This window comes from Felis catus, chromosome A3 (assembly GCF_018350175.1).
Source record: "Felis catus isolate Fca126 chromosome A3, F.catus_Fca126_mat1.0, whole genome shotgun sequence".
Taxonomy (NCBI): Eukaryota; Metazoa; Chordata; class Mammalia; order Carnivora; family Felidae; genus Felis; species Felis catus.
The window spans coordinates 23,803,939-23,913,641 of NC_058370.1; the positions used below are offsets into that span (position 1 = coordinate 23,803,939).

At 40.9% G+C, this 109,703-nt stretch overlaps 1 protein-coding gene and 1 pseudogene across 5 annotated transcripts; one reads left to right on the plus strand and one right to left on the minus strand.

The window, feature by feature from the left end:
- Window positions 1–2,529: 2,529 nt before the first annotated feature.
- UQCC1 (ubiquinol-cytochrome c reductase complex assembly factor 1) lies at window positions 2,530–104,444 on the plus strand. 5 transcript variants are annotated; one of them, XM_045053706.1, is made up of 11 exons: window positions 2,530–2,595; window positions 17,427–17,525; window positions 26,752–26,847; window positions 28,315–28,422; window positions 31,220–31,360; window positions 36,421–36,493; window positions 44,932–44,989; window positions 59,717–59,825; window positions 93,302–93,379; window positions 99,884–99,997; window positions 102,934–104,444. In XM_045053706.1, the coding sequence occupies exons 1-11, from the start codon at window positions 2,545–2,547 to the stop codon at window positions 103,066–103,068; spliced, it is 1,062 nt and encodes a 353-aa protein (XP_044909641.1). In that variant the 5' UTR covers window positions 2,530–2,544; the 3' UTR covers window positions 103,069–104,444. The 5 variants fall into 5 exon arrangements, with proteins under 5 accessions (XP_044909641.1, XP_044909642.1, XP_044909644.1 ...); XM_006929820.4 differs by lacking the exon at window positions 2,530–2,595 and adding an exon at window positions 2,681–2,832; XM_045053707.1 differs by lacking the exon at window positions 31,220–31,360.
- On the minus strand, window positions 66,012–66,093 carry LOC111560005 (annotated as a pseudogene).
- Window positions 104,445–109,703: the final 5,259 nt, after the last annotated feature.

A 109,703-nucleotide genomic window follows, 5' to 3' on the forward strand; every position in this document is an offset into this window, starting at 1 on the left:
TCTTAAGCAGGTTCCATACCTGGTTTGGAGCCCAACATGGGGCTCAATCCCATGACCCTGGGATCATGACCTGAGCTTAAATCAAGAGTGGAACGCTCAACTGAATGAGCCAGAACCACCCAGGTGCCCCTTCTTTGGATTCTTTTAAAAATTTTTTTAATATTTTTTATTAGAGAGAGAGTGAGAGAGACAGAGAGAGAGAGAGAGAGAGAGAGAGAGAGAGAGAGAGCACATGCATGAGCAGGGGAGAGGGGCAAAGGGAGAGGGATAGAGAATCCCAAGCAGGCTCTGACTGTCAGTGCAGAGCCTGACGTGGAGCTCAAACTCACCGTGAGATCATGACCTGAGCCAAAATCAACAGTCAGACACTCAGGACTGAGCCACCAAGACACCCCTGTTTTTAAAAATTGAAGTATAGTTGACATATGCTGTTATATTAGTTTCAAGTGTACAACATAGTGATTTCACAACTCTACACGTTACTCGATGCTTACCATGGTAAGTGCAGTCACCATCTGTCACTATACAATGTTACAATATTGTTTTTTTTTAAGTTTATTTATTTTGAGAGAGAGAGAGAGTGCGTGAAGCAGAGAGAGAATCCCAAGCAGGTTCCATGCTGTCAGTACAGAGCCTGATGTGGGGCTTGAACTCACTAATCGTGAGATCATGACCTGAGCCAAATTCAAGAGTTGGGTGCTTTAACTGACTGAGCCACCAGGCGCCCCACAATATTATTGATTAATATGTTGTACTTTTCATCTCTGTGACTTATTTCATATCTGGAATTTGTTTAAATGTTTATTTTTGGAAGAGAGAGAGAGAGAGAGAGAGAGAGAGAGAGAGAATGAGCAAGGGAGGAGCAGAGAGAAAGGAGGACAGAGGATTCGAAGTGGGCTCTATGCTGATAGCAGCAAGCCCGACAGCAGTGAGCCTGATGCTGGGCTTGTACGTGTTCTGAGCCGAAGTCAGACACTCAACTGGGCCCATAACTGGGATTTTTTTAACCTCTTAATTCCCTTCACCTATTTTACCCATCCCCCCCGCCCCACTGGCAGCTACCAGTTTTCTGTATTTATGACCTGTTTCTGCTTTCGTACTTGTTTTGTTTTTAGATTCCACATACAAGTGAAACCCTATGGTATTTGTTTTTCTCTGTCATACTATTTCACTTAACATAATACCCCCTAGCTTTATTCATGTTGTTGAAGATGGTAAGATCTCAGTCTTTTTTATGGCTGAGTAACATTTCATTGTATATACCCTACATCTTCTTTATTCATCTGTGGATGGACACTTAGGTTGCTTCCATATCTCGACTATTGTAAATAATGTTGCAATAAACATAGGGGTGCATATATCTTTTTGCATTAGTGTTTTTCTTTCTGGTAAATACCCAATTCTTTCGCTTCTTGAAATAAACCCTTATTCTTTCCTATCTTGGGACTCTTGTCCTGGAATCTTTCTTCCCTCTCTCATCCCCCAACATTTGCTGATAAAATAGCATGTTCAAAGTCACTTCCCATGGCTAGCTCCTTCTTTCAACGCTTATTTATTTTTGGGACAGAGAGAGACAGAGCATGAATGGGGGAGGGGCAGAGAGAGAGGGAAACACAGAATCGGAAACAGGCTCCAGGCTCTGAGCCATCAGCCCAGAGCCTGACGCGGGGCTCGAACTCACGGACCGCGAGATCGTGACCTGGCTGAAGTCGGACGCTTAACCGACTGCGCCACCCAGGTGTCCCCATGGCTAGCTCCTTCTCATCCTTTGGGTCTCAACTTACATGTCACCTCCTCAGAGAGGCCTTACCTGGCCATGTTATCTAAAGTGTAGTTTCCCATATTATTCTCAAGTTTAGCTCTTTGTTTCCTTCAAAGCACTTCCCACGATTTTTAATTATTTTATTTTTTCCTTGGTTTACTAGATTTTGTGTGCCCCCTTCACCAGTCTAGAGCTCCACAAAGCCATTATACACATCTGTCTTGTGACCAGCACATAGTGAACATTCACTGGGTCTTTGTTGACTGAATGGAGAGGAATTCTTTTAACATCCTGCCCCTCTGCTCCCAGTCAACCCCAGGAGCATCTACTGCTCTTGGGATACAGTGGAAGAGGTCCACCAGCCAAGGTGATTCTCTCCCACCTCCTCAAGAAACTCCTTGTATCCTTGATTCCTTCTTCTGTGCCTTCACCTTCACAATTATTTCCTATCAAAACTCAAAGATGTTCACATTAAGCAACCAACCGGCCAGAAACCCCCAAAGTTCCTTCCTCTTCAGGCCTCGGGTCAGCACGTGACTGCCCTCTTGACTTTCAGGACTCAGCTGAACACTTTCCTGTGTTCCTCTACAACAACTTCTCATACTCGTTTTTTGGGAGCTCTTCAATATTGGGATCCCCCAAAGTCCTGGTTTTTTTTCACCCCCCCAGTGAAAAGGGGAGGTATTCCCGTGGGGGAAGAGTCTGGGAAAGAAGAATTCTGACAACGGGGCGCTGAGGAGTGAGGCTGGGTGAGGGAGAAGTAAGTGGTTAAGGAGAGAGCTATGAAAAGCGCAAGGCTATTGGTCAAGGAGGACAGGTGCAGCGGGGAAGACGTGAGTCTCTGCGACGTGTCACAGGGGTAAGACGGGGGAGAACAGGAGGCGCGCGCCAGGTCGGGGAAAGTGCGCGCTCTTGAGCGCAGGCGCCTCTGTGCGCCTGCGCTGCCGTTGCCAGGTACCGCCGGCGAAAGGACAACTTAGACAAGGGGAGGGGGCAGCGGGGACTCCGGAAGGCCACTCTTTACCCGGAAGTGGTTGCAGAGGAACATGGCGTTGCTGGTGCGAGTCCTTGTGAGTGAGGGAGTACTTTTCTGCGGTCGCCCCCAGGGTTGGAGTCGGAAAGGGCAGGGCGGGAGAAGCTGGAGGAGAGTGCAGGAGGGGAGCTTGGGTGGCAGCGAGGCTGCGCGGTCGCCTTTCTGCGGGGAAACTGAGGCAGCTGCCCACTTTCCCCTACCCTCGGTTTGGTGGTGGCTTCCCCGTTTTTGGAGGAGGGAGAGAGTGACATCGGACCCAAATCTGGCGAAGTTTGCTTTTCCTCCCTTACCTCTTGCGACCGCTCTCCCTCAGGGAGAGGCAGCACGTGGGGGCACTGATTGGAGTTTTCGGGAGGCCTGGGTTCCTGTTTCTGTTCTGTCACTGATTGCCAGTGTGACCTTGGGCAAATCACTTTCGGGTCTCAGTGTCCCGACGGGAAAAATGAGGACGTTAATCTGCAGTTCCTTCGGTTTCCGAGATTCTCTGGGTTTGTTTCCGAGACCAATCAGTAAAACGATTCTTAACTGTACAGTTAAGTGGAATACTGTTTCAGGTCATGAGATTGAAAGCTGCACGCAAACCGAGCTCATACTCTGCCCAGCACAGTGTATGGCACACCGTAGGTGTTCAATAAATGTTGAAGGAATTAACGAAGTGAGGAAGGAATTACTTGACTTCTTAGCACTCTTGTGAGAAACTACGGCCCTTGTGATTCAGCCCCTGTCCTTCTAGCATACTCTGACATCTGGGAATTCAAGGAGAAAGAAAGTGGCAGCAGGAAAAGGTTAGGATGATACAGAACCTAGTTGCTAATCATTGAGTGATGGGAGGGTTTATCATTTTAGCTAGTCTTTCAGAAATTGGGTCAAGGACATTGTTTTTCGTAGCAGACACTGCCCATTCCTGCCTCTGGCTATCGTGTGAGTTATTTACACTTATGTTTCTAATCTTTTTATATATGGTTTATAAGAACTGCAATTTTATGTCTTGTATTTCTTGTCAGCCTAGCAAAGTGCGGTACTCTCTGTTCCTGCTCAGTAATTGTTTGAAGAATAGCTCATATAACCTACAGAAAGATTCACTTAGTGAAGTAATTGTTGATGCCAGGGCAGAAATTGATTCAGATCTGAGAACTGCGGGAGAAATGGCAAGTAGGATGTCCTAAATTATTACACTTTTTAGATGGATATGTCAGGAAAAAGATGAAAAGTTTATTGGGCTATATACCTGAAAGGAACACCTTGATTTATCTTGGAAGTTAAGGCCTGCCTGATATATTAAATATTCTTGCCCCTGAGTGTGTGGACTGTTGCAGGTTTATTTCTTCTTAGGTGGTAGCATCCATAGACACCACCTAACTGCCCTCTATTTGTCATATTTTTTTTGCTATTCCTTTCTGCTCATCCTTTTAGATAAAAAGCAAGTTTAGATAAGGAAAAGTCACTTTTACTTTATACTATGAATCTTTAAAAGTTTCTTATTATATAATGTGCTGTGTGACAAAGCAATGGAATCTCCCCTAATACTAGTTGAAAGTGACAGTAAACATGAAAGCAGCAGATATTTATTGATTACCTATTCTGAAGAGGCATTTGGGTTAGGTGCTGAGGAATTCACAAATATAGGGAATCTACCTTCTAGGAGTCTGAAGAGCCTTGGTTGAAAGTGTGGCTCTGTTACTTATTACGTGTTACCTGGAGCCAGTCCCCTAACTTCTCTGAGCCTCAGATTTCCTTAACAGTAAGTTTGATAGGATTGATCTGAAAATCAGTTGATACAGGTGACATTTAAGTGCTTTTCTTCTCTTCCTTTTAGTTCAGCACCTGTTTTGAGAGTACTGCATTCTGGGAACTATCCAAGGAACTGAGGATGAAAATCATAGACCTCTGCCTGAAGTTTATAGTCTAACAGGAGAGACAGAAAAGAGAACTCCTAATACAATACTTGAAATGCTGTGATAGAAGTTTGTACCAGGTGCTTTAGGAGCAGAGTAGAGACATACTAAACCAGCTTGAGGGTAAGCATCCATCAGGGAGTGATGCCTGAACTAAACGAGAGCATTAGAGAAGGGGAAAGAGAGCATATGCTACTAATGCCAGATAACCAAGAACTGTATGTGACTCTGTTTGGCTTGACTTGGGTACTTATGGTGAAATGGCAGGATTCAAGGCCTTGTGTCTCATGGTTAGGATTAGAGGTTTATCCTGAGGCACAGGGGACCCTTTGAAATGTTTTAAGCAAGGGAAGATTTATTTTTAAAGTTTTTTTTTTTTTCAAATAATATTCATTTTTGGATTTTATTTTTCAAATAATTTTCAAGTTGAAACCAACCCAATCTTCATTTTAAAGTTTCTCTCCTGCCTATAGTATAAACCACTGGGGTACTTCTATAGGCTGAGACCCTGAGTCCTTCAAATGGGTTGAGGAGTTGCATCATGGGTAAACTACAAATGCACACTGAGGAGCTTTGAATAGTGTGCAACCTAACGTGAGCTGATAGCAGCTCAGTGTCTAGGCTGGTTTCCTGTGGTTGCCGGTTTGCGCCTGGCCCTGGAGACTGTGTTCTAGGACAAGGTTATGCACTCCCTGACCTTTTGGTACTTGTGCTGGATACAGACAGGTAGTCCTTGATGGCGATGTATACATATTACTTGGTGTCATCTATCATGCTGTAGATGGCATCTATGTCAAAGCTTCTGTTTGTAATGCAAAAGAGTTTATTTTTAAAGGGTTTTTTTGATATTTACTCTTTTTTCATTTAAATTTTTAAAGTTAAAGAATAATTGATGTACAGTGTTGCACTTATTTAATTATATAATTTGATAACTGTTTAAACATTTTTTTTTAATGTTTTATTTTATTTTTGAGAGAGAGAGAGAGAGAGAGAGAGACAGAGTGCAAGCAGGGGAGGGGCAGAGAGAGAGGGAGACACTGAATCCGAAGCAGGCTCCAGGCTCTGAACTGTCAGCATGGAGCCAAATGCAGGGCTCAAACTCAGATCATGACCTGAACCGAAGTTGGACGCTTAACCCCTGATAACTGTTAACATAGGTATATACTTGAAAAGCTATCACCACAATAAAAATAATGAACATATCTGTCAGTCTCCAAAATTTCTTTGTACTCTTTTGCAGTCCTTTTCTCCTCTTCTCTCCTGCAACCACCACTGATGAGGGGAACACTTTAGTTTCTTTCTTTCTTTTTTTTTATTAAAAAAAATTTAAAAATATTTATTTATTTTCGAGAGAGAGGCAGAGTGTGAGGGGGGAAGTGCAGAGAGAGAGGGAGACACAGAATCTGAAATGGGCTCTAGGGTCTGAGCTTTCAGCACAGAGCCCAACACAGGGCTCAAACTCATGAACCATGAGATCATGACCTGAGGCAAAGTTGGACACTTAACCAACTGAGCCACCCAGTTGCCCCTAGTTTCTTTTATCATTTTTAAATTGAAATTTACAAATTTCATTTTGAAAGTGTAAAAAAAGTAAAAAAAAAAAAAAAAAAAAAAAAATATATATATATATATATATATATATAAACACTTATATCCACTAGGAGATTTTTGCTTTAATATATCCCTGTAGCGGTTGTGGAAGGATCAGTCAGAGTGGGTTGAGGTTCGGGTCCCAAAGTCCAGCCAGAACTACTCACATAATCCTGGAAGAAGTAGAAGGCCTGTACTAAGAGGAGGTAGGGAAAGTGTGGTTATAGAGGAGGGGATGATTTCAACAAGTATTGAGGAAACAAGAGTCTACAGGGTTTGGTGGAAGGTTAGATATTGAGGGTGAGGGAGAAGGGTGTCTAACAGAGAGTCCTAGGTCTGCCTTGGATGACTGAGTTAATATAGCAGTGTCCTTCACTGAGAATATCCAGTTGGAGATGGTGGTGTTTTATTGTTTGTTTTTAAGTAGGCTTCACACCCAGCGTGGTGCTTGAAGTAACCACCCTGAGGTCAAGACCTGAACTCAGATCAAGAGTTGGAGGCTTAACTGACTGAGCCATCCAGGTGCCCTAAGTTTTTTTTGTTTTTTTTTTAAGCAGCTGGTGAGTTGGTGTTCAGGAGAGACTAAGCAAGCAGAGATATAGGTTGTAGTTGAAATAAGGTGTTGAGTTTTCCTGGGGAGTAATACGGATAGCTAACATTTATAGGGCACTTACCATGTGGTAAGCACTCTTGTATACTGTATATATGTGAACTTACTTAATCCTTACACTAGCCCTTTGACAAGGTAGGCACTATTATTTCCCCCATTTTAAGATAAGAAATTTGAACCACAGAGAAGTAACATTCCTGAAACATTCTCATTAGTTTCCCCTTATTTTTTACTCTTTTTTCCCTTCTCCAATAATGGGTTTAAGAAGGAAGAGGAAGCTAAAACATTGCTATTGCTAAGTAGCTCCAGCAGAGGAACTGGATTTTTGAGTAGTACAGTGGGACTTGTTTATGGTTTATGAGCTGTCCTGGGCATTGGTGGTCATTTTTGCTTCATTTTGACAGTATTAGAAACCACAGAAAGCCACTCTTGTGCTAGCTATTTATTTATTTATTATTAAAAAAATTTTTTTTAATGTTTTTTCAGTTTTGAGAGACAGAGACGAAGTGCGAGTGGGGGAGAGGCAGAGAGAGAGGGAGACACAATCTGAAGCAGGCTCCAGGCTCTGAGCTGTCAGCACAGGGCCTGATGCAGGGCTTGAACTCACAAACCGTGAGATCATGACCTGAGCCGAAGCAGTCGCTCAACTGACTGAGCCACCCAGGTGCCCCACTCTTGTGCTTTTTAAAAAAAAATTGTAGTAAAATATAGATAATATAAAATGTACCATTTTAATAGTTTTTAACTATACAGTTCAGAATGGTATTAAATGTATTCACATTGTTATGCTGCCATCACACTGTCTTTCACAAAACTTTTTATCTTGCAAAATTGAAATTCTGCCTATTAAATGATAAATCATTATGGCCCCCTCTACTTAGTCCCAAGCAGCTATCATTCTTTCTGTCTTTATGATTTTGACTACTGTAGGTACTCATATAAGTAGAATCATAGGGTATTTGTCCTTTTGTGACTGGTGTATTTCACTCAGCATGTCTTCAAGGTTCTTCCATGTTGTAGCATGTGTCAGAGTTTCCTTCCTTTTTAAGGCTGAATAATATTCCATTGTATGTATAAACCACATTTTGTTTACCCATTCTTTTAAATTTTTTTTTTTTCAACATTTATTTATTTTTGGGACAGAGAGAGACAGAGCATGAACGGGGGAGGGGCAGAGAGAGAGGGAGACACAGAATTGGAAACAGGCTCCAGGCTCTGAGCCATCAGCCCAGAGCCCGACGCGGGGCTCGAACTCACGGACCGCGAGATCGTGACCTGGCTGAAGTCGGACGCCCAACCGACTGCGCCACCCAGGCGCCCCTGTTTACCCATTCTTTTGAGGATAGACACTTGGGTTGCTTCCATCTTTTGGCTATTATGACATAGTGCTGCCACTATTTATATCTTTTCAAGTCCCTGTTTTTACTTCGTTTGGATATATATTCAGAAGTAGATCATATGGATCATATGGTAATTCTGTATTTAATTTTTTGAGCATTTGCCATTTTATTTTCCACAGTGGTTGCACCAGTTTACATTCCCACCAGGAAAGCATAAGGGCTCCAGTTTCTGTACATCTTTGTTAATGCTTATTATTTTCTTTCTTTCTTTTTTTTCCTTCATAGTGGCCATCTTAATAGGTGTGAGGTGATATCTCATTGTAGTTTTGATTTGCATTTCTCTAATGATTAATGATGTTGAGCATATTTTATATGCAAGTTGGCCGTTTGTATATCTTTGGACAAATGTCTATTTGAGTCCTTTGCCCATTTTTTAATTGAGTTGTTTGTTGTTGAGCTGTAGGAATTTTTTTTTTTATATTCTGGAATCAGTGCCTTATCACATCTATGATTTGCAAATACTCTGTCCCATTCCATGGGTTATCTTTTTACTTTGTGATAGTAGTCTTTGATGCACAAAAGTTTTTAATTTTGATGAAGTCCAACTTAACTATTTTTTCTTTTGTTGTCTGGGCTTTGGTGTCATAGCCAAGAAATCATCGCCAAATCTGATGTCATGAAGCTTTTCCCTTATGTTTCCTTCTAGGAGTGTCATAGTTTTAGGTCTTATGTTTAGATCTTTGATCAATTTTGAATTAATTTTTGTATATGATATAAGGTTTTATTGTATTTTTTATTATTTTCCTTGTGTTTGCTGTGGTGATAACAATTAACATCTTGATTTATAACAATCCAGTTTGAATTAATATCAACTTAATTTCAGTAATATATAAAAACTTTGGGGGTCCTGGGTGGCTCAGTTGGTTAAGTGTCTAACTTCAGCTCAGGTCATGATCTTGTGGTTCAAGCCCCACGTTGGGCTCTGCACTGACAGCACAGATGGAGCCTGATTGGGATTATCTCTGCCCCTCCCTCCTTCCTCTTGCCTCCATGCTTGCGCTCACGCACACACGCACACACACACATGTGCGCGCGCACGCTCTTTCAAAAATAAATAAATAAACATTAAAAAAAAAAACCCCTGTGATTCCATTTAGCTCCATTCCTTCCTGGCTCCCTTGTGCCATTAATGTCATTCAAATTATATATTTAAACATTGTGTGCCCATCAGCATAGATTTACAATTTTTGCTTTATGCTGTTGCCTTTTAAGTTAAAAATAAAAATAGAGGAATGCCTGGGTGGCTCAACTGGTTGAGCTCTGACTTCATCTCAGGTCATGATCTCACTGTTTGTGGGTTTGAGCCCTGTGTCGGGCTCTGTGCTGACAGCTCAGAGCCTGGAGCCTGCTTCGGATTCTGTGTCTCCCTCCCTCTCTGCCCCTCCTCCTCTCACACTCTACCTCTCTCTCATAAATAAAACATTAAAACAAATTTAAAAAATAAAAATAATTAAAAACAAAAAATATACTTATGCTGTATTTTTTTAATTTATCCAAGTAGTTACTTTTATCTGTGCACTTTATTTCTTCATGTGGATTTGAGTTACTGTACTGTCAGAGGTCTCATTTCAGCCTGAAGTTCTCCTTTTAGTGTTTGCTGTAGAGCAGGTCTGCTGTTGGTTTTCTCAGTTTTTGTTTATCTAGAAAGTCCTAATTTTTCATCTCATTGCCTTCTGTCTTCCATGGTTTCTGAGGAGAAATCAGCTATTCATGTTATCAAAGATCTCTTGTACATGTTGAATAGCTTCTCTTGCTGCTTTCAAGATTCTGTGTTTTTGTTTTTCAACAGCTTGATTATGATGTCTTTTTTTTAACACTTTATTTATTTTATTATTATATATTATTTATTAAAAAAATTTTTTTTAAGTTTATTTATTTTGAGAGCAAGAGAGGGAGAGGCAGGGAGGGGCAGAGAGAGAGTGGGAGAGACAGAATCTCAAGCAGGCTCTGTGCTGACAGCAGATGCAGGGCTTGAATTCATGAACTGTGAGATTATGACCTGAGCTGAAACCAAGAGTTGGACGTTTAACCAACTGAGCCACTGACGTGCCTGTTTCATCTTATTTTTGAGAGAGAGAGAGAGAGAGAGAGAGAGCGAGCGAGCACTTGTGTGTGTACCACATGAGCTGGGGAGGGGCAGAGAGAGGGAGACAGAGGATCTGAAGCAGTCTCTGGGCTGATAGCAGAGGGCCTGATGTGGGGCTTCAACTCACGAACCGAACTGTGAGATCATGACCTGAGCTGAAGTTGGATGCTTAACCGACTGAGCCACTGAGGCACCCAACATATATCTATTTATAGATTTCTCTGCATTTATGCTATTGGAGTTAGTTGAGTTTCTTGGATTTATAGATTGATGTTTTTCATCAAATTTGGTATATTTTCTGCCAGTATTTCTTCAAATATTTTTTGTTTCCCTTTATTTCCTCTTGTCCTTCTGAGACTCCCCTTATACATATGTTGGTACATTTGATGGTATCTCGTAGGTCTCTGAAGCTCTGTTAAAATTTTTTCATTCTTTTTTCTTTCTGTTCCTTAGTTTGGATAATCTTGGTTGATCTATTTTTATGGTCACTGATTTTCTCTTCTGCTCAAATCTGCGGTTTAACCCCTTTAGGGAAATGTTCATTTTATTTATTGTTCTTTTCAACACAAGAATTTGTTTTGTTTTTTTTTTTTTAATAATTTCTCTGTTGATATTCTCTATTTTGTGAGATAGCATTCTTATACTTTGCTGTAGTTCTTTAGAATGGTTTCCTTTAGATTATAAACATATGTAGGGGTGCCTGGGTGGCTCAGTAGGTTAAGTGTCTGACTCCTGATTTTGACTCTGGTCATGATCTCATGGTTCATGGGATTGTGCCCTGCGTTGAGCTGTGCATTGACAGCGTGGAGCCTGCTTGGGATTCTCTGTCCCTCTCCTGCTTGTGCTTCCACTCAAAATAAATAAACTTTAAATAGCTTCACAGTCTTTGTCTAGTTTATCTAACATGTGAGCTTCTTCAGGGACAGTTTCTGTAGATTTTTTTTCCCCCTTCTGTGTATGGACCATGCTTTTATGTTTCTTTACATGTTTCATACTTTTTTTTTGTTTTTGTTTTTTGTTTGAAAACTGGACATTTTAAATAATATGTGGCAACTCTGGAAGTCAGGCCTGTCCTTTCCCAGAGTTTGTTATTGTTTTTCTGTTTAGTGATATTTCTGAATTAACCCTGTAAAGTCTATATTCTTTGTTGTATGGTCTCAGCTCAGTTAGCTTAGTGGTCAGGTAATGATTGGAGACTTCTTAAATACCTGGAACCAGTAAGTCTTCTGTTTTTTGCTGAAGGGCTCTGTGCACATGTTGTGGTACACCATCAACAGTCTTAAAATCATTTAACATCTCTGCCTTAAATTTCACTTCCTGCTTGTGCAGAGCCTCAAGGTTAACCAGAGGTCTCAGGTCTTTCCTGTTCTTGTGCACAGCCCTGTGCATATGCGTGGCCTTCAGATTCCCAGGAATATGTCATACCTTTTCAAAGCTCATTCTCTTGCTTTTCCTTTTAAGCTTCTTTTGTTAGCCTATTGTTTTCTCCATGTATTATCCATTGCCTCAGGCAGTTATGAAGTTAAACAGTTGTTTTCAATGAGTGCTCCTGCAGAAATGTTTTTTTCAGTTTTTTCATGTTGAATGAGTTTTACATTGGATGGAGTCTTCTAAAGAGCTACTAAACAGATCAAATAATGCCATTTCTTTGCAAGTAAGGCTTTAAGGACCATCAACCCCGTTCCGAAGTCAACTTTTTTCCAGAGACCACTAGTTCTTTTTAGTGACTAGTACTATTTAGAAACCAAGTCTGGATGCTGGATGTGGTCATTGCTTCCAGGACCTATCAGGACAGGAATAGGAAGCACATGTATGTGTATACATTTACATAAACACATCTATTTCTGTATTTGTCTATACATATTAATAACCCATACCAGTAACTCTAAATTCATACTAGTATCTTGGGGTTTATTGTACCTTTCTGCCTTTCTATAATAGAAATTTTAATGTACATAATAATTAATACATATATTTACTGATATGCCCAATCTTAATATATTAAATGATTTGCTCAAATCTTTCCCGGATGTAATCAATCTTTTTTTTATATATATACATTTTTTTTTCAACGTTTTATTTATTTATTTATTTATTTTTTATTTTTGGGACAGAGAGAGACAGAGCATGAACGGGGGAGGGGCAGAGAGAGAGGGAGACACAGAATCGGAAACAGGCTCCAGGCTCTGAGCCATCAGCCCAGAGCCTGACGCAGGGCTCGAACTCCAGGACCGCGAGATTGTGACCTGGCTGAAGTCGGACGCTTAACCGACCGCGCCACCCAGGCGCCCCTATATACATTTTTTTAATGTTTATTTTTGAGAGAGACAGAGACGGAATGCGAGTGGGTTGGGGCAGAGAGAGAGCGAGGCACAGAATCCAAAGCAGGCTCCAGGTTCCGAGCTGTCAGCACAGAGCCCGGCGCGGGGCTGGAACTCACGTGAGATCATGACCTGAGCCGAAGTGGGATGCTCAACTGACTGAGCCACCCAGGCACCCCATAATCAATCTTTTAAAGCTCAGATTGGAACCCCCAACAAAGTGGGAGGAGGCAGAGGATTCAGTAATGATGGAAGGAATTGTTGAACATTCTCTGCTCCCCTGGTATGTCTAAGTATCCTTTTGTATAGCATGCCACTTCATAATTTGCAGGATAGTTTGCTACAATAGTGTTTATCCTCTGGATTATGGAATTAAATTAGTATCCATGGCATTCAGACTACAGGAACCAGTGAACATTTACAGAGTAGATTTGGTGACTATGGTTGATCTTCATTATTCAAGATTCTGTATTTTTGAATTCATTATACTTGCTAAGATTTATTTGTAATTCCCAAATCAATATTCATGGCACTTTCAATGGTCATTTATGGATATGTGCAGAGGAGTGAAAAATTGGAGCTGCAACATGCAAGTCCTTGCTGAGATCGATATGCTGACTTATTTCAGCTCTTATACTGTAAATAAGTATTGTTTTCACAGTCTATTTAATGCTAAAGTTTTTGTATTTTTGTGCCTTGTTGGTGATTTCCCTGTTTAATATGGCCCCTAAATGTAGTTATCTAGTGTTACTAAGTGCAAGAAGGCTGTGATATTCCTTATAGAGAAAACTTACGTGTTAGATAAGTTTTGTTCAGGAGTGAGTTACAGTGCTATTGTCCATGAGTTCAATGTTAATGAGTTAATTGTATATTTATAAATAATAAGATGTCTTTAAAGAGAAACACACAAGGTTATGTATTGATTGGTTTATGAAAATGTTGTGACCAGAGGCTTGCAGGAACCTAACCCTGTATTTTCTCTAGGAGCAATGGTTCAGTATTTGCTAACTCAGTGTTTATAGTCACTTTATAAAGCAAAACTACGGAGAATAGGAGAATAGACTACCTGTAAAGCCTTTTCCAATTCATGAGTAAGCCAAGGAAAATACTATGTACAGTATCTTAAAAAACACATGCAGCAACAGGCTGGTTAATGGACTGATTAAAGCTGTAGTTGAAAAACTGGTCTGTCAGAATATTTTGAAATACAAATGTAAAATCACCTGCAGTTAACAATATGTACAGAAAGTAAAAACATGAAACCTGTCTTTAAGATTTTGGTTTTGAAGTGTTGGTGAGGTAAAAAGACAATAAAACCTCTTCCCACTTAATAATGGTGTATATATTAGCCTAAGTTAAGGCAGTAATTCTAACCATTGGAAATGGCTGTAAATGTTTTCCTGAACTTGGAAGTTGAGGTTTGCTAATTGTTATAGGCCTGATATGTTAGTACCTTTAAGAGGGAGCTAAGTACTTCCACAGATTTTTAAAAATATCTTTCTTTCTTTCTTTCTTTCTTTCTTTCTTTCTTTCTTTCTTTCTTATTTAAAAATTTTTAAAATTTATTTTTGAGAGAGAGGTTGAAAGAGAGAGAGAGAGCAAGCAGGGGAGGGGCAGAGAGAGAGGGGGACAGAATCCGAAGCAGGCTCCGGGCTTTAAGCTGTCAGCACAGAGCCCGACACAGGGCCGAACCCACAAACTACGAGATCATGACCTGAGTGAGCCTAAGTCAGACACTTAACTGACTGAGCCACCCAGGCCCCCCCACAGATTTATATTTATAAATTAAGTACTGGGAGAAGTGGGAAGGAATATGGACCAAGTAGAGTCAGTAGAACCAGTACCTGGAGTCTGGGGAGACCTTTTTTTTTTTTTTTTTTTTTTTTTTTTTTAAAGATTATTGATTTATTTTGAGAGAGAGAGAGAGAGAGTGCAAGGTGGGAAGGGTCAGAGAGAGAGGGAGGAAGAGAATCCCAAGCAGACTCTGCACTGTCAGAACAGAGCCCAATGCAGGGCTTGAACTCACAAACAGATCATGACCTGAGCTGAAACCAAGAGTTGGTCACTTAATGTTCTGAGCCACCCAGGTGCCCCTGAGGAGACTTTTTGAAGCTATACTTATACTTATACTGTAAATAAGTATTGAAGCTTTTTGAACTCATGGGTTGGGGAGGAGGGAAGAAGAGAGTCCCAGAGGAACTGACTAGAAGGGAATTAGCTTGTGTGGAGAGGAGTAGTAATTCCCAAACCAGAGAATCTGAGTCAGGTTTTGGAACTGCTGAATGGAGAATACAAGGCAGGGTATGTAAATATAAAGATGAGTCTAGAGGGGTCTAGTTGGTCAAGATCAGGTGTTGACGTTTGATTAAAGAGGCACTTGGAGGCACTGCAAGCTTTTGAGAAAGGGAATTCCAGGTTAAAAACAATATTTTAAGAAAATAGTTCTTTTTTCTATGACAGTTTGCTGGTGAAAGAGAAGCTTATTTACATAATTCAGTAACAGTTGTTAATAACAGTAATGGTGCTTTTGTGTGTATTTTAGTATTCTCAAGGTGCTTTTACATATGATCCTTGGAACACTCCTGTGAGGTAGCTTTTATTATTCCCACTTTACATAAGGGAAAATGGAGGTCCAGAATGTTGAGTAGCTAGTTCAGGGTCACACGGCTATTCAATAAGAATCTTGGGATTCAAATACCCTTTCTGCTACATACCCTTTCTGCTCAGTTTCAATTAAGGGTTTGAACAAGAGTTGTTGTTGTAGGATTGGAGAAGGAAAGAACAGAGCTGATTGCTTCTTTCTTCTAATAAGAACTGATTTAATGTATTGGCATAAAACCAAGTAGAACCAAAATTACAGAGAAAAATTTTGTTGACGTGGGGAAAAATATGATGAAATTCTTCAGAAGATCTTCCAAAAGTTTGCATTGTTCCTACTTGTAATTTCCTCTTACTTCCCCTGCCTCCCTTGGCTTGAATCTGCAGAAGTTTCATCTTATCCCATATTTACATTTTTAGGAAAGGAACATCTAACAGTGAATGATTCTGGCAAATGATTCAGCATTAGTAAACAAAAAGCCAGTAATGGTCTCTTATTTGAACATTATCCCAACAGATCGAACCTCAGCTGAAATAAAATATTTTGAAACTTTACTTTTCATTTGAAACATAAGGTGTTGTGAGTAGCCTATTAAAAACAGTTACACAATTTTAAAACTGTGAGACACTTTAGAAGGCCTCTGTACGTTTAAAATTCCTGCACCTTTCTCCATGTACATTATCCCTATCACTTGTTGCCTACTCATGAGGAAATGGAGATTCAGGTTCAACTTAATATTTATTGAGTTGGACATGTTACAAGGTACGTTTGTTGATTTTTCTTAAGTCCTGAGAAGTAGGGATTTTTTTCCTTTATTTTATAGAAGAGACAACAAAGGCTTGTAGCTTTCAGTGGAGCCAAGAGTCAAATCAGTGTTTTCTGATTCCAAGTACGTGGCTCTTGCCACAATACTATACTGTGTTTTAGTTGTTTCAAGACTAGTTCATAGAGTGTTAGAAGATACTTTGGAGATATTCCTTTTACCCTTTCACCCCATAAATGAGCATGGATCCTGAAGTTGGGCTGTCTGGGTTCAGATCTTAACCCTGCCATTGTATTAACTATGTGGCCTTGGGAAATTCCTTATCCTATGTATACCTCAGTTTCTTTATCCATATAAGTGGGATAATGGCAATATTCCTAGGTCATTCGGTGATGATTGTGAGTTTTAAGTGAGTTTATGTATGTAAAGTACCTAGGAAAGTACCTGTCACAGAACAAATGCTCATAAGTATTACTAATAATTGCTATAAGGAACCTGTGCATTGTAGAAGTTAAATTACTTGTAAAGATCATATTAGAATAGCTGAGTTAAAACTGGAATCCAGATCTTTGACTCCTAGTATTGTAGTTTATGTTTGGCAAAGTGTTTTTAAATAATTTTATATTCAGCCCTCATTGTGGCCCTATAAGTTTTATATAGGTCAAATGAAAGAGACCCTTGGATCCCTCAGAGTTGGTTCCTAGAATAGACATCTCCAGTCCTGTGTACACGCATGCCATTTATACAGTGTGATGTATTTCAGGTTCATAAAATAGAGTAGGCTTCTCAGGTAGCAAGATAGCTCTTCCTTTCCCCAGCCCAGCCTTTCACTTTGGCCCAGAGACCTTTTTGAGGTTGGTTAATACCCTAGGGGATAACTGAACTTCAGTCATTAACTCTAACAGCCATTTAATCTCTCTCTTTTGTTTTGGAAATCAATTTGGCTTAGTGTTTTCCTACCCTAAAAATGTCAGCCCTAGTTTCTTCATCCTTTTGGGGATGACACTGCTTACTATAAAGGGATTCTATGAAGATCAGATAAATCAGTGTTTATGGAAAGGCATTGCAGACTCTCAATTTAAATGATAATCTAATTGTAAAATGCCTGAAGTCTACTTATTTTGTTACTCTCCTGAGAGGGAGCCCCTGTCCCCCTGCTTGAGTCAGCCTTTACTAGAGTTGTTTTAGTCCATGAATCAGGAATAGGTAGGGGTACATTTTATCCTTGGAGAGATGAGCAGGAGGAAGCTTGTTCCTGGCCCTGTTTTGGAAGTTCTCTTTTCATGTACCCTGTTCTGGCAGAATTTCTAAACTTCTACTCATGGAGTTGGATATAGATTCTTGACAGCCTTTTTTTCTTTCTCTAGAGAAACCGGATTTCCCAGTGGGGTCCAGTATGCAGCCTATTGGTACCTGTGTCCTCTACACAGGCACAGTGGGGCAGGGCTCTGTCTGGTACTTTCCAGGTAAGGTTTGTTGTTCCTTTGCTTGGTATGAAAACCTTAGTGTTTATTTTCAAATGTCATATATTTATAGATTAGCCAAACAAATTGTGTGATGGAAAAACCTCATGAGACCACTTCTGGGTCTCTGTGGTGCCAGCTCAGGACTGATTCCTACAGTATGGTGTCTAGGGCGTTGCTTCTAAATACCCCAGCAGTGGAACTTAGCCTAGGATACCATGCTACAGTCTGATGATTTTTACTGTTGGGAATGTTTCCAGATATTCATCTCAGAGTTAACTGCAGGTTTCTTTTTGTAGCCACATTGTGCCACTTTTATTTGGGGTAAGAAATGTTTCTTCCTTTCTTTTTTTTTTCTTTTTATGAACACAGAATCCAAGGAACAATTATTTGAGGCCTTTGTTTATCATTGACCACATGATTCATTACTTTGGACCCTCTTTGAGAGTTTTTTCTCCTGATTTTTGTTAATTATACAAATAATTTAGTAATAAAGGAAATAAAAGTCACCCATGACCTCAAACGTGAAAACATCTGCTGGTTTTTTTCCAGTCCTTATGTAGGACTCCAGTGTGTGCATACTAATTTTTTCCGTAGATACCTTAACAAATATCCACAGAATTTTATTTTCTGGTGCCTTTTCACTTATTGGAGCAGACATTATTCATGTTAGATAGATTGCATAATTATATTTTTTGATGGCTACGTTATTCTATTTACTTAGACTTTGATACTAAAATTATTTGCAAAAAAATTTTTTTTTGTCGTAGGCTTTAGTGTAGTTACTATTTCTTGATAGTTTAATAAATTTTTACTTTATTAAAGATGAATTCCTAGGAGGGTATACCCTGGGTCAATGAGTATGGGCAGTTTCTCTCTCCAAAAGGTGGTTTTAGGTTATATTGCCATCAGCAATGTATATATAACTAGTTTTTCATTAACTTCCTCTAAATTGGGTGTTTTAAAAAAATTTTAACAGGGTAGAAAATGTTATCTTGTTTTGCTTTGTATTTCTTTATCTGTCAAGGTTAAACATTTTTCTGTTTACCAGTTGTATTCCAGTTTGTAAAATCATATATGCTTATATCTTTTCTCCATTTATCTATGGGAATTTATTCATATAAACTCTTACCAATTTATATGAATTCCTTCTGTAGCCATTAACTTCTTTTTCATATGTGATGTGATTAAAATTATTTTTGATATATTATATAATTTATTCATATAAATATATTACAACTATTTAAAATATAGTGTAATTCCCCCTAATTAGTGTGTAAACCTTGCCCTTCTGAGGACATGTATTGTTTGTGCCTGTATTTCCTGAGCTCACTAACCCTGGCACGGAGTAGGCACTGAATGTATGTTAAATGAATGAAGAATATGCCTATACAGAAGAGGCATCTACTTTGTGTAGGCATGCAGGTATTTCTTTTCAGAGTGGGCGACATTCTGTTACTTTTTGTGCATGGAAAATTTTAATAGAATTATCATAGAGTTCTAAGTCATTTGTTTTTGTGTGTATATAGTTGGTGGAGGGGGGAACTCATTGTGTGAATCTCTGACTTGTGCCTCATTCTTTGAATCAATAAACATTTATTGACTACCTAATATGTATCAGGTACTATATTAGGTTCTGAGACATTATTATAGCAAAACATCCATGTAAATAACTTAGAGTGCTTTATCTCATGCTGACAGGATATAATTTTAGCCAGGGTAAATAAACTAGACATGTGCTTTATTGGCACATCTTCCTACTTCGAGGACCCCTGGTTGGAAAACTCTGATTTTCCTCAGGTACATGTCTGACTAGGAGGCGTATTTAGTTCAGAATTAAGAAGAGCTTTATGTTAATTAGAATTGTGGTGTCATGGAATGGGTGGGCTAAATTTTTACATAGTAAATTTCCTGTTACTGGAAATATTCAGGCAATAGTTGGAAGAGTGTATACTAAGGGCATGACATAAAAGAAACCTTCATTTGTTGAGTAATAGTATCACATGATCTCTAAGATAATGTCCTATGCTATAATCCTGTTAACCATTTTCAAAAAGTGAGGGACGTTGTATTCTCATCTCTTTGTTTTTTTTTAAATATTTATTTATTTATTTAGAGAGGGAGGGGCAGAGAGAGAGAATCTTAAGCAGGCTCTCCCCGCTGGAGTCAGTGTGGAGTCCAACGCAGGTCCTGACCCCACAAACCGTGAGATTATGACCTGAGCTGAAATCACAAGTCCAACACTTAACCAGCTGAGCCACCAGGCACCCCATCATGTCTGTCTTTCCTACATAAACTTAACATTGTGTCATATTTTGGGGTGCCTGAGTGGCTCGGTTGATTAAGCGTCTGACTTTGGCTCAGGTCGTGATCTTAGAGTTCATGAGTTTGGGTCCCAAATTGGGCTTGCTGCTGTCAGCACAGAGCCCACTTTGGATCCTTTCTCCCCCCGCCTCTCTCTCTGCTCCTCCCTCGCTGTTTCTCTCTCTCTCTCTCTCTCTCTCTCAAAATAAATAAATAAACTTACAAAAACATTTTAAATTTCTGTCATATTTTGGTGAGTGTACTTAAAATTTTTTTTTATTTTGAAAAAATTTACACCTACAGAAAAGTTGTAAAAACAGTAGGGTTCCCAAATACCCTTTGTCTAGCTTTCTCTAATGTTAAGTGTCTTATATAATTATAGTGTAGTTATTGAAACCAGGAAATTAACATTGATATAATGCTATTAACTAATCTATGCAACTCAGTCCAATTTTACCAGTCTTTTCTACTAATGTCCTTTTTTTGGTTCTTCAATTGGGTTTCTTATAATTAGGTCATGCATTTTTGGCAAAAGTGATATTCCCTTCTTAGTGTAAAATATCCAGGGATATATAATGCCAGTGTGTCCTATTACTGGTGACATTGACTTTAATCACTTGATTATTAAATTGGTGCCTGTTAGGTTTCCCTACTATGAAGTTACTATCTTCCCTTTTGTAATTAGTAAGTACCATGTGACCAGATACTTAGAGACTATGCAGATATCTTGTTTCTCATCATACTTTTGCTCACTACTTTTAGCATCCATCAATAGTTCTTTTTTTGTTGTTGTTAAGATACATAACATTAATTAATTATTTTGAAAGTTGTAGTTTAAAAAAACCCACATAACATTAAATTTACTATGTTAACCATTTGAAGTATATAGTTTAGTAGTGTGAAGTATATTCACATTGTCATACAATAGATCTCTTGAATTTTTTCATCTTGCTGAACTGAAATTCTACACCTGTTACACACTAATTCCACCCCACCCTACCCTTAGCAACCACATTCTACTTTCTGTTTCTATGATTTTGACTATTTTAGATATTACATATGGGTGGAATCATATATTATTTGTCCTTTTGTGACTTATGTTGCTTAGCATAATGTCCTTAAGGTTCATCCATGTTGTAGTATGTGACAGGATTTCCTTCCTTTTTCAGGCTACATAATATTTCATTATATGTATATACCACATTTGCTTTGTCCATTTGGATGGATATTTGGGTTGCTTCCACATCTTGGCTATTGTGCATAATGCTGTATTAATATAGTGTGCAAATATCTCTTCAAGAGCCTGCTTTGAATTCTTTTGGATATATACCCAGAAGTGAGATTGCTGCATCATGTGGTAATTCTGTTGATGGTTCTTGACTGCAGTAATCATTACTCTGGTGTTTGTATAATGATTATTTTCTATTTCCATCATTACTACTATATTTATTGCTTGGAATTGTACTGTAAGGAAGAGGTGTCACTTCTCCATTTATTTATTCAACTATTTATATGAGTATGAGCTCATAGATATTTATTTCCTTCTATGAGTTATAATTTATTATGCCTATTATTTATTTTGTTGATCAGATTGTCCCAGGTTTGGCTGTTAGGAACTCCTTCAAGTTCCTTTTCTACATGCTTTCATTATTTTTGAACATTATTTCCTAGCACCACAAGATGTTTCAGGTTTATCTTGTATTTTCTTTGCTTTCGTCCTAGATTCAACAGTTTCTCCTAAGGAGCCCTGATTCCTTTAATTGGAGAATGATATTTGGAATGTTTAGAAATCTACATCTTTGTGCTAGGTGTGCATGAGCATATGTTATTGACCCCTATTTAGGTTTTTGAAAGCAGCTTGATGTAGGGGAAAAAAGATAGCTCTGAATATGTGTTTAATCCCTTAATGAACTTTACTTCTTTGGGCTTAAGTGTCCTCATTTCCAAAATAGGAAAAAATACTACCAACCTTGCAAAATTGTTGTGAGATGATGCAAGTAAAACATCAAGCATATACGTCCTGGGCATATAGGAGAGCTTCAATAAATTGTAACTGCTGTTTTGTTGCTATTTGTATGTTCATTGCTACTTGGGTAAATTTCATCCTTACTGTATATACTGAAACAAACAAACAAAAATATTGTCCTAAAACTACCTTAAGCAAGTTGCAAACTCTCCCTAGTTCTTAGTTTCCTCATCTGTGAAATGAAAAGTTTGGACTTAGATCTCAGATTTCTTCCAGCTCAAGTGTTGTTATTCTGAGTTACTCCTTAGTTCTTCAGTTGCTTTTTCTCCAAGCTAAACATTTTAGCCTTTCATTTTAATTCCTTTTAACCTTTCCACTAGGACCTTTTATTCATCTCTTTGATCACTCCTGTGGTTATTTTCTGGACTTCTCCGGATTGTCCTTCTATTTAAAAAAAAAGAAAAAAGAAAAAAATCTACCTAAGTTTTATTGAGTGCCGACTCTATGCCCAGAATGATATTGAGCAATGGGACAGAAAATAAAAGAGGTGTAAGGTAGACTGTGCCTTGGTAGAGCTTTTTAAAAGAACAGATACATACACCCACAATATTCAGTAATTGCTTGAGTCCTTCCCTCCTTTCCTTCCTTTTTTCTTTTTTCCCCTTCCTCTTCCCTTCCCTTCCCCCTTCCTCTTCCTTTCCTCCTTTCCCCTTCCCTTTCTCCTTTCCCCTTCCCCCTTTCCTACCCTTCCCTTCCCCCGTTCCTACCCTTCCCTTTCCCCTTCTCTCCCCTTGCCCCTTCCTTTCCCCCTTTCCTTCTCTTACCTTTCCCCTTCTCTCCCCTTTCCCTTTCCCTTCTCTCTTTCCTTTCTCCTTCTCTCCCCTTCCGCTCCCTCCTCTACCCTATCCCCTTCCTCCTTCCCTTCTCTTCCTCTTTCCCTTCTTTTCCCCCTTCCCTTCCCTTCTCCTTGCCCTCCTTCTCCTCCTCCCTTTCCCCTTCCCCTCCCCCTCTCCCTTCCTCTTTCAGATCAGGGAGGTCTCTACTTTTAGAATTTTTTGAAAACAAAAAATAAAAGTGAAATCTTATATTCATTTTAATGAGGGGCTGTCTGCAAAAGAGTATCATTGGAGTTGTCTGGAGCAGGTCTTTGCATTTATGTTATGCATTGTAGTTTGCTTATCTTTTTCACATTGTTTTATTTGGTTCTCAAAACAAATTTATGATAGGCAGAGCTGGGGCTTCTGACTCAGTGTTTTCTCTTCTACCATACTGTACTTTCTCAACTTTGTCTTCTCACTCACCTTCCCTATCCTGCCCACTTCTTTTTTTTTCTTAATTACTTTTTGATGTTTATTTATTTTAGACAGAGAGAGAGAGAGAGAGAGAGAGAGAGAGAGAGAGAGAGAGTGCATGGGGGAGGGGCAGAGAAAGAGGGAGACACAAAATCTGAAGCAGGCTCCAGGCTCTGAGCTGTCAGCACAGAGCCCGATGCGGGGCTCAAACCCACAAACCATGAGATCATGACCTGAGTCGAAGTCGGACACCCAACCTACTGAGCCACCCAGGTGCCCCCATATCCTGCCCACTTCTTAAGGCTTCTTTGTGAAGTCTTTTTGGATGACTCTAGGTAATTCTTTTCTCCCTCCAAATTTCTGTTGTTTACACTGTTCATTACATACCTTTAAGCATTTTTGTACATTTTATTGAAGTATAATAAAAATACAGAAAAAGGCATAAATCATAAGTGTACAGCTGAATTAATCATTATAAAGTGAGCTAACCAGCACCCAGATCAAGAAATAGAACCCAAGAAGCTCCTTGATCCCCCAGTCACCACCCATAACCAAGTTTAACCAGTCTTCACTTTGAATATCATAAAATAATTTTATCTTTTAAACATACAGTATATACTCTCTTGTGTTTGTCTGCTTTCATTCAACTTTGTTTTAGAAATTCATCAATATTGTTCTGTGTAGTTATAGTTTATTCATTCTCATTATTGTGTAGTATACTGTTATAAAAATATACCATGATTCATTTATCCATTTATCCATTGATGGGTACTTGGATTATTTCCAGTTTGGGCTATAATTAATAGTGCTGCTCTGAACATTCTTGTATATGTTTTTTTTTGTAAACACATTTCTGTTGGGCTGTATACTTAGAAGTTGAATTGCTGAGTTTTATAGAATGTGTATACATTCAGCTTCTTTGGCTACAGCCAAATAATTTTTCAGAGTGATTGTACCATTTTACACTTCCACCAGAAGTGTATGAGAGTTCTGGTTGCTCTGCAGCTTTGCTAACACTTCTGTGTGTGTGTGTGTGTGTGTGTGTGTGTGTGTGTGTGTGTGTATGATCTTTAACCATTTTAAAATATGGTACTTGGTTCTGTTTCTTGTGTAGTGAGTCTTCTTTCTTTTCTCCACAAGACTATGAATTCTTCGAGGATAGGGATTGTCTGTATTCTAAAACTGGACATAAAGACTGGCATATTGTGTGCATTTAATAAAGGTTGGGTGAGTGCAGCATGTATGCATGGCATGTATGTAGATAAGGACAAGAAGGAAATAAGAAATAACCATGTAAGTGGTTGAGTTTGTTCATTTAACACATGCTTGAGTGTTTCCCATATCTAACATGCTATACTTGATTCTGGTAATATACCTAGTTTCTACCAAAACTGTTTTTAGATAAAATGGTCAGAGAAGGCCTCTTTGAAAAAGTGACATTTGAATATTTCAGAGTAGTTTTTTCTTTTACAAAAGTTATTTATTGGTATATTTTCAATTTAAATAAAGGAAAAAATTGATGTCTTTAAAGGTCAAGGGAGTCTTTTTTGAGGGGCAAGTAAGTAAATGTGTGTGTTTATATATATGTGTAGGTATGGGGAAACTAGGTGGTGTCCTTGGTGTTAGGTACCTGGGTACTTCAGTAGTTCAAATAGTGTTAAATGTTAGCTCATGAATAATGGTCAGACAGAAATACAGCAGTTGGTGAGACAGTCACATAGGGAATCCATTGGTTACTCCTGGAGCTATATAATCTATATATAGGATCATGTAATCTAGTAGAAGAGAACTTGCTAGTTGTAATTGTTGTCAATTGTGTTCTTTGAACCTGTTTTAAGTGCTTTGTGTTCTAGGTGGACTGTTACGTTGATGTATGTGATGTAATGGGAGGTAGTCTGTATTTAGTCTGTTTTACAAAGCCTACTTAGTACCTATGAGTTAAAGCATAAGTATTCCTGGGACTGAACAGAAGAATCCTAACTAGTTTTTTAATATCTTTATTTGGAAAGAAAAGTAAATGGTAATTCTTGATTAGAAATTCCATCTTTCCCTCATTAGCATTAAAGAAAAAAATCATTTTCATTTCATGTGTCTCCTCTCTTCTTGGAGTAAACCAGAATTAAAGGGGTGACCCTCCTTCTGCTTCCTCTCACCCCTTTTTGGGTAAAGGTAATATAATAGTATTGAGATTTTGGAAACTATATTCCTAAATTCATCCATAATTCTAATTTAACAACATAACTCTTTCATTTCTGTATGTTTCTTTCTAGAGATGCCCATATACGTTCTTGTTTTTACCTGTAATTTTATACATATAAGTGTTTCCATGTTGTCAGAAATAATGAGCTTTAATGTAAACTATGGACTTTGGGTGATAATGATGTGTCAGGGTAGGTTCATCTGTTGTAACAAATGCACCACTGCTGGGAGATGGTGATAGTGGCAGATAAGTGTATAGAGAAGGGGTTTATGGGAGCTCTCTGTATTTCCTCCTCAATTTTTCTGTGAAGCTGAAGCTGTTTGAAAAAATAAAGTCTATTAAAAAATCTCAGTGACTAACCTGATTTTTCCATTGAATAATTTTACTGTAATTTAATTAACCATCTTATTGGAAACCTTATTGGACTCTCCCCCCCCCCCCCCGAGTTTTCACTCTTGTGAAAAATGCTACAGTGAGGCTCTCTTACTTGAAAATTTTTTCCCTTAGGAATTTATTTTCAAAGCTATGTTTATTAGTCTTGATTTTTAAAAAAATTTTTTAATGTTTATTTTATTTATTTTTGAGAGACAGAGAGAGACAGCATGAGCAGGAGAGGGCAGAGAGAGAGAGAGGGAGACCCAGAATATGAAGCAGGCTCCAGGCTCTGAGCTGTCAGCACAGAGCCTGACGCGGGGCTTGAACTCACAAGCCGTGAGATCGTGACCTGAGCCGAAGTCAGCCGCTCAACCGACTGAGCCACCCAGACGCCCCTATTAGTCTTGATTTTAATACCAACCTAATAGTGTTATGGTGATAATTAAATAAGGTAATACATGTAAGGCGCTTAGCATAGTACCTGGCACATGATAGTTGAAAATAATGGTTATTTTATTGCCAAAGTGCATTCAAATGCAATGTGAACATAAAAGGGAGGCAATTCTGATCTGAACAACAGTAATTTTGGTGATGATGGTGATGATGGAAGTTTCCACTATTAATTATTTTGTGAAAGGTACTTTACATGTGTTATCTTCTTTAATCCTCCCTACAACTGAGGTTCAGTAAGTTGCTCATGGCCACCCAGCTTGTAAGTGGCAGAAGCAGGTTTTAAACTTAAAATGGACTGTTAAGAGTCTTTTCCCCCCCATATTCCACACGGCTACTAATGTTTAGATAGGTATTTATTGCAATTCTGGTTCCTAGAATTGACTCAGATTTATTTAGTTCCAGGTTTCCAGGACAGAATCCTTTCATTTATTCATGTATCTAGGAGATGTTTATTGAGTATCTACCACGTATCAGATACCATTTTAGTGCCCATCTTGGATTCGTTTGGTGATCACATGACCAGGAGCTAGGTTAAACAAGGTTGGAAAGATACTATGGTCTTTACTTTGAAGTAGCTCTACTCAGATTAACTAAGTGAATGCTCTCTGTTGCTTACATCTGTTTTTTTTTAATCCCTAGTGGCCTCAGATAAGCCAGTCCCTAGCATGTGGTGGATCAGAACAGATTCCTGGGATAGATGTACAGTGGAATAGGAAGTATCATACCACAAATAAGGTGAGAATTATTAGTGCTTTCTACATTTATAGATTGTTTTCACACAGGTGTTCTTGTCTGAATCTCAGTAAAATTGTGAGCTGGATGAGGAAAGGAATTTTATTGAATGCAGAAAGTGAGGCTCAAGGAAGTGAACTGACTTGCCCAAGGTCACAAGGATAAGTGACAGACCAACTGAATATTTGATTGAACTGAAGACTTCTGATCCAGTGTCCTGTATTTCTTCCACTGTAGTGTCTTGCTTGGAAAACACTATTATTTTTTTAATTTTTAAAAAATGTTTACTTATTTTTGAGAGAGAGAGAGAGAGTGTGGGAGAGGCGCAAAGAGAGAGGGAGACACAGAATACAAAGCAGGCTCCAGGCTCTGAGCTGTCAGCCCAGAGCCCACGGTGGGGCTTAAACTCAAAAAACCATGAGATCATGACCTGAGCTGAAGTCAGATGCTTAACTGACTGAGCCTCTCAGGTGCCCCTGGAAAACACTTTAGAGAAGAAAGTTGTTGTGGATTTTTTATGCTAAAAATAAAATAATATTTAACTTTTGCGGAATTTCTTTCTTATTTTTTTTTTAGAATTTTAATTTATTTATTTTTAGAGAGAGCAGATGTTCACAAGCAGAGAAGAAGGTAGAGGGGGAGGGAGGGAGAGAGAGAGAGAAAGAGAGAGAGAAAGAAAGAAAGAAAGAAAGAAAGAAAGAAAGAAAGAAAGAAAGAAAGAAAGAAAGAAAGAAAAAATCTCAAGCAGACTTCATGTTCAGTGTGGAGCCCGACATGGGGCTCAATCCTGTGACCCTGGGATTATGACCTGAGCCAAAATCAAGAGTCAGATGCTCAACTAATTGAGCGAGCCACCCAGGTGCCCTCTGGAGAATTTCTTATTGATTATATAGCCTGCCTTCATTTGGAGAGGCTTAGCATTAGAATAAGTTTTTCTTGGAGTTTATTTGCAAACTATAAGACTCATATCTTCTATAGTTATTAATAAAATTTGTTATGCTAAAAAAATATGAGTTTAGAAACATTTATTCAGTGCTTGCTTTGGGTGACTATGATTTGAATGACTTTTGACTTTCAGACAGTAGTTCTCTTTCCTTTTCCTGTTATGTCAAAAACATACAACATTCTTCTCAGAATTCTTTGGGAGATGAGGGTCAAGATATCCTTTTAAAAGTATTCTTTTCCATAGAATTTTTATTCTGATAGCCCAAATCTATCATTTTCTAGACATGGGTTCATAGGCATATGGTCAGTGAGATGGCTCTGAAATTTCGAGGACACATATCAGATAGAATTCCAGATGTGTTTGCATTGAGTGATAAGATGCCCAGAAAAATGAGAATTAAAAATTCAAGGTGGAAAAAAAAATCTAAGCAATAAAAATGTGCTTAGGCCTAATGAGAAACAAAAGCATTCTTTTTAAAAAATTATTTTGCAACTAATTTTGTCCCCTTCTTTTTGATTAAATAGCTTTTTACTACCAAGGATTCCCCACAGCCTGTTGAGGAGAAAGTTGGTACCTTTACAAAAATAATAGAAGCCATGGGATTTACAGGACCTTTGAAATACAGTAAATGGGTAAAGTCTTTTTAAGTTCTTCTCATTTTCTTTTTGGGCTTTGTGCTTTCTGCTCCTCATAGAAGATTTTTTAAAGCTTCTGTTTTGCTTTTGTGAAATTCATATATTATTTTGAGAACTTGAAAATGTGTTGTCTCCCTCCACCTTCCCATTCTAAATCTGTGTAACATGTGGGGCTGAACTACGCCCTCATTCCTTTAGCCTGATTCCTTAAAAGTATCTCAGTGCAAGCTAAGACTGGGCTTTCCAGGATCTTGTTACATGATATGCCATACAAATGAGTTCTAAGGAAGTAGATGGGCCAAATGTTCTGAAGGGCAGCATTCTTAAGAAAATATTACTCTCTGATGAATCCATATTCATAAATCATTTTTTCACTAGGTCATTGTAGTGATTTTTGTTAAAATTTTATTAATAAGCATGTTTTAAATTAACTAGTCAATTCTGCAATTTATTGTAATTCTTATGGAGGGTTATTTGCTAGCTGTATCATTCCTAGTCAAGCCTTGGCCTAGCATGTTATCTGTTTTATAGTAATTGCTATATATGAATGAATATCTTCTCTGCATCAGGTCCATATTGCCCGTGGGTTTTTATAACAGTGCCTCTAACTAATTAAAATAATAAAACATTAATCATTGAGTTTTTCTCAGCCCAGTTATCTCCTGATGCTGGTATTTCTCTCTATTTTTATAGCAGAATGCCTTTTAATGCTTTTCAAGGGTTGTTAGAATGTTGGATAAGCCTAATCAGTCATAAATTCTGTATTAATCAAAAGCAAATCAATGCAAAGCAGTAAGGAGGGCTTTTCTAGAAAACATAGCTTTGCCCTAAATGATCAAATAATGACAGTTATACCATTCTAACAGGGTGAATTCAAATTAGAATTTGAATTTTATTACAGACTTTACTTGTAGTTTCTTCTTGGAATGTCTGGCTCTCTTCCTAACAGTTCTCATTGCAGCAAGTATAGGCTTCTCTCTGTATCTCCTTTTTACATAAATTCTGAAAAGCAAATCGTGATTCCACAAGCATATTAAAAAAATTTTTTTTAAGTTTATTTATTTATTTTTGAGAGAGGCAGAGACAGCACAGGTGGGGAAGGGCAGATAGAGAGGGAAAGAGGGAACCCTAGGCAGGCTGTGCATTGCCAGTGCAGAGCCCAGTGTGGGGCTCGAACCCATGAAACCACGAGATTATGACCTGAGCTGAAACCAAGAGTCAGATGCTCAACCGGTGCCCCAAGCATTTTGTTTTTAAGGGGCTTTGAAAAGTATAGAAGATAACGCACATCAGGCACCTAGGTAGCTCAGTCGGTTAAGTGTCCAACCTCGGCTCAGGTCATGATCTTGTGGTTTGTGAGTTTGAGCCCCCCCCCTCCCCCCACACACACCGGGCTCTGTACAGACAGCTCAGAGCCCAGAGCCTGCTTCGGATTCTGTGTCTCCCTCTCTCTGCCCTCTCCTACTCGTGCTCTTGCCTCTCCCTGTCTCTCTCAAAAATAAATAAACATCAAAAAAAATTAGAAAAAAAGGTAATGATGATGTTCTTGAGACCCTAAGACTATGAAGTGCTTTCTTAATCATCAGTGAAATATTAATTATATTCATTAAAGTTATCTTTTTTACATCTTAATTTTTTGGCAAATGATAATCATTGGTATATTTGGTAATGTTTTTAATAAGAATCTTTTCCCTTATTAAAAAATGTTTGTGATTATGGCATTTGGATTTAAAAGCTAGTGTATTTTGTTTGAAAGTTAGAAATTAATTAAAAGAGAAGGGAAATGAGAGCAGAAAGAAAGAAAAAAAAGGGAAAAATTTACTGTTTTATTTATTTCTTGATGGTTGAATTCCACTTGGTTGCTACCATTGCTTTGTCTAGTCTGTTTTTTTATGATTCCAGAGGGAAAGTTGGCTACCATTTGAAGGATTACTAAATCATCAGGAAAATTTCTTCACTGTTGTAGTTTAAGTTAGCCTTTGATTTTTGTTGGTTCCTTTGTGACCTCAACAAAGTGCTTAATATTTGCATTTTAAAGTCTTTTGTGATGTGGTAGTGTCTACTTTCTGTAACTTTTATTTTTTTTAGTTTGTGATAGAAACATCAAAGTATGACATTCTAATAAAATATAGATGGGAAAACATAGGTATAACTTTCCATTTTGAGAGATTGCAAGCCCTTTTCAGCAAATGTTGACTCAGAAATCTATGGCTAGACCCTTGGATTGGATTGCCCTGGAAAGATTCTTTGAGTTTTGTGTTTTCGTATGTCTTTCATTAGGGAGAAAAATATCTGCTTGACAGCAATATCAACTGTCTTTCCTCCATTTTTTTTTCCGTAACATTTAAAAAAAAAAAATTTTTTTTTTTTTTAACGTTTCTTTATTTTTGAGACAGAGACAGAGCATGAACGGGGGAGGGTCAGAAGGAGGGAGACACAGAATCTGAAACAGGCTCCAGGCTCTGAGCTGTCAGCACAGAGCCCCACGCGGAGCTCGAACTCACGGACTGTGAGATCATGACCTGAGCCGAAGTCGGCCGCTTAACCGACTGAGCCACCCAGGCGCCCCTTCCGTAACATTTTCATGTGTAGTTTCATTTTTCTTCTAGATTCATATTTAGGAATTTAAATGTAGCTTTTCCTTACCTATTTGTCCTAAAATAAACACTCTTTCCCATTATCTTTATGTGGCAGTATCAGATAAAACAAGGACAATGTTTATCAGGTTCAGCCACATGCCATAGAATAGGCAGTTTCCAGATTAACATAAAACCAAAAAATTCTTTCTGTTCAGGACACTGACAAACTGGAATGTACTCAGAAGTGGGCGGTGAGTTTTGTGAACGCTTCAGAAAGTGTGTTGAATGAAGAGTGGTTGAAAGAAATAGGAATGCTTAACCTGGAAAAGAGAAGACATGATGACGGTTCTTCTCAGGTATTTGTAAAGAGAGAGAGAGAGAGAGAGAGAGAGAGAGAGAGAGAGAGAGACTTAATCTAACTAAGGTATTCCAGTGGGCAGTGGATGTTTCATTAATGTTACATGAAGCAGATTTACATTCAACAAAACAAAAATCTAACAACAAGAATTGTCCTTTCGGGGGATAGGTAACCTCACAAGGTCATTGGACTTTTAACAGTGGCCCAGATGGTTGACTGTGAAACAAGAATGTTGTAGAAAGAATTCCAGTATGAAATAGAAGGTTCAAATGACTTCAAAGCCCCTCCAACTCACACAGCTGTTAGTGCAAACTTTTTACTACATTCATTTTTCATCTTGTAAGATGGTATGAGATGCCTCAGTCAGTGGGAAAGCTGATTTGCATTTCTTAAAGCTGTCTTAGGTGCTTGTGTTTTCATCAGGTACACTGATGAGGTCTTCCAAAGTTAGAATGAAATAAACATGAAGTCATCTGAGAGCCAGAACAATCTGTATTAACAGGATGGAATTTAGTCTGACCTACCTCTTTAACTTAAATTACTGTGTGAATCTTGAAGAAATCCTTTCCCCAAGTTATTTCCAGTCCCTCTGTGATGGTCTTAGGGGACTTGCTTTAGACATTTGTCCAGGCTAATGGCTCACCCAAGTATAAAGGTTTGGCTTCACTGCAGGAAAAGCGAGGAACTATAAAATGCTCCTGATTGCCATATTATGAGCGCTGTGTAAATGCACTGGCCAATCTGCTGAGGTCTTCATTATTTGTGATGAAGGCTTTCTTCATGAACATGTGAGAAAACCTTCTCAAGGGATGACTTGGGTCTTGGTGGCAAATCTGCCTTTCCTCAGGCAGAATAATTAATTATGAACTTAGAGGACTTTCTGTATAAGAATCTGAAGGAAAATGCGGAGTTAAAAATCAAGAAATAGACCATTAGGAATTTTACTTAAAATTGTAAATGTGTTGATATTTATATACCAGTACCCATATTTGACAGATATTAATTTTTACCATATTTGCCTTAGTTTTGTTTTTTCCAAGATAAAATTTTACAGAAAAAACTCCAGCCCATTTCTCCTTTCTTCCCTTCCATTTCTTCCCTTCTTTCTCCACCGAGATAACTACTGTTCTAAAGTTGGTTTTTGTCATCCTCTTGTAAAATTCTGTTCTTTTGCCACTCATATATTATCCATAAACAACATATATACTATTATTTTGTGTTCATATATAAACTATATAAGTGGTATCTTTTCAACCTGTTTTTATTAGTAAACATGTTTTTGAGTGGAGACCTGATTTTTGTCATTTCAACTGCTGATTAGCTTCACACTGTATAATGAAACTACAGCTTAACTATTCCTCTACTAAAGACACTTGTTTTAGGCTTTTCATAGTAATAGTACCATTTAAATTGTGCAGGAGTTTCTTGAGAAAGAGAAATAGAATTATTGGGTACTAGTGTATGAACATTTTTAACAGTATTTTTTTTTAAGATTTTATTTTTAAGTAATCTGTACACCCAACTCACAACCCCAAGATCAAGAGTCGCATGCTGCACTGATTTAGCCAGCTAGGTGCGCCATTAACTTATATTTATCAGCTGTTAAATTATACTTATCAGTTGTTATATCAGTTTATATATCTGTAAGTAGGATTTAAATGTTCGATACCATTTCCATCGCTTGATACAGTCAAGCTGTTTAATGTTTACAAATTAGATGGTGTGAAATGGTATATTTTAATTTAATTTGCATTCCTTTGGTTACCAGTAAAGTTGTATGTCTTCTCTTATGTTTATAGGCAAAAAAAAAAAAAAAAAAATTATAAATGTGTCTGTAGTCGAAGTAGGCCATAAGTTTCATGAAAGCAGGAGTTTTTGACTTCTTTGTTCACTTCTGTATTCCCAATATCCAAATCCATGTCAGGCACTGAGTTGGGTACTCAATAAATTATTTGTTGACTGAAGTGAAGAGCTAACAGATACCTTAAATGCTCTGTCTTGAGAATGGAAATAGGCCCTTCAAAGCCAAAGGATTAGGATGATCATATTAGGATATCATTAGTTTAATGATGGTATAGACCAGTACTTCCCAAAATGTGTTCTGTGTCAAATATTCCCAAGAGCTGCAGATGTTAGCAAAGGTGAATAGGCTTCTTTTTTAGCCTGCTGATATGGTGAATTACATTGATTGCTTTGTGAATGTTGGATCAGCTTTGCGTTCCAGGGATATATCCCAGCTGGTCGTGATTTATTGCCCTTTTGAAATATTGCTGGATTAGGGTGCCTGGGTGGCTCAGTTGGTTGAGTGTCCTATACTAGATTTCAGCTCAGGTCATGATCCCAAGGTTGTGGGATTGAGCCCTGCATTGGGCTCTGTGTTGAACGTGGAGCCTACTTAAGATTCTCTCTTTTCCTCTGCCCCTCTCCCCTGTTCATACTTTCTCACTCTCTCTCTCTCTCTCTCTCTCTCTCTCTCTCTCTCTCCATCTCTGTCTCTCTCTCTCTCTTTCTCTCAAAAAGTATATTGCTGGATTTGGGGTACCTGGCTGGCTAAGTTGGTAGAGCATGCACCTCTTGATTTTGGGGTTGAGTTTGAACCCCATGTTGGGTGTAGAGATACTTAAAAATAAGAAATCTTAAGAAAATATTGCTGGATTTGATTTGTTAATATTTTGCCAAGGATTTTTACATCTATGTTCATGAAGGCTATGGTTCTATAATTTTATTTTCTACTGATGACTTTGGTTTTGATTTCAGGGTAATCTTGGCGTTATAGAAGAGCTAGAAAGTATTCTTCCCTCCTGTTTTCTGGAAGAGTTTATGTAGATTTAGTATCTTTTTTTTTTTTTTTAATGTTTATTTTTGAGAGAGAGAGAGAGAGACAGAGTGTGAGCTGTGGAGGGGCAGAGAGAGAGGGAGACACAGAATCTGAAGCAGACTCCAGGCTGTGAGCTGTTAGCACAGAGCCTGACATGGTGCTCAAACTCACAAACTGTGAGATCATGACCTGAGCCGAAGTCAGACGCCCAACCGACTGAGCCACCCAGGCACCCCTCTTTTAAAAAAAAAATTTTTTTTTATGTTTATTTATTTGGAGAGAGAGACAGAGTGCAAGCAGGGGAGGGCAGAGAGAGAGGGAGACACAGAATCTGAAGCAGGCTCTGGGCTCTGTTGTGGGGCTCGAACTCTCGGGAACCTCGAAATCATGACCTGAGCTGAAGTTGGACGCTTAACCGACTGAGCCACCCAGGTGCCCCTCCTTTCTGATTCTTGATACTGCTAATTTTTATCTTTTCTGTTTTTTCTTGTCTTGATCGGTTCTACTAATGTTTTGTCAATTTTATTGATATTTTCAAGGAACCAGCTTTGGCTTCTTTGATTTTCTGTGCTATTTTTCTGTTTCCAATTTTATTGGTCTCTGATCTTTATTATATCTTTCTTTTTGCTTGCTTTTAGGTTTAATTTGCTTTTCTTTTTTAGTTTCTTACCATGGGTTTGTTTAAATTGGCTTCTAATGCTGATTTATTCCCCATGTAGGTATGTCTTTTCCAGTTGTTATATGTTTATTCTGTTTCCCCCATGTGAGCTTTACTCTGAAAGCCTTAAAAACATGACAGATATCAAATTAGCAAAGAAAAAAAAATCTTAATTATAATTTGAGACATAATCCTTCTTTAATTTATTTGAGGTATTTCTGCCCATCAGAGACACTGTTGTTTTGACTCTAGATTGTATAGATAAATATGACCATTATATGGTATTGGGTATAGTATATTTTTGGTGACTTTGAACCTTAAAAACATAGCTTTACTAAAATTCTAGATTGTTTTGTCTTCATTTGCTATTTCATTCTCAGTTTGTGTAGATTATTTTAGTCTGCATATTTGCGTTTGTAATTCTCTGTCATTTTAAGAAAAAATAAGTTTCTGTAAGCCTTTTGTGGATGGGGTAATTTATTTAATTCACAGTCCTTAGAAATACTTCCTTACTTGAGCACTGAGTTGGTCTTCAGGCCTACAATTCACCTCATAAAATAATGTATTTTTCACTTTTAGATTTATTTTTATGAAGGCATAATGTACATACAGTAAAATATACAAATCTTAAGTATATAACTCAGTGACTAAATTAAAACCACCACTCAGATCAAGATTCTAAGAGAATTTGGGGCACCTGTGTAGCTCAGTTGGTTAAGCATGACTCTTGATTTCAGCTCAAGTCATGGTCTCGTGGTTTGTGAGGTCAAGCTCTTCATCCGGCTGTCTGCTGTCGGCTCGGAGCTTGCTTCAGATCCTCTGTCCTCTCTCTCTCTCTCTCTGCCCCTCTCCTGCTTGTGCTGCTTGTGCTCTCTTTGTCTCTCAAAAATAAATAAACATTAAAAAACATTTTTTTTTAAAGGTACTAAGAGAGTTCTTAGTGCTTTGGGGAACAGCAAACAGTTGATCCTTTTACTGTATTTATTTTACATTCATTAAAAACCCTTATTTGTAAGCACAGTCTTCTTAATCAGCAAACTATAAAACTAGGGAAAATATAGAAAAAAATGACCCCTTCCCCAAGGCATAAAAAAAAAAAACTTTTACAGAATGGATAGTAGTGCTTCTGAGGAAAGATTGAAGGATTGAGAGTTTTTGTTTTGTTTTTGTTTGTTTGCTTATTTGTTTGGCTTGTTTGATTTTGGTCAGAAGAATGGGTAATTTTTTAAAGTAAAGGGTTTCAGATTATAAAGAGTTAATGTGAATGATGCTGAACAGTGGTATAGAGGCTCAAATGTGATGAAATGAGTTGAATTAAAGGAAAGATTTCATTTAAATATTGGAAAAACCTTTTTGACATTTTGATGCTAAATCATAAATATAAAAATTGTTTTAAGTCTGTGAATGGTTGGCTTTAAGAAAAAGAAATAATTGATGTTGGTTAAGCTGTTAAATCTGCCTAGTGACAGGTTTGGACTCATTATTCTAGTTAGACAAATATAAGATTTTGTGACCTACATCTAATAGCATTAGAATATCCACTTGGTCATATCTTGAGTTTGGTTTTATTTTTTTTGTCTAGAAGATTAAGATTGCGGCCCTGCGCATGTATACTAGCTGTGTGGAGAAAACTGACTTCGAGGAATTCTTTCTAAGTAAGTTACTGTTTTTGATAGTTCTGAAAAGGAAAATGAATCTACTTTTCATGGGGTGCCTGGCTGGCTCAGTTGGTAGAGCATGTGACTTTTGGTCGTGAGCCCCAAATTGGGTGTAGAGATGACTTAAAAATAAAATCTTTAAGAAAAAAAGATTCTACTTTTCATTTTTATGACTGTTAATATCTTCGTGGAATAGGTTTTGAGTCATTGGTGAAGCAGTTTTTTCTGCATAAAGTATTAATAAAAGCTGTTTATTTTTCTCTTTTAATAGAATAAACAAAGGCCAAAAGAACCCTATAGATTAGACATTTTAACAAGTTTGAAAAAAAAAGAAACCTAAAAATTTGTCCACTACTTTGACATTTTTCTACACATGTATCTTTTTACGTATGAGTAGTCATAGTAAAACAAATCCTGTTCTACGTTCTGGATGTTTTACTTAGCATTTTGACATGAAATGAGCTTTCTGCCAATCATTGCTCTTTTATTTCTAGTTTTTAATTGTTTTGGTTAATCCTGGCATATGCCTAATGATTTTTTTTTTCTTTCTGTTGAAGGATGATTAGGTCAAAAGGTACATATAATTTTATTATTTATATCCCATTGATAAATTGCTTTCCAGGGCACCTGGGTGGCTCAGTCAGTTAAGCATCTAACTCTTGATTTTGGCTCAGGTCATGATCCCAGGGTTGTGGGATCAAGCCCCGTGTTGGGCTCCATGCTGAGTGTGGAGCCTGCATGAGATTCTCTCTCCTCTCTCTCTGTCTCTCTCGATCTCTTTCGCTTTCTCTCTCTCTCTCTCTCTCTCTCTCTCTCTCTCCCTCTGCCCTTCTCCCCTGCTTGCACTCTCTTTCTTAAAATTAAAAAAAAAAAAAAAAAAAGAAAACTTGCTTTCCCAAAGAGTTTTACTGGTTTAGATCACCATTAGCAGTTGATTATATCAATACAGTATTCATTTTGATGCTGTAAACTGTTTAGTTATTAAGTTTAGTTAAAGCAGATACTTATAAAGTAATTGGGAAAGTTTAAGCTGTTTCCAGTCCTACAGATTTTGGAAAGAAATGTGTATGTGCTGTGTACATAACCACCATTATCCTGCAAGCCACAAACACCTACTTGATATTTTTCACAGACAGCAATTGTTCATATATAATTATGTTAATAACAAGGAAGATAGGTAGATGCCGTTTTGATTATTTAATAACTATTTTGGATTTTTAAAACCAAATGCAAGTTGTTTTGGTGATTTTTACAATTTCAGCAGATTGATGTTAATATTAGAAACTTAAAATACCCTACTGAGTTGCAATCCTGATTTAGTGTCTACCTTCTGTTTTTTATTTATTATAGTGACAAAGCTTCCCTGCTTCTTTTTAATCTCTAAAAATTTCTCATTTGGGGAGAGTTTAGTCTGAAAGGAGAAAATATTTTCTCTGCTTGATGAAGAAACTATTGATATTAGAAGTTGGATTTTTCAATACTTCTTTAAAGTTTATTTATTTTGAAAGAGATAGCACGAGTGGGGGAGGGGCAGAGAGAGTTGGGGAGAGAGAAAGAATCCCAAGTAGGCTCTGCACTGTCAACACAGAGCCCGATACAGGGCTTGAACTCATGAAACTGTGAGATCATGACCTGAGCCAAAACTGAATTGGATGTTTAACCAACTGAGACACCCAGGTGTCCCTGGATTTTTCTTAAGTGGTTTTTGGAATACATGTCCCCAATTATTTTTCATCAGATCTTATTTTTTTTAAATGTTTGTTTATTTTTGAGAGAGAGAGAGACAGAGACAGAGACAGAGAGACAAGAGCCTGAGCAGAAAAGGGGCAGAGAGAGAGGGAGACACAGAATCTGAAGCAGGCTTCAGGGCACAGAGCCTGACGTGGAGCTAGAACCCACAAACTGAGAACATGACCTGAGCCAAAGTCGGATGGTTAACCAACAGCCACCCAGGCGCCACTCATCAGATCTTTTTTCTCTTTCTTTCTTTCTTTCTTTCTTTCTTTCTTTCTTTCTTTCTTTCTTTCTTTCTTTCTTTCTATTTATTTATAACTGTTTAGTTTTAGAGAGAACGTGCATGCACAAACGGAGGGGTAGAGAGAGAGAAGGAGAGAATCCCAAGCAGGCCCTATGCTGTTAGCACAGAGCCCAACATGGGGCTTGATCCCATGAACTGTGAAACATGACCTGAGGCAAAACCAAGAGTCAGACACTGAACCAACTGAGCCACCCAAACACCCCTCATCAGATCTTTTTAAAACCTCATCCTCAGATATCTATTTAATATTTGATTTCATAAGTAACTCATAAATTATTTATAACTATTTTTTTTTTAATTTTTTTTTTTTTCAACATTTATTTATTTTTGGGACAGAGAGAGACAGAGCATGAACGGGGGAGGGGCAGAGAGAGAGGGAGACACAGAATCGGAGACAGGCTCCAGGCTCTGAGCCATCAGCCCAGAGCCCGACGCGGGGCTCGAACTCACGGACCGTGAGATCGTGACCTGGCTGAAGTCGGACGCTTAACCGACTGCGCCACCCAGGCGCCCCAATTTATAACTATTTTGAAAGGATGTTTACTTGCTATCTGTTTTAGCCAGTCTTCATTATTGAAGATCCTTGAGTTAATATTATAGATTGCATAATGAGATTATTATTAGATATTTAAGGTAACATATTATGTTCCTATTTATAATCTGTTGTAAACTATAAAAATGAAAGTTTATAAAAATTATTACCATTATATTTTAATAATTCGCATTTACATGATATACTTTTACATTTGTCTCATTTAGAAGTTACAAAGCCTTGTAGGATAGGAAAGGCTTGTATTATTTTTTATTTTCTTTTCAGAAACAGTTGAAACTTAAAGAGACTACATGATTTCCCAAAATTGCCTAGCTAAGGCTTGATCCTGTGTTGTCTAGGTTAAAGGCCAGAAATTTTTCCACTGTAACATACTGCCTGTAACATACTGCCTATGAATAAATGTAATTGTAAATTATAAACTGTAATCCATCTTAATATTTTTGTATTTTATTGTTTTTAAATGAGAACTCCTCCTTTTGGTTAAAGGCCAGAAATTTTTCCACTGTAACATACTGCCTGTAACATACTGCCTATGAATAAATGTAATTGTAAATTATAAACTGTAATCCATCTTAATATTTTTGTATTTTATTGTTTTTAAATGAGAACTCCTCTAGGAGATATTCTATTAGTATTGTAAACTGATGTTTATATGTATTAGAGGACAAACGCTTCATTGAGCTTTGTTCTAGCTTTGCCTTTTGAATGTTACCTGGGGAGGCAGTACATTTTTTCAGTGACACCCCACTTACTTAAGTTTTTTGCTTGTTTGTTTTTGTTTTTTTTTGTTTTATTTTTTATTTTTGTTTTTTTTTAAAGTAGGCTCGCTGCCCAATGTGGGGCTTGAATTCATGACCCTGGATCAAGAGTCAGATGTTCTACTGACTGAGCCAGCCAGGTGCCCCTTGCTTAAGGTTTTTTTGGACTCAGTTTGAGAATTGCTTTTTTCTTTTTTTCATTATTATTATTAAAGAAATTTTTTTAAATGTTTAAAATGCAGATGTTTAAATGTTTAAATGCAGAATCTGAAGCAGGCTCCAGGCTCTGAGCTGTCAGCAACAAAGCCCGATGTGGAGCTCAAACTCATGGACTGCAAGATCATGACCTGAGCCAAAGTCGGACACTTAAACTGACTGAGCCACCCAGGCACCCATTCATTATTATTTTTAATGTTTTATGTATTTTTGAGGGTGGAGGGAAGTGAGGGGTGGAGAGAGAGGGAGGCCCAGAATCTGAAGCAGGTTCCAGGCTCCCAGCTGTCAGCACAGCACAGCACAGCACAGCACAACCCCTGATGTGGGGCTCAAACTTATGAACTGTGAGATCATGATGTGAGCTGAAGTCAGACACTTAACAGACTGAGCCACCCAGGTGCCCTGAGAGTTGCCTTTTAGACTTACAGCTTGTTCATTTGTATTATGCTCCATTGTGGTCCATCTTTGTAATTTATGGGTAGGTTAAATTTTAAAATCAAACCATAGTGGTTCCAAACTGTGGTAAGTGAATAAAAAAGGGATCCAATCTGGTAAATACCATTTGGAGGCAGATAAATATCTATGAAACAATGAGACTGACTTTCTTGCATCTTCTTTTTAAAAAACAATTTTTTTTTAATGTTTATTTATTTTTGAGAGAGAGAGAGAGTGAGAGAGATAGAGCACCAGCAGGGGAGGGGTAGAGAGAGACAGAGACACAGAATCTGAAGCAGGATCCAGGCTCCAAGCTGTCAGCACAGAGCCTGATGTGGGACTCGAACTCACAAACCATGAGATTATGGCCTGAGCCAAAGTCGGACACTTAACTGACTGAGCCACCCAGGTGCCCCTTGCATCTTCTATTTTTAATTTGTTTTAATGTTTATTTTTTTTTCAACGTTTTTTTTTTATTTTTTTTTATTTTTGGGACAGAGAGAGACAGAGCATGAACGGGGGAGGGGCAGAGAGAGAGGGAGACACAGAATCGGAAACAGGCTCCAGGCTCTGAGCCATCAGCCCAGAGCCTGACGCGGGGCTCGAACTCACGGACCGCGAGATCGTGACCTGGCTGAAGTCGGACGCTTAACCGACTGCGCCACCCAGGCGCCCCTTAATGTTTATTTTTGAGAGAGAGAGAGAGAGATAGAACACGAGCAGGGAGGGGCAGAGAGAGAGGGAGACACAGAATCCAAAGCAGGCTCCAGGCTCTGAGCTGTCAGCACAGAGCCTGAAGCGGGGCTCGAACTCACAAACCGTGAGATCATGACCTGAGCCGAAGTCGGACGCTTAACCGACTGAGCCACCCAGGTGCTCCCACCCTTGCATCTTCTAAAGAAAGATTCTAAAGAGTAGGCCAGATAGGTTTGGGGTAAAGGAAGAGAATATATATATTGGTTCCAAGATTACACCTGTATTATTATTTATTTATTTATTTATTTATTTATTTATTTATTTATTTATTTTTAACATTATTTATTTTTGAGAGACACAGAGAGACAGAGCATGAATGGGGAAGGGGCAGAGAGAGGGAGACACAGAATCTGAAACAGGCTCCAGGCTCTGAGCTGTCAGCACAGAGCCCGATGCAGGGCTCAACTCACGAACTGTGAAATCCCGACCTGAGCCGAAGTCGGACGCTCAACGGACTGAGCCACCCAGGCACCTCCAAGATTACACCTTTAAAATGGCTGTTGCTCTCTTGGACTTTTGGTATTTAAGGACTTGACTTTTTAGAGTCCTGAGCATTCAGTAATTTTTTAAAAGGATAGAGAGGCTTAGGTAGCTCAACACTATCATCCTCACTCTTCCAACAAAAGCGAAGCCAGTGTTAATTCATGAAGATTGTATAAGAATGAGTTGTTCACTAACAGTGTGCTTGTGAATAAACAATAGGCCTATAATAGCCTAGTGGGTAGGCCCCAAGTTATAGACTCTCTGTCATCTCAGAGCCAAGGTGTTCAAAGGTCTTGATCCAGAGGCCTACACATTGGGGGTTCTGACTGGTGAGATAACCTTAACAGCCAGCCACCTGTTGTTTTCAAGATGTTCTGATGGTGTATATCATTTGTGACATAAATGAGCATACCCTCTGTGAGCATACAGTGGTTTGCTAACTGGTCTTCTGGAGATCAGTACTGTTATGAAGAGCACTTTGGAGCAGAGGGGGCCAATCAGTAAAGTTTAATTCCATACTGCCTGAAAACTGCTTTGTTTTTAGCTCTTAAAAGACTTACTACCTTGGAGAGGAGGCTCCTTAATGAGTAAGTTCTGAGTCAGTGATTGAGGTTCATCATTTTATTGACACAGTCTTAAATAGTGACCTATTTAAGATATTTTAAACCCTAGTGTTTAAATAATTCACTGAGAAACAACCATAGTGAATATTTATTGAGTATGTATTCACTATTAACCATTTTGCTAAACGTTTTACAGGCCTTATCTCATTTAGTCCTCACAAATCCCTATAAGGTAGGTTCTCTTGTTCTCCCCGTTTTTACAGAGAAGACAGCTGAGGCACAGAGAAGGCTAAATAACTTTACCCAGAGTCAAATAGCAAGTAAGAGGTAGAGTCAAGGTTTTGAATCAGGAGGTCTGACCCTAAAACCTGCATTAAACAAACAACTGTGTTAATACTGCCACTCCATAACAGCAATGAATTATTTAATTTTATCCAACTTGGTAGTGAGGAAGAAAGTACATAGCCTCAGAAAATAATGCACTGAGTGTATATTGTTGCAAGAGTGTGATCATGGCAGAAGACAGTAATAGATTTTAGCTTTGAAGTGTTTAAACATAGTTCATTGAGCTAAAGATCTGCTGTGCTTTTGTGTTGCTCATGCTCAGACATTTAGTGGTCTTGTTTTTTAGGGCTTTACTCTGGGTTTCTGTTCTGACCCCAGTGGATACAGGGAGTCAATATGCAGCTCTTTTCCCATCCTCAGCCCTGAGCCGACCCCCAGAATGGAAAATTGTGACCCAAGTCCAGCTGCTGGCCTGTCTTTGCTTTCCAGCCCAAGAACTGATTCCCTCTCTGAGAAAATTGGAAAGGCTCCTGGAGGCTGCTGAGAAACTTTGATGTAGAGGTAGCAATTGAACAGATTGTCCTTTAGAAGCAGCCAAATTTCATTTTCCAGATTGAAAGACAGACTTCCAAGAAAACTTTTCTTTTTAATGTTTTGTTCTAGCATCCAAAAAAGACCCAACTTCAGATCTGGGCTTGAGAGTTTCTCATGGCTATTCTTGTTCTAGGTGGAGGGTGGTTGGCCCACTCTCAGATGGCATGTATCTTAATAGCTGTATGGTTGGCCAGGCCAGCCTTCACCTCCCTCCTGCTGGGTTCCAAGAGGAAGTCCACTTGACAACTGCTGGGCACCTCCCAGTACACTCACCAGAGTATTTTGGTGTCACTTTGTGACGGACTTGGACTTAAACTCCTGCCCAACCGCGAGCTTGTTAATATTGTGGCTGCCCTCAAGTTACTTAGCCTTTTTGAGCCTCTAAATGAGTGTTATAATACCTCCCTTCAGGGTGAAAGTGAGGATTAAGTGAGAAAATTATTGACATGACTAGCAGTGGACCTGGCAGGAAGTATGGGCCCTTAGTGAATGTTAGGTTCTGATTATAGTGTTAGAGAAGCAGTTAGTGATTAAGAACATGGTGCCTGGAATCAAGCAGATCTGAGTTTGATCCCAGGTGTTTCATTTCATGGCTGTGTGACCTTAGGCAGTTGTCATGATCTCTAGGAGTCCATTTTCTCACCTGTCAAATGAGGGTAATATTAATACCCACCTCATAGGCCTGGTAGGATTCATTGAGCTTATGCCTGTAAGCACCAATTATAATGTCACACATAGTAAGCCTATAAGGAATTACTGCTCTTTATTATTACTGGCGGTGTTAGTGTCCCTCACAGAGGTCCTACCCTGTGTTTTCTCTCTGAATGGCCCCTTTGTGTTATCATTTAGTACGTTGTATACTTCATTGTTTGCTGCAAGGCAGTATATATCCCTTTTATCTTGAGTCATTTCTCCAAAGGACTGATTGTACCCGAAGGGCCTGCATTTCCCACTGTTACTCATTTTCTTTGTCCTCTTGCTTTTGCTTTTCTCCCTGTCATGTAACAGGGTGGGCACATTCAGCATTCAGTGGAGGACCCCTCATCTAGCCAGGGGCATTTCCTAGAGATCTGAGAATTGAGAGGTTTGGATGGCTAAGCACTGACCTGAGTTTTGGTAACTTAAAGCCCAGTTTTATCATTCCTACAGGTTGATGAATGGCCTTTCATTAGATATAATCTGCTTTTTTATTCAACTACAGCTCCCTACAGCCCCATTTCTTTCTCCTGGTCATTTATTTTGGACGAGTCATTCAGCATTCCCATGTTCCTAGTACACTGGGTCACCTTAAGGAAGACAGGAAAAAGAAACTAGAACTTAGACTTAGCAGAGCTCAAGTAAAAAAAGCCTGTACTTAATTCGGGTAGGCAAAGTAGTGTCTTCCTAGCTTTCCAGAAGAATTTGAGACCAGGAAGGGAAAATAACATGTAAGTTGGAAGGAACCATAGAGATCATCTAGGCCACATTATACAAAGTGAGAAAACAGCCTCTGAGAAGAAAAGTGATTTGCCCAAGGCCACACAGCAAAGTGGTAACAGGGCTGGAACTAGAGGGCTGGTTGTCTGACTGCATTCAATACTCTTTCAACTCGTAGTCTTATTCTGTGGTTCTCCTGGCCCTCTCTATGGTAGTATAATCACAGAGCACTATAACTGCCATATATTTAGTTGAACAGATTCCTACCAATATTTAAAATATAGGCGATATTTCTCCTCTGAACCCTCACGTATTTATACTTTATTATTATTTTCTAGGGTGTCAGATGCCTGATACATTCAATTCATGGTTTCTTATAACTCTGCTTCACGTCTGGTAAGTGAGCAATTTAAGTGAAGTCACCAAATTTTTTTTTTTTTTTAAACACTGCTGACTTGTAAGGTATAGCCTTCAGCAGGGCTGAATATATGAAATGGCAGTTGTTCAGGCATTAAAAACTGTTCCTTTCATTTTAATAACTAATGTCTTAAAGCACATTTTTACTAAAGGTCAAAGCATAGTCCCAGAAAGAACCTAATATTTGTAGGCTTTTCTCAAAGAACACCTACCCCAGTGAACAATGCTATCAGTATCTCTTAGAGACTCTATGAGCTTGGATGGAAAGTTCTCTCCCTTGGCTGTTTTAGGAAAGTTCACATTTACGTAAAAGTGGTTTGAATTGTGAGAATCCGTGGTCATTTTCATTGCTGGTCATCAGAAACTTATAACAAATTATAGCACTGACATTTACGCCTGTACCTCTAAAATGTGCATACAGGTTAGATTCGTGCCAGGTTTGTTGCGTGTAAAAATATTTAACACCTTAAACAGTATATTTTTTCTTCAGCTGCAAATTAAGTAGCCAAAAAAATCAATTTTTCATCTAATGTTACACAGTATTAAAGGTCAGAAGGATATAGGAGAGACGTTGAAGTGGGGGCTGGGGAATGCATTTATTGAACTGCCAGATCTCAGGAAAGTAAATTCTGGAGAACTAAGTTTACTACTTTGACCATAGTGAGTATCTGAGGAACGTGGGGAATGGTTGCCCTGTCAAAAGGACCCTTGTTTGAGACTGCCTTCAGCTGAGCTTTGCATCACAGAACTGACTACTATATAAAGACTTTTTGGTTTTGATCACCTCTGAAATATTTCTCCTGAACTCACATAGTCACTGAGATTGGCTAAGGGGCATAAGGTGGCAATTTATTTTATGTTATTTTTTTTCTAAGCGAGTACTTCATTGAGTGCACACTATGTCCTGGGCAGTTTGCTGGGAACTAGCTGTGGTTCTCAAGAAGCCCACAGTCTAGTGAGGGAGATAAGACATTTAATTTTTTTCTTTTTCAAAATTTTATTTATTTATTTTGAGAGAGAGAGAGCACGTGCGCATGCAAGCACGGGGAGGGGCAGAGAAAGAAGGAGAGAGAGAATTCCAAGCAGGCTTTGCACTTTGAGCGCAGAGCCTGACGTGGGGCTCAATCCCATGCACCATGAGATCATGACCCGAGCTGAAATCAAGAGTCAGATGTTCAACTGACTGAGCCACCCAGGAGCCTCAGGAGAGAAGATATTTAAAATAGTCCGTGACAAATCGGAGAATGGCTAAGTTCTGTAATAAATCTGAGTAAGTAGTGCCCATGGGATCACAGAGGAGGCTGCAACTATCAAAACCATTACTAGTTCTGCCTCTTCTTTGAAATGTACCATGTCTATTAGTCACATAGCTGTGAAGGCAAACTACCTTCTGTCTGAATGGTGAAGGTTAGGAAAAGGCTTAGGGAGGGCAGCTGGGTATACTGAGAGGAAAACTACTTTTTCAAGAGGAGAGGACTGCAGAAGTGGCACTGTAGAATTACTCACTGGAAGGGTGGGAGGGTTCAGAAGAGGCGAGGCTATTCCCAGAGGAGCTCAAAGATAATATTCAGAGCTTGTATGAAAGGCTCTTTATTGCCTATATAACTAGAGGTATCAGAGTGTTAGAGGGAGTGGATGGCAAAATCAAATATATAATCCCTGTGACCACATCCCAAGGTCAATCCCTAATAGTAGCCAGGAGAACCTTGAAACTACTTACAGTTCTCTCAAGATAGCCATCGTTTCCAGACATGCTTGCTGTGTCTTCCTTGCTGAGGTTGGTTTCATTTCTCAGAGGAATGGGGAGTACTACTATTACCAGTTAAGTAGCGGGAGGGAAGCTGTCTGCTTCAAATCTACATTTGGTCTCCCCTCCACCCTTTCTCTTTAGTTCTCACGATCTGCAGTCTTCAGTGGAATGAATCAGTAGCTTTCCAGTTTGAATCAACAAACTTTTATTGGGGACCTACTGTGTGTTAAGGACTGTGGGGCTTTGGAGAGATGGGTATGACATGATGTGCATTGTCTAGCGGATAACAGGCAGGAAGTATACTTTATGGCAACCTTTCCCACTGAATTCCTCTACAAACCTGCCCCAGACACTTCAGACAACTGGCTGTCCTCAAATACTCCCATGTCCTTGCTCATATGTCCTGGGTGTTGTTCCTGATATTCCCTAAACCTAAAATGCCCATGTTTTCTCTGATAGAAATTCTCCTCACCCTTCATGGTACATGTCAATGTCATCTCTGCCACAGAGCACTCTTTATCCAATACTGCCCCCCACGCCGCAACCACCACCAAATTTGGATTTAGTTATACTTCCTTGTACTTCCAGAGTATCTGCTTGTGCCTTGGGCACAGCACTTCTTTCACCGTCATCCGTTATAGGCAACTGTACTTCCTGCCTGAACTACAGTTTTGTAAAACTTGTGCTGTTTTGGGGCCCACTTGTGCTATTATCCTCCAAGAAGAATTGGGGAGACTTTCTCTTCTAAGGGGTAGGGGTATTAGGAGGAGTAATCATTCCACCCAAGTCTGTGGAGAAGCTATGTTCTTCCAGCCCTGTTCTCTTAGCCTGAAGCTCCAAGAGGGTAACTGAAAGATAGCCAAGTCCAGTATTAGAGGGCCCAGTGGACTTCCTAGAGATGTATAGGGTTGAAATACCTCCTGAAGGTGGTAGTATGAGGGAGAGGTTGGGAGGCTTAGAAAGCAGTCATAAAAGTAGAAAGAATCTGCCCCATCCCCCAAAGGGGGGGGGGAACCCCTACTAAACAGAATACCCTGGCAGTGGACTTTTCAGAAAGCTTGCTTGGGTTCCCAAGTGTGATGGCTCCCTGTTGGCCTTTAGAATAGGGACAGGATTTCTCACATCCTTTTAGTTCCCCTGGAGGAGGTGTTGATGATTCCCTTATCCTATCTGCCTTCTCTAGTTCCCAAGTTTTTCTGTGTATGTCCAGTTTCTAGAGGGGCCTTATCAGTTGTGTATTCACGTGAACTTGTAGCAGCTGCAATGACTGTGTGTCCTTTGTCTTTGCTGAACAAGGTTAGTATTGAATGTGGCTGCTGAAAAATTGTTGAGAGAGGTTGCTGTCTAGGCTTTCCTGCATCCAAATGTGTACTTGATAAAAGCAGGCCTCCTCCTCTGTTTACTGTCTTGGGCAATGGCACTGCAATCCATTCAGGTGTCCACACCAGAAACTGGGGAGACCTCCCTGACTCTTCCCTTACCCCCCTCATCTGGTCAGTCACCAGTCACCCCTTCAAACTTTTTTGCCCATGACCCACAGTAACAAATGAATTTTACTTTGCAACCCAGAACACACATGTCTCTGATACTACAGTTTTGTAAAACTTGTCCTTAAAATGTCAGATAATCTCTGATATTTTCTATTCCATTTGAATTCATTTTAAAGAAAAAATTTAACATGTGACCTGTTAAATTGATTTTACTGGATTATAAGAAACAGTACTTGAAAACTGGTCTTTGGCCTCCAACTTCCATCTTCACATGCCATTGATCTTCTCAATACAAATTAAATTAGCATGCATGCATGTGCACACACACACACTCTCCCTAATGTTCTCCATTATTCTCAGGACAAAGTATATTTCTTAGCATGGCATTCAGATTCCACCAAATATGCTACCCCTGCTACTCTCATATGGTACTATTCTAGGTACTGCTATCCCCAACACTCCCTCCTCTGCAAGATAAAACAGTATTATATAATAGAAATACCAAGTTTTCTTCTGTCCAGAAAGCCCTTCTCTCTCCTCTTTACCTGACAAAACTCCTGTTTTTTCATTCAGTATCTAACTCAGGTATCATTTCTGTTTGAAACCTTCCCTTTCCTTTGAAAGCAAGAGTTAGTTCCTCTTCTGTATTTACTTAGTATTTTAGGGACCTCTATCATAGCACTCATCACGTAACATTTTTATGTTTTATCGTATCAGTCTTCTTTGTGGATGGTGACTTTATTGAGAGCAAGAATTATTTTTATCTTTTTGGAAAGATATGAAAATGAGATATTACTTCTCACAGTTCTGTGTATTATTCTTAGTTTGTATCAATAAATGTTCATCAAGTAATTGATGTTCTCAGATCTGACTTGACTCCCACGGCATTTGGAAGGGTCCTGGCACTGTCTTTTGGTTGGGTGAGAGTGGCAAAGCTCTGCTCCTGCTTAAGTTTCTCTGGGTTGTTACATGTATGTAGCTGGAATTTATGTTGGCGTTACAAGTGTTAATAGATTTGTAGAGACTCCTCTCAAAATTTGTCATGGAATGCTAGTACCTTCTAAATGCAGAAGTTAATTTTAGAAGATGGAATGGGATAAATAAAATTAGAGTATGCCTATGATGGAGATGGAATGGGGAGGGAGTAAAATGCAGTTTGTATTTTAATTTTTTATTTTTTAAATTAAAAAAAAATTTTAATGTTTATTTATTTTTAAGAGAGTGTGAGTGGGCGAGGGGCAGAGAGAGAGAGGGAGAGTCCAAAGCAGGCTCCAGGCTCCAAGGTGTCAGCACAGAGCCCGATGTGGGGCTCAAACTCACAAACCATGAGATCATGACCTGAGCTGAAGTCAGACAATTAACCGACTGAGCCACCCAGGCGTCCTGCAGTTTGTATTTTTAAAAATTATTTTAGGGGCGACTGGGTAGCTCATCAGTTAAGCGTCCAGCTTCAGCTCAGGTCATGATGTCATGGCTTGTGAGTTCGGGCCCCTCATCGGGCTCTGTGCTGTCAGCTCAGAGCCTGGAGCCTGCTTCAGGTTCTGTCTCTGTCTCTCTCTACCTGCCCCTCTGCTCACACACTGTCTGTCTGTCTGTCTCTCTCATATATAGATAAACATTTTTAAAAAATCTTAAAAAAATTATTTTAAAGTCAGGTGTGTCATAAATATAATTACCAAGCCCTTTACATATGTTAACTTTTATTTATTTACATGTATTATCTCACTCATTGTTACAACTACTTTATTCTTGTTTTATATGAGGGATCAGAGGTTTTATATATGAGGGATCAGAGGTTTAGAGAAGTCAAAAAACTTGTCCAAAGAACTAGTTAGTACATGGCAGAGAGAAAATTCTAAGTGTGGATCTGGCTAACTCAACAGTGTTAAGTTGCTTTCCTCATTGGTAATTAAAACTACCAAAGTAATTAAATAATTGCTGATTGATACTAATACTATTTAATATGTATTAATACTATTTATTATTTAAAGTACCTGCTTATTCTTTTTTTTAAAGTTTATTTAGAGAGAGAGCGAGCAAGTGGGACAGGGCAGAAAGACAGGGAGAGAGAGAATTCCAAGCAGGCTCCGAACTGTCTTGAATTCATGAATCTTGAGATCGTGACCTGAGCCAAAATCAAGAGTTGGATGCTTAACTGACTGGCGCCCCAGTACCAGCTCATTATTAAACATAAATCCATAAAATTTTAGGGGCACCTGGCTGGCTCAGTCTCTGGAGCATGCAACTCTTGATCTCAGGGTTGTGGGTTCTAGTCCTCCATAGGGTGTAGAGAATACTTTAAAAAGGGAGGAGGGGGATGCTGCCTGGGTGGCTCAGTTGGTTAAGCGTCCAACTCTAGATTTCATCTCAGGTCATGATCCCATGGTTCATGAGTTCAAGTCCTGAGTTGGGCTCTGCACTGACAATGTGGAGCCTGCTTGGGATTCTCTCTCCCTTTCTGTCCCTCCTCCATCACACAAGCTTGCACTTTCTCTCTCAAAATAAATAAATAAACATTAAAAACATCTTAAATCCATAAAATTATTACATCTGTTCTCCAATTGAACCTGTCCTCACAGGGCCAGAGTGTGGGAGAGAGATATTAAATCATTAATAGAATACAGCTGAAATAGCATGATGAGAGGAAATGGCAGGGAGAAGAGGGGTACATAATTTAGATGGAGGGATGGGTCATTCAGGGAGGGCTTCACTGAAGAAATGACGTCTAAACTGATGAGTAGAAGTTAGCAAGTCAAAAGGTGCATGAAAAGTATTGGCAAGTAAAGAGATCTAGTGGTTCAATCCTTTTACCAGCTGAGCCCTTTTTAAATATGAAATTTTATACCCAGTCACCATATATGCATAGATAAAGAATTGCTGTTTGGGTTGAGGAAATGAGAATGACCTGTTCACTCAGGTCTTCACAATGTATGCACTGGTAAGGGACTCTTATGTAGCTCTGTGGAAACTCAGACCACAGTTTAAAAACCACAGATCCAGTTCAACCCTCTCATGATTACAATGGGGAGACGATTTTGGCAATTTTAAGGAATTTGTTCACAGGCCTCTTCATCTGTAATGGAGGACCTGAGATCCAAATCTGAAGCTAACTGCTCCTTCTCCATTCAATACTTGGCTTCCTGCTTGAGTGTTCCCCTTTGGTGGTCATGGAGATGGGGGTTTCTTCCCATGAATATGAACAGCATGGCACTGATCGCCAATGATATGAAATTGTTTCTTGGTACTCACTGTCTTTATCCTGGGAGAGGCCACGAGTAAAGTAGACCTGAGAACAGTTCAGAGTGATAAGCTCTGTGTATAGCAGACCCACAGATCTTATGGGAACACAGGGGAAGGGGGACTGCCTGGGGATTGTCAAGACAAGCAGTTGCATTGGCCTCCTGGGGTCTAGAACCAGAGGACATGGGATCTTAAGGAGTTATTAGGAGATTAAGAAGTAATTGTAAGCTACTTTTTAAGATACTCCAAGTGATTAAGATTGATAATCACTGATTGATAATCAGAAACAGGACAGAAGGGAAACATTTTGTTATTTGTTTTTTACTTTTATTTTGTTTGAGAGAGAGAGAGAGCATAAGTGGGGGAAGGATAATGGTGGAGCAGGGAGAGAGAGAGAAAGAGAGAGAATTTTAAGCAGACTCCATGCCCAGCGAGGAGCCCAACTTGGGGCTCGATCCCTCAACTGTGAGATCATGACCTGAGCTGAAATCAAGAGTTGGACGCTCAGCTGACTGAGCCACGTAGGTGTCCCTGTTTTTATTTTTTAATTTTAAGATGGGGAAATGCTGGAACATTTTTATAAGTCTGGGGGAAGAAGCCTCTGACAAAGAAGACAAGGAAATAAATTGTGCAGGTGGGAAGGGGTTGGAAAACAGACTGGTCCCAGTCTCAGTCCAGCCAGAGAACTGCCTTGGCAGACACTCCCGGCCTTTGCAAGAGGGCTCTTCAAAATCGCCACAGCAGTTTTGATGCAGCTGTAGGGCTTTCAAGCTCATGCTGGATTCCAGCAACTTCAGATCTGCTATATATGGTGAGCCCTGGCCATGTGCACATCCTTTCTCTCCCTCCCCCAGCCAGTCATTCTGTTCAAACACACAAGTAGCTTTTGCCCAAACCAAAGGCCTATGCAGCATCATTTTGTCAACACCGCATAAACTAAAAGCACTGGTACCTGCTACCCAGGAGCTTGGTCTCTTGGGTCCGACAGGCAGGCCACAGGCCGGGTGTAGTTCTTGGAGGAGGCTCGCTTTCAGGTGAGATGGCTTCAGGAAGTGCCTCACCCCACTTGTCTGTTTGCCCACAGACGGTCCTGTGGCCCCCATGCTTCCCACATAAAGGTTAGGCTTCATTGGGAGGGAGTTTAGGAAACCAGGTGGAGATAGCCATGTACACAGCCCCAGGAAAGGGTAAGCATGCCAGCTCACAAATAAATAAACTCATTCATTAGCACACTGCTGAGGCTTGAGTGTGGGCATGTAGGCTCTGCTTCCTTGGCCTCGGCTGATGGCAGAATAAGGGAAACAAGCTATGTGAAAGTCCCCTTTGGGATTCCTTCATTAGCAGCCAGAGTGACAGACCTGTCTTGAATGCCCACCAGTCTTCATTGAATTCCAAATCAGATCCACTCTGAGCAGCTTATAAACTACCATGAGGGAGAAAGAAGGCCAAACACAACTGGTATTGTCAGAAGGCCCAAACAGAGCAAGTGGGACGGGATACTCGGAGCTGCCAATACATGGCAGGAGGTCAGCGTCAAGAATAACAAGAATTCTTCCCTCCCAGATTTAGGTAGAGAGGAGGAAAGCATGGCTAGGACTGTTGTTCCTTCGAACTCTGCAGGCAGTGTCGCTGTCTTCTTCCTTGTCTGATCTAGCAGGGAGAGGCTCTTGGAACTGTGCTGTCACAGAATGGGGGAAATAGCTGATAGGGACACTGACCTGGGAGACACTGTGGCTTAGGGGAAAGCAGAAGTTCAGGCTTCATTCTAGCTCTGCTCTTTTAAGTTACTTAAGTAATTATAAAATACATTTTAAGACTTTCCAAGTGATTAAGAAAAGTGATCACTAAAGGGAGAAACAGGATGGAAGGGAAACTTTCTAAAAATTTTTTATTTTAAGATAGGGAAACACTGAAACATTTTATAAGTCTAGAGGTAGAAGCCTTTTCAAAAAAATTTTATTTAAAAAATGTTTTTTGGTGTTTATTCACTTTAGAGAGAGAGAGAGAGAGAGAGAGAGAGAGAAAACGAGTAGGAGAGGAGTAGAGAGAGAGGGGGACACAATCCGGAGCAGGGTCCAGGCTCTGAGCTGTCAGCACAGACCCCGATGTGGGGATTGAACCCACAAACCATGAGATCATGACCTGAGGCGAAGTTGAACACTTAACTGACTGAACCACCCAGGCACCCCAAGGAAGAAGCCTTTTTACTTCCTTCTCTGCTTTCCTCAGAGCATGAGTGTTCTTTTTTGTGAAATGAGAACAGTTAAACTAGGTTGAAAGAGTGAATGCAAATGCATTTTTGAGTGACAAGTCTGATATTAGAGGGCGCCATCAGTGACAGTAATCATTATTATTATTTGCCTTAAGGTAAAATTTTTATCTTAGCCCTTTGTCTTTTGAAACTCCTAGTGAGTGAGTCTTTTTCCCTTTTCCCCTGTATCTGTGCTTACCTTTCAGTGATAGTTGGGAGTCAGGACTAGGGCTTGACCACTCCTTTTTTTCTTTACTTTGCTTTCCTTATGTGTAAAAGATATCAGTATTATTTATGAGCCACTGGGATCACTGAGAGACAAGGATGTACTGTGAAGCTCAAAACCTCAATAATAAGTTGTGGGTTTAAGAACATCATCAAACTTGGGACGGGTAACTGGAATTGCTCCTAAACAGAGAGTAGTTTATATACAGACTAAGTCCACACTCAGGGTAGGTGCTTAGTAGATACTTGTTAAATAAATGATTAAATTATTTATTTAATAATAAGAATGTTTTTATTACTAGAGTCTCTCTTTGTAAAAAGATTTTTAAAAGTAATCTATTTTTGGTCACCTGGGTGGTAGAATTGGTTAAGCATCTGACTTTGGCTCAGCTCATGATCTCATGGGTACATGAGTTTGAGCCCCGCATTGGGCTCTCTGCTATCAGTGCAGAGCCTGCTTTGGATCCTCTGTCCCCGCCCTCTCTCCCCCTCCCCTGTGTGTGTGAGCTCTTTCTTTTTCAGAAACATAAAAAAAAAAAAAAAGTTTATAAAAGGTAAAAATAAAAAACTATTCTTTAATTTTTTTAATGTTTATTTATATTTCAGAGAGAGAGAGAGAATGCATGCACGCACTCGTGAGCTGGGGAGGGGCAGAGAGAGACAGAGACAGAATCTGAAGGAGGCTCCGGACTCTAACCCACGAGCCATGAGGTCATGACCTGAGCTGAAGTTGGATGCTTAACCAACTCAGCCACCCAGCTGCCCCTAAAAATAATTTCTTTTTTGAGGAGTTTTAGGTTTGAGCAGAAGGTTATCTCTTTTTAAAGTTTATTTTGCATTCTTAAGAGCAATTTTTATTATGTTTTATTTAGCAGGGAGGTGTTCCCCCCCCCCCCCGCCCCACTTTCTTCTCCACTTTCCCTAGAACAGAGCTCTGAAATTATGAAGTTGAATCAGTAGTAAAATGTAATTTGGCTTCTCAACATTTAATTTAAACATTTATTATGAGGAATGTATCCATGATGGAAATTGAAATAGAGCTGTCCTGTTCTGTTACTTAAACCTGGTGTTCTCAGTTGTTGTGGAATGTAGTTTCCTTAGTGACTCAGACTTAACTGTTGTACAGTCAGAGCCTGTGACGGGTGCTGGCTTTGTTTTGTGGTGGGCACCAGGGTCATCATGTCTTTTTCGTGTTTGTTTACCATTTTGGATTTGCTTCATTCATTGTCTTTTCACCTGCCAGTGTACTTTAACCTTTTCTGGATGATTTGGGGGGGGGGTCCTGGTAATGCTTAACTGTAATTTGCCAGACTGTCTTTGAGTTGCGCTGGGTTGTTGAACCTCAGTTGCTGTGCTATTGTTTGTGTGTGTGTGTGTTTGTTTTCAATATATTTTTAGTTTCTTTCTTTCCTGTTAGGCTGCCAATAGTTACTTTTTGTTGTTGTAGGTATTCTTGCCTCAAGTTAGCCAGTCTTCCTCTTCTGATAGGCTATTTCTAATGTGATGCTAGTTTTGAAACTATTACTGCCCTTGTGAAGATTAAATGAAAGAAAAAGAGAGTAAATGGATTCTAAGATATGTACTAGTCATTAGAGGCAGCAGAAAAACAGTACAACTCTGGGACAAGATTATCAGGGTTCAGATCTCACCTATAAATCTAGTGGTTTGTAACTCTGGACAAGTTACTTCTCAAAGACTCAGTTTCCTCATTTAAAAAGTTGGACAGTAGGAAGACCAGCCTTGGACTACACCAAAAGAAAAATCTTTTGCATAGTGAAGGAAACCATTAACAAAATAAAAAGGCAACCTACTGAATGGGAGGGAGAAGATATTGACAAATGATCTATATAATAAGAGGTTAATGTCCAAAGTCTATAAAGAACTTCTATGACTCAGCATTCCACCACAAATAAATAATCCAATTAAAAATGGGCAGAGGACCCAAATAGACATTTTGCCAAAAAAGACATGTAGATGGCCAACAGACACATGGAGAGATGTTCAGCCTCACTCATCGTCAGGGCAGTGCAAATCAAAACTACAGTGAGATAACACTTTACAGCTGTGAGAATGGCTAGCATCAAAAAGACAAGAAATAATAAGTGTTGGCGAGGCTGTGGAGAAAAAGGAACCCTCATGTACTGTTGGCAGGAATATAAATTGGTATAGCCACTGTGGAAAACAGTATGGAGGTTCCTCAAAAAATTGAAAACAGAAATCCCATATGGTCCAGGAATTCCACTACTGGGTATTTACCCAAAAAATGAAAACACAAATTTGAAAATATATATGCACCTCTGTGTTTATTGCACTATTATCTACAATAGCCAATATATGGAAGCAGCTGAAGTGTCCATTCGTAGATGAATGGATAAAGAAGATGCAATGGAATATTACTCAGCCATAAAAAGGATGAGATCTTGCCAGTTTCCACAACAAGGATGGACCTAGAGGGTATATGCTAAGTGAAATAAGTCAGAAAAATATAAATACCGTATGACTTCACTTATGTATGGAATCTAAAAAAACCAAATGAATAAACAAATAAAAAGCAGAAATAGCTTCATAAGTACACCGAACAAACTGATGGTTGCCGGAGGGGAGAGAGGTTGGGGGATGGGCAAAATGGCTGAGGGAGGAGTAGGAGATACAGGCTTCCAGTTTATGGAATGAATAAGTCATGGAGATAAAGGATACATCATAGAGAATATAGTCAAAATGGTATCGTAATAGGGTTGGATAGTGACAGATGGTAGCTACACTTGTGAACATAGCATAATGTATACTTTATGGTCTGAGAAAATCTGTGCCTTTTAAACCTCAGAAGGCAGGTGTATTAACAAACTACAGAATTTTCAAATAAATGAAGAATTCCATTACCTCACTATTGCTGTTGATGAATTAACCTCTGACGACACTTAAGCATCAAAACACACACTGTCTTTTCAGGTGAGAGGCTGACATGAATGATTTGATTAAGAAAATTTTATGGAAAAGGACTATTGAACTTACCCTGGTTTGTTTCTGCTTTGGAATACATTCTGTATCATGTGAAGAAGCCAAGTCTTTTTCCATGACCTGTTTTTATTGTTATAAAGTATTATTTCTTAGGCACTAACTGGGTTCAGAGGTTACAAATTTAAAATCACAGCATAAGCCAATCTCCTGGTTGGAAGGGATATTAAAGATCATGTAGTCAACTTGTCAGATAGCTGAGTTCTCACAAAGCATTTATTCACTCTTCAGAAGTAGGCACGTTCTGTGTCTTGGGCTTATTCATTCCATCATTCAAATCTTCAGAAACTTCTGCTAGAAAGTTATTGTTTTCAGTGCTCAGTGTTGAGTGATTCCTTCTTCCCCTGTGGCTTACCCATTGATTCTGACTCTTAACTCTTGGACAAATAGTCTAATTGCTTTCCTACAATATTTAAGGCAACTCACCTGTTTTTCTCCAGGTTATAGATCTTCTGATCTTTCATCTCTTCCTTTTGTCTCTTAAAATATAATATTTAGGGGCACCTAGGTAGCTCAGTCAGTAGAGCGTCCAACTTTGGCTCAGGTCATGATCTCGCAGTTCATGGGTTCAAGCCCCACATCAGGCTCACTGCTGTCAGCCTATCAGTGCAGAGCCTGCTTCAGATCCTCTGTTCCCCTCTCTCTGCCCCTACCTGCTTGCACTCTCCCACCCAAAATAAGTAAATATTAAAAAATAGATATGTATATATAAAATGATATTCAAAACTATGGACAGTATTTCAAGCAGAGTCTGACCTGTGCTGAATGGAACAAAAATGTCACTTTGCACATCGAAGATATTGTATTTCCATTACTGTATCTAAAATCACATTTATTTGGGGGGTAACCTCATCATTACCTTGACATCCTTTGAAGTCAGTTGTCAACTTAAGCCTATAAGACTTTTTCACATGTAAATGGGCATGACTCACCTATCTTGTACCTATAGTTCTTTTAGACCCAAGGGCAGGACCTTAGGTTTATCCCTGTTCAAAATCATTCTGTTAGATTCAGCCCATTGAAATGGTCTCTTGGAATATTTTTGGTTCATGGTAGGGTCATCCAGCATATTTGTCTTCCTGCCTAGCCCCTTGTCATCTGCAAATTTAGTAAGTATGTTTTCTTTTCTACATCTTTAGCTGTTAACAGAGATGTTGACACAGGCCAGGCTGGAATCATTCCATTGTGCCATACGATTGCTAGTAGATTTTAACGGGCAGGATTAATTGTCAGTTTAGATTGACTATTCCATAACTATAGCAGGAATTATCTTTTGGTGAGTAGCCCAGTTGTAGCTGCTTAAAAATTTAAATAAGAGATAATATGGGGCGCCCGGGTGGTTCAGTTGGTTTAGTGTCTGACTTCGGCTCGGGTCATGATCTCACAGTTCGTGGGTTCGTGCCCTGCATTGGGCTCTGTGCTGATGGCTCAGAGCCTGGAGCCTGCTTCAGATTCTGTGTCTCCCTCTCTCTCTGCCTTTCCCTTGCTCGCGCTGTCTCTCTCTCTCTCCCTCAAAAATAAAGATTTAAAAAAATTTTTTTTAATTTAAATAAGAGATAATAGAAATAGGGATGTTCATTGAGATTAGGAACTAGTTTGGAAAGTTGATGACCCTGTTTATATTATTTATAATTAAGTATAATATTATATTTACTATTTAATAAAATAAAATATAATTCTTATATTCTTACGAAAGTCTTAAGAAGAGAGCTTTATGGGCTAATTAGAGGCAATGTGGTATAGGAGAAGCCCTAAACTTTGCCCTGAGATGTTTTATTCACTTACTTATTTAGCAAATAATTACTAAGTGCCTACTATACTTAAGCCCTGGATATAGAGTGGTTAAAAATAAAAAAAAATTCAGGCTTCATCTTTGCCTTCAGTGGAACTTATATTCTCATGGGGGAAATTATTTGATAATTACGTAGGTAAAATCATCATACTTTCTGTGATCTGTGTTCTAGATAGGTGCCATGCCTAGACACACACCTTGTGTGTATTGTGTATGACAAACAACACAAGTCATATATTTAATTTAAACACTTCTAGTAGCTCCATTTTAAAAAGTAAAAAGAAAATATTCTGAAATTAATTTTAGTAGAAGGTTTTATTTAACTCAGTTATATTTAACTCCGCTTATATCTGAAATAATATGTAAGCATGTAAGCAGTATAAAAAAATTTGAGATATTTGTAGTCTTTTTGTTGAACTAGATCTTCAAATCTTAAACTTATACCACATGTTAGTTGGAACCAGTCACATTTAAAGTGCCTAATAGCCACACGTAGCTAGTAGCTTCTGTGTTGGACAGCACAGCATTATACCCATCTTTACAGACTACTCTATGGTATTGGGCAAATTACTTTCCATCTTTAGGACTCCTGTTTTCATTCAGTAAAATGACGGATTTTGACTTGCTTATCTTCTAACAATTAAATGTGTGTCCTTTTCATGTATGAGAGTGCCTTCTGAGGTACTGTAAATAATCTCTCTCTTGATCTGGGTGTTGCTTACATGGCTATATATAACATGTAAACATCCATCAAGCTATATACTTAAGATTTGTGTGCTTCACAGTATCTATGTTATACCTCAATAAAAGTGTTGTCGTTTTTTTTAATAAGATCATTTTCAGTTTTTTTGATTCTGTGTTCTTTGCTGAAGTTACCCATTACACATGTGTGATACAAAAAATGCAAACAACCAGTTACTCTTTATGTCTTTTTCCCATCCAGGATGTGTCTAGTGCGAATGAAACAGGAAGGCCGGAGTGGGAAATACATGTGTCGTATCATAGTTCATTTCATGTGGGAGGATGTTGAGCAGCGTGGCAGAGTCATGGGGGTAAGTAAATGCTATCAGATTCTGGTCCCGGACAACTCCAATGAGGGATTGCCTGACTTGAGTTGAAGTTTTATCTGTGCTAGAAGGGCTTTGCTTTTAGATTTCTGTGTAATGCTGCCTAATGTCAAGTGGTAATTCAGCTAGAGTTGCTTCTGCTTCTGTGGAGACTGACATGCCGTGGACACTTTATGTGTTTGCACACATTATTATGGTTTGTCAATGTGAGGACATCCTGTGCATGGAAATGAAATTGTTAAGCCCAAATAATAGTGGTAGGAGGGAAGGGATGGGTTTGTTGAATGGAGGAAATCAAATAATAATTGAATTTTAGGACACTATGCCTTTGACACCAATTCAGTGTTTGAACCAGTTCTCCTCTAAATTAGTTTTGATGGAAATACCCTGGCATTGGGCCTACACTGTCCTCAGGAACTGAAAAACAAGTCCTTTATCGCTTAACCTAGACTGATTCAGCATCGTATCTGCTGAAAATGTACATTAGGACATTTAATAATTAACCTGAGAAAGGAGAATATATAGCATATATATAACATAGAAGGTAATGATAATAGAAACATGACACCAAAACATTAGAATACAGTTGGTTATACAAAGAGTAATCTTTTCCTTTGTATATTATGTGTTTTTGTGTCTAGACCATATTTTAATAGATTGTAATCCTTGTTTTTTTCCCATTTCATTGCCTCCCAGTTGGGACCATCTAAAGCAGAACCATCAGAAGGGGTCATGAAATGGGTTAATTTATTTTTTGTTTTTGGTTTTGGTTTTTTTTTTTTCATTACAAAGTTCTCCCTATGGACTGAGAAGTAAACAAAGTTTATGTATGTATTATAAAACTCATACATATTCATAGAATAAAAATCAAAGAGTAACAAGCGTTTAATGTAGAAACAAGTGTCTCTTACCCAGGCGAGCTCCCCCAGAGTAACCTTTGTTAATAGTTGATGTGTATCCTTCTGGTTGTTTTCTATACAAATGCAAATGTATAAATGTATATTCTTTTAATACAACACAGATGGGCTTCTACTACACACAGTTTTGCATCTTGGCTTTTTAACTTAATATACATTAGATATGTTTTTACTTCACAATTATTTTTAAAATTCAAAATATTTTAACTGAGATTGAAATCTCCATACTCCTCAATCTCATTCCTAGCCAGTTATCTCCTTTCAAGAAGTAGTTACTGATCCATTTTAGTGTATATCTTTTAAGGCTTTTTTCTGTGTAATTTTCTTACAGAAAATATGTAGTATTGGTTTTGTGTTTATACATTTTATTATACATGATATCATCCTCTATGTGCTAATGTGTAATAAACATGTACTTAGTTTTTTCACTCAACAATATGTCTTGGAGGTTTTTCCATGTTGCATAGGAGTTAAGTGGGAGGTTGTCCCCCATGTTTTATTTATAGTAATTATTTTCACACACTCCTATGTTATTGTCTGATGGTATCATGTGCTTACTCTTTGTAAAATTGTGGTCTTTGAGACTAAATCATGGAAATGATGGTTGCCCATTGAGAGCGTATTTCCAAATTCTCATGTCTTTGGAGGAACTGCATATATAGGAAGCACAGAGGACATGGGTTTGTTTTTAGATGTCTTCAGTAACATTTACATGCCTTTCTCTGGGACAATAGAACGTTGGCATTTATGTTCATTCTGAGATGATAGCATATGTCAGAGTTTTATCTGCTATCATCATCATCATCATTTATCTGCTATCATCATCATCATCAGTGTGGATTCACTGTCTTTGTAATTGTGTTCTTTGGTTCCTTGTTCATGTGACTAAACTTTCTGCTGTCTTTGCTGCCCAGAATGGATCGTCAGCCTTTAAGCTATACGTGCAGCTTGGTGTTCTGCATGCCCTCAAGTACTTACTGTCCAACGCTGTGGCAGCACACAGTGGACATGGGTGGTGCTGCCAGTTTCAGATCACTTAATGGTAACCAGTGACACCCCTGGCCAGCCAAAGCCTTGGCTGTCTGACATACAGTGACACAGTAGCTCTTCTATTAGTTAGCTTGTTTTTCTTATCACTATTGACTAAACCCTGCTGGACATTGGACTGCTGGAGCCATGTGGGCCACAGCTGTCTACAACGTGAATAGCTTCATGAACCATAGGTACTGACTCTTGAACTACAGAAACCTCTTAGTTATTACCCTTCCACCATGAATTTCCTTTGGACCTCCATATATATATCTCCATCACAATCTCCAACACTTTGAACCTTCTTCTGTGTTACTTTATAATGTCCCTTTTACTTGACTGCATGCTTAATGAAGGCAGGAGACCTGTTTTAATACTTTTTTGCTTACATAGTAAACATCAGATGAATAAATACTTGTTGAATGAATGAATTGAACTTAAGCCTCTGGAATTCTATTTTAAAGCCAACTTATCAGATAGATGATACTTGGTTTATTTGTTTCTAGTCCACGTATACATCAGTGCAGTCCTGCAGGAATTAGTTTTTCCTCCGCACCCCACTTCCCATTTTATCCAACCATTCTTCTTTCTGAATTGTTCTAGATATGGTGTTGCCCTACAGAGAAGTGTGTTAGATCAGTGTCTCACTTTTTATGTGCCTGTAGTCCACCTGGGGATCTTGTTAAAATACAGATTCTGATTCTGTAGGTTGGGGTGGAGCCAGAGACAGAGAGTCTACATTTCTAGAGAGCTTCAAGTGATGCCAGTGCCACAGGTGGAGCAGGGTGAGAATGGGGCAACCACACTTTGAATAGTAAAGTTTTCGATGATCCATAACACTCTCACAAGTTACAGACTTGTGAGTTCACCTGCATGAAGAGAAATGCCAAGCCCCAGTTTAGTTACAAAGACTATAAATAAAAGATGGTGGTTTAAAAATAACAGAGGTTTGGAAGAGTTGGGAAATTACTATTATTGCTTTTCTGTTATAATTGACTTGATCCTCCCCCACCCAACTCATGGTATAAACAGGCAGACACCCTTTATGCAGGCAAGAAAAGTGTTAACTACTTCTCTGTTGTGAGTGTGATTGTATGTATAGAGGGGGTCTCAGACTTCTGTGTGCGTACAGCCTACAGAAATGGGAAAGTTAGGGACATGTGGCTGGAGAAAGTAGTAGGGAGCCAGTGTGGCTTTGTTCTGACCCTGGCTGCCAAGTCTTTCCTCCTCTGTGCTTCAATTTCCTTTAAAAAAATGTGGATTATTGGGGTGCTTTGAAAATCTGTGATTTGAAGGTGGTAATTTGTAAATCTTTCTCTGTGTAATTTGACATCCCAGGTGTACATCTTTAAGAAAACTCATATAAAAAGTAGAATTCATAAGACTGATCAACGAAGTGGTGATTTTTTACATGCCAAAGAATTCTTAGAGGCTATTACTTTGAGTGGAGCCATTTGCAATTAATGATGAATCAGAAATTTGAATCAAGAACTCCCTTGAAATTAGAATTGCAGTCTCATTTGGTGAGGACATTTTCATTTAAAACATTTTTGCTTTTTATCGGCTTTTAGGAGTCCAACTATTGTGAAAAACAAGGCAGACTCATATATCATTAGTGAAGTCGGTATAAAATATAAGTGTTAAATTTGAGGTTACAAAAATCACATCAATAATTTAGAGCGTTCTAACTAAAAAAAAAATTATTTGGGATTTAAACATATAAATTAGCTGTGGAAATAAAGTTCATTATATCACCTCATCTGGTCTTGTTTTATTTCATTAACTGGTTCTTAAAAACCTTTGTGAGCTGAGTTGCAGCTGAAGAGGTTGGAGACCATTTTTCCTTGGGCCCTTGCCTCACTCCTGAGTGTTGGTAAGAGTAGAGAACTAAGACTTGACACAGCTGTAAAAACAGACAGCGCCTTTGGCCTCAGCACTTTCTCCTGGTGCAGGCACATTTCAGATGTAAATTTCACTTTCTGCCTCTCCTACTAATGAAGTAAGTTTCTTTTGCTGGGTTTGCAGCCAGGTGTGTCCAGTCTTGTGGCTAACCCGGCGCTTTAGTTAATTTTTCCATTTGTGACATTTCAACCAAACTTAAAAAACAAACATAAAAATTAGCTCAAGGCAGTGGCTCAAAGTGTTAATGGTAACCTTAGGCTGGCTAAACGACTTCCTCTCAGTTCTGCCCTGCCAGACATCTCCACCTTGTGGCTTACAATGAGCAGGTTTAAGCTTTCCAAGCTTTGGAGACGGGTGGGAAGGAGTAGGTAAGAAATTCCAAGTTTATCCTTATCAGTGGTCCCTGGCATGCCAGGTGTCTCCTCTGGACTTCAGATGATTTCTTGCTAGCACCTTTCCAGAATAAGGATGAACCTCTCATCACTTCAAGGTCTTCTGTTCTCTTCTGTAACAGAGCTGCTTCATGGGGTGGTGCAAAGGGCCTAGAAAGAGGTGGAGGAGCTGTGGGCTGAACTGGACTCCTTTGTAAAATTCTACTTTGCTTTTTAGAACCAGCATTTTGCTTTGCAAGGTCCTCTGTGATCATACTCCAGACTACCTTTCCAAACTCATTTCCTCTAGCTCTTTGTGAACTGTAAATATGTGAAACCTTCTAGCACATGTGCCTGGCACATAGGAAGCACTCAATGAGCATCACATTCCATCCTTGCTTCACATACTCTTCACCCCAGCCAAGCTGAATGCCTTGGTCTTCCTGTCTTGTGTCTTTCCCCGTGCGATACTACTCTAGGTTGCCTAAACACCATAGCCTCAATTCCTTTACATCCCTCCACCCCATACTAGAAGACAATCCCAGTTGTCCCTAGCTGGAAGTACCTTAGTAATTTATATGTGCCCTTCTTCTGGCTCTTACTATTTTGTATCATTGTTACTAGTGTGTATTGACTGTCATCCAGGTGAATTGCCTGGGGGCTGCATCAGTTGTATCCTTTGTATTCTCCAAAGTGCTTGTCATTGCCCTTGGCTGAATGCTTGCCCAGTAAATAACTGATAACGGAAGACCATTCTGGAAGCCCACTGGATGTATTGGAAAAAGTGTGGTGGAGAGGTATCCTTTTTCATTTTGAACATATGTGTTTGCTCTGTTAGTCTTAAATATTGGAAGAAAAAGAAATGAGAAATTGTTTCCTTTACCCTCAGTTTTTTTTCTTTTTCTTTTTCCATGCTTTCTGATCTTCTAATAGATTTGACTTAAAAAACAATTTATACATGAGGCGTTTTATGTTTTTAAACTAACAAAGATTTTAAATGTATAAAGGATGGTAAAAATAAGAATTACACATACTTTAGTTTTTCTGGAAATTTTCTTCCAGGCTGCTGTAATTCCATTCCCTTCTCCTTCCTACCTCCCCACAAAAATCTTCAAACTTCTGTTTTATTTACCAGGAGGTAAAAATTTTGCTATCCTTTGCATCTCTAGGTCAGAATTAAAACTCGCTGCCAAAGGTATTGTTTAAAAGGCAAGGACCACTTTAAGGGTATAGTTTTGCTGCCAATGATATGAATAGTGGAGTGTAAATACAGAGCAATTCTTTGGGCTTGAGGCCTTTAAAATAAGATATGTTTGGGGCACCTGGGTGACTCAGTCGTTTAAGCGTCCAACTTTGGCTCAGGACATGATCTCACAGTTTGTGAGTTCGAGCCCTGCGTCTGTGCTGACAGCTCAGAGCCTGGAGCCTGCATCGGATTCTGTGTCACTCTCTGTCTCTGCCCCTCCCCCGCTTGTGCTCTGTCTCTCTCTCTCAAAAATAAATGAACATTAAAAAAAAAAATGTAGGGGCGCCTGGGTGGCTCAGTCGGTTGGGCGGCCGACTTCGGCTCGGGTCATGATCTCGTGATCCGTGAGTTCGAGCCCCGTGTTGGGCTCTGTGCTGACAGCTCAGAGCCTGGAGCCTGTTTCGGATTCTGTGTCTCCCTCTCTCTGACCCTCCCCCGTTCATGCTCTGTCTCTCTCTGTCTCAAAAATAAATAAACATTAAAAAAATTTTTTTTAAATAAAAAATAAAAAAAAAATATTTATTTATTTTTTTATTTATTTAAACATATGAAATTTATTGTCAAATTGGTTTCCATACAACACCCAGTGCTCATCCCAAAAGATGCCCTCTTCAATACCCATCACCCACCCTCCCCTCCCTCCCACCCTCCATCAGCCCTCAGTTTGTTCTCAGTTTTTAAGAGTCTGTTATGCTTTGGCTCTCTCCCACTCTAACCTCTCTTTTAATTAGCAATAATCGCGCCTCGGATAAACCTCATTGGCTACGATACTGCCACTGCGCAAAAGCTTCTAACCTCTCTTTTAAAATTTTTTTTTAAATAAGACATGTTCTCAGAAATCAGTCCTTCTTTTGGGAAGTTTTTGTTTTTGTTTTTAAATATCCTAAGCTGGGGGATACCTGGGTGGCTAGTCTATTAGGTGTTGGATTCTTGATTTCTGCTCAGATCATGATCCCAGAATCCATAAGGCTCTGCGCTGGGTGTGGAGCCTGCTTGGTATTCTCTCTCTCTCCCTCTGTCCCTTCCCCACTCACATGTGCATGGACACTCATGTGCACGCGCTCTCTCTCTCAAAAAAAAAAAAAAAAAAATTAAATGTCCTAAGCTGTTGGAGTGGATATTTGTTTATTAGGTGAGAGAAGCCTAAATTCTTAGAAGGCAGAGCAATTTCATTTTGGGATTGGCTCATGAACTTTAGCAGGGTCCAACTGAGATGTATCTTTAGTAGATGCATTCTTTACACAAGTTTCCTAACCTCAGGTCTTAAGAGGTAGCAAGAGCGCTTGGAGTACATGCTTTAGGCAGTTTTGTCACTGATCAGATGCCTGGGAGCACACATTCGGAATGCCAGTCTGATGGCTTGGTTGGCCTGTCCTTCTGGGTTGCATATTGGACTCACTTTATTTCAGGGATTGTCCCTGAAAAAGAAGTTATAAACCTTTCTGAATTGAATTTAAATTGAATCTAATTCTATCTATGCACACGATCATTTATCTCTCTCATGGCTGTTTTTACATCCAGTTATAGATTGTGAATTAACTGAGGTCTGATTCATATTTGTTTATCTTTGTATTCCTATGGTACCTAAAATGGAGCTTTATACTCAGTAGGCATTAAGTAAATGTTTCTTGACTGAGTAAATCGGTAAGTGAATATGATACCCTTTGTTATCTTCAGTTTCCCTCATGGAATTTCTGTAGCAGAAAGACAGTGAACTAATTCCATTTTGAAAGCCCTGGCTGCCTTGGTGCATGGACACCTAGGATACGCTTCTTAAATACTCTTCATACTGCCAATTCAGTTCATCATTTCAGAACTGTTTACCTCTCCAACCTATCGTATATATATATATATATATATATATATATACACACACACACACACACACGATATATATATATATATGTATGGATATATATATGTATATATATATGTGTGTATATATATATTCATTCATTCATTCATTCATTCATTCATTTATTGCCTCCAGTCTCTCTAGGTGCCCAGTTCCCTTTGACATCTTTTGTACGATAGATTCTAATACTGCTTAGACCTGTGTGTACTGAGCACCCCGCCATTTTCCACATCTCCCTTTCAGGGGTTAATGGTTCTTCTAAATAAATCTCTGGGAGCTCCTAGGTGGCTCAGTCGGTTAAGCATTTGACTTTAATTCAGGTCATGATCTCACGGTTCATGGGTTCGAGCCCAGCATTGGGCTCTGTGCTGACTGCTCAGAGCCTGGAGCCTGCTTCAGATTCTGTGTCTCCCTCTCACTCTGCCCCTCCCCTGCTCGTGGTCTTCTCTCTCTGTCTCTCAAAAAGAAAAACAAAACATTAAAAATAAATAAACACATCTCCCTCAGGAGACGGGATAAATAGCTCCATGAACCTATTCTTCCTAGGTTTCTTGTCTTGCTTCTGCTGTCATCTCTATCAATCCAGCACCCCCCCCCCCACCCGCTGGAATTCGTAGTCTTCCTCAACCCCTGCCTCATCCTCTGCACCCAAATTGTCCTGTCACTTTTCTGCCGAAAATATCTTTGGATTTTATCCTCCCTTCTGTTCCATTGCTTATATCCACCCTCATCATCTCTCCTTTATTGCACATGGCCTCCTAACTAGTTCCTGGACTTTCTCTACTCTAGTGAACCCTGTCACCACATAAACCACCAGAGGTTTTTCCAATTTCTATATCTGATTGGATCCCTCCTCTGTCTAGAAATCTGAGGAACAAAATTCAAACATCTTAGCAATGGTATGTAGAACTCTTCATAGTTATATAGGAAAATGTTCTTAGAAAATACAGTATTTAGGATTGAAATGTTTTGATATTTTCACATAGTTTAGCAAAAGAAAAAAGGGTGTGTGTGTGTGTGTGTGCGCGCGCGTGCGCAGAGAGAGACATGAAGCAAATATTACAAAATATTAACAATTGTGAATCTAAAAATCATACAAATTTTTGTTTTCCTACTCTTAACATTTTTTAAGTTTGATTTTCAAAGTGAAAAACGGGATGGGGGGGGGAAGAAATCTTCATATTCTAGACCCTGCCTACCTCTTTAGTCTGATTGCCAACAAACCTCTAATTCACAAATGTTCATGCTCAAGCGCGTCTACACGCACACATACATGCCAGATTGTCACTGATGCTATAGTATGCATTTGGATAGTACCTCTTACACGCAGCTTTTCCCAGCATTCCCTCCCCCACCATAATAAATTTGGCCACTCCCTTCTCTCTATTGCTGTAGCACTTTGCACAAACTTCTGAGAGAGGACTTACCATGATCTACTGTAATTGTGGGTTTGTGTAGGTCATGCCCATTAGATGGGATGAGGATCCTAGGATTCCTGGTGTCTTACACAGAGTGCCTGACACAGTCACCCCTCAGATACCTGTTGAGTGAACACACGTCCTTGCTTCTATTATTAGTGACTGGGCAGCACTATCTTTCAAATACTGACTTAATGAATGGTCTCTTATCACACCTGGATTCAATTTCTCTGACCACCCTCTCCCCGAAAAGAGTTTCATTTTTCTCTCCCTGACCTCCCTCCTGGGTTCCTTGGCTCTCTCATCATTTATATTTCTAATTCACTTTATGGGATAAATGAACCTTAAGATGTTAGATGGAGTGCCTCAGATATCTCTCATTCAATGGTTCTCAATCTGAAGGGGCTCAGATGTGGTTATTTTGAAACATCTCCCCAGAAAATTTCTGATGTACATCTCAGGGTGAGGACTATAGATCTGGTCCCACTGTTTTAATTTATGTGGTGAGAAAATGCGGTCCCAGAGAAGTTAATTGATTTGCCCGAGGTCATGCAGCTAGAAAATAGCAGAATGAGTACCCAAACTAGGGGATGCTGGTTCCCAGTCCAGTATCCACTTTATTATACTGTGATCCCTCACCGGGGGTGTGGGCAGGGGATCAGTTTCATGGCAGTTTCCTTCTCCCTGGTCTTCTTACCAAGGACTTCCAAAGGCCAAGAGGACAGCTTTTCTCGAATCTCGAGGCATTCCATTTCTTCAGCACAGTCCCCAGGCTGAGGCCCCTTTTATTCAGACTTTCTAATCCAATACGGCAGAGGTTTCCTACTCAACAGGACTAATAGAGATTAAGGGGAAAAAAGGACAGGTGAGAATGCTAACAATGTTCTGAATTTGTTTCTTTTTCCAGCATTTAGAGTCTGAACGTCTCCACATAGTCTGAATTTGCCTTAGTTGATTTTACAATTATTTTTCAGAGACTCCTTGGTTGTGTTTTTTTAAGAGTAGAGGAACACGGAGACTGAACACTGTGCTAGGAGAAGCTGGGCTAGGAGACTAACAAAGGCGGTATTATACTGTGCGCTGCCGACCCAATAAATGAATTCAGGAGACACCTAGATGTGTTTCTCGTGGAGGGCGTGAGGGGGAGGGGTCTGGTGAAAAGGCAGAAAGGTGGGATTAAAATAAATTAAAATGGGGCCAGCATGCTGGATAAGGGGACAGCCTCTTCCTGTTCCCACTGTTGCTTAAGATTTTTCATTCTGTTTAGTTCAAAAGTTAAAACTAGTCTTTAACCATGTACTTCATACTCTCCCATCCCCCACTTTCTTAACATCAGAAAAGAATTTAGTTGTAAAACTATTTCAGTCTGATACAGCAGTGTTTATTGTTTGAATGCTACATCTATTGGATGTCTTAGACTATTGAAACTGGAAAGGAACCTGAAATAAACTAGTCCAGAGAGTTTCAAAGTGTGGTCCTCAGACCAGCAGTCTCAACATCATTTAGGAACTTGTTAAAAATGCAAGTTTAGGGCTCCACCCTGGATCTGCTGAATCAGAAACTCCGGTGGTAGGGCCCAGCAATCTGTTTTTTGGGTTTTTTTTTAAACATTTATTTTGAGAGAGAGAGAGAGCACGCACACAGGGGAGGGGCAGAGAAAGAGGGAGAGAGAGAATTCCAAGCAGGCTCTGCGCTGTCATGTTGAGCCTGATGCAGGGCTCAGTCTCACAAATTGTGAGATCATGACCTGAGCTGAAATCAAGAGTCAGACACTTAAATGACTGAGCCACCCAGGGGTCCCACCAGCAGTCTGTTTTAACAGACTCCCCAGTTACAGGGCCACTGCTCTAGTCTCATCCTGTCATTTAACTGATGGAGAAACTGGCTCAAGGAGAGCTGGATAAATTTAAGTTAGAAATCAACTAAAGAGAGGAGCTCAAGTCTCCTGAGTGCCAGCTCTTACTGTTCTCCCTGCTGAGGGGAGCAGGGTCTGGGCATGGGCAGGTGCCCTGTGAAAGAGGATTTCAGCATAATACAGAAACGTAGTAGCTAACGTTTACCTAGAACTTTCTCTTTGTTGTGCACTTTATAAATACCATATGAGTTTTACATTTACCACAATCTTTCCTGTGAGGTCATATATCTATCCTTGTTTTATAGATGAAGACACTAGAATCAGAGGTTAGTTATTAGTTTCCTGTAGCTGCTGTAACAACTTACCACAAACTTAGTGGCTTAAAACATCACAAATTTATTCTCCATAGTTCTGGAGGCCAGAAATCAGCTTCACTGGGCCAAAATCAAGGTATTAGCAGGGCTGTGCTCCTTCTGGAGGCTTTAGGGGAGACTCTGTTCTTTGCCCTCTCCAGCTTCTGGTGGCTGCTGGCATTCTTTGGCTTATGGCCACGTCACTCCCTCTGTGGTCATGTTGCCTTCTCCTCTGCTATCTGGGTCTAGGGGACTTCTGCCTCCCTCTTATATGGGTACATGTAATTATATTCAGGGCCCACCTGAATAATTCAGGGTAACCACCGTATCTGAAGACCCTTAATCTAATCATAACAACAAAGTCCTTTTCCCCCATATAAGGTACATTCCCAGGTTCCAGGAATTAGAATGTAGATCTCTTGGGAGACCATTATTCCACCTACCAGTAAGGTAACTTAACCAGTCTTACACAGTAAATATGAGCCTGGATTGCAACCCAAATCTGCCAGACTCGAGAGACCATGCTCTTAATCACTACCCTGTACTGCCTGAAAAGGTCATCATCACTAGGAACTATGGCTCTAACATAAGCATTGAGATTTTTAACCCAAGTGTTGTTTCCTTCTTCCTCTATCTTGTATAACATTACTTGTCACATAACACTGAAGTATGCCTGTATGTTGGTCTGGACTCCTTCAGTTAAATTGTTAGCTCCTAGAGGGTAGAGATTGTATCTTTTTTCTTCCATTTAAAAAAATGGAGTTATAATTCATCTACCATAAAATCCACCATTTTTAGTATATATATATTTTTTAATTTAATTTTTTAAGTAAATTCACAGTGTTATGCAACCATCACTGTCTTATTCCAGAACATTTTCATCATCTCAAAAAGAAACTCTGTGCCCATTAGCAGACACTCCCCATTCCTTTTTTCCCTCAGCCCCTGACAACCCCTACTCTACTTTCTGTCTCCATAGATTTACCTATAATGAGGCATTTCATATAAATGGAACCATATAATGTGTGGCCTTTTCTATCTGTCTTTCACCTAGCATAATGTTTTCAAGGTGTATCCATGTTGTGGTGTGTGTCAGTACGCCATTCCTTTTTTTTTTTTTTTCAAATGTTTATTTATTTTGAGAGAGAGAGAGAGAGTGTATGAGTGTACAAGGCAAGCCGGGGAGGGGCAGAGAGAGAGGGAGAGAGAGAATCCCAAGCTGACAGTGCAGAACCTGCCTTGGGACACGGTCTCACGAACCTTGAGATCATGACCTGAGCCGAAATCAAGATTCAGACGCTCAACTGACTGAGCCACCTGGGCACCCCAGTTCTTCATTCCTTTCTATGGGGTAGTCTATTGTATGGATATGCCACATTTGATTATCCATTTATCAATTGATGGACATTTGGGTAGTTTTCTATTTTTTGGCTTTTATGAATAATGCTGCTGTGAAATTCATGTACAGGTTTTTGTCTGAACATAGGTTTTCAGTTCTCTTGGGTATATTACTTAGGGGTGGAATTGCTGGGACATACAGTGATGCTAGTTTAACTTTTTGAGCAACTCCGGTATTGCATTTTGTATCAAGTTATTTGAATTTCAGTGTGACATCTATTGTTATTTGTTTGTAACAAATAGCATTCTCATAATATGTAGTCTTAATCGTATTTCTCATCTTACTGCCAAAAAATTTTTATACCTGTAACTATTTACAGTAGAGAGAATGGATGGTATGGTATAACGGAGGGAGTTCTGGCCAGCATGACCACTCTCTGGGTGAGCTCACATAAGTCAAATCACCTCACCTCTCTGGGGAGGAGAGCTAGATGATTTCTAAATTCTCTTCCAGACTTAACATTCCGCAACTCTGTGAGAGTCTGAAAAGCTAGCCTTGTGTTAAATCCCAGAGCTTGTGTTCTGTTTTTTTAGCAGTTCATCATTCTCTGTCTGATTTCTGTTCCCAGACACAAACAAGGTTTTACCCATCTATCCATCCATTTTATTGTGGCCTGCTAGCTTCCATGTACTCTGCTAGGCACTGGAGATACACAGATGATGAAGATACTGTCCCTGGCTCCCCGGTCTAGTAGGAAAAGACAAACATATAAGCAGGTGATTACAGTATTAAGAGATTGTGATATTTAAAAATTGCTGAGAAGGCCCAGAGGAGAGAAGCTTGGAAGTAGATGACATTTGAGTTGTATCTTTTCAGATAAGTGTTTGACAGATGAGAGGAACCTTCCAGGCAGAGGAATAGTATAGGTAGAGGCAGGATTGTGTGAGGACAAAGCATGTTTGCCTTTGTATGGTGACTTTTGTCCTTTTCCTGCAGTGCTGAAATCAGACTCTCTTTATTCAGACTAGCTCCATTTTGAGATCATTTTGGGTGTCCAGTATTCAGAGACTCCTTGACTCAAAGGTCTGCAAAATAACATATTTTGTCTAAGTCCTGGCCACCTATAGAATTTCTTCCTCCCCCCGCCCCCCCCCCCCCTTTTTTAAGGGCACTTCAGACTCAATTTCAGAGTAATGAAGTTCCCTAAGTGGCTAAGGAGCCTTGATCAAGATTTGGGTTTTTTCTTAACTTAAGCTTAGTTTGGGCTCTTGCAAATGCCCTCTGGTCTCCCTGAGGGTTTTAGTTACATAAAAATATTAGCAACATAAAATTTTACAATATGATCAGCACAGCACAAACTAAATTTCTAACCTTTGACTAGAAACATATATGGAAGGCTTTGTGTTTTAAACTGCCCCCTTCCCAGCCTCCTAGCCTTCATGAGAGGTCATTGTACAGCTCTTTCCATGGTCACTGTTCTCTTCCCTTTTACTGGAGGGCAAAACTAGGGCAGAGAAATAATTTTTATTCACTTCTGAAAGGTTACAGTAATAAAGAAACTCTTGTTAACATCAGAGAACGTTGCAGCCAAGAGTTTTCACAGTCTGGCATTGTTTATTTTACATGTAATTTGGAACCTTCTGCACTCTTAAAATATTGGCACAAAAATGTTTTAACTGTTGAAGTACTTCATTGCAAGCAGCAGTAGTGTGGTGTCAGAGGGGCAGCAGGGCTCTGGAGAGCCATTTGCCCTGTTCCTGTTGGAGAGAAAAACGGTGTAAGCGTGCGTGTGTGTGTATGTGTGTGCACATACACGTTCACTCAAGTATACATGAACCTTTTTGCATTTAGAAACAAGAACTTTCTCTGTCTTGATGAACTTATATGCATACCTTTATTTAACAATGAGAGTGGTAGAACAATCCTGTTTTCCTGTTGCCAGGGCTACCAGAAAGTACAGAGCTTCCCTTATTTAGGTATTTGATATAATTTTTCATTATCCTCTCTCTCTCACACGGACACTTTATTACTTAACTCTTTTCTGGTACTTTTTTTTTTCTTTTCTTCTTTTGGTTGAGATGTATACTGTGGGCCAGATTCTGGCAGACATTTTACAGACACCATCTCAATCACAAATTGCCTGGTTAGAGAGGTGAGTGTACCCATTTTGTAGCTGAGGAGAACTGAGGGGCAGAAAAGTTGAAGAACTTGGCTGTGGCCACCACAAGAAGTCCAGATCTGACAAGCCCAGATCTGACTGACTTTCAAACTTTTGCTCTTTTGGCCATACCACATACCTTTTGTTATAAGCCAACTTGAACCTTTTTTGGAAGTAGGTAGAATATAAGAACAAGTGAATGAACTAATGACTAACCTATCCATTGATAGGAGTAAAGTCAGTTGTGTTGATTGAGATAGTAATAGAAGTACCTGGCTCCATCAAAGGGCTGTTGTTATTGTTGATGTTGTTTTGTTAGGTTGAAATTAAGATTTGAAAATAATTACAGAAGGATCCCATTATTAAATGGGAAGAATACTGGCATGGTGATTGGGCATCCATAGTTCCGGGCTCAACTTTGCTCCTAGAATTTGGAGGATCTTCTCTTTTCCCCCATCTGTTTCATGTCCTGAGGTCTTAAAATAGAGCTATTTATATTAACCTAGCCTTGCTCAGATCCAGGGATTCCCCAAGGCTGATCATGCTCTCTCTAACCTATCTGGTCTGTGAACAGTGGCCTCATAAGCTCTTCTTCCTCCAGATCTTTCTTCCTTGGCCTCCAAAGTGGAGCCTTGGCAAAAGAGGCAGAGGTTACCCCCACCAGGTGAGCTCTGTGAGCTCTGTAGAGGTATCATCAAGCCAGGCCCTTCTCTAGCCAGGGATCTCTAGCAGGGGGCTCCTTCCCCTATAGGAGTTCTATCTGGCTCTGAGAAAAGGATGCTCTGCTATCATATATGTATGTGTGTAACTTCCCAAGCACTTACCTCTCATCACATGGGCTTTGGAGCCAGACAGACCTGGGTTCTAATCCATGCTGTGCCATAATCTTGAGACCCTAGGCAACTCTCTTTACCTTTCATTGTCTACATTTCTTTCTCTATAAGTCACACATAGCATTTGACTTAAAAAATATGATGCTAGTGGGGCGCCTGGGTGGCGCAGTCGGTTAAGCGTCCGACTTCAGCCAGGTCACGATCTCGCGGTCCGGGAGTTCGAGCCCCGCGTCGGGCTCTGTGCTGATGATGGCTCAGAGCCTGGAGCCTGTTTCCGATTCTGTGTCTCCCTCTCTCTCTGCCCCTCGCCCGTTCATGCTCTGTCTCTCTCTGTCCCAAAAATAAATAAACGTTGAAAAAAAAAACAACAACAAAACATACTAAAAAAAAAAATATGATGCTAGTAATGACTTAGTACAGTGCTTGGCACATTTTAGTCACTTGATAAAATAGGCACTGTTTGGAACCTTTCAATGGCACCTAGCGTAGGCTGCCTTATTTGAAGATTTATGTATACATCTGTTATGCCTCACTGGATTCTGACTTTCTGGAGGACAGAGATCATATCTTTCATCTTTGTCTCGCTTATTCTGCCTGGCATAGGTCATGTGCCTTGCAGGCACTCAGTCGAAGTTGGCTAAATCCGTTAGGATGACTTGGACAGAGCAGGGTGGGCATGAATATTTTAGTTTCTCCATCTGAACTTGGGGAAATAGTAACTCCTTATTTTGGAGCCTTTGAGGACAATTTAAAACGATATGTGTGAAGTGTTTGGAGCCCTTTGAAAGGAGGGTACTGGGGAAATTAATGGTGTTTTTGCTTTTCTTGGGAAAGCCCTTTGTGGTTCCTAGTGAATAAATTACTTGGAGTGAGTTTTCTAACACCTCCTACTCTGCTTTTTTTTTTTTTTTTTTTTTTTTTTAAATAACTGTCTGCTGTACTGCTTCTTTTGCTCTGACTTACAAAGATATATATTTTTGGTTTTGGACTTTTGACCTCTTTCTGCTCCCAGGAGAGAAATTTCTATCAGAATAATAAAAGGTGTAAACTGTGTGTGTTGCCCCTTTTGTGGGCCTTGGGTAGTTCAGCTGCTAGGGTTAAGAATCAGCAGGCTTGTGGTTTGTGCCCGGTTATGGGGGAAGTAGGAGACGGTTCCCATTAAGCACTCCGTGGCATTCTCTGTGTCTCCCACACTACTCCTTTCATCCCTGTCCTATGCCCTTTTGCTGAGATTCTTTGGATTTCAAATGAATTCTAGTGTCTATGGTATTTTGAGTACAGATAATTTATGACTATGCTTCTTCTCTTTCAAAGACAGAAGGTGTTTATCATCTGCTGTGCTTTGGGTCCCAAGCTGAGTTGCCTGCCAAAGAGGATCCTCCTTCCGGAGGAAGGAGAGGATGGGAGAGTTGAAGAACCACTCACTAGTCTTGGAGTCAAAAGAGTAGGGAATTAAACTTAGTTCCACCATTAACCAGCAGCTTCAGGTTGAAGAGACTAGACCAGATTATTTCTAAGAGCCCTTCCAACTTGAAAAAAATCTGAGTTAAGAGTTTTCCAATCCAGGGTAGTATTCAAAGTAGGGGAACAGCAGTTTACCAGACTTCCTACTTATTCTGTAAGCTTCTTTTGCTCTCTAGCCCTGAACGAACTGGCCCTTTTCCTATTATCCTCAGCTCAGAGGCCCAGAAGAGACTTGAGTGGATTTGGGGACCAATTTGGGGTTTGTAACATGCTGGAGTTGTGGTCTGAAGCCATGGGTAGACATGGATGGCAGAAGAATTCCGCTTGGTGGTGACGGCCCGGAAGTGTGTAAAGGAAGTCCAGACTGCTCTGGCTGATGACAGGAAGCCCCATTCAGGGCTAGCCCTCACTGGTCAGAATTGCAAAGCAGTCAGTTTATATTTTGTGTCACTTCAATGGCTGGCAATCTCTTTGATAGGCACAAAGATGATCCTCATTTAATCTTTTCAATTGAGGACACTTAGTCCTGGCAAGAAAAAATGGCTTGTTTGGAGTCCTATATTAGTAGTAGAGCAGAGATTAAAACTTACCGCTGATTGATTCTTTCCTTTTCTTTTCTTTTCTTTTCTTTTCTTTTCTTTTCTTTTCTTTTCTTTTCTTTTCTTTTCTTTTTTCTCTTCTCTTCTCTTCTCTTCTCTTCTCTTCTCTTCTCTTTTCTTTTTTCTTTTCTCTTCTCTTCTCTTCTCTTTTCTTTTCTTTTCTTTTCTTTTCTTTTCTTTTCTTTTCTTTTCTTTTCTTTTCTTATTTTAAGTTTATTTATTTATTTTGAGAGAGAGAAACAGCCTGCAAGCGAGGGAGGGGCAGAGAGAGAGGGAGAGAGATTCCCAAGTAGGTTCCGCACTGCCAGTGCAGAGCCCGACGCAGTGCTCAAACCTATAGACCGTGAGATTATGACCTAAGCCAAAATCTAGAGTCAGACACTTAACTGACTGAGCCACCGCGTCAGCGCCAACTCTATTCTTTTCATTACATCATATTATTACCTTTGCCATTCCCTGGAGCTCCCATATATACCCTCCATATACCTTCTTGTGATACAGATCTCTTTTGATCCTTTTCTTAGGTCAGTGTTCTAGTGTCTAGCACAGTGTTTAGTACATAATAGGCCTTTATCAAGTGTTAGTGGTTGAGTGAGTGAAATCACAGAGTCTATTCCTAACTCATTATCAGAATGAGAATCAGCGGGCTCCCATCCTATCCCCACATCAGGACACCATACACAGCACTGGGCAGTATTCATATTATGAGCCTTGAATGACAGGATTAGGGCAATAGCACTAAAATTATTATCTAACATTCTATGTATTTTATTTTGCCTATTGCCTATGTATTTTATTTTGCCTATTTGGCCTATTGCCTATTTCACAACAGGCAAGTACATTCTACTTCCTAGAATGTAAGCTCCAGGAGTTCAAGTATTGTCTCTCTCTCTCTCTCTCTCTCTTTTTTTAAGATTAAAAAAAATTTCTTTTTAATGTTTATTTATTTTTGAGAGAGAGAGACAGAGACAGAGTGCGAGCAGGGGAGGGGCAGAGAGAAGGGGAGACACAAGATCCGAAGCAGGCTCCAGGCTCCAAGCTCTGAGCTGTTAGCACAGAGCCCGATCCAGGGCTTGAACCCACAAACCGTGAGATCATGACCTGAGCCGAAGTCGGACACTTAGCTGACAGAGCCACCTAGGCGCCCCTTAAGATTTTATTTTTAAGTAATCTCTACACCCATTGTGGGGCTTGAACTCACAACCCCAAGATCAAGAGTTGCACGCTCTACAGACTGAGCCTGCCGAGCAGTCCTGTATTGTCTCATATTTATTGCTATAGCTTCAACTCCTAGAACACTGTTTGGGGGATGGTTAACACTGAATATACATTTGTTGATGATGAAGGCACTATTGAATTTCTTTTTCCCTTCAGGTTCAGCATCATTATTAATTTTATGGCTCTATAAAGGATTGTTTTATTCACTTATTTAGGGAACATTTTTTTTAAATTTTTTTTAATGTTTATTTATTTTTGAGGAGAGAGGCAGAGCGCGAGTCGGGGAGGGACAGAAAGAAAGAGGGAGACACAGAATCCGAAGCAGGCTCCAGGCTCTGAGCTGTCAGCACAGAGCCTGATTCGAGGCTCGAACCCACGAACCGCGAGATCACGACCTGAGCCGAAGTCGGACTCCCAACTGACTGAACCGCCCAGGTGCCCCATATTTAGGGAACATTTAGGGAACATCCTCACTGTGTGCTAATCTGCAAATGCTGTTGGTAGAGAGTGCACCAGAGAGATCTTACAGGGCTTACAGTCTCTAGCCTATACCAAAAAGAGAAATGAAGTTGAATTTTTCCTGGGTTAGGTTCTAAACTAAATAGATAAACAAGTAAGATTTGAGTTCACCTGTTTTTTTGCTTGTTTTGTTGTATTTTTGCTGCAGCCTTCTGGAGAAGCTGGCCCAGCCCAGGGCTGAGTGTGATGGCGGGATGGTACTGGAAACTAGGCAGCCCCCAGAGGCTGAAGAGAGGGATGGAGACTGGCAGCCCTGGCTCCAGTGGAGGAGTGGGTTGGGTTTGTAACTTGCTTTCTAAGGCAGAATCAGTGGTTGAGAGCCCTCGGGCACCAAAGCCAGACTGGGCTCAGATGCCATCCCAGCCGTGTGACCTTGGGTAAGGTCCTTAGTCTCTGTGCCTCCATTTTTTTTCTCTGTAAAATAGGGATAGCTATAGTACCTACCTCACCTTAGAGCATTATGGAGGTTTAAGAGAGTTATCACGTGTGAGAATTTTTGAACAGTGCCTGGGGGCTAGGCAGATGTTTGCAGATACTCATTTTGTTACTTATTGTTAAGTATTTTTATGTCACATGGTAATGTAGAAAGAAAAAATAAAGGCAGTTTTACATAATTTAGATGGAAAAACTGAGTTTCAGAGATTTGTCTTTGAGAGTCACAAGGTGGCAAAATGGAGCTGACTGAGCCCAGAATTTACTTAGATTTCAAAGCATTTCTAAGGTCTGAGTGGGACTTGTTGAAGACAAATCACTAGAGAGAGCAACTCTTTAATAGATACAGCATTCCAACTGAGGCTTTCTTTTTTCTTTGGATAAAATGTTTACCCTTTTAGTAACCTTTTACTGAAAAAAGAGGCAGAAAGAATTAGCTTATAGAGACAAGTGTCCATTCCATTTCCTGGGAATCTGAACGTTACTGTTTGTCTCACCATTGACCGCCTCATTACTTGTGCAAGAGTACCTCTACTAGAATTCAGGCTCAGCCATTCCCAGGATACTTCAGCAGGATTCTATCAGGTGGATGGCAGTTCTGTTTGAGCCTTAAGACAAAAAGAATGTTGGACTAGGAATCAGATGACATTGTTTCTCTGAACATCTTGACCATCTATGAGCTGGGTGATAATTGGTAAGTCACCTTTCTGACTCATTTCCCTCCCTCTACTCTCTCCCCCTGCTCATATGCATTTCTGCATTTCTACAGCAGGGAACAGCCTCTTTCTCAGGTTACCACAGGATCAGTGTTTTGGAAATTGTGTGGTTCTGAGCAATAAACAGTAAGGAAACAGCAGTGAAAGACCAGCATTCTTTTTTTTTTTTTTTTTTTTTAATTTTTTTTAACGTTTATTTATTTTTGAGACAGAGAGAGAGCATGAACGGGGAAGGGTCAGAGAGAGAGGGAGACACAGAATCCGAAACAGGCTCCAGGCTCTGAGCTGTCAGCACAGAGCCCGACGCGGGGCTCGAACTCACGGACCGCGAGATTGTCACCTGAGCCGAAGTCAGACGCTTAACTGACTGAGCCACCCAGGCGCCCCCAAGACCAGCATTCTTTATGACCTGTAGAGAACAATGGAAATGTCCACCTTACTGTTTGGAGCTGTATGTAGACTTGGTCTGACCTGTTTGGGGCTGTAGACTTTGGTCTGACCTCCTCTCCTCAGCTGGAGTCACTAGTTAACATTTGTGATTCAGTTGATTAGGGTGGCCCATCTCTTTTGCTCCCCATTACTGCAGAGAAGGAGAAGACAGGACTGTTTTGTAAAAAATGCTAGAAATCTCAAGATTGGGAAGGGCATAGATCCTCAGGAAATGTTTTCCAGGCAACATGATGTCTGTCTTGGAATTGCTGAGTGGGAAAGGATTGTGGCTGGAGTCAGTGAGCTCAGTGTTGCCTCCAGGTCTTCTGGGATATTTAGATCTTCCATACACAGGACAAGTGACAGTGCCCAGGCTCCATTAGCAAAGAACTTACTAATTTGTTAATTATCCATTTTAATCTGTTTCGCTTATAAGTCTGTGCTTTTGAGATGGCTGGTTATTGATGGGGAACAAGCATCCTGTAGTGTTCTACAGTCCCCAGTCTGCCTAAAATTAATAAAAAGTCATTTAGGGGTGCCTGGGCGGCTCGGTCTGGACTTCGGCTCAGATCATGATCTCGCGGTCCAGGGTTCAAGCCCCATGTTGGGCTCTGTGCAGGCATCTCAGCTCAGAGCCTGGAGCTGCTTCAGCTTCTGAGTCTCCCTCTAACTTTGCCCCTCCCCACTCATGCTTTGTCTCTCTCTCTCTCTCTCTCTCTCTCTCTCTCTCTCTCTCTCTTTCTCTTTCTCTCTCAAAAATGAATAAACATTAAAACTTTTTTTTAAAAAATCATTTAGAAAGCAACATCATGCCTGCAGCTTTTCTGCACTCGTAAGTGCAGTCATGAGGTCCATGGTGCATTTGGGAGCCCGCAAGTGTCTCTGGAAACCTAAGGTGTGTCAGCATCCTGCTGACAGTAATCAGACCTCATGACTGCAGGTAGAATGCAGAGGCCCCAGAGGGATGATATCCCTTGACTGGTAGTGAACAGATTACTGGGAACGGGGATCAGCTCTAGGCCCTGATGTTCTGTACTCCTGCTCCGCTGGAGACGCCTGCCGGGCTCTAGCTAAGTACACATCTTGCTCATATTACATCTTGTTCAAGTAAGATTTTCCATTACCACAACACAGGAGACATTGAGGGCACTGTGATTGCTAAAACCCTACAAGACTGGTTGTCTGCCCTTAGTGCTACCAGGGTCAGAAAGTCATCAGCTTATGATTACATATAACTGTTATATTCTTTTTTCAGCTAGCATTCAGTGAGGTCTGATTATGTGCAAGTCATGGCCTCCTCACCTTTTCCCCTCCACACCCACTGCTGATCCTGCTATAGACATTTCTCTTAAAAGCATTCCTTCCTCTTTATTCCTGTTGCCATTTATGCTAATTCAGTTCCTTACCAACTCTCACTTACACCATTGCTGCAGCCTCCTCTAGTATTCCTTTTTTTTGAGAGAGAGAGAGCACGTGCATGTGCACAAGAGTGCACGTGAGCAGGGGGAGAGGGGCAGAAGGAGAGAGAATCTCAAGCAGGCTCCATGCTCAGTGTGGAGCCCGACATGGGGCTCAATCCCACAACCCTGGGATCATGACTGGAGCCGAAATCAAGAGTCATATGCTCAACTGAATCACCCAGGCACCCTCTCTCTTCTGGTGTTCCTGCCTCCGGTCTTTCCCCCAACTTTGTGGTCTGTACTTTATACTTCTAGGGTTAATTTTCAGGAACAAATCCATCGATGCAACTTCCCTGTGCTTAGACCTCTTCATGTGGCATTCAGGGCCATTTCCAGTCAAACATATACTGACTGCCTTTCTCCAGTTCTGCCTTCTGCTTCTTCCCATCATGGCATCTCTGTTACAGATTTTTCTCTGAAAATGCAGTATTTGTTCACCTCTCTGTGGCTTTGCACATACCATTCTTTCAGTCTGAAAAGTAATAATCCCTGTTCACCCTTTAATACCTAATATAATAAATGTTGCTTCATCTCTGAAGCCTCTTAGCCCTGAGACTCACCATTGCCATTTTTTACAGTGTGCTAGGTGTTATAATCATTTGTGTGTGGAATCTCTTTCACATGAGACCACAGACTTCTTCAGGATAGGTACTATGTTTCATTCATCCTTCATGTCTACTGCATACCGTAATCCCTTGAATATAGTAGGCACTCAGTATATCCTTATTGAACATGTACAAGGCAGTGTAGAATTCTGCACCCAGACAGCTTACAGTCTAGCAAGGAATATAAGTTACGTCATGAAACTACTGCTCAGAATGGGATAGGTATTGTAAGAGAGGCTTTAATGTATGTACATGGTTAAGTCACAGATTGAAATTCTTGTGTGAGAAGAATCATTTGTAATTGGAATTTTCTTTTTTCTTATTGTAGTAAAATATACATGACATAGTATTTGTCATTTTAACCATTCATAAGTGTACAATTTGGTGGCATTAAATGTATTCACAATATTATGTAGCCATCACCTGTCTATCCCAATTTTTTTATCATCCCCAACAAAAATCCCCTCATTTCCACTTCTGCCAACGCCTTGTAGCCTCTATGCCTATCCTAGGTACTTCATATAAGGGGAAATCATACAACATTTGTACTTCTCTGTCTGAGTTATTTCATCAAGTGTAATATTTTCTTTTTTTTTCTTTTTTTTTCTTTTTTTAAAAAATTCTTTTTTAACATTTATTTATTTTTGAGACAGAGAGACAGAGCATGAACGGGGGAGGGGCAGAGAGAGAGGGAGACACAGAATCGGAAGCAGGCTCCAGGCTCTGAGCCATCAGCCCAGAGCCCGACGCGGGGCTCAAACTCACTGGCCGCGAGATCGCGACCTGAGTTGAAGTCGGACGCCTAACCGACTGAGCCACCCAGGCGCCCCTCAAATGTAATATTTTCAAGGTACATCTATGTTGTAGCATATATCCATTTCATTCCTTTTTAGGGCTGAATAGTATTCCATTGCATGTAGATACCACATTTTGTGTATCCGTTCATCTGTTGACGTATGTGTAGGTTGTTTCCACCCTTTGGCTATTGTAAATTATGCCATTATGAACATTGGTGTACAGATATCTGTTTCAGTCTCAGCCTCGATTCTTTGGGATATATACTTAGGAGTGGAATTGCTAGGTCATAGGGTCATTCTGTGTTTAACTTTATGAAAAATCATCAAACTATTTTTCACAACACTGTACTATGTGACATTCTCACCAGCAATGCATGAGAGTTCCAGTTTTTCTACATCCTCCCTAACACATGCTATTTTCCTTTTTTTTAAATTATAGCCATACTAGTAGGTGTGAATGGAATTGTCCTTTGCTTATACTTCAGGTAATTGTCTTACAGATTGGTTCTACCTTGATTTGGGTCATAAATGACCATTAATAAATTAAACTGTTTTCACTTCCCAAATCTTGTATTTAACAACAGGAAACCAAAGCCCGATCAAAACTTTCATGTACTGGCACTTGTTAGCAGAGCATAAGCCGTTTCTTAAACTTGGAAGTATAGCAGAAGGGCACTTCTTAGAAAGTTTCCTAGTTAGTCTTTCATAGCGCTTGTTATAGAGCAGGCAGGGATCAAAGGTCTGGTAAAGTTTAGCCTGTTCACCTGAGAGACACTACTATCTCGTTAGAATGTTCAGTGAGAGGGGCACGTGGGTAGCTCAGTCAGTAAAGCATCTGACTTCAGCTCAGGTCATAATCTTACAGTTGGTGAATTCGAACCCTCATTGGGCTCTCTGCTGTCAGCACTGGGCCTGCTTCAGATCCTCTCATCCCCTCTCTTTTTGCCCCTCACCCGCGCTCTCTCTCTCTCTCTCTCTCTCACAAATAAATACACATTAAAAAAAAAAAAAGAATGATCAGCGAGAGAGGAAAAACTCAATTGCCCACTTTATGTTTTCTTACCCTGACAATCATGAAGTTCTTTCTCTGTTCAATCAGAAGCTCTCCTCCTTACTTCAAACTTCTATATAAGTATTTTGACTTCAAGTCTAGAATGCTAGCAGATGGTAGTCATGGAACTAGAGGTGGTCTTGAAATATTCCAGTGGAAGAGACTGCTCTGAGAGAGGTGTGGGGTTTTAGAGGCCATGTGAAGACACACTGAAAGGATGGGAGTTGGGCCTCTTCAGGCTACAGTAGTGTTTGGAAACCATGAAAACAGCAGCAGCAAGTACACAAATCCGCTCAACCCTTCCCCAAACCCTGTACTCAATCTTTGTATTCAAGGGAGCTTTCCTGAAATTTGTAAAGGTGGATGGACGTCACTAATACAAGAGGTAATTATGAGGAATTACCATATTGTGTAATTATGGAGGAATTATGAGGAAATACAAGAGGTAATTAAGAGGAAATACTATATTGATTCATTCTGCAGACATGTGCTGAGCAGTGCACCATCTTTGCCATCAAGGAGCTCACAGTCTAATGCAGTGAGGGAGTGTGGGGGGCAAACTATAAACAGATTAGGAAAATAGTACAATATGCCTTCCTGGTGGAAATATTAAAAACCACGTGAATGAAAAAGCAACAAGCTTTAGGGAACTTGAAAGGCTTCACAGAAAATAAGGTAATGCCTCTTGTGTAAAATGAGGACAATTGTACCCTCTTTTAAGATTGAAAGCTTTTAATACAGTTGCTGGCACATGGTTGGCATTCAACAAATGTTAGCTAATGTTGTTATTATATTATTATGGAGAGGTTATATTGAATTGATGAATGACAATATATCCATTGATTGCAAGCAACAAAAACTGACTTCAGCTAATTTAAGCAAACAAAGGCATTTATTGGAGGCTAACTAGTGCTCACAGAATGGAAAGGAGAGTTTAACAACAGGCCTCGGGAAGCTCAGGGATTGTAGTATTAACTGACAGGAACTTAGTACAGTCTCTTTGGGATGATCCAACTTTAGCTGCCTTTTATCTTTGGTTATCTCTGCTCAGAAGTAAGAGTCAGATTAGGTTGGCTGGGGCTCCTCTGCCCATCTCTGTGATGAAGGGACAGGTTTCCAGGGTCAGCAGCCTGCCGACTCTTATGAAGTTGGGGAGGGGTAGATCTGGGCCCTAAGAAAGGGATGCCCAGAGTGAGCGATACTCACCTCAGGCAATATTAGAGTAGTACTTCCAAGATCTGCTGATCCATTGAGACTGATGATGGAAGCAAACAGGCCAAGTCATGGTACAGCCTCTGGGTGTTTCTTTCATCTGTAGAATCATGAATGTCCTGGCTTGTGACCAATGGTAACCCAGTGTGACCATACCTGTCTGATACGCTTCATTGAAATTTCTCTGGTTTCTCCTTGTTTATTCTTAAGTATGGTAGCTAAAACAAAGACTCTTGACTATTACAGTGATAGAGGAAAGAAAAGTTTTTGACCTTTGTACATGGAATTTCTTTTCATATGTCCACGTTACTTTAAAATTTTCTCATTTGTCAGTTCATGATCAGAGATCTGCTCTGGGACTTTATTATAACTACATATGTAGTCAAACCCTTCCTTCATCCTGTTATTTTATTATTATTTTGGCCTAGACATGCCACTGTGTATTTGACCTTGTTGAATCTCTTCTTGTTTCTAGGATAACTTTGCAATAATTCATAGTTCTTTGCATTTTACTCTTGTTTTTCAAAGTACCAAAATTAGCAGTTTTAACTTTTTTGCTTGTGTGATTTCTCCATTTCTGATATGATTCATCAGAAGCAGAAATGTATGACATTTTAGGGAAGACACTAGATTTAGGGTCCAGCTGCCTGAGATAAAAGTCCTAGCACTGTCAAAAGCAGGGTGTGACTTTGGGGAAAGTCATTTAACATTTTTGAACTTTTGTTTTCTTGTTTATAGAATCAGGACAACAGTAGCAGTTAGGCTGTGAACTCCTAGAAGGGCAAGGTTATGATTGTGAGGCACAAATAAGATTGTATATATGAACTCATTATCAAATCAAATGTGATATGTGATATGTGTTCATGTTACCACTACCACTATCGTAATTATTATCAGCACACATTTTCAGTGGAGACCCCAGAATTATTTCCTTTAGAATTTGGTGCTGTGCTGTCAGTGCTGTTGTTAAAAGTGACTCTTTGAAGTCTATGTTAATATAACCCCTATAACTGGAGTATGCATGAGACTTGTCATGTGGGATGCAATCAAAAATTTCAGAAATCAGAGTAGATTATAGCTGTTACCCTCCTCTTATCTGTATGTTCTGACATAGAAGCAAATTCAATTGGTGTGGGTAGTTTGATCTTCCCAGGACCATAAGGTCCCTCATCAGCTCTTTTCAACATAGTTACAGACTTACTGAGGTGTTTGAATGCCTTGTCAAGTGGGTAAATGACTGTAATTTTCAAGGATGGCTGGCTCTTGCTTTGCTGTTTTCCAAGCCTGAGGAAAAGGCTCCTGTACTTTATAACCATCAGAAATTAAAGCCAGTGGTTCAGCAGGTATGCCTGCCAAACCACGTACCTCATTTTTTATGACATGATCAGGCTATACAAATTTTGAATATGCAGATTCCAAGCTGCTAGGCTGGGATTTTTTAAATAAGTAAGTAAATAAATAATGTATGGATGTATATATGTATTTGGAGACAGAGCGTGCGAGAACGGGGAAGGGGCAGAGAGGGAGAGAGAATCTTAAGCAGACTCCACACTCAGCACGGAGCCCAACGCGGGGCTTGATCCTAATAAGGGGCTTGATCCCATGACTTTGGGATCATGACCTGAGCTGAAATCAATAGTGGACTGCTCAGCCAACTGAGCCACCCAGGTGTCCCAATAAATAAATAATTGAAAAAAGGCATTTCAGTGTAGTAAGCTTCTCTGTGCCATTAAAAGTTGGAAATCATTTATTAAAATGAGATGTAAGGATTATCTCCTGTTTTAGGTTGGCTTTTCATCACAGCTGAAATATGCTTTACTCAGATGTTCACATCATTTTCTAAAGAGGGAGGAAGACATTGAAACTGTCCATCTTTTCATGTTTTATTATTTTCCCTTTTCTTCTTGGTATTAATACAGTTTCCTCTGGATCTGCCTAACACACACATACACACAGCAGACACACAGAATTTTATTCGTTGTATTTTGCGGTCATTGCTAAAAGAGCCTCGGTAAATCATTTAGTCATAATGCAAGTAAGTGAGTTATCTGCACCCATGTATTTGGTCTCTCCATATACCCTTTCTCTCTTTCTTTCTCCTCTCACCCGTTTCTGTGTGTTTCACATAATATTCTACAGTGAACTCATTTCTAAAATTAAATTTAATAGACTGGTTGATGATCAATGCACATTAGCCTATTGCCATGCAATCAGTGTGGCCCATGGTGTTGACGCTGGAAAGCATTGCTGATGCCATTTCTGACTGCTAGAAAGACCTCACCTGCAATCTTTTGTACTGTGTTGTAGCTTTATGATGAATTTGGTATATTCCTTATGCTTTAGTCAGCAACTCTAGCCCCATTTTATCATTCGTTCATTTCAACAAATTGTTTTTGTTTTTGTTTTTTAAAGATTTTGTTTTTTAAGTAACCTCTACGCCCAGTGTGGATCTCGAACTCACAACCCCCAAGATCAGGAGTCACATGCTCCGCCATGCTCCACCAGCCAGGTGCCCGGATTCCAACCAATTCTTATTAACTTGTTACTGTTAGCAACTTTGCCTCAAGCCAGTGGCTGCAAAGCTTCTTCTTACCTTTCATGTGCATCAGTTGTGTTGTCCATACCAGCCTTCTTCCATTCTCTCCTCTCACATCACAGTCACACCATTGCTCCCTCCCCTACACCTCCACCCCCGGCCCAGTTTTCCCAGAAGTGAGGCTTAGCTTACTAGCGATGTCTGATGGATATCAGTAATCGGCCACTGATGACCCATCGGGTGACCCATCTCTAGCCACCATTGGAATTGGGAATCTCTGAGTTGTGTTTACCCAAGACTCTATTAGCTGTTCTTAGTCCTGCCTCTACAGATCACCTAAGTTGTAGGTACATAAAGGGTGGCCACATTATTTATTGTGTTTGTTTCACCATAGATAGCATTGGAGTCAGACTGCTCTGTGTTCTGATTTTGACCCACTATTTCCTAGCTTCTCAAATGTCAGTTTCCTCTTCTCTAAAGTGGGGATAGTAACAGTACCTGTCTCACAGAGTTAGTCATTGGGAAGGATTAAGTGAGCTCGCATGCTTGGAGCTTTTTGCATGGTTCTTGGCACATGGTAAACAGTGAGCAATGGGACCTGTTTCTGGAATTTTTGTGGCACCATAGACTGAGGAGAGAGGAGGCTTTGCAGAAGGTATAATTTATAAACTATGTCTTAGAGGATAAGAAGGAGTTAGCATCCCAGTAGATAACGAAGGCAGAAAGATTGCCAGCAACAATATGCTTAAGAGAGCAAGGCGTATTTGTGGAAGTAGCACATAGTTTGCTCTGACTGAAGAGTCAGCTGAAAGTGGGGAGGTGGGAGGAGGTGAGGCAGGAAAGATGACCAAGAACCAGATCACAAAGAACCTTGTAGAGCTCATGGAGGAGTTTAAACCTGATCCTCCGTCATTCCCTCCATCCACATAATCTGGTTCCTCTGTTAAGCAGTCACATAAACGTCTTTAAGAGCAGCAACAGCAAAAAGGGGAAAGAGGGCAGCGAATTGGCCTCAAATGAACTGGCGTGTCTTTAAAGCTAATATTCCTCCTTGCGAATACGATATTAATTAAACATGTGCCTTGCAAGATTCATTATTGTTTTGCTTGTGTTCCCTGTTGGTTGACTCATTCATTAATCTGCTGATTAGTAACCCTGAACTCTTGCATCTCCCCACCCCCTTTTTGGCATTCCCTTTTTAATATACTATGCTGTTCCCCCTGGGACGTAAACTCCAGGACCCGTCCCTGGCCTGCTCGTGTTTGTTTTCTTTGCCCCTTGTGCCTGCCTCTGCTATAACATTTGTAGTATGTGTTAAGTAATCCTTAAGGTAACATTTTTATTATGTCATAAAAAGTGCATGGCAAATATATTATAACTCATGGACTTTGTTTAAAAATGAACGGATAATTTATTGAGTGTGTTACATGAGCCTTGCTCCCCTCCCCATTTCAGCTGAGACTTGCTGCTCATTTAGCCTCGCCTCCTATTGAGTGCTCCCACCCTGTGACATGCTGGGAAAGCAGACCCATGGTTGGCTAGAAATGACATCATAGTTTATGTACTCAATAAAAATTTAATTAAGTCATTACAGGAATTGCAGTCATCATTTAACCCTCTGATTTCTTCTGTTTAGTTTATTATTAAACATTCAGTAATACCAGTCACCAAATCCTGATGGCTTATAAAATATCTGCATGAATTTTAATAGCTTAAATAAATGGGAAAATATGAGTAACTGATATAAAAGGAACCTTTTCCTTGTGGTGGTACTGTATGTATGGGTTTTTTATGAAAAGCAAAGCATTATGAAAAGGATAAGAGTTTACTAGGAGAACAGCCCAATGCTATCTGGGAGGAGTTTCTCATTTGGTTTGTCCCATCTGTGTATTCATGGGCAGGGCGCTCCCTACAGAATCATCTGGCAGTGGGGACACAGAACCTGCACACCAACAAACAAAAGCTTCAGTGAGGAAATAAAATCCCAACAGAGGTTCACCGGAGGGAATATCCAGCTCCCTGCCTGTAGCTGCTGGACTGGCTAGAAAGGCCCCTTTGGGATGAGTCCAGTAGTTCAGGAAGCTGTTCTCACTCACCCTCACCTGTTGCCTGCAGATCATGTGTCTGCACTGATCGAGCTTCCACCCTCTTCCAGGAAGGGCCCTTTTCATGATCTAATCCAGCCTGGGTGATGATATCTGAAAGCCATTCCTAGCTGTGGCTGCTTGCCATCTCAGTTAGAGGGGAGAGGGAGAGGCAACTGGAGTTAGAATATGGGACTGGAGGTCCCATACATACAGGTCACTGGAGTTAGAATATGGGACTGGAGGTAGCTGGAGCCTTGCTAATAGGGAATTCTTGTCCCGCTGTCCATTCTCCCTGGGTCATAGCCAGCCAGCATGCAGGTGCATCCCAAGAGGAGAAAGTGTGTACGTATGTATGTAACTGGACCTTGCTGAAAACTGAGGTTTGCAGATTAATGTGTTGGTGATCTCTGGAAATGCCCTACAGATGGTGAAATAGGTAAAGCATTCATCTAGAAATCAGGTTCTAATCCTGGCTCTGACAGTAACTTTATGTGTGACCTCAGACAAGTGCCTACCCCTTTTTGGGTGCCAGTTCACTATTTCCTCAGAGGAATCGAGCTAGGTGATCTCTGAAGGGCCTTCCAGCTCTACAGCTCACTAGTTAGATGCAACACATAAACCAGTTCTGCTGAGCAGGTTCAGTGAATGTTTGCCTCAGAGAGATTTGCCTTTGTGTTTGACATCTCTGACGTCTGTCGGTGGCTCTGATTTTTCTTGCACGATTAGGAGAATAACTTGTATGGGAGTAGGGAGAGCTCCAAAATGGGTATCAGCAGGTGTGGGTTGTAGTCCCATCCTCATATTTCAGAAGGAATGAACTCTAGCTCTGGCTTGTTTCTGGACTCTTCCTTTCGCCTCAGCCCATTCTGGAAGATGGTGTAAGAAGTTAGGCAGTATATATTTTTGAAATTTCAGAAACATGCAGGGTACTCAAGCAGCAAAAAAGGGGAAACAAAAGGGTGTCATTGGACAAAACATGCTATGCTTGGCGCTCAGACCCTTGTAAGGATGCAGTCATCCACCTGCCAGTCTTAAACCCTGCTCTGGGCCAGGCCCTGGACTAGGTGTCAAGGGTGCCAAGGTTAATCAGACAGAGTTTGTTATGACCCTTGAGTAGCTCACAGACTAGTGGGAGAAACAGGTACATAAGCAACTCTAAACCATATTGTGCATCCAGAGGAAGAGTGTGGACAGAGCTCTGGGAACATGAAGGCAGGAGGTCTGATTTGGCTTGGGTTGAATGTAGGAGGGAAAGGCCATGGATTGTACTACCAGCTGCATCCAGTCTCACAGTTTCCAGTCTTGAGTGTCACCATTCTCTCTTCCTTTTGAAAATTATCCCTGACTATTGGAACTGGTTTTAGTTTTTGTAAACAAACCAGAAGGTATTACTCATAATTCATTGCATTGGCAGAGCACTTTACAGCTTACTGAGGCTTTCGGCATACATTGTTGAATTAATGAATGAATATGTGCTAATTCACTTGCTATTTAAACCAGCGATGTGTGCAGGGCGTTCGAAAGGCAAGGAAATAGACTCAGAAAGGTTATTGGATTTGCCCAAGATCATCACATCCTGTGAATATAGCGGAATTAGAACTTCAACCCAGGTTTTCTGACTAAATCCAGGTCCTTTCACTACTTCTTTCTGCTCTTCTTCAGAGACCAGTTATGAACCACAGGATTAAATCAATCAGTCTTTGATTTTTGATCCAAAATAAAATCATCTTCCTGAAGGCAGGAACCTGATGAAATATAAGCACATGGACTTTGGATTCAAACTGACTGGATACTCATCTCAGCTTTATCATTAATGTGCTGTGGCCAGTCACTTTACCTGCTTTAGGCCCAATTTTCTTTGTCCATAAAAATGTGACTATAGCACATCTACCACCTGAGTTCCAGTGTCAGTTAGAGGAGATGATGTCCATAAAGCACGTGGCGCATACCAGCTGCTCAGTAAATGGTCAGGATTGTTAACCACGAATCTTACTCTCCATGTAAAGTTCCATATAACTTTTGGCTGTTTCTAAAACCTGTCAGTTTAAATACTCAGTGCTTATTGCACATTACACCAGGCTTTCTGCTCTGCCCCAGCAAGGAATGAAACAGAGACCCTGCTCAAGCATATTCCTAGAGGTCTGGAGGTCAGAGTTTTGACCCTACTGAAGACATTTGGTGAGGGCCCACCTGGCCGTTCTCTGAGAGGAGTTCCTCCATGGTATCAATGGTCTCACTGCAATTGTATTTGAAAGCAGTCTCTCAAGATTAACAGCCTTCCTGCTTCAGCCCAACTTGTTCTCTTCTCTGCATAGCCTCAGGGGTTCTCCTTTCTCCTCCTGTCTCCTGGTCCTGCCTCTCTCCCTCCTCTTTGCACCTCTGACAACTTCCTTCTGTCTTTCACCACCACAGGCTCCTTTCAGTAGCCCTTCGACATTTCCTAACCTGGTTCCACCATACCTTTCCAGTTTCTTCCCATTTGCCTTCCCTGGCACTTCCCAAATATTTTCTTCCCTGCCTCTGCACCTTGGCACACCATGTTCCCTCTGTCTAGAATATCCTCTCTCCTTCATGGTCCACGTAAGTCTTACCTCCAGGAGAACTCTTTCCCTGCTCCCAGAGCAGAGATCATTTGTACTAAAATTCCTCTATTGCTCACCACTTCTGGAATAGAATTTGAGGTAACATACTGCAGTTTAATTGTTTTTTACATACCTGTTTTCCCATACTAGACGGTTTGCTCCTTCAGCTGAGAAACATTTCTTACACTTTGTGTTCATAGGGTCTAGCAAAAAGCCTGACACATACCTGTGGCTCAGTTCACTAAAGTGACTTACTGATTTGTGTAATTTAGGATCAAAATCTAAAAGAAACTGTCAAATGGGGGAGGGGGAGAATCCAGACAGATCAGGGAAATGAGGGTGGACTAGCAGTTTGCTCTGTTAGGGGCCTTCTCTCTTTGTTCTACTAAGAGTCTATGATAGTTAAGAGGCAAAAATCATATTTTTTGTTTCTTTCCCCTTTTTTCATACTTTTGTTTTTGTCATTTTGTTTCTGTAGGTTAATTCTTATATCCTGAAGAAGAATATGATCCTTATGACAAACAATTTCTATGCAGCCATCTTGGGATATGATGAGGTAAGGTCATTTGCCAAGCCTTAAGCGGAACATGGGCTTCCCCCAACAAAAGACTTTTTTGATAAGAAACTCTGAGGAAACCTTCAAGGGGACATCATCACTCACTACCCACTATTATGGCTTGGTATTTGTTTCCTCATCTTCATTGACTTGGCAACAGGAATGACTCTGCCCAGAAGTTTGCCTAGTGCTTGGGAAAGAAAGCACTATAGAATATGGTCAAATCATTCAACTAGAAGCATTTCTTGAGTCCTTGTCAGGTGCTGGATGTAGCGACAAAGGCAAATCAGCCATTCTCTTGGCCCCAGGTGCCACCAGAGACAGGAAGACACACACATGTTAACAGCATGGTCTGCCAGACAAATCACACAGTCTTTTAACTTTCATTATAAAAGCAATCTGTAGGGGTGCCTGGGTGGCTCAGTCGGTAAAGCGACCGACTTTGGCTCGGGCCATGATCTCACGGCTAATGAGTTTGAGCCCTGCATCGGGCTCTGTGCTGACAGCTTAGAGCCTGGAACCTGCTTTGGATTCTATGTCTACCTCTCTTTCACTCCCTCTTTCACTCCCGCTCACGTTCTTTCTCTCTCAAAAGTAAATAATACATTTAAATAATTTTAAAAATGAAATAAAAGCAATATATACTCATCAGAAACTCATAAAACTGTACATAAGTGGTTGAAGTAGAAAATAGAAGGCCCCTTTCTCTCCTGCCCAATTCCCTGCCCCAGAGGAAAACTTTGTTAATAGTTTACTGGGTGTCCTGCCAGACGTTACCTTTGCATGCACAAGCACTTATATATTTATTTTCTTTACACAAATGGAAGTTACACTACATACACTATCCTGTACCTTGCCTTTTTCAGTGAACAATGTATCTTTGACATCCATCCATGTCAGAACATTTAGATCTGTCTCATCCAATTTACCATTAAAAAATTTTTTTTAATGTTTATTTATTTTTGAGAGAGAGGGAGAAGGAGACACAGAATCCGAAGCAGGCTGTAAGCTCTGAACTGTCAGCACAGAGCCTGATGTGGCGCTTGAACCCACAACCTATGAGATCATGACCTGAGCCGAAGTCGGATGCTTAACTGACTGAGCCACCCAGATGCCCTTCAAATTTACCATTTTTAAGTGCACATGTCAGTGGCCTTAAGTACATTCACATTGTTGAGCAACAGTCACCACCATGTGTTTCCAGAACTTTTCCATCTTCCCAAACTGAAGCTCTGTCCCCCTTAAAACCCTTACTCTTCCCTCAGCCTCCTCCCAGGCCCTAGGAACCACCACCACCTACTTTCTGTCTCTATGAATTTGAATACTCTTGAGTACCTCATGTTAGTGGAATCATACAGGTTTTATTCTTTTGCTCCTGGCTTACTTCACTTAGTGTAATGTCCTCAAGCTTCATCCATGTTAGAGCATGTGTCTCATCTTTTTCCCCTAGCTGTTACAGAAATTTCAAACACATCGAAAAGATGAAAGAATGGTGTAAAGAACACCTATATGTGCACTGCCAGTATTCATCATACCTCATCTATTTAACAAAACATGTGCTTTTATGCTCATTTTGTGGTGACCTCCAGATTGAATGCAAGCATCACCCCTTCTGGGAAACAGGCCTGGAACCGCCCTAGGCTCAGTTCCTTCCACCTTCCCTGGACTCCACTTGCTACATTAGTGTTAACTGTCATCCTGGCTGGGTGGGGACTCCTTCTGGGTAGTGGCAGTCTCTACTGTGTTTGCATTTCTACTGCCTAGTAGCATGATACTTGGCGTGTGGTAGGGGAAGAATGAGGAAGGGAGAAAATGCATAAAGGATGAAAATAGGAAACTGGAGTTCAGGCTGGGGGAAGTGTCATCAGCCTGAAGATAATAATTAAAGCCAGGAAATAAGCTTACAAAAAAATTAAGGGATTTGGTTAGGATCTTGATTCTCAGTCTGCCAGATATCTTCAGTTATTGGAGAGCAATTTAGATTGCATACCACACATTGAACCATAGCCTACCACACATAACATTGATTGAACATGAGCCTTGCAGGAGTGGGATGGGAGTTGAGAAAAACTGCTTAGATCTACACATTGGTTTTTTTTTTTTTTAATGTTTATTTCTTTTTTGAGAGAAAAAGACAGCGTGTGAGTGGGAGAGGTGCAGAAAGAGAGGGAGACACAGAATCCGAAGCAAGTTCCAGGCTCCGAGCTGTCAGCACAGAGCCCAACACAGGGCTCAAACCCACAAACTATGAGATCATGACCTCAGCTAAAGTAAGACGCTTAAGTGACTGAGCCATCCAGGCACCCATACACGTTAATTGTTAAATTAGTTGCATTCTGACTTCAGAAAGCTTACAGTGTATAGAAGAATGAGACTTAGAATTGAAGAAATATAACTATTAGCATTTTTTTGAGTTCTTTATTGCATATGGCTCAGTTGATTCCTTTCACCAATATTAATAAAGGTGTTCTGAATTGTGTCTCTTTTCTGTCCCTCCTGTCCCAGTCCATCCTGGCAGAGCCATGTTATAGACATGCCTGATCACAAGAGTCTCCTGGGGAGCTCTTCAAATCAAATTCTTGAGCACCTCCCTGAAGGTTCTGGTTCAATAGGTGTGAGGCCTGGTATTTTAGCAAGCACCCCAGGTGACTGTTTAGAGTGGGAAAGTTTGGGAAATATACTAATTACCTGGGGCACTTTTTAGAAATACCATTGTTTGGGCCCTATCTCCCAAAAGTTCTAATTTAACTGCTCTAGGTGGGCATCTGTTGTGAAAGTTGCCCAGGTAATTTTAATGTGCATACAAATCACCTAGGTAAAACACAGATTCTGACTCAGCAAGTCTGGAGTGAGGCCTGAGATTCTGCGTGGCAGACGAGCCGCAGGTGACATGGTGCAGCCATCTGCAGACCACACTATGAGTCATGGGTTCGAGAGCTGTCCTAAGACTAGTCACATGCAGCTATTTTGATTTAAATTCCTTAAATAAAATTGAAAATTCAGTCCCACTGGCTACATTTCAGGTGCTCAATAACTTTTATGTGGCTGGTGGCTGCTCTACTGGACAGAACATTTCCATCGTTACAGAAAGTTCCATTGGACGGTGCTGTTCTACAGCACCCTTTTCCTAGAATGTTGCTTGGGTTGTGCCCTGACAATGGCCACTTCTGGAACTTTCCTGTTTGCTACTCCGTTAGGTTCAAATTCCTCCATGGAATTTCCAAGCCTTCTGTCAGTGGTCCCCAGTGTGACCTATCCACTGATATCTCCCATTGTTTCCTAGTGTGTAACCTTTCCAAAGTGAGGCCATTTGCCCCACTGCCCCACAGACATGCTGTGACTGTCTGTGCCTGACTGAGACTCTCCTGGACAACTAGGTGTGGAGGGCAGTAGCCAAGTCTGTCAGCTTTGGGCCTGAGGACCTGATTCAAGGCCTGAATCAGGCGTTGTAGATACTCTTTCTGTAAATGTTCAGTGAATTAATATATTCTCTCTTGCTTAGAATATCCTGTAGCTCTCCAAATATTCTCTATTCTCTAAGGCCTCCTTCTCCACAAAGCTTTCCCTGACCTCTCTAGATCTGTATTTGTTTACTCTGAATTTCAATATCATCTATCCATCCATCCATTAACAGGTATATATTAAATGCCTACCATGTGGGATGCACTGGGAATGTATTGGTGAATAAAACAAACATGGTCTGGTTCTTTCCTACTGGAGCTTACCTTCTAATGGGGAGACAGGTAGTAAACAAGTAAACAAGCAAATAAATATCTAATTTCAAATAGAGTGTCCTAGAAGCTAAGACTGAATAATGAGGAGCCAACCATGTACAGAGTATACATTGGAGTCACCCTATACAGATTGGCAGTTGTTCATTCTCCAGGATTTGATCCTGTGCTTCTGTTTAATGTGCACTAGCTTTGTCCCTTCAACTAGATTGCAAGCTGCCTGCGGGCTGAGACCATTTTGCTGTGATACTGTGTTCTCAGCATCATGCTAAGCACATAGTGGTGTCACAAGTCAGTCTTCTCTGAGTGAGACTGCCATTCCAAACCCTTAATCATAACCAGGGCCTTCGAGCCACAGGCTTCCTCTCAGTTACTCTAGGCCTAGGTTTCTTAATCTCTGAAGGATGCTGCTTTTTTGTGTTGCGAGGCAAAATAAGTAGGCCCCTAGTAGATTGTGGGAAGATTACTCTGCAAACTAATATTTGGCTGCCAAGTACCCTTTTTCCTTTCCTGCTTTCTCTCCGACTTACTGCTGGTTTGGTGGAAAGAAAGCTAAAGTTGGGTTTATTGATTTATTCAGCCAATTTCATTGGCTGTGCAGGTACTGCGTCTCTGTGCAGGTACTGCACTCTGTGCAGGTACTGCGTCCTAACCAGAGTTAGTCAGGCACCATCCCTTGACTTCACAAGTGTGTTCTGGTCCTAAGTCTACCACCATTTAGCTAGATAACCTCTAAGCCTCTGTGTACTTATCTTTCAAATGGGGATAATAGTATCTGTTCTTCTCAATATACATAGGCATTAGGAGTGAAGGTACTCTGACAGCGTGGAATAGTCAGGTTGTTATCACTGTTAATCTGAGTCCTGAGTCATCCTTTTCTTTCTGACTGATTATGGACTTGCCCCTTCCCAACCATCTCACCCACTGCCAAGGGTGCCTGTTTGCAGCAGGCCATGGCTCCCAGGGCTTTCAGTGTCCTGTGCTCTGTGCTCATACTCTTAAGTCCTCACGACACCTGTTCTCACGCCTGTTCCTTCCCATGTAGCACATGTAGGTCGCTTCCAGCAGCACTCTGGCATGTGCCCAGGGCACTGTGGACACAGGCAGGCTGTTGGGTTAGCAAATAACTTGGAGAATGGTGATGTGCCTGAGCTTGTCCTTGGGCCCTGTCCCCATCTGCCAGAAGAAGCTGGTTCTCCTGACTCAGCCATTGTGCCAGCACAGTCTCTTAAGCTGTGGAACTGTAGGGGTGTTTAGCAGGGAGCATTTGGAACAGGTAGAATGTTTTTCCACCAAACTGTCAGCACCCCATCCTAGACTTGGCCTTTCCTGGCAGCAGGCCTGAAGTCAGACCTCATATGCTGCCCTGTCCCAGAGACCAGTCCACAGCATCACATTGAATACATGATCTGGGGTCTTTGTGCAGTGATTTGCCATTTACAGAGCCTTTCATGGCCATTATCTCCAAATTCTCACAACAATGCTATGGGCTTGGTCTTACTGTGTTTGTTCAGCCATGAGAAGCTGAGACTCAGGAAGGGCTGGCTTTCGAAGGGCCACACAACTATCAAGTGACAGAGCTGCTGTTTGAACCTAGGTGGTCTGATCCGTAGATCTCACTGTTGTTTCAACCATATCCACAGCTGCCTGCCAAAGCAAGCTCCTGGTCTTTGTATCTGACTGTACTACACTTAACAGAGTACCCTTACATGATCTCACTTTCATAATGCAAAGATGCCGTACGTAGGGAAAGCATTTTCATCTCCGTTTAATAGAGGAGCAAGTTGAGACTCAGGTGTATTGAATTGCCCACCATCTCTGAGCTTCGTAGTAGCAGAGCCAGGACTTGATCCAACCTTATGACTTGTAAATCCCAGCCAGTGCTTTGTCTGGTTCCACATTACCTTGGCACCTGGACAGAGCAACTTCTTGGGGCCTTTCCCTTCAGTCACCCTCACCCCAGGAAGCAGGAACCTCCCCTCTCCTTCCCTTAGAGATCCAAACTAGTAAATGGCCCTAGTCCATGGCCCAAGTGCCGATTAGTCTCTGATATTTGGACTTCCCAACAGAGCCCCTGTCTCTGCTGGGAAGGACAATGTTAGGCACACATGCACACAGTGTCTGAGCATGCCCTCTGTGGCCCATGACAGTGAGCCTGTTCCTCTACTTGAGGAGAGGCAGGACAAGCCATGGCCAACCCAGAGATGGGTGACAGTGAGGTCATGGTGCCTGGTTTCCTTCCCCAGAGAGCCGGCTGCCTTGCATATTTGTCCATGCACTAGGAGAGAAGGTGCAGTGTATTCCCACCTCTGTTTCTGGGGGGAAATACCCCCTCAGAATACTCTGTGCCTGTTCCTTGTGGACGGTGGTGGGAGCAATGTGCCCCTGTTTCTCTTCTTAGCTTCACAGGTATCGCTGGGTCGGGTACAGTGCAGGAGAGTAGAGGGAACTGTAGCCTGGGAAGGCAACCAGACATAAACCCCATCTCCGCATCAATCTTAGCCAGGCACTTGGCGCCTCTGGATTCCGTGTCCTTCCTTTGTATGAAATGAAAGGGTTGGATCAGATGCTCTCTGAAGACCTCTTCCAGTTCTATTGTGTAGCTGCCCCGTTCCTTCTTGTGGTGTATATAAGGTCCACAAGGCCTTTTTGTGGTGTCTGTAAGGTCCTTCCAAGCCAATGCGGTGCTTGCCATTATGTTTACAATAGTCCCAGCTTTTGTATTGTGGCTCTGCCATGGTCCCCAGGAGACCAGTTGTCTTCTGTGTTCCAGGGAATCCTTTCAGATGACCATGGGCTAGCTGCTGCGCTCTGGAGAACCTTCTTCAACCAGAAATGTGAAGATCCTCGACAGCTTGAATTATTGGTGGAGTATGTGAGGAAACAGGTGAGCAGCTCTACACCTCTTCCAGAGGCTCATGGAAAGCAGGTCCTTCCTGAGGTCTGTAGATGCTGGACTTTCAGAGGATCATGAGAGGTTGAGTTCCCAGAGGCCAGTCTGAGGGAATTCTGACCACATCATGTCCACACCAGGCACTTATAGAGAACAGCTTCTCTGTATCCAGCCATGAGCTAGGCAGGGGGTGGGGAATGGGATAGAAGAAGAAGAGGCGCTGAGTAATCTCCTGCTTTCAAACACTTTTAGGCGTTCATTCACTACACATTTGATTGTCTGTTGTGTGCCCAGTGCAGTGGGAGACCCTGGGTGTGCATAGTCCTGTAGGATATGGGAATGGGGTACAGTGCAGTCGCCCACTGTAGCCCTCTCTGTGCTCACATTGAAGCTTCAAGGTTCATGTTTCTTGTTCCTGATTTCTAGCAGGACTGGGCTCCAGGCAGAATTCCATAAAAGACCCTCAAGCCTCTGCCCACTGAATGCTATCCACAATCAAACAGCGTCCTCCTACTTCATTCCCCATCCCCCTGGTCCCCCAGGGCTCCCTAACACCAGAGCTTCTAAGAGAAAACTCCAGAGTGAGGACTGCTTCACTACATAGTTTTTCTTGAAACCATGGCTACTTCACCTCTTGATCTCTCTGCTCCTTGATCCTGTATTGATGGGAAATCCATACTTTATAGACGAGTGAGCTGAATGGCAAGGAAGAGGAACATAGAGGCTTTTCCAGGGTCTCCCAGTGAGTCAGCCTGCACAGCTGGCCTAGAACCCCAAGCTGGTGATTCATGTAGCCACTAGAAGCCTTAGCTGCTCCAGACAGCTCATCAGCTCAGGCTGTCCCATGAGTCACATCTCTGCTTCATGGGCTTGGCCTCTGGAGCTGAAGGGGCCTCACCCCACAGTTATTCTCTTATTCACCTGTGTCCATAGCCTTTAAGCCTTCAACAGCCAGGGATGGGAAGGCCAGGCCCTGGCTCTTGGGTAGAAGCCAGCAGAAACAGCTTGTTGATGGCTGGAAAAACCACACAGTGGGGCTTTTCAGACCCAGAGGGTAGAGAACCCCAGAAGCCAGGACTTCTGTTTGACCATTCTTCAAATCTGCTAGAGCTGGAAGAAGGCACTGTGGCCAGAGGGCTCCACCCACACAAAACTCTTGAGACTCACTGTTGACTGGACTCGCTGTCAGACAGAAGTAGCAACTGGCAAAGCAAATGCTGTGTTTTTTTGAGAGACCAGCCCAGCTTTTCCATCTGCCATGGTGGGCTTGTGGCAGAGGCCACAACAAGGGCACAGCTGGGACCTCTCTGAGGGCCCTAAAAGAAGGAGTTACCACACCAGTGCCTCTAGAAAAAATCCTGTATTGTCTAGTGAGAGGCAGGCAATAGAAAAACAGTGATAGGGCACTTAGGGAAGCAGGGAGCTTTCATGGGACCCGGTGGTATCAGCAAAACTTCTGAGTACCTGCTGTGCCAGGCACTCTCCTGAGAAAGCAGAGATTCACAGGACCCAGACCTACCCGCGAGCCAACTTATGGTTTGGTGAGGAAGCCAGTCAGGCACAAGCTAACCCTGGAATAAATCAGTCTGTGATGTGATACAGGGTAGAAACAAAGGCTGTGAAAGGCCAAAGACAGGCAAGACTCAGTATAAGTTAGCAGCTCGGGAAAGACCAGGAGGGGCCCTGAACAGATTAGTCCTGTGCCATGATCCTGGTTGGTCTGGTGGGTAGCCCAAGACCCAGTCAGAGGTTATGTTGAGATTTTCAATGCTGAAGATGGGCAGAGTGGCTGCATTAGGCATAGAAATGGAGTTGTTGGAAAGAGGAGTGTATTTTAGGGGAGATACTGGGTCAGTTGCTCTCCTTGCACCGGAAGACAGCATGATGTATAGAAATCTAGACCTGAGGTATATGTGAGAGACTGAGGTTAGGTTTCAGGGTCAGCAGCCTGAAGGTGAAACAACAGGAATGGAGGAATTCTTGGAAGAGGAGGATGATCCAAAGCCTAAGATGAGGCCTCTGGACTTCCATCCCTTCTCCTTTTCTCCCAAATGCCTTCTCACCCCGCAGTGGAGCCTCATCTTTCTGAATACAATGCTCACTCCTTATGTGATCCAGCTCCCACTGTAAATTTTGTCTGTCCCCTTGAAAGCATTTCTCATTCCTCTGTTCTCCTTACTAGCAGCAGCGAAGGTAATTCTCCCAGAGACCACTTTTACCTCCTGAGACTTGGCCTCTCATTAGATCACCTGCTTCTTGTGGAACTGCCCAACCTCACCTTCCCTGAAGCTGCACCCATTGTCCATCACAGTTGTCCCTTCTCCACATTTCTCTCAGAGAAACTGCCAGTCGTCATGGTGGGTGAAGCTGGGCCCACTGGCAAGCATGGCAGCCCACTAATCGTGTGGTCAAGGCCCCAGAAAAAGTTCCAGCGACTAGCAGTTACAAGCATTTAATCTTTTCGTGAGTCCTGTGGGGGTACACGTTACTATTCCCTGTTTTCACACAAGGAGACTTAAACCTCAGAGAAGGGAATTGGCTCACTTTGAGTAACATCACTACCCTGAATGGACAGATAAACTTACACACACATGCACACATCCCAAGGACATGTCTCCCCCAATACATCCTCCCTGAAAAGTTCTTGCAGTCCAGAAAGTCAGGGCTTGTGTGTCTGTTTTGGTTATTAGAGGTATGATGGGGAATTCTCTAAAGCCTTCCCAGTGAGCTTCCCCAGTGATTAGTTTCTCCCAACCCTCTCTAAGGAAATAATCTGGAAGATCAGAGACCTGCCGACTGGGAGCTGGTATTGTCAGAACCCCCCACAAACTCCCTCCCCATCCTCTCCATTGGAAGACTGATTCCTTCTGCCGTCTCATGTCTGTCCTGCCCTTGTTCCTGCCCTCTGTTTCTTGCTGTCCCTGTTGCAGATGCAGTACCTGGACTCCATGAATGGGGAGGATCTGCTTCTGACAGGGGAGGTGAGCTGGCGCCCTCTAGTGGAGAAGAATCCTCAGAGTGTCCTGAAGCCCCATTCCCCAACTTATAACGACGAGGGTCTTTGATGGACTGGTCCCTCTGAACAGCTGGCCAGCTGGCTTTGAAGAACTGCCAGGAGAGAGGTGCTTGTTTGGCCCAGAACCCTGCAGAAAGTGGCCTGAACTGACCTTTGAACAGCATCTGTCAAATACCTGGCCCCATTTGTGTTGATTTTCCTTTTAATATGCCCAGGAGCCTGATCTGGTGGGGTACAGTGCTGGGAGAACCCTTAGTTCTTCTGAGATATCCTCTCCCTCAAGAGAAGCCCTGAGCAAGAGCTCCCCAGCACACACTCCCCTAATCCCCTCCAGTAACTATGTGATTGACAGATTTTCCCAAAGGCTGCAGAGGGATGGTGGTAAGTTAGAAACGGTACACTTCCACCAAGGGCCCACCATGGCAAAGGAGCAGTTTGGAATGCTGCTGAGTCAAGACGGGTAACCACACTCTGTCCTCTGGTTTTGAGCCATGGGGTTGAGTTGGCCATTAAAAGACACAGAGACATATCTCTGCAATGATTCTTTATTCTAGGGTTTTTTAGAAACTTATCTGAGATGGCATTTGCCATAAGCTGAGGAGCATCACCCAGCTCAGAGACAGGATGGGGAGAGGGTCAAGAGGATCTCTGCTGCTGTTCTTGCCTCCAGTTCATGGAGATGTCACTGTTGTGCCCAAGGCATAGCCTGCCAGGCTCCATCCTCTGGGATCCAGGAGGCTTCTGATGCCCAAGGGGCTTGTCACATCCTGAGTTGTTTGGAAAGAAGACCCAAGAACATAGGCCTCTTTGTCACTTCCCTATTGAATGGGGTGAGGGACATGCTGTCTTTTCCTCTCTTGACTCCTTTATGTGAGATACTGGGGCAAAGAGAATATTTTTTTCTGGCTTAGTTGTACCATTCCAGGGCCCACCCCCATGCCCAGCTTTCTAGCTCCTTCCTAACTTCTAGAGCGTGTGCTACAGAGCCACCTTGGTCTGTGCTCTTGAGGGTCAGTTGCCTCCTCCCTGAGTATGGGTCATCTCTTGGGGGATTTTCTTTGCATTGAAGGAAGGGGGCGGGGAACCGTATTGCCCCTCCTTCCCCCATCAAACTTCCTTCATTTAACTTGCTATAAAATGAGTCATATAAAGAAATTCTATATGGGTGAGGTATATCCCACTTCTGTGAAAACATTACAAATCAGACCGCCTTCTCTGAGTTTATTTAAGATGCTTTTGTTGCAAGCGGAGTTCTAGAGTGAAGCCTCCTCTGTGTGTGTGAGATAATAACACCTTGTAACTCATTACAGCTGGGCACTATTTACATAAACCAGAGCTGAGCCAGGCAGGAATTTGCTGATTAATTTATTTTTAATGGAGTGAAGTATACCATGCACCAAAATAAACTTTACTGTGTGTACCTAACTGCTCCTGGAATGGATGGAAAAATTAATGGAACAGATTTTGGCTCCCAACTCCACACATTAATTCATATATAAAAGTTACTTGAGCCTTAACCCATTTGCTGCCCAGGGCAGCTCCCCAGCCGCAGATCCCAGCCCACAGCACCAGTTCAGCTACTGGGCTTGCATGAGAATCACGGAATTGCAGATTTAGAAGAAACTTTAGAGGTCTCTTAGTCCAACCCTGGTCCAGAACTTGACTCCCTTTCTCAGCATCCCAGTTGGCCTATGTTCATACAGGCCGTTTATGAATGTCTCCAGCAGCAGATGGTCCTGCCTGCAGAGCCAAGTCCTGTCTCCATAAGATGAGTAATCATCAAACACTGCAACTTGTAATACGGAGCTGCGTTTTAAAGAGCCAAATTGGATCTGTCATGTTGGGGATGTCCCAAAGCCCTCACTTCCTGCCTGCCGGCATCTTTCACCGAGTACACGACCCCCTCCCCTTCAAGATAAAATCGAGGCTCCTCGAGGCTGCAAGGCTCTTCTTAATTTGACCTGTGCTTGTTTCTGAGTCTCTAACTCATTTCTTCTCCGAGGAAACTGAACCATTTGGGGTTACCTGAAGAGACCACCCTGTATGTTTCCTCTACCTGGAATCCTTGTTTCCTCTTCAGACTAGAGAAATCCTGTGTGTCCTCAAATACCCACCCCCCCATCCTACCTTGTCTGTCCCAGGTGGAAACTAGTTTTTACATACACACCCTTCATCCTGCACCATTAGCTCCCTCAGAGTGGGCACTGTGAAGTCAGTCACCTTTGTTTTTCTAGTGTCCCAGGAGTGCCTGACTCACGGTAGGCATCAGAATAAGCTTTGCTAAATGACAGAAGGAATGAATGACTAGATCATCAGTCATTATTAGTACAAGCCCAACAAAAAAAAGTCCCTTTCTGGATCATTCTCTGACCCACAGTTCAGCTTATTTTAACAATTCAGTACAAAGTACCTCCGTTGGCTTTTGCATAGGAATGAGAGCTAAATGTTCTTTCTGTAGCTACATGTTTTTCTTTCTTTCTTTCTTTCTTTTTTAAGTAATCTCTACAATGTGGGGCTCGAGTTCATGACCCCCAAGACCAAGAGTCAACACTCTACGGACTGGGCCAGCCAGGCACCCCTAGCTACATGTTTTTCTACTGTAAATTGTTATTATACAAAACAAATGAAGGATGTTTCTTGCCCTCAGGGAGAATACTCTCTAGAAATAATTTTGTCATTTATTTGTACTCTGTATACTTCCTGAAAGGATCACAGCAAATTAAGAGACACAGTTACAATAAAACTGCAAAATGATTAGAACAAAGTTTAAAAGATAAGGTGCAAATATTGGGAGGCAGGGAAGGGAAATAATCATGTTAGAAAACCTGTGCTGCTAAGGGCACCTGGGTGGCTCAGTTGGTTGAGCATCAGTCTCTTGATTTTGGCTCAGGCCTTGATCCTGGGGCTGGGGATTGACCCCTGGGTCCGGCTCCACCCTGAATGTGGAGCCAGTTTAAGATTCTCTCTCCCTCTCTGCCTCTCTCCCCTCACTCAACGCTGGCTGTCTCTCTAAAATAAAAATTAATGGGGCGCCTGGGAGGCTCAGTTGGTTAAGTGTTCAACTTTGACTTAGGTCATGATCTTGTGGTTCATGAGTTCGAGCCCTGCATCGGGCTCTGTGCTGACAGCTTGGGGCCTGGCGCCTGCTTCAGATTCTGTGTCTCCCTCTCTGCCTCTCCCTCGCTCATGCTCTGTCTCCAAAAGAAACATTTAAAAAATAAAAATAATAAGAAATAAATTTTAAAAGTTAAAAAAAAAAAAGAAAAAGAATGGGGTGGCTGGGTGGCTTACTCAGTTAGACATTCAACTTCGGCTCAGGTCATGATCTGGTGGTCTGTGAGTTTGAGCCCCGTGTCAGGCTCTGTGCTGACAGCGCAGAGCCTGGAACCTGCTTCAGATTCTGTGTCTCCCTGTCTCTGCCCATCCCCCTCAAAAATATCAAATAAAAAAAAAGAAAGAACCTGTGCTGCTAATAACCAACTTTCATAGGATTTTTGGGGTAATTTATGAAGTGGTTTTAATGCATTTTCTCACAGCAGTCCTGTAAAATAGGTATCCTCATCGTTCTTATCCCCTTTGCACAGGTGAAGGGACCAAGGGTCACAGAGACCTGGAGGCTCATCCAGACAGAGGAAGAAGGGACCCAGGGTGCCCTGGTCCACATCTTCCAACCCCCGGGTCCTTGTTCTTTCTCCATCCCACACTGCCTCCCACAGGTTAGCAAAGACATCTGCAACAATATAAAACCGTGCTCTGAGATTCCTGGCAGCCAAAAGCAGAAATGGGAGTCAAGGTTATATAGGTCCCATTGTCACATAAAAGGAAGTACACTTCTTCATCAGAAGAAATAAATTGTTTCTTTTCAGAGAAGAACATACATACTGTATGGGTTATAAATGAGAAACACTGAACAACATTGTGAATAGTACCTCTTAAGATTTCAGTTTTGCCTAAAAGTTTGAGAACCATAAATAATTGCTGTTTCTTACAACAAGCTGAGATTAAAGCCAAGGCCACAGTTCAGCCAGTATCTTTTCCATTTCTGTTTTTGTCTCAGACACTGCTTGGTATTTTCACTTGTTACCACTTTTAATCCTCAGTGACAAATCTGTGAGGTAAGTGTTACTAAACTCCTGTTACCATTGAGGGAAACTGCATGAAGCTCAGGGGGACCCAGATTTACTCTGCATGCAGACTCGTGGTTCTGTGACCCGAGTCCAATGCGTTTGGTTTTAGAAAAGGAATACCAGATGGGGAAAGGAGCAGTTATTGCTACAATTTAAAAAAGTAAAAAGAAACATGCGATATTCCAGCCATGTGGGTTTATGTAGACACATACACACACTAACAGGAAATGTCAGAACAAGGGGGTTAGACATCAGAAAAGCCTTGAAGGGAGTTGGGACATAAGGATGGGCAAAGTTTAGGTAGGTGGAAAGTGAAACAGGAAATGAGCTGCCCAGGAGAAGGCCCAGAATAGGAAGCCCTTCAGACTCACGTGGTCCAGCTGAGTGGTTTGCTAAGGGAAGAAAAGGTTGCAGAGAGCCAGGTGGGGCCACAAATGGGGGTAGCCTGGGTAATACAGCATCTGGCAGGTATTCTCAGTTAAGGGCTGTGACCTGATGGGAGTGGAGATGTTCGGTGGTGTGCAAGGTGGATTGGCTCAGTCAGGAACTAGCCAACTAGGTTTGAGGGCCTGGAGGGTGATTGTAGGAATTCAAAGGGAAGTTCAGGGGCTCCTGGGTGGTTCAGTCGGTTGAGCATCCGACTCCTGGTTTCGGCTCAGGTCGTGATCTCACGGTTCATGGCATCGAGCCCCATATCCGGCTCCATGCTGACAGCATAGAGCCTGCTTGGGATTCTCTCTCTGCCCTCTCCTGCTCACACTCATTCTCTCTCAAAATAAATTAATAAACTTGAAAAGTTAAAGGGAAATTCAAACTCCAGAAACATTTTTGAAGAAATCATCGGGACTTGATGCCTCCCTGCTCTTGGAGCCTGAAGAAACCAGCCTGGAGCTCTCCTGGGAGCCAAGAGATGGCAATGTTGGGCAGAAGAGGGAAACTCAAAAAGAAGAATCTTCTGTATTGTGTTTTTTCCAAGTGCTAATTACATTATCCTATGGGATAGAGCAGGGATTATTGCCCACATCGTATAGTAGGGGAACAGGTTCACTGAGAAGAAGCCACTAATTGGTGCAAAGTGACTCTGTAGCAAAGCTGAACAGTCTCCTGTCTTTTGAGCCCTACCCCATTGCTTTTGGTGTATGTTGGTTATGTCTATATGGGGGCAGGTCTGGTGGAAGGTGCCCCAGGGAGAGCAAGGGCATAGAGAGGGGCTGAACCTTGGGAGATGATTAGGATAGAGGGACTAAGGACTTTGGACTTGTCTTGGGTATAGAAGGACACTTGAAATCATGAAAATGGATGAGCTCCCAGAGGTAAAATGTAGAGGGTTGACCAGGAAGTGGGGTCAGTGTGGGAGAAAGCATCGGGGGGAAGGCAGGGGTTGGGTAGGAAGAGCAAGAACCAGCATAGGAAGTAGAGGCTGGGGTAGAAGCCAGGGGAGAGAACTTCCGGAAGGAGGAGGTTTTTAATGATGCATGCTGCAGAGTAGGGGCCAGGGAGTAAGTGAATGAGGCTTAAGCATTTTAGACTATTCCAGGAACAAGATTTTTGAGAGAATACAGACATTGCAAAGGATTAAGAAGGCAGGGTATCTTGATAAGTGCCTAGCTGAAAAGAAATGGAGGAAAATTGGGCAGGAGTTAGGAGAGTACGGTAAGAACTAAGGTATTTAAAGCACAGAAAAATGAAGATGTGCATGGGCGGGTGAGGAGGAGCCTGAGTAAATGTAAAGCACCTGATGGAGTAGGAAACTTCCCATAAGTGTTAGGAATTATGAGATCCTTCTGAAAGTGGAAGCCTGGTCTTGAGAACAAGGGCCTGGCTTTGGAGAGGAGGAGGGAACTTTTCCTGTGACCAGAGATTGGAGTACAAATGGGGCACAAGGGATTTCTGAGGTGAGGAGGCTGAGAGGGAAAGGGCAAGCTCATGCTGGTCTCCAGGGAACCTGGAGTTTACCGGTCATTGGCGTGAAGGGGAAAGGAAAGGGAGCTAGTGGGTTTTTGGAGAGTCCGAAGTATTTGAACTCTTCCTTTGGGAGCAGCCCTCCTGTAGTTGTTGCCCTGGTTCTGCCTATTTCTAGCCTTCCCACAGAATCCCACCATGGCTTGTCTACCGCACCACTGGTTTGGCCTTAGGCAGGGGTAAGCCAGACCCTGGGCCCTGACCATGATCGTCTACCCACTCACTCCTGTCCCAGTGTTAACCAGTCATCACAAATCATCTGTGGCTTCCAGGAGACTTCCCTTGAGCTATGCTGGTGAGCCTAGGACCTACACCCTTCCCAGGTCGAGGGCCTCACACACACACACACACACACACACACACACACACACACCTACCATCCATCTATTGAGGGGAGAAAAGGTCCTAGAGATCCTGAATGGAGAATTCCTGGAAAGGGAGTCTTCAAGTACTGACCTGTAATGTGAAACAGTGATGGGGGGGGGGGGGGTGGAGTGATGGAATATGTAAGTGCTAGAAGAGAGTTGGAGACTTCCAACCCCAACTTCTTCACACATGGGAGGCTGAGGTCCTGAGAAACTCAAGTTTTTGCCAT

What these genes read in the sequence shown, in the direction of transcription:
- UQCC1 (XM_045053706.1), top strand. Translation starts at nt 2,545, where the DNA reads ATGAAAAGCGCAAGGCTATTGGTCAAGGAGGACAGGTGCAGCGGGGAA. An exon ending in AGTATCATACCACAAATAAG is followed by an intron (nt 26,848 to 28,314) that starts GTGAGAATTATT and finishes TTGATTAAATAG; the next exon opens with CTTTTTACTACCAAGGATTC. An exon ending in CTTTGAAATACAGTAAATGG is followed by an intron (nt 28,423 to 31,219) that starts GTAAAGTCTTTT and finishes CTTTCTGTTCAG; the next exon opens with GACACTGACAAACTGGAATG.